The sequence below is a fragment of the Staurois parvus genome, unplaced genomic scaffold, assembly GCF_062004578.1.
Source record: "Staurois parvus isolate SC_StPar_1 unplaced genomic scaffold, SC_StPar_1.0 ptg000589l, whole genome shotgun sequence".
In the NCBI taxonomy this organism is placed as follows: domain Eukaryota; kingdom Metazoa; phylum Chordata; class Amphibia; order Anura; family Ranidae; genus Staurois; species Staurois parvus.
The window spans coordinates 3,608,155-3,752,333 of NW_028318385.1; the positions used below are offsets into that span (position 1 = coordinate 3,608,155).

General features: G+C 39.4%; 1 protein-coding gene across 2 annotated transcripts; it reads right to left on the reverse strand.

Moving 5' to 3' along the window:
• Positions 1-22,588: 22,588 nt before the first annotated feature.
• MN1 (MN1 proto-oncogene, transcriptional regulator) lies at positions 22,589-106,138 on the reverse strand. Of its 2 annotated transcripts, XR_016315330.1 has the most exons (3): positions 102,239-106,138; positions 50,390-50,494; positions 32,226-32,360 (listed from the first exon to the last, which is right to left on the reverse strand). XR_016315330.1 is itself a non-coding variant. In XM_089692513.1 (2 exons), the coding sequence occupies exons 1-2, from the start codon at positions 105,726-105,728 to the stop codon at positions 32,176-32,178; spliced, it is 3,675 nt and encodes a 1,224-aa protein (XP_089548639.1). In that variant the 5' UTR covers positions 105,729-106,134; the 3' UTR covers positions 22,589-32,175. The 2 variants fall into 2 exon arrangements, 1 of the variants encoding a protein (XP_089548639.1); XM_089692513.1 differs by lacking the exon at positions 50,390-50,494 and having other exon boundaries at positions 22,589-32,360; positions 102,239-106,134.
• Between the last annotated feature and the right edge of the window lie 38,041 nt (positions 106,139-144,179).

A 144,179-nucleotide genomic window follows, 5' to 3' on the forward strand; every position in this document is an offset into this window, starting at 1 on the left:
CATTTGGATATCATATTCATCACTCCTTATTGTCTTTCTTTGCTGAAAATCTGTTTGTACTGCACTATTTTTTAGTTTTTAATGTCCCCAGATTACTGTATATTGCAAATATATTTCTGCAAAAGGGGACATTATCTGCTATTACAACATGATCAATACAGATGGGTACAGACTGCTCCAATGTTGCTCTGGTTACAACAAAGCCATATCTAATTTTGTAAAAGAAAATCAGGTGCCTTCAGACTGAGATAGAAAGATAGTTTTTCAATTACATTGAACTATAAAATGGCCCGCATAATAATCATATAGGGTTATTAATTTTCTATAACAGTGGTATTTGTATTTGTTAGAAAATGCTGCGCTATATATAGAGGTATGAAATCAATAAACAAAAATCAACAAGATACACATAGATGAGCGCTGTGTGAAGCGCTAGTATAACAACAAGTGTGAAATGTCTATAGTGGTGACACTAGAAAGAGCAAATAGTGACATATGCCATGTAGGATATCACATCCCGCGATGTGATGATGTACCGTCCAGTCATAAAATCAAGGTAAATCGCAGTGACTCCCGTGATCGTGAATGGATATATAATGCACTAGCGCAAACATCTGCACCTTTGAGTTGTCAGACCACTCCTGGTCATCTGGAACTGGAAGGGCAAGAATCAGGAGATCATCTGGCAAACCAGCAGCACGACAGGTGATCAGCATGTCATCTTTCTCCAAATGGTGTTACTCATCCATCCATCAGGGGGTCATGATCCAGGTGTCATCAATTCTCAGCCATCCAGTATGAAAACCTCACAATGGTAGGTATGGGGCACCAAAACAGGAATCCACCTTGAAAGGGGGGGCTCGTAATGCAGCGAGCCCAAACAAAGACTTTGATTGTGCAGTATTTTTGAATCTTTATTTGGTAACTTAATATGGTAGATAAGAACTCACATTCAATATAGGATACAACAGTAGTAAAGATGGCCGCCAGCCTCCGCGTGGCTCGACGGCGTGACGTCACCGGCTAGGCTCCACTCTGACGCGTTTCGTGCTTACGAGCACGTTATCAAGTGGTATTTGTATACCCCCCCACTGCTCAGGGATATCAGCCTTACACACTAGACATACAAATCAATATCTCCATCCCAAGAGAAATTAACTGCTGTTGAAGTACCCATGCACTCTGCACTAGCCCAGTTCAACTTTCTTGTGTATCCCTGCAGGATCACTTGACTGACCAACTTTGCTTGTGCTCTCAGTGCTAATACTCGGAACAGTAAGCAAAGGGGGGCCACTTCCAAAGTATCCACTGGGGCCCATCTCTCTGTAGTAATGCCAAGTCTTAGCTAAAGGTTTTGGACTAGGGTTTTAGTTACATAGAAGTTATATTAAAAATATTAAAATCAAAATGCCGCATCTGGTCTTTAGGAATTCTCATTTCATTGCTTGGTCATCTATCTTTCCTATGCTGGTAACATGTAATGAGATTGCTGCATACACCGCCAGCAAAGTTTTTTTTAAATAAAAATAGCAGTCAATTGGACAGGTTAGAATACCATTGTTGAGCACTAATTGCTAAGCCAATGGTGGAGATGTCTACAGAACTCTTCCTCTGCCTTGCTCCACAAACCTAAATATGAACAATCCACAGATGTGAATTCCTGTTGAAAGACATTCAAGCCAGCTCAGATGCAAGAGCGGCAGTCATGCCAGCATATCCAATTGTCCTCATATACCTAATGTAGACAGATCATTATGTCTATTGGTAGCCAAAAACACAGAAGCCTAACATAGTAATAGTTATATGACTCTTGCTATCCAGAATCTATTGCTAGGATGAAAAGTGGGGCCTGTTTGTAGTAGAAAATAAACACTAAATCAAATTGCCGCCTCTTGCTGTTTTTGTAAGATGATACATCTGGAAGATGCCTTCTAAACTCTCAGTAACCCCATGTATCATGCCATAAGGAGAGGATAGGGAAAGGTGATATACTGTATAGGGAGAGATTAAGATCAGTTTACTGTGTTTACTTATGATCGCTAGCTGTTTGGATGATCACCATCCTTTGCTATTGTTTTTTTGTCCTAATTATTGCATTTTTTTTGCCTTTAATTTCAGTTTGTAGTTAATTTGCAGGCAGCGATTACTGCTGTTCTCTCCATAGCATTTTTTTTTTATTTGTTTTGCTTCAAGGCTTCCCTCTAAGCCTCAAAATGCAATTTCTCTGTTTCAGAGGGATGGCATTTTGAATGTTTCATTGCTTTTATGTTATATTCTTTTTTGTTTCGCGTTGATAAGGATATTTTTAAAGTGTTATTAAACCCAGGACCCTGTATTCACTATCTCTTGTCTCCCAAAGTACACACAACATGGAAATGCAATTATTTTAGCAAATATAAACTGCTAAATACCTTTTCTCATCAACAGTTAGAGCAGTCTTGTGACTTCTATCAGTCTCCAGCAAAGCACAGGTTACAGCTTGTAGGAGGAGTTTTCATTCTTCTGTAGGAAGATGCAGGACCCTTGACCTCTGTCTGGAGAGTTATGATTGGCTCTGTGCTCTGATCACATGCACTCTCCTAAAAAGAAAAATTCTCTAGCACCGCACACCAAACTGAGCATGTGCAAATTAACCCCGAGCCTCTGTTCTATCAGGAGACACTGGAAGAAAGGGAGGATCAGAGAAGACAGGATCAAACATCCTTTTTACACAAAGTTGAGGATTAACCCCTTAGGTTCTACAGTGAGTATAACAAGCATGTTTTACTTCATATACAGACTGATTTTACTGTTGTTTAGTATCACTTTAAGTTTGTCTTTTGATTTTAACATACCACTTTATTGTTTAAAAAAAATGTTAGGCTTTCACCAGTTAGTCCTATTCTCCATAATTAACCCCCCTGGCGGTATTCCCGAGTGTAACTCGGGGTTAACTTTCAGTACCAAAAGTGCTAACCCCGAGCTACACTCGGGATTACACTGCAGCGTTGCTCAGGGATTCCCTCTTGCACTTACCTTGTCCTGCGCTCCCGCGATGTCCCCCCTGCAAAGTCCCTGGCCATCTCCTCCGGCCGATGCCGGCATCCGTCTTCTGGGTTCCGTTCCCTGCGAGCGTCGAGACGTACGGGACATACGGGGGACACAACTAGCGGGGAATTCAAAACTGTTAAAAAGTGACATTTACTAACTACACTAAAATCACATAGTATAACATTACTGTATCAAAGTATTTCACGTACATTTTGTCCCTAATGCTTTGTCCTGTGCCCTGCCTGAATTTTTACTGTTCTTTCTGCCTTGAAACTGAGAAACGTCCATGGCGTCCAAAAAGTGTCCCTTTAGGTCAAAAGAGGTTTTAGACCAGCTAGAGAACAGTGATAGTAAATTAGAACCAATTGCAGAATTGAGTGATAATGATTCGTGGGGAAATTCGTCATCAGACACTGAAAACAATTTTGTGACTAAGCTCAGTGATGTGTGAACTTGGTGCTCTATTTAAAATTTCAGTGTTTTTGGTTTGATTACATTATTGAATTCAATTTACAGTATTATTATATTATTATTTTTTATGATTATTTATTATATTATAATTTATGATTTCGTGTTTCAAATTTTATCATACCCGGGATGTTTACTAGACTCTTTTTCGGACAGATTTCAGTGAGTTATTCCTAAAAATTACAGGCCTACAATAAAAAACAACATATTTCCATGCAAAAAAATGTACCGCTTTGAGCACAGAAATATTGACATAATCAGACCGCTAGGGAGGTTAACATTGTCCTGTCCTGTTGAGGGCCAGGAGGGGCAAAGTTTAAAGTCAGACACCAATTTATATATATGATCTCCCCCCCCCCACATGCACACACACGTATGTTTTTGTAAAAATCACACTCTACATACCATTTATTCTGATAACATGAATACTTCCTCTTTGAAGGTGTCTGTTGCCATGCTGTTCCAGAGTAGTGTGGCCCCTGATGAAGCCACATTCTCAGGAAGTGGGTTGGATAACGTTTGGGGTCAGAAGAGGAACAGGAGCTGAGACTGGGAATATTGCGTTTGCAGGGAATACATTGCTTTATTCATGTATCTGCAGTCTCTTAATTTTTGCAGCAAATCATCTGCCTGTGCCCTGTGGCTCTAATATATTTTTATCTAATCTTGCTCATTAAATCTGTCTTGCCGCTGGCCACCGCTGTATCATTTTCAGTCTCTCAATTCTTGCAGTACAATCCCTGCTTTGCCTTGCGTCTTTAGTACATTTCAGATTTTTAGGCCTAGGTTTGCTCATTAAAACTATATGGCTAAATGCCACCTTTATGTTTACAGAACCTGGTATTCCCAGGCAGTCTCCCATCCAGGTACTAACATCACCCTGAATGTGCCTGATCTCATCTGATCTTGGAAGCTAAAAACGGTTGGGCCTGGTTAGTACCTGGATGAGAGAATGCTTCGGAATACCGTGTGCTGAAGGCTAAGCCTACGGTTACATCACCATGAATGCACCCAATCTCATCTGATCTAATTGCCACTTTTACACTGCTGTATGTCTGTATCATATGTGGTCTCTTAATTTTTGCAGTAAAATTCTTGCCCTAGTCTCTAGTACATTTTGGCCCAATCTTTCTCATTAAAATACTTCCCTGCAACTGGGAAATTGTACACTGCTGTATCCTATATGGTCTTAAATGGCCAGCAGCAAAACAGTTTGGCACCAGCAAAAAGACAGACAGCCTCAGCTAACCACTAGCCAATTTCTATCAACCAGTCAAACTAGGCCTATTACTGTTTGATGACAAAACGTTACCTGAGGATTTTTAAAAACCTTTTTTTAAAAACATTATGGTGTACTGCTGAGTAATGTAGGCCAAGCCCATTGTAAAAGAAAGCGATACATGCTAGGACTGGATAGGCATAGCACATATCCCCATCACAAGGACACAGTTGACATTGATGTGGGGTCCTGCTGCTGTCCTTCCGCTCTCACCTTCCCCCCAAGTGAGGTGATACCAGGCTATATCCAGTGTTGGGTCTCTCTAACGTACCTTTCTAGACTGTACGTGACAGTTGGGCTACAATACATATAATCAGACCCTCAGATTGTTGGCACTGCTCCAGAGGACTTTCTGTAGGGGGATCTTGTCCACCTTTCTTAGGATAGGGGAACCAGGGGGATTCAGGGAGGTGTGGGTGGCTCTGGCCCCGGGTGCCCCGGGGTGGGGTCTGTCCAGGGGGTCTGTTACTTGGGGTACGTGGGGTTTGGGTGGGAGTGTAGGGGGGACAGATTTGGAGTGGAGGGGAGGATGGGGCTGGGGATATGCATTAATATGTTTTATACTTTTATGTCCATAATAAATATTGCAGTTGTTAGCCTATGATGTGCAATATCCTTTTGGCAGATTTTTTTATGTTGTACATGGTTTTTTGAATGTATCTCCCCTATGTAGGGTAAGCAATGGCAATTATACCATTCGCCGGACACGGCATTTGTTGCGAGCGTTTACATATGATAGGTGTATAAGCCTTACCAACACTATCCAAAAAACTGAAAAAAGTTTGGGCTCTATATATACTTTCAGAGATTCTACTGTACAGTGAAGCTCCGACTTTTGACTGACAGTAAATGACGAATGTCGAGATGAGGGCCAGGAGAGGCAAAGTTTAAAGTCAGACACCAATTTAAATATATCACCTCCCGCCTCCACATGCACACACACATATGTTTTTGTAAAAATCACACTATGCATACCATTTATTCTGATGACATGGATACTTCCTTTTCTAAGGCGGCTGAGGCCATGCTGTCCCAGAGTAGTGTGACCCCTGCTGAAGCCACATTCTCAGGAAGTGGGTTGGATAACGTTTGGGGTCATTTGCCCTAGAAGAGAAGCAGGAGCTGAGACTGGGAATATTGAGTTTGCAGGTAATAGTGCCATAGAGGAAATGAGTATTGTAGTCAAAGCTGCTATTCTATTTTTAAAGGTTCTGGACAATACAATTTTCATTTAATCCAAAAAGGTGGTGATTGGCTTAAATCTTGACCTGGGTGCATGTCAAAGCCAAAGGAATTAATCTAAAGACCTAGTTCAGGTTAACTTTTACTAGGAACTGTGGGTTTTCCACTGCAACCAATCAGACTCTCCATCTCATGCATTTACTAGAAACATAAAAGTGAACATCTTACAGGTTGCCAAAAAGTGAAAACCTGTTAATAAATTCAGAACCTTAGGGCATAAAATGCCATTTGCCTATAGCAGCCAATTGGGTTTTCTGTTTAAAGTTCTCAAATCAGAATGCAAGGGGCAACTGATTGGTTGCTATGTTCAAAAAGAAATGTTCTCAGTCAGACAATTTAATGCAAAAGTTCTATGTTCGTTCAAAAAGCATTATTCCATGCCGGCCTTTTTAAAATCATATCACCAAGGAGACAAGACACAAAGAAACAAATATGAAGAAACACTAGAATACAAACAAAAGGAAAGTGTCTTCAACCAGGAAACTCAAACCATTTCTTGGCAAATGAAGAAAAGTGATTAAACAGACTTCCAGCACGTTTCTTATAACTGTTTGTGTTCACTTTTTTTTTGTAGAATCAAATTGATAACGTGTGCAGTTTTCAACCTCTCCAAATTTCTCTATTTTTCTTAACTTCAGTTTACAGACAAATTCTTTTTGGATTGGGTAAGCATTATTTTGTCTTATTAAAGAAAAAAACACTCTTGGAAAAATAAACCCATGAAGTGTACTGCTTTAACCTTTCCCAGAAAGGCATGTTTTCACTGGCTCAGAATGAAACTTTATATTCTTCAGAGTTTCTATAGACAATTAATTGATCCCAAGTCATTTCAGCTAGCAAATAATTTGCACATTTTACAGACCGAGAAACATTCAAACATCAGTCAAGGAGTTGCTGCATTTCTTACTCTCTTTATGTTCAAGTCACAATAATGTTTTCAAAGTTGTATAAAAGGAGAGAAATAACAGCCTGATAAATACAAGATAAATATAATTGTAGGGTTCTAATTTGGCTGCACGGAAGTTAGATTTTCTTTAGATATTATCTACTAGATCTGCTAGGTAGTACCTGGCCTACTTTAACCTCTTAGTGACTGAAGGTAAAACAAATACCTAACACCTATACATAATTTAACAACTTTGACATGTGTTAGTATAACTGTACATATCATTGCAACTACTTTTTGTATCCAGGTGGATTATACCTTGCTTTTATTCAGGATGAATTAGGCTTTCTTTGGGTGGAAAATGGTCATGGATAGCTCCTGAATTTTTTTTTTTTATCAAAGGAAAACTGTCCCAAAATAATACGAAAAACATTTTTTTAATTTAGTATATTTCTTGCTATTACCATAAACACCAAAGAAGAGCCCAAAATAAATTCTCCTGATCCTGACGATCGCAGCAATACTACATATATGTATGTTATTTGTTGTATGTTCTGCTTTTTTATCCTACCTAAAACATACTGGGTTCCATTCACAAAAGCAGATCGTATGCGGTGTTTAGGTGTTTTCCCAAATACCACATGTGGTCCTAAACATGTCAATTCACTATTGCTTTATGTGGTTTTTACAAGTGCCTTTTCCCTACACCCCTGGCTCAGCGGTTGTGGGGGTCTGCAGGTGGGGGCTTATGGGAATCTGGAAGGAACCTTTACCAATAATACCGCTACCCCATATGAAGGAGTAAGGGGTATGTAGTATCCCTACACATTCACAAAAAATGTTGAATGTAAATAAAAACACAGATATAAGTCCTTTGTTTAAAAAAGGCCCACAAATTAATGTACATCCATGGTGTCTGACGACCCTAACTCCAAGCTGCCACTCACTGAATAACAGCTCCCAGAGCTGTAATCTGCAATAAGGGAAGGGGCAGGGATAGTGGTGACATCCTTGCCAAAATATGGCCTCCGATCATTGTCTATTTGCTTATGTGACTGGGGATTTCCAGCCATGTTAGTGAATGGACTGGGTGACATCTTTGGTTGATAAGGACACAGTGGGTGCAAGAAACCACTGATTCCTTAGCAACCATTGACAGATGGAAGCTGTCCTTTTGGACCAAACACTGAGCTTCTCCCTAATCATAAATATTACCCATTTTTTTAAAAATACAATACAGTTTCCATCTTTTTTTCATCCTTTGCTGCATCTCAGTGGTGATGGGAACAACAGTGGACCATGCACAAGTAACACGTTGGAATGGCCACTTGTATACTTCATCAGAGGTGTGTGTGACAGAATGACCACACAGGAGAGAAATTAGGAGGCAAGGACAGACAGTTGTCATCCTATAAAAAGGGCTTGTGCAAGAAACATCACAGCAGGATCAACGGGTATTGTTTTAATGAGAGCTGCATATTTAAAAATATTGAAAATTACTTAAAAATGATATTAACATATTTAAGTGGTTTGTTTTACATATACTTTAATGGCAATCATTTGTATGGAGTGTAATTTTTCAAAGATCTAACTAATGTTAACAATAATTCTTACACTTCTGGGCAGAAAAAAACACAGATTACTGTTCAATCTGAAAAATCTGTACATCTGAAGAATTCTACCAACAAAAAACAAAGTTTTTTGAAAATCATTTATCATTTTTCTTCCACTTCACAATTATGTGCCACTTTGTGTTGGTCTATCACATAAAATTCCAATAAAATAAATTTACGTTTTTGGCTGTAACATGACAAAATGTGGAAAATTTCATGGGGTATGAATACTTTTTCAAGGCACCGTATTCATGAAAAAAATTTGACCCTTGAAGGTTTCCATTTAAGAGCTAAAATAATGCTTTCTTTGCACAGATGTCACTGTGTCAAATGACATCAGTAACAAGTAATATTATCTACAGAAACAATTATTTGTTTCCTGGTCTCTCTGTGAACTACATAACACATACTCTATGTTACCGAGAAAAGGAGAAAGGGAGGTGTTCATTGGTCCTGTTCCAGGGTGACAGTGTTGATTCTCCATAGATACAGTACAGAGAGTGTGTGTCATCACCCTAGTACTGGCTAGATCTTCAAATTAAAATGAAAAGTAATACAGCAGTCACATCTAAGGAGTAGTAAACTACAGTATAATCAGGGGAATTCAATAACGTGTTAATAACACTTTTATGGCAGTAGGTCCCTCTATAGCTACCTGCACCTAATTTAGGCAAGCATTTATACCAGCCTTAGTAACATTACTGACACAGGTAATACATAAAGTTAGGTCTAACTTCCAACACTTTAAGAACCTGTTGTTATGTAAGTGACAGATTCTTATAGAATTACAACTAGTTCACAGATTTGGAAACGGGTGGCCAGCTCTGAGCACAGAGGTATGCCAGTGCTTAGAGTGGGACATGTCTTGTATGCTACCCATCCTATCTGGTATGTTTTTTTTACAGGGCATAAAGTTCATTTGGCAGGGATATAATAATGAAAGGATGACCTTATTCAGGAGCATGGTCAAAATCTTTGCTTGGATTTTGATATCAACTTTTAGTAAGGAAAAAGAGGCATATCAGTCTAGGGATCAGTGTCCACCATAATGTGTGTAAAATTCCAATGGTAAACCATCAGTACCAGGAGCCCTGGCACAGGCAAATTATGATATGGCAGCAGCAATCTCATTGGTGGAAAGTGGTGCATCAAGGATCTCCACCTGTTCCATGGTCAGAGGGAATTATATACAACTTAAAAATTCAGGTATTTCTAAGTCTGCGTATGTAACAGAAGAATAGTACAAAGTACTAAAATACTCACAGAATTTTGTGATAATCAGCTTGGGATCAGTGATATGGTCTCCTTCTGGACATCTTAAAGTAATAATCAGGGGCGGTCTGGTGTTTTGGTGGGCTAAATAGGCCAGAAGTTTACCAGAGCACTCACCATGTTCAAAAAGAATGTTGTTTGCAAAAGAACAATTTTTGCCTGGCTTTTTCACATTGGAGTTCTTCCACCACCCTAGTTTGCATGTTCAATTAGGTTGCATAGTCCACAGAGGGATCATTGGTGTCAGATGTGTCATGACTTGTTTAAGTAGTTGTTTGGATCGATGTTTAGCGTAGATATGTGAGTGGTAAGGATTAATCAAGTATGCAGTTTAAAGGATTCCTAAACCACACTGCCGTTTGGATACATTAGTATCCAAAAAACTCCCACTCTTTAATAAGCTCATCATTATCATTGCTGGTCATTGCTCATTGCTGGTCAAATCAGTACTCTCCAGTGCCTTGTCTTAAACTATTTCTGAGTGCTTTTTGACGTGTGCTTTGGGTCATTGTCCTGCTGTAAGTCCCATTATTTCTGATGGAGATTCAACTTTCTGACACTAGGCTACATTGCACCCCAGAATTCTTTGATAGTCTTCAGATTTTATATTGCCATGCATACGGTCAAGACATCCAATGCCTGAAGCAGCAAAGCAACCCCAGACACCAGTGAACCTCCACCATGTTTGACTGGAGGGACTGTATTTTTTTCTTTAAAGGCCTCATTGCTTTTTCTGAAAACAGTAGAATGATGGGCTTTACTAAAAAGCTGTAATTTTGTTTTTGTCTGTCCACAGCACATTCTCCCAAAAGGATTTTGGCTTCCTCAGGTAAGTTTTGGCAAACTCCAATCTGGCAGAATTTATCAGCAGTGGGTTCCTCCTGGGTCTCCTACCATAGCATCACTTTTAATTCAGATGGCTGACACAGTTGTACCCTGTGCCTGACAGTCAGCTTGAGTTTGTCTGGAAGTTGATTGAGGTTCTTTAGCCACCATTCTAACAATCTTTTTTGTGTCATATCAATACAAACAAAAGAAATAAACATGAGAATGCCTAAACATTTGTAAATGCAACAATATTCTAGGTGAAGTGGTGCATTATCTAGGGCACATTGTAATTGTCCCACCACATGGGTCTCTACCAATGGAATTATGTCAGCTTGTTGATCCTTAAGAAAGGACAGAACAGCAGATCTCTTCACCTTATCATGGATGCCCCATACATTCCAAGTGAGAAATTTTAAGGGGGGCATATGGTATTAATGCAAATATAATGGATACAGTATAGCTGGGAGCCAAATTGATAAACAAGGCTGCAATGTCATATAACCTGATAAGTAAATTGTATCCATACTGTGAATTCATGTGTAGAGCAGTATCTGATCATAAACCTCTGGTAGATAAGCAACTGATAGTTTACAGAAAATAAGAATAACCCAACTCACTCTGCTCTACACCAACCAAACCTGTGTGCACATATGGTAACAGAAACAATCTTGACATTGCATGTACTGAAAATGTAAATGGATGAAGGGTACAATGAGAGTAGCCAGGAAGCAAACGGTAATATAACATCACTAGAAAAGTGCTAGTGGGCCAATTTTACGCTGTATAGCAGAACATCTGCCAACGCACTTCATGATGCATTGGTAAAATACCATAATATGGTATTACCACATACCACAATAATTATAGTGGATAAAACCACTTGCAAATGAAAGAATGCAATGGTATCTATAGTAGGTAGCTCTCCTGCCTGTGGAGGGACAGGTAAGGAATAAAAAACAAACCATAAGTTCTAAAGGGCCCATGAGGGACAGAGTTCCAGCAGAGAACTGGGATGTTTCAAGATTTCATGGTGACTCATGTGGAGGAGAAGAAACATTTAGTTGAGACCATGGTGCTGGTGTACCAGGCATCCCAAAGAAATTTCAGGGTAGCAAAGAGGAGGGGGAAAGGGGGGAGTTGAGGGAAGAGGGGAGAGAGGGAAAAAAGGAAAGGAAGGGGGCAAGGGACAAATGGGAGGGAATGGGGAGAATAAAGGGATTGGGACTGTCACCACATTTCGCAATGTTCATCAATGCCAGCATCGGGTGGCAATGTGCAGAAGTGACTGGACCAGTTGAGTGTACTCATAGACCAGGTATAGGAAGATGGCATTAGCACAAGCTCTTGAAGGTGTTCCTTGTTCCATCCATGATGACAGCTTCAGGGTCATCGAAAAAACAGACTCTCTTGTCACCCACCGACCATAAATTAGCTGAGTACAGCATAGCATTCTTAATATAATTCACTATTTTGAAATGGCATTTTGCCTTTAGGAATCATGTGCATTGATGCTGCAAAGTCCAGGAAGATTGTACGTTTCACTTTGTGGAAGGGGATGTTGACTGTCTCCATGGTGAGATGAAGGACAGTGTCTTGGTCCTTGTAGTTGAGGAGTTTTACAGTGAAGGTGTGCAGTGGTGCACCTAGAGGTGGTTGTTTTATTACCAACTGGTAGGCACGCCCCACCATAAATGTGGAGGTGTCGGCTTCCTTGCCATAGGTGTTAATCCGATTTTCCAAAAAGGAGGTCAGGTCAGAGCCCTCTGCACCTTCTGGTAGAGACATGAACCAGAGATTACTTCAGCATAGACTGTTCTTCAGGTTGTTTGGTTTCTGTACAAGCTGATGCAAATGGTGTGTGCAGTCTGATGAATCCTGTAGTGTGGAAAGGGCATTCTATATCCAACTTATTTGGGTTTCTGATTCTATAACCTTGTCTCTGAGTTTATGGAAATCTTGTCTGATCTAAGAAATGTCCACCTTTACCTCTTCAATCTTAGAGGTAAGAGTCGCTTGGTGGGATGATATGGCATCTAGCACTTTCTCTGTGTTTGCTGCCGGATGGTCTGAATCAGAGGAAAAAAGTCAGCCATTCTCTCCGAGCTGCTCTCCAACTTGGAGCAGGTCCCTGGTGCCTTACAATCTGTAAGTGGGTGTAAGGGGCCCCCGGGGATAGTAAAGTGGGCAAAGGCAGTAAGTGGAGTTGCAGGATGTAGGAGAAAAGGATGAACTGCCATCCGAGTTCCTCTCATGAGTGTCCTACTCCATGCCGCTCCAGGCCATGCCCTCAATGTGGTATACTTTTATTTGTCACAAAGTGTTGGTGGTGGATAATTACGTATGGAGGGGGTCTCACTTGTTGAGTAGATTTGGCATAAATAAAGAGGATCTTAAGCCTGTTTGAAAAAAAAACAGCCAGCAGTTACAAATACTAGTACTAGAGAGACTAGTCCCTTATCATGTTCATTTTATTTTGACTGGCAGTGCACAGCAGTGGCTGGATTTGAAAGTTGCTATTGGACTAAATATCATCCATGGATCTTCCCATTGCCATGACCTCTCAATCAACAGCAAGGAGGAACTGATGAGAAACTAGTGTCGCAGCTCCCCATCAAATTATGACCACCCCCTACTACAGCCATGTACCTGTAAGTGTGAGTGAGTTTGTGGGAGTGTACTGTAGAAAGAGTGTCCATTATGCCAGACTTCAACAGATTCATTAATATACAGCAAGCTTACAACTCCTTTACTTCTCTGATAATGGGTGCAAGCTTTCAGCAGTCCTTGGCCGCTCTATAAAGTCTACTTCCAAGCACAAAAGAAGGTAAGCTGCTCTTCATTGAAATATTCCATGCGCAAGTAAACCCAACTGTCCCAAAAGCCCTCATACATTTCATTCTATCTGGAGCTTATTCGCAGGCTACAAATAAGCTCCACATGGAATAAAACACATTGGGGTAGATCTACTAACACTGGATCACTCAGAATTTGTTGCAGCTGTGCATGGTTGTCAATCAGTTTTTAACTTCAGCTTGTTCAATTAAGCTTGGACAATAAAACCTGGAAGCTGACTGGATTCTATGCAGAGCTGCACCTGATCTTGCGCTCTTCATTTTAAGTAAATCTTCCTTAGGGTCTTGTGGGACAGGTGAATCAGCTTGTGCATGGAATACTGCAATAAATATACACAAGGTTTTTAATGGAGAGCAGATACCCTTCTTTTGTGCTTGGAAGGGGACTCTCTAACAGTTACAAGAATTGGGTGCAAGTGCTAACAATTCTGGTGCGGCGCCCTGATAGTATTCTAAAGGGTGTCTCCGACACACTTTATGAATTCCCCCAATATGTTTTGTGCTCGGATTTTGGTTTAAACCTAATCATTCTTTTTAAGCCTAAAATTAATTATATGTGCATACAAATATACTACTTTTATCATCGGCCTCCCTTTGACTGTCCAGCATTATGTAAAGCTAATAAAAAATACACATTAGTGAATCTAAATAAACCATTATTGAAACATGAAGTTCAAGTGTTTCAAATTGTATGAAAAACATTTTAAACAATTACTGAAAAAAAAGATTTCTTTTATTAAGACAGTGATTCACCTTGAGGTTTGCCATATGTAAAAGATAAGTAACACAAAATGCGATAGATAACATATTTGAATTTTCCCTTTTTCTTTTAACAAAATTGTGGGGGATCTTCTGATCTTTGCTCCCCAGAAGGTGGGAATTTTTTGCTGCTCTGTAGAAAATACAATCCCCCCTTCTTTTCTCTTTCTTTATAAATCTGGAATCATTCCAGACAGGGCTTTGAGTTGCAGCAAAAAAAAAAAAAACTTTACTGTGTAAATTTGTTCTTTGTGTTGGGAAACCTTTGTTTAAACATCATTGTAAGTTTGCTGTGAAAGGAAAAAGGGGGGAGGGAGGAGACATAGAAGGAATTTGAAAAGCCTTGACCTCGGATGAATAAAATCAACCACATTAACACATTCTTCAATAAATTCATGATTTCAGATAAGGTGGAAGTCCATGGGGCTGGACTTTTCATTAACCCCCTGCGGGCTAACCCAAACATATTGGAGTGTTTAGTTATTTCGTGAGGACAAGCAGAGGCCTCCCCACATGGAAAAAACAGACTTTCACACAGAAAAAAATATCTGCTACAGACTAGTCTGTAGTTCCTCTTTTCTTTAGCTCCCCTTTAGTTAATGTTTTGAATATTTTTTGTAAATGGGATGTACTGCATGAAGGCTTTCATGCCGTTATTGACAATCTAATGCATTTAATTGAAATTCCATGGGAATATTCAATTATTATTAAATCACTGCTTGCATTTTCAGCTACAAATTTTGCTAGGAGGTCTCAAATGTATTAACTAATTTTATTAGTTTACACAACACTGACACATTCCATAATTGAGTGTATATCTTTGTTTCACAGGACATGGAAGCTCACAATGCTGTTGTCATTACAGTGTATAGAAGCTTCCATAGTAGCACACCCTGCATAGGATTTCATCCATTTCAAACCACAGTGGTTGCAACTAATGGAGTCCTTTAGTACAGAAATTATATCTGGAGGTCCCCAAATTTAAGACATAATAGCCACATGGACCTAGGAACTCATGCACCACCATACTCCTACTCTAAAGTGCTTTAATACAATCAGTCATTTATTATTATTTTTATTACAGGTACTTATATAGCACCATCAATTTACGCAGCACTTTACATATATGTTGTACATTCACATCAGTCCCTAGCCCTCAAGTGGTGTAAAATGTACGGTCCCTAGCTTACAATCATACATACACATACTAGGGCCAATTTAGACAGGATCCAATTCACCTAGCAGCATGTCTTTGGAGTGTGGGAGGAAACCGGAGTACCCGGAGGAAACCCATGCAGGCACAGGGAGAACATGCCAACTCAGGCAGGTGGTTTTACATTAGTTGCTCTCCTGATGCACCTAACAGGTTTGCAGTTATACAGGAATTTGTCCAATTCCCAATCCAAACAATGTTGTATTACTAGATGGCAATCAGAAGTCACCACAGTTCAGTCACTAACAGACCATAAGTGACGCCATAATAATTGGTCTGCCTGTTAAAACGTTAGGGAGAATTTCAGTAGCAATTGTACTTTGCTATGCAAATGACCATGTTAGCATGAAACCACAAATCTCCCCCATGATTAATGGTAGGTTTGTAATTATCTGTACCTAATGTGCCACTATGTATGTCAAAGGAACCTGCAATAGCTGCTAATGACTTTGCAAGGTTACAGTTGTTATCAGCCTTTGAGGGTCCATAAAACTAAAATAATGTAACTGCAAGTAGTTCCAATATCTGCAGTCAGTTGATGAAAGGTGGGGAAAATTGTTGCTCTTGCATCTATACATGCAAACACTGCAACCTAGGTCTTGCGGTATTCTACTTTTAATTGTAATTAAACTGCTAGGGCTCAACAAGAGGAGGTATAATGGAGCTAGGGTCAATTTGAGTAATTTCTGCAAAAATCTCCAGAAATGATAAGATGGGCAGATTTTTTTTTTAATTCTGGAAGAAAAATATGCATTTCCCGATGCAGAGCCTTAATGCTTAAGCTAATAGAGAACAAAGTTGAAAAAAGCAGCAGACATCTTCAGCACTGGCTGAATCACAGACAAGCAACAGTAATTGACAGAAAAAAAATTACCATAGCTAGTTACTAAACCAGTGGGGGCTTTCTTCAGCAGTCTGCCAGCACCAATATATGAGGATTGGCACCTGATTGGGTGAAAGTTATATCATGTCTATGGATAACTTTAAGCATGTAAAACCAAAGCAGTCATCGGGAACATAAGCATATACACACCATGTAGATTTTGCTCTTATTATAGCATTTGTTGAATGTACCACATCAGGGAAGCATATTGGCCAACAATCCACAAAGTGTTCTCGCTGTAGAGAAATACATACATTAAGGAGAAATTTTATAAATTGTAAGTAGTGTTATCTTTCTTCATTAGCCATACATTTGGTCTTTATGTTAATGAGTTGTAATGTGGAAGCATCTCTAAACTTTGTGCCAGTAATTAGAGTAATTACTCCATTAAATGTGAGTTTGCAGCTCTTTGTATCCACCATTAGCACATGAATAATACCTTCAGGTGATAGAAATGCAGTTTTGATGGTATTGGGCTATGCTAATTTTAAATACAATTAGCAGCCATTTACTAATGAAACACTAATGTTAGTACATTTCAAGCATTTCGATTGCTAACAGGAAAAAAAAATCCACACAGTTGTATAATACTACTTTACAGGCCAGGTAATTTATTAAATGTAAGTGTTCATGACTCATAATAGGCAAATGCATATGCCAGTTTTTTATAGGCCAACATTATTACACCTATTCTGATATTAATCTCCCTAGCAGTATGATTATGTCAATATTTCTGTGCTCAAAGCGGTACTTTTTTTGCATGGAAATACAGTATGTTTTTTTTTTTATTTTACGCCTTTAATTTTTAGGAATAACTCACTGAAATCTGTCCGAACAAGAGTCTAGTAAACATCCCGTGTATGATAAACTTTGAAACACGAAATCATAAATTATAATATAATAAATAATCCTAAAAAATATAAATATAATAATAATACATTTAATTCAAATAATGTAATCAAATCAAAAACACTGAAATTTGAAATAGAGCGCCAAATTCGCTCATCACTGAGCTCAGTCGCAAAATCGTTTTCAGTGTCTGATGACGAATTTCCCCACGAATCATTATCACTCAATTCTGGAGGTGGTTCTGATTTACTATCGCTGTTCTCTAGCTGATCTAAAACCAATTTTGACATAAAGGGACGCTTTTTGGACGCCATGGACGTTTCTCAGTTTCCAGGCAGAAAGAACAGTAAAAATGCAGGCAGGGCACAGGACAAAGCACTAGGGACAAAATGCATGTGAAATGGTTTGATACAGTAATGTTTTACTATGTGATTTTAGTGTATTGAGTGAATGTCACTTTTAAAATTTTTGAATTTCCCGCCGGTTCCGTCCCCCGTACGTCCCCACGCTCGCAACGAAAGGAACCCAGAAGACAGATGCTGGCATCGGCCGGATGACATTGCCGGGGACACTGCAGGGGGGACATTGCGGGAGTGCAGGACAAGGTAAGTGAAGAAGAGATGCTGGAGCAACGCTGCAGGGTATTCCAGAGTGTAGCTCGGGGTTACCGCTTTTGGTACTGAAAGTTTACCCCGAGCTACACTCGGGAATGCCGTCAGGGAGGTTAAGCACAGCAATTTAGTTAAAAACTTTACGGTTAGATGGGGAAGTGTAAAGGCAAATACAATTTTGACAAAACTAAGGAAATAAGTGCTAAGCCATAAAACTGAGCAATAATACATAAACATTAGTGTCTTCACAATACTTTGGAAGTAAACCCACATCACAAAATGTACACAGGAAAGGGTACATTAGAACTGCAGGTAGATGTCATTGACCTGCTCCAAGATCTTTGATTTCCTGGCTTCAATATTTAACTCTAGCTATTTTTACTTTTACTTTGCATTGCTGTCCTTGTCTCCATTGCGGAAATTCCACTTCACTTCCTGCCCCAGTTAGCACACAGGAAGTGAGGGGAAATTTATGCAATGGGCACACAAATGCAATAAAACTTGCCAGAAGTTCTAAGCCTTCTTTTGTTATTACAGAGCTACATTATTACTAATAAATTATTATCATTTAATTTAATTATAAAGCACTAACCTGAGGCAAAGAGACCTGCTTTTCTGAGAAAAAAAACAAGGGGGACCCACTATTGTATCACATGGATATAATGGGTGAGAGAACTCCCATTTTCTTGCTCTGAGGAAATAAATTATACAGCGTGGAATTAATTTTTGCTTTCTCCACAAAGTCAGGGTTATGGAATTCCAGGGCTGCTCTTTCTGGTCCAGTGTGTGTTGTAGCTTGTCAAGTAAAAGTTCCAGAATGATGAATGCATGTTAGACATTAAGCAAAATACATAGGCAGTTATGGATTGAAAGTTCATTCAACACACTTTTGAAACTGTTGATTTCCTGTATCCCCTGTTGCATTTAGTGGTTCATTCCACTGACACCTATGTTACTACTTTGTCATAGAGCAAAGGATATCGACACTTCTGGAATTAGGACCTTTATGCAGGTTTGTATTTTAGTGATAGAGCCACTTTAAGCAGGCCACACATGGCCACACTTTAGATGTACCAATAGTTGGAGTGTGAAGGCTTGATCGGATCAAATTGTCTTATACTTCACAGTTGTAGGTAAATCTAAAGGAGATGGTGTAGACCAGGAGTGTCAAACTGGCGGCCCTCCAGCTGTTGCAAAACTACAAGTCCCATCATGCCTCTACCTTTGGGAGTCATGCTTGTAACTGTCAATCTTGAAATGCTTCATGGGACTTGTAGTTTGGCAACAGCTGGAGGGCCACCAGTTTGACACTTTGGTGTGAGGTTCTACTTCTACTTCTACTAAAACCATTTTGTAAAAAGTAGAAGGGATAAAACCCATGACGTGTTTTTTTGCTGTCTGTATTCCATTGGGAAAATTTGCCTTCACTTTCTGTCTTAAAATGCTAGAGGAAGCAAGAAGAGATCGCTCCAAAATATAGAAAATCCTTTCTTATAGATAGTTGTCACTAGAACAAGTGTTCTGATTGGAAGATTTCTATTCCTTTTCTGGCGAGAAACAACTGTAATTCCTGGTGGCACTGATTAGTTGGACAAACAGAGATGATGGATCTCCACAGTGGGAGCACAGACAGCAGTAAAAACTTGACAGACGTTCTTCTCATCCTTCCCTACTCTTTGAAAAATGGGAAAATGGTTTTAATTACACTTTAAGACAATTAATAAAAAAAGCTCTTTATGGAACTTTTCAGCCCCTTTCTTTGGACAAACTATACGTTATTAGGTCTACTTTTTCATCCTAAAGACATTCAAATGAATACATACATTGAACATGCACATTTCCACTTTTCTAGAAGAGGAATCAGTCATAACCTTTACTACATTTCAGGGGAATAAAGCTACAGAACTACTTTGACTAGATAGACAATAGCTAGTGGTAATGTTGCCGCCTCTTCCACCCAAGAGAGTAATAGATTGTGGGGTGTAAGTTCCAGCTAATTGTAACCTAAGATGACCATGGAAGTGAGAACCGACCAACATTCTTCTAACTGCTCAGACTATAATGAACTTTAAAATGAAGACAGAAATATTGGAGCTCCCTTGCCTAACTGTTTAGGCCAGGTCCTCCAACATACATTGCTGTAAAGTATTGCTGTGCAGTACAATGCACATTATTGTAATGGAACCCTTACTGTCAAAGAGTTTCACTATCTACAGATCACTGATAACTTGTAAGGTAAAGACATAAGTTTTAGGATGGCAACCCTAAAACTTCACAGCATGGTCTGTCCAAGTTTACCTGAAGTTTAATCTTGAAGTTTGTAGATCCCCACACATTTTTATTTCTTTAAAATACTATACGCTGTGTGTAGGCACTACTGTGTCACACATTCACAGAGCCTGCCTTTTGAACTACAGAGGTGCTGAGAGGAGGAGTTGCAGGAGGCGGAGTCATCACAGGAATCAGCATTTGCAGGCAGCAGGGTACCAAAGCATGAAGGAAATCCAGGAAATTGTGGAAAGAGATGACCAGCAGACAGACAGAACTCATAGCATGAAAGGAGATTTTTCAAGTAAGCTTAGGCTCAGTTCACACTTAGAAATTTGGAATTGCAGGCAAAGTTGACACGATTCTGCCCACCATTCCAAATTGCACTAGAATCACAGAAACAACGTGCCACAGACATTTGTGTGCCATTCATCCTTAATAGCACCACATATACGGTGCGGTTTTGCCACGCAAGAATCACTGCAAAATGTGCATGTAAAAAAACGCCTGGCTCGGGGCCTAAATTTGGTCCCTGAGCTTCTTTTCTGCGACAAACACGCAGAGGGTAGCCCACTCAAGTGAATGAGCTGCCGTGACACACACCATATGCAAAATGTGGACGGATTGGCAAATGAAACTACTGTTTATATTATTTTTACAATGCTGATATTATACAATGAAATACAATGCTGTGACTATATAACTCTTTTCCAAACTAGCTATAGCTCATTGTGTATTAAACGAATGCTGAGCATGCCTGTCAAAGGATTTTTAGGAGGAGGAAAGGATGGTGATTAGCTAACTCCAGTGCTGGCATAATTGTGAAGGAAACATAGCAATTAAAAATCCAACATGGCCAGTAAGTAATTCTCATGTGAATGATCTGTCAGGGGTGACCCGGATACCCAAACGCGTGACATGGTGTCCTGTGTTGCTTTCATGATACCATGCATACCATAGTGTTCAGCTCTGTTTCCATGCCTAAATGTATCTCGCCCTCCAGTGCTCCACTCCACTCTAAATCTGTAAGGTACCCAAGACTATTGGGTGGTCCTACCCTACTCCTACAGAAATCAGCAAGATAAGGTGGTTCTTGGATCTTCGGGCACACAGCTAATTGTACAATTGAAATAATTGCATGTGAACTATTTTACCTGTAAAGATTTGTAATTTTGGTTAGTTTCCCTAGTAATGTATCCATCTCTGTGACATTGAACTGCAAGCTAGCTAGATCACTCTCCTGCTTCCTGTTTCAGTTTTACGGCTTCTTGTATAGCTTCCCTGCTAAAAGGACAGTACTGAGATGCTCATTCATTACCCAGCGGAGGTGGTATGACACAGGAAGCAGCATTGCTAGACCAGAAAACAAGCATGTCGCCGGTCTGGCTGTACAGTGTGGCAATTGTGTATAAATCACAAGTCTGGCTAAACAGGTTAATGTTTGGAGAGTTAAACAGCAAATACTGTATGTAGACACATGAAATGTGTATTTAGCTGTGATAGTTATGCAGTCAATGAAATGCAACGCAGGCATGGAGGGTTGCCTCTAGGAGTCAATTAGGCGTTGCATGTACAAAAAACATCTGACAAGAAGAGAAAGCAGGGTGAGCAGAAGGACGAGTTCTTTGGTCTACTACTTATCCTTCACTGTCCAAACACAGGCTGTCATAAATGCATAGAATGGAATGGATTATGCAAGTGTGCATTTTGAGAACATAATGGTCCTCATTTCGAAAATTCCAAGAAAGGAAAATGTAGGCATTGCCTATAGCAACTAGACTAGATTGTAAGCTCAAAAGAGCAGGGCCCTGGACTCCCTCATGTTTTGTTTTGTTACTGTATTGTCTCATGTTCTGTCCCCCACTATAATATACAGTGCTGAGCAAACCTTTCAGCACTATATAAATACTGTATAATAATAATAATAATAATATAGCAACCAATCAGATTCCAGTTCTCATTTATCTAGATAAAAACTCAGAAACAACATGTGATGTCCAAGAACATACCCACGCTCCTATTCTCCAGTCTTAGTAAATGGGCCCTTTTTAGAGAATATTTGTAAAGGTGTACCAAATAAAATTTGCATTAACTCCATGTGCGCTAAAGACTTTCCATATCGGTCCAAATTATAAGTTTATGCATAGCAAGATAAACAGTAGAAAAATGTATCCATACAAGCATATTTTCATTCCAAATAGGGGTCAATCAAGTCTTGCATGCATATGCAATGGCAAAAAAAAATCTGGCAAAGGAGAGAGCAGGTTGAGTAAAGGGATCAGGTCTTTCGTCTGCTACTTTTCCTTCAGTGTCCAATCACAGGTCCAATAGGTGGCCGGGCTTTATTACCATAAACAAAAGTGAGGTCACCAACTTGGGTATGCTGTGAACCAGCACTACAAAAATCTCAGGACTGGCTGGACAGAATTACAAATCCTGACATGTACAACAGTTCCCATACATGTCGTTTATTTAACTGCTGGTCAAAATTAAATATTAAGTTCCAGCTTTACCAGCAAGACAAAGACACGTGTATCACCATTAACATCATATTTATTGTTATTTAGCCGTTTGGTAAAACATATACAGATATATACAATATGCATGAATACAGAAGACTGCACTTTACATATTTTTGTTAAAAAAAGAAAAATAACACTCGGTTTTATGAGCTATTGTCACAGTCTTCCAAACAAGCATTTAAAAATGAATTTAACAATAGTCAATAAAAGATTACAGATTGCTAAACACACAGCAGAGTTAACATTTCCATATTTTACATGTGCAATAACATTTGAAGAAGAGTTCGCTATGCAGTAATGATTACCAGTGTTTTTCCCCATCCTATTAACCAAATCCTATGGAAGAGAAATTGCTTTCACATATGATTTAAAGCTGTACTATTTGTGAGTCACGGTACATGTAATGACTGCTCATTGACAGTTCAGTCTGACAAAGTGAATATGAAAACAATATATGATATATTCATTTAAAAAAATCCTTTTTTTGGCACCTTAAATTTTGTTTTATGAAAAGATTTGAGCTACGATTTATGTATAAAAAGGGAAAAATACAATTGTAGCTTCTGGAGAAATGTGACAAGCTGTACATTTTATACATTTAAGTCAAATGCAATGGGTACAAAATAAAATATCACCTAGATCTGAAAAACACAGTATTTATTAGTTTAACAAATATCCATAATGTTGTTTCCTCTCTCTAAATGGTGTGCAACATTTCAGGACCATCAAAGGTAACTTTTAAGAAGTTTTTGGGCTGCTGGCTATAAAGATACAGGTTAAGTAAACAGTAGGTAGGTATAAGCATGGCTTTTAGGAGAATTGTCCACTCATAATGGTCTGTCCTATACAAGGTTCAAGGAGTACTGCTGTTACCCTTATCATTTTTAGCCGGTACTATATGTATTTGTTATCCATTTTATTTATGTATGTATGGGCACCCATTCAGCCCTCTTGGAAATGTTCAAATCTTGCGCATTGACATGTGTGATCTATAGATAGAAAATGTGATGTCTGTGACAGCATTCCATAGACAATGGTAGATAGCTGTAGATGTGTCTACGGAATACCCCTTACAATACTTTAAAGATTTCCATATGACATAATTTGACTGCCCTGCCTTAACACATTACATTTGTCCAAAAGTTAACACTTTGAGTTCTTTAATAAATGGCCCCCTTTAAGTTTAACAAACTTCAGAACATGCACTATTAGAAATAATAAGGTGGTTGACAGATAGTGCAATTGGTTTGTATTATGATAGCAACATAAACATGCACAATCATTTCATGATATACAAGATAAAGTTGACAGCCAGAGATTTATGAAATATTCCAGATACAACTTGCAATATTACATGTTTAGGAATCAGATGTGGGTGGTACACCACCCACTTGTTCTCTATATTATACAAAAGTTATCATTACTTATATCCCAAAGGATGGTGCAAGAGGCTTATATATACGTAAATGCATACTATGGAATTGATTATGCAAGTGTGTATTTTGAGAACAAAATGCTCTTTATTTTGAAAATTCAAAGAAGCGGGACGTTTAGGCATTGTCTATAGCAACCAATCAGATTCCAGTTCTCAATTGTCTAGAGGAAACTTAAAAACATGTTATAATTATAAACACACCCACACTCCTTTTCTCCAGTCCTAGTAAATGGGCCCTTTTTAGAGAATATTTTAAAGGCGTACCAAGCAAAATCTGCATTAACTCCATGTGCACAAAATACCTTCTGTATCAGTTCCAAACTAGCAACTTGTGCATGGCAAGATAAACAGTATATAAAGTATACATGAGAGCACATTTTCAACCCGGATAGTATATTACTTTAAAAATTCTAGTTTTGCAAATGTTAATTTTTAAATCTTAGACCAGATAATAGGCAAATATAAGAATCCTACAATTTTTCAAAAAATGACAGGCAATTTTAGGTTAAAGCCAAAAGATTTGACATTTATAATCACATGGCTAAAAATAGGGATTCTTATCATGACGTGAAAGCTTTGTGAATTAAGGCCAGTATTTGGGTATATAGTTAGGACATGCTACTAGTGTATACTTTACTCTTGGAGCACCATGGGGGAGATTTAGAAAAAATGGTGCACTCAGAATCTGGTGCACCTGTGCATGGTAGCCAATCGGCTTCTAACCTCAGCTTGTTCAATTAAGCTTTGGTAATAAAACCTGGAAGCTGATTGGTGTCTATGCAGAAGGGCACCTGATTTTGCACTCTCCAGCTTTAGTAGAAAAAAATCCCCAATGTCTAAGACAACTTGGCACAGCAAAGCTGGTGTATTTCCAGGATAAATAATGCATTGCTGTGTAATGAAGTTCAAGCAGGTGAAATAACGTGATGGGGATGTTGCAGACTAGAGATTGCACTACAAAAACAAGCTATACCGCCATGTACATTGCTTGTATTTAGGAACACTTTCATTTAGTGCACTCAAAGCTCAGCAGAACATTTCATGATATAAACCAAAAGTGCCATAAGAATAAAACAAAATATAATATGTAATTTACAATCTTGTATGGGCCTAATCTAACTGTTGTGTTGTAAGTAAAAGTGATACACTGTTAATTTATATTAACTAAAGATGCCAACACACATAATATGGTGGTTGGAAAGAATAAGTTCTTAGAACAATGGCAGCATAATTGTGTATGCTCATATCAGGCAAGGGTGCATGCTTTGAACTGGTTTATGCAGCCCTGGTGGTGACCACAATCCAAGAGAACAAGAGACCAGCTGGCTAAATTCAACCTCAAGATTGGTCAGGCAGAGGTCATTGAGGGTCTGGCAGAAATACAGTCATTTCCCAGCCTGGTCTTTATTTGATTTTGCAAAGGTCACCTCATGTCCATGGACCCTTTCACATCTTTGCTACAATTACAGCCATGGTTAGCTAAAAATGCGATACTTATCTGGGATGAAGTGCATGGTGAAAGAGATGGGATTTCCAAACAACAAAGTATAAACCATGCAATAATGGAGATTAGATACAAGACAACACAGCTGTGAATCAAATCTGGTCAAAGTTGCTAACTTTGTTGCGTGAATTTTTCATTTAACAATTGTAAGCTATTCTGACATTCAAAAAAAGTAAGACAGCATATGTAACATAAAAAAATGCCTGTTTTCATGCTTATACAGCAAGGTGAATGATATGTTCTCTTTTATTTAAGCATAATTGATCACTTTTTTTTTTTAATAATGAACTTGACTATAGAAATTATTGATATAGTGGACAGTGCAGCCATATCTAGATCAAATAATTTCAGAGTAACTTTGGTGTGCCCCATATATATTTATATATATATATGTATATATTTTCATTTATAAAGGTGCAGTTTAACTTTATATCAATTGTTTTTTGTACTTTCAGAAAATCCAAGCTATATTAGACCCACTCTATTTGGAAGCAACAGCCTTGAAAATAAATATCTGATTTTTTCATATAATTCTTTATTTCGATTCATGCAAGTATAGTCTTGTGCTTATTGCAAAAACAATTGAGTGACCTGTTGAAAATATATAGTAATATAATAATAATCATTTTCCTTTATTTGGCTGAATGAATTGATAAGTGAAAGAGCACCTTGTGTGTAAATAACATGTATTCTGCTAAGGAGGTGAATAGAAAGTAAAATACTTTCAATAAGGAGAATGAGAAACAATCACTTTACTTTAGGTCATCCATACAAAAAAATAATTTTTTTACAGAAATAGAACATGATTTAATGGTTAGCTATTGGTATATTTTTGGTTTTGTTAGCTAATATAGAGTCATTTTACTTGTAAATGGATTCTATCTACCTTTATGTCCAATATGCAATCCATTTTCTGAAAAAAGAAACCAATGCTTACAACCTTGATTAAATGTTTAGGCTTTTCAGGTTCTAGCTCGTGAAACGAATTAATAATTAAACCAGTATTCCCTGTGGTGACATGGAATGGTGTTAAGGGTGATCTTGTATTGCAGTTTGGATGCAGATAAATTAATGATCGGTCATAGACTAATGAGTCCACAGGCAGAACTGTCCTTGTTCACACACAAGATGATTGGTCAGTTTTCTGGTGACAGGCAGTGAACCCGGCTTGATGTTTCATCGACTGGTGAAAATGATTGCAAGTAATGACAATGCATTGACTAAAGGGAACAATGTTCACCATTCTGACATGCAGCACAAGGTGAATTAAGTGCACAGTACTGAGTGCCCTACAGGCATTTCATTATATGCTAGCACATAGAAAAATCTGTACTTTGTTAGCATTTTCAACCTGATTCCTTTACTGTTATATAATGCTAATTATGGACCTGCTGGAAATAATAGCATTGGGTTTATTTTATCATCCAAAATGTGATGTATAAGGTGAAATAACATACAACAGACAAGCACCAGCCATCTTTTACTAAATACACAAAGACAAAGAAAAGTGTGAAGCCAAAGAAAAGTGTGAATTCAAAATCTGAATGGCTGTTCTGTGTTAGTGTAATTTACTCATGACATTATTGCTATTCCTCACAGATTTTCTATAAACTGACAAAGCAATCTGGCACTCGAAGATGGCCATATATGCCTCATAACAATCATTCAACAGATCCAATTAAATCATTCCAATCAAGCATTTACATAGTTACAACTGCAAATCACAGCAGGCAACAAAAGATCTTTGAGTGTACAGCCACCTTAGACATCTCAATAAAAACAAGGAATGATCCTAGCCTGAAGCATCACTTATTATGCCATTTCCTATTGTAACTGCAAAAGGCTAATAATGAGCTTCCTTGAGCGAGGCCAACCCTATACTTTTCTATGTAGAAGATTGAAAAAGATGTAAGGCATGTGTTGTTACTGTTAGATGAGAGTCAGGTCAGATCCTGACACTTGTGAAAGTGTGGGCAGGTATCTCCCAGGCCTTCATTAACAGGAAGATTTCTATCCATTTATGGCATGCCATATGCTGGCCATACACAGGCTAATCCTTTCCCGCTATCATAGAAGATCTAATATTAGACTAAATTGCAAACTTTCACAGAACAGTATGTTGAGGCAGTCTTGCATTCTAATCAGCACACAAATGGCCTGCCTTACAGATGAACCTCATCTCCCCAAGTCCAGGGTTGAGTGCAATGTTCACAGTGAAGCTTCACATGGTCACCTTCACTGCTGCTGAGTACATTTAGGAATAAACAGTGGCAACAAATGTTTAAATCTGCTTGTAACCAAGGTATCAAAACTTGTGATAGTTGCTTCTAGATTTTATGTAACTTCTAAAAGTCACTTTAAAGAAAAGAGAGATGGCAGCAGGTATGACATGTGGGTTCCTAGAGCTTCAGCTCTCATTCTGCCTCTTGGTGTTTGACCGAATGCAGGCCGTTCTGAACAGCAAAGCTCCAGTATTTCTGAAGAATAATGGGCAAATAGAACTATGGAGGGCAAAAGGGAGAGGGCAAGTTCTCACACTACCTGAAAAAATTCAAAATTTACCTAATAAAATTCACCCATAGCAGAGTAAAAGGAGTGCTGCTTCAGGTACGTGCAGGTACCTCTAGGTGCCTCTACTTTATACTTGTTAGCAGGTCTCTTTTTTTTTTTTTTTTAAGTAATAGGGTCAATTAAAAGGCAATCTAAAATTTGCCCAATGGCTAGTGATGCTTTTGGTCAACTGAATGACAAAGGTTTTACAGCTGCTTCCATTTTCAGAATATTTCCTGTACTATATTATTAGTACAAGGCCTTTGCACCTGATATTCAGCATAATAACTGAACATTTTCTACCAAAATGCTATTGAATAGATTAAGCTTTATGTCTATTACCATGTGGAACCCCAGAAGAAAACAAAGGAATTGAACAAGCCTATGTACACCGATTTACCAAGGTATTCAGTGCAAAGGACTTTTAACATTTTATTTAACCTTTGCATACACATATAATAACCCAAATATATAGGAAAAGAGGAAATTTACTTTCCTTTTATTCAAATTTGGGGAGGAATAAGGTAGATTTTATCTTTTTTATACCAATCGGGAGATCAGTCTCACCTCACCTACTATGATACCTGCAGACAGCTGAATGTACTGGTACCTCTTTCTGGAGAGCAACTTCACAGAAATACAAGTAAAATGATCTCACAGAGCAGTTACATGGTGGAGTGAGATCCCTCCACCAACATCAAGAGCTGGAGAAAATGACCGGTGTGGATCCAAACCCAGATTGCTATCACAAGATGAAGGAAAAAAATTATATCTTTACAATAAACTATCACACAATTATTAAATGTGCAGATAGTGCTTAAGTGGTTAGTACTTCTACATGGGAGCACTAGGGTCATCGGTTCGAATCCCAACCACAGCACTGCCTGGCTAGAGTTTGCATGTTCTCCCTATTCCTGTGTGGGGTTTCTCCTAAACTCCAAAGACCTGCTGGTAGGTTAAGTGGCTCCTGCCCAAATTGGCCCTACCAAGTGTAGGTAAGAATGTGAGTTAGGGACCTTAGATTGTAAACTCATTGAGGGTTAGGGACTGATGTGAATGTACAATGTATATGTAAAGCACTGTGTAAATTCATGGTGCTATATAAGCACCTGTAATGAATAATATTCTTCTGACTTACTTGAGCTTCTATCATTTAAAATTAAATTTTCTTACTATCATTTTCTCAGTTTAATCATAATAAAAAATATTTTAGCTTGAAACTGCCACTCACCTTTGCCGATCCTGATATGGATGTGTGCATGTGAAAGCCTCAGTCAATGCTGCTCATTGAGCCATGCCTTCCTGACATGTTTCGCCCCACCCACCAGGACTTAATCATAAGATTGCCTAAGGCGAGCGGCAGTTTCAAGCTAAAATGTTCATTGTTCATTGCTCATTGGATGAGTTTTTCTTACGCTGGCATCCCTACTATCCTGAGTGCCAATGGGGCTCAACACCTGAGCCTGGAGTGGCACCACCAAGTACCTATAGCCACAATAAAATAGAAGCCTACTGATTTATTTCAGAATTTTTTCCTTTACATATTTCACTACTATTACTACATTATTCACGCATGGTAAAATCCTACATTTTATACATTGGAGATGAGATTACAGCAACATTTGTTCCTTTTGTTTTAACTTATTGTTATAATAAAAAACAGGAGATTCAAAAGGTAACTGAATTATTGTACCAATCATTCACAACAGTGTGATCAAATATTTTGTAAATATATTTCTAAATCTTAATAAAGGGTTTCTTTGGTTGAACTCTCTGGATTTAATTCTAAAACATGGTCACACAGGTGCTATTTTTTTCACCATCAAAAGAAATCTTGCAACCAGTTCATTTCAGATTACTTGTATAATTCATAATAATAATTCAATTTATTAAGGCGACAGTTTTGCATGTTTTTCAGTATAACTAAACCACAAGAAAGTGGAACTTTGATCCAAAACCTTCTAAGAAATAACTGAGTTGACAGCAGCAATGCATTGCCATAGGCCACCCACCTTAACAGGTTTTCTATTTACTCTTTTCTCCACCAGTAACTGTTTGTGTTGGGAGTCAAGTGCTTGTGGTGGTTTAGGTTATGCCACATAAGAAAGTCTGAATCAGAATTTCACTTTTGAGCAGTCAAACCTGCAACATAAAATGTCTTTGGAAATGACATATGATGCATGTTGAGGATTACTCTCTATGCCCCAGAAATATATAATTGTGCAGGGCTGAAGATGCGGAGGAAGTGGAGAGGGGAATAGTCTGAAAAGCAGCTCATTCCTTTTGTAGAGTGATCATTTTTTGACAGTCAACAATGTAAACTGAGAAAATGTGAAAGCAACTTGTTAGACAGTTTTGTGTACTGTGATGGCTAATAAAACTAGAACATATGATAGTGATACATGTGGTACATGTTGGATCCAACCATTTCCAGTAATCTTTCACATAAAAAATGTGCATGTTTGTTGTTATGGGAGGAAGAGATATCCCTGAAGCCTGCCCATCTTGGGTTAAAACCATAGCAATTGGCAGGGAAAATCCAAATTGGCAAATCAACTGATATGGTTTTCCAAGGGATGTCTACCACAATCTGGGAAGGTATAGAAGCATAAGATTAGGCTAGTGTTCTTTATATAAGTACTTTTTTTGAGTAGAAGTACAAGGTTTATAAACTAAATTTTTAATAATCAGAACAAAGTATAATTTAAAACTGCTCTTGACATCAGCCTAGTTCATATCTTGCGATATTTAAAGTATTACATTTTTAAAGAACGAAAGCACAATTTTTAATTTACGTAAACCCTGCCAAATCCACACAACCATGGTCATATATATAATTTTAAAGGTTTTTAGCCTTCCTGAACCACAAACTAGGCCTGATCCATTAAAATCAGGGCAAGTAGGAGTGCCCAGATCTATTATGTGTATGCCCACAGCCTCTGGTAATAGACATTTGGTATAAAATCTTCTAGTAGATTGTGAAGTTTGCTAATCAAGTAAAGAAGTAAACTCACCATATTACCAAACAAATAACTGAAACATGTAGCCTCATTTAATTTATGAAATTCCCAAAATAAGAACACTGTACAGATCTGCACAATAAAATCTACAAAAATAAATCAAATTGATTTGAATATTTTAACAGTTACCAAGTAATGTTTCTGCAATAAACCACCCTACAACCTGAATTTAGACCTATATAAGCTCAGCATTAAAGTACCTTCGCATCAGGATTTTTCAATAAAGCAGTATGAAAAACAATGATGATCTCAAAGTGCATTTACTCATAGCATTTAGGTACTGAAGGTGGAAAGATTAAGACTAGATTTTTCATTGGTTGCTATGGGTTATTGCTCTTTGCACACTGCCATTGCCTTATTGAATATGCCTGCACAAATATTCAACCTGTGTTGTCATGGCAACTTGACCAATTAGAAGTCAGAGATCATAGGCCATGATATCCATGGAGACATGCCTTACCTGTCTCGTCATTTATTTTGCAAATGAGTTTCCAACAGTATGATGTATTAAAAAAAAGACATACAATTCTATGTGCAAAATAGCTGTAAATATCCATTTAGGTCATCAAACAAACAAAAAAATAAAATAAATAAAAAATTCATTGATTAAATGTGGATAACAGAAGACATTTCAATATTCAGTTTCCCTTTCTTGTAAAACAGCCATGGTCAAATACAATATGACATTTGAATAGGAAACATCAACCTTCTTTTGCAGAAAAGTTTTTGTTGTTTTTTTTTTTTACTAGAAATAATATCTTTATGTAGCATGAACAAAAGCAGTAAAGAAAATACATATACATGTTTAACATACAAAAGCCCTTCTCTAGCCCAGACAAACCAGAAGTCAACTTTACAGGGAAATGTCTTAAAAAAGAAAGTATAATATGTGCTGGATGATGAAGAATTAACACTGGTATCATACTGTGGCAAAAGTTTCAAAAATATGAGGTTTATTTCAAACTAACCCTTCCGAGTCCAAAAGCCACTAAGCAGGTACCAACCTAAAAAAAAAAAAAAATTAGTCCATCTATTATTAGCGGCCTCTTAGGAAAGTGAACCAAAAAAAAAAGTTTATTCTGTCTCATTTTTCAAGTCAGGGCAGCCACGAAAGTTCCAAATCTATTGGAAATGTCAGAATGAAGTGATCTCCATGTAGGTACAGGAGTCCTACCCTTTGACTCCCCAATGTCATCTGTGCAGTGAACTGATAGGCACTGCAAATGGCTTCCATTCTGTGCCGCTGCTGAGGTCTTGTTCTGGGGAAGATCGTGGGCTGTAGGAAAACAATGAGACAAAAAATTAGCAACTCCTTCAATGCATTGTGATAAATATGTAGCACTTGAGAAACAATTTGCAATATACTGCTTTCACCTCCTTCATATTATGAGTCAGACAATGATCGTCAGCACTCACACAAACAAAATAAATGGATCTGCTGACCTTTGCATTCAGTCATTTTTATAAAGTGATTAGACAAAAGAAAACATGCTTTTTTTTGTTTGGCTTTATTTGATTCTTTTTTTTTTATTTTTAATAAAAATTACATGCTATGTTGTTTTTCATTCCACTGACAACATGTAAATCTATAGCAAAATATACATTAAAACTGATGCTGTAATTTCCAAATTTTCTGTATCTACTGTATATATGTGTAAATGTTCAGGTTGCTACCTTAATTTTAATTAGTGATTTACTGAAGTTGCAGTAGTCAAGCTCAGTACATTTTGTTTTCGGTTTGAAGAGTAAATAAGTGAAAGAGCCCCCCAACAAGGTATACTCATGTATCCATGGCTCCTCCCCAGAGCAAGAATCCACCCCAAGTAAGCTCCGGGGTCAGAGCCTACCTGGGTTGATTACATCATTGCAGCAACCCACATGGTAGCTTTAGGGCCTTACAATTGACCTCTCGGGCCTGAGTGGTGTCAGGTGGGGGAAGGCCACATGTTCAAAGAATTGGGGAGGCAGCGTGAATCAGTGAATATAAATATCAGGATATATATGTTAAATAAATGTTTTATATATATGTTCAAATATACTGTATATAAAAATCTCCACTTAAGGACCAGGCCTATTCTGACACATTTTGTTGACAAGTAAAAATTTTTATTTTTTTGCTAGAAAATTACTCAAAACCCCCAAACATTTTATATATATATATATATATATATATATAATTTTTTTTTTGCCAAGGATCTAAAGAATAAAATGATGGTCATTGCAATTTTGTCACACGGTATTTGCACAGCAGTTTTTCAAATGCAATTGTTCATTTTGGAAAAAATACACTGTAAAGAATTTAAAAAACACACAATATATAACCCAATTTTTTTGTAAAATATGAAAGATGATGTTACGCCGAGTAAATAGATACATAACATGTTATACTTTAAAACTGCGCATGCTTGTGGAATGGTGCCAAACTATAGTACTTTAAAATCTCCATAGGCGAAACTTTAAAAATGTTTACACATTACTATAATGTTCGCAGTGATACCTCACGTTTACAGATGACCTATGTATGTGTTCGCCACTGTGTGCTAGCACGGAGGGATGGGGGCGCTTTGAAAATGTTTATTACTTTTTTTTTTTACACTGTCCCTGTACATTTTTTTTATCATTTTTATTGCGGTCACAAGAAATGTAAACATCTCTTGTGACAACAATATAGCATGATAGGTCCTCTTTATGGAGAGATCTGGGGTCATTAAGATCCCACATCTCTCCTCTAAAATGGAAAGCATCAGATTGAAAAAAAAAAATCTAATGCTTTCCAAAGAAAAAAAAAATGTCCTTGTTTACATCAGCTGTGAACTGGAAGTGACATCATGGCATTGTTTCTGGCCTCCTAGGCCATAGAGATGAATGGAGGCCATCTTTCCTCTGCTCATCTCTATGGCCAGCCACTGCCACCACGGGATTGGTTCCTGGGCTTCCGGATGAGCCAGGTAAGCCCGAGAACCACCCCAAAGCAGCGGGAAGGCGACCCCTCCCGCCACTTCTAAAAGGGATCCAGCAGCTGCAGAAAACTTTAATTATGGGGATATGGCATGTAGCTGCAGCCATAACCCTAGTATTAATATGCAAAGTAATGACGTAATTTCCCAGTTAGGTGGTTGGCAAGTGGAATATGTTATAAATATTATTATCATTTATTTATTACAGGTCCTTATATAGCGCCTTCAATTCTTACACAGAATTTTACATATTTATTAAACATTCACATCAATCCCTGCCCTCAAGGAGCGTACATAAATATGTTTCTGAATATATAAATATATGTTAGGCTGTGTTTACACTAGTGTCAAAAGCAGGTGTTTCATTGGCGTTTTTGAAGCAAAATTATGTTCATTGCAGCAACCAATGTTGTTCACACGGTCATGTTGGGTCGCACCAAAATTGATTTTACATGTCACTTGGCTGACTTTACTACTTCCCAAACGCTTATAGACACCAATGTAAACAAGCTACAAACGCACCAGAAATCCCTCACAAGTGCTCCTATGATGTTTTCAGTGCATTTGATGTATAGTACAAGCCAAGATGATCAAGAACCCATACAACAAAAAATCAACACAGAAGAGGAGTCTGGAAACAGTTATTTAGCACAATGGAAATGCATTAAAAACATGTCAGAAACTCATAAAAAACACATCTTAACACAATAGGTGCATTAGTGGACATTCAAACTTCAAATCATGTCTAAATGAGGTCTTAGCTTTCCCTGAATTGACAACCTGACAACGTCTCTTTGATTTCAATAGAAAATAATTTTTCAGCGATTCACACTAATTCACCAACAAGCAATAAGGTTGCAAAGAAATCATTGCAATCACAATGCTCACTATGTTCACTATTGAACTTCTGAAAAAATGAAGACTCACAATATGGTTATGAAACTGGTGTAATCTACTGGAATCCCATGGCCTAGTTATCGTAATAAATCTGTATTGAGATTTCTTCAATTGCATCTGGGAAGTTATACTGTAAAGTGATGGGGAGGTCTTTTATCCCAAAACTCTAACCATTGCTTTTTAATGAAAAGTAGAATGAGTGCAGAAAAGTGCCCCCCATAGCGGTTCACAAGGGGCAGTGGAAGCAGATATCATCACAGAAGAAGAGCCTGGTGACCATCCTCATCCAGTTGATAGTCATTTACTAATATGGGCAAGATATTAAAGAGGAGCTCCGGTCAGTTATAAAAAAATATTAAAAGTCAGACGCTACAAAACTTTGTGGCTGCTGACTTTTAATATACAGACTCTTACCTGCCTAGGCATCCAGTGCTGTCATCACCCGGACCAGTTTTTCCCTGGTTTTCCCAGGCACCACCATTTTACTTTTGGGAAGCCTGCTGTAACTTTCTGCTGTTTCACAGCCGGCTTGCCACTGCACATGCACAAGACGCACTGCACTTCTTCAATGACCCCGCAGTCTCCTGGGACATGTGACGTGTTCCAAGAGGTAGCAGGCGGAAAGGAGGGTGAACGTCTGCTCTGCTCTCCTAGGTGGAAGTGGGAGCTGGTACTTGTCAGAAATAAGTAGCAACCCCCCTCCCCCCACCCCCCAAAAAAAAGGTAACAAAAATGAGAGAGGAGGGGGAAAGAGGAGGATGAGCAGAACTTCCTTTTTCAGGTGAAGTCCCATTTTAAAGAATATGACTGCTATACTAAGCTGGCACAAGGAATGGGTGTTTTTTGAGTAAAAAAAAACAAAAAAACAAAAAAAAGTTAGGAAAAAGCTACAGGGATGAAGATTTTTTAAAAGCTCTCGCCTCTCTACTAGTTAGATATGCTAACCTATTTCTGTGGAATCCAATGTAACAATTTGCTCTGGGCTCATTTCTAATTAAATAATTATCTGTAGTGGCCAGGTACAATAATGAAAGTTGTGAGTCTATGCTGCTTTTTCCAAAGAGATTTAAATAAAAGGTGACAACACAGCTGGTTTTCCACTGCTGATAACTCAGTAATGGTAGCATACACCTAAAAGCTAAATAAAAAAGTTTCAGTCTAACCTACATTACCGTGATGTTGCTTTTCATAAAGCCAATTTACTTAAGTACATCTCCTAGATCAGGGGTGTCAAAGTGATAGCCCTTCAGTTGTTGCGGAACTACAAGTCCCATCATGTTTCTGCCTCTGGGAGTCATTCTTATAACTGTCAGCCTTGCAATGCGTCATGGGACTTGTAGTTTGGCAACAACTGGAGGGACGCCAGTTTGACACCTGTGTCCTAGATTGTAAGCTCTAACAAGCAGGGCCCTCTGTTTCCTCTTGTACCAAATTGTATTGTAACTGGAATGTCTACCTTCATTTTGTAAAGCACTGCACAAACTGTTGGCGATATATAAATCCTGTATAATAATAATGAGAAAGGGTAAATTGACTCATTTGGACCCAATTTATTGGTCCTTCACTCCACCCCTTTAATTAACACACAGCCTTGATCAAGGTATTCTGGAATTTTGTACTTTACCAGCTAATCTCAATGGCAAAATGTTCCAAACCCTCAGATTACTTACAGTGTGACATCAGTCCACCTAACAATCATAAGCATGGCATACACAAAAAAGCTGTTGTAAAAGTGTTTAACTATCCAAAATTAGAAAAATCCACTAATTACACCCAAATAAAGTGAACACAAATTTACTAGACAGACTGATTCCATTTTATTAATCAATTGCTAAATCTAGATTAAAGTGACTGTAAAGGCTCCAGGTTTTTTACCTTCATGCATTCTATACATGAAGTTAAAAAACCTTCTGTGTGTAGCAGCCCCTCCAGTCCCCCTAAAACTTACCTGAGCCCCATCCCAATCCAGCAAAGTCCATGAGAGCCTCAGTTCTCCGGGGACTATTATTCCTGATTGGCTAAGGCAGCAGCGGGAGAGAGTGTGAATGGTCATGTAGAGCCGTGGCTTGGGACGCGCCTGTTCAGGTGCCCCTTTGGCAAGCTGCTTGCTTTGTGGGCACCCGACAGGAGGGAGGGGCCAGGAGCGCTGGTGGGGGGGGGCGGCGAAAAGAGGAGGATCCAGGCTGTTCTGTGAAAACCTATTTCACAGAACAGGTAAATATGATGTTTTTGTTATTAAATAAAAAAAAGACGTTAGTATCACTTTAAAGCTGAACCCTGGGCTGGAGAAAAGGTGATTCTTGCAGTGGGCCTCCATCTGCACTGTCTGGCTTAACTCCCCTTTGTCTAAGTTATGATGAATAAGGTAAAATACTTACCTTATTTCTCGCACCTTCAGGCTTCCTCCTCCTTGTAAGACTGGTCCCCTAAAGCTGCTTCTCTTTACTGCCCAACCTTAGTACATACAGGATTGCATTGTACATAAGAATGCCGAGGGCCCCTCACATCTTGAAACACCATATTCTGGAGGACAGCACCAGCTTCCAGGTAAACAAGGAGTAAGGTAAGGTAAGTAATTCACCTTATTTAGCATCCAACAAAAGTATAAAATATGTGGTCTGAAGCCCCCTTTATCCCTAATAGACATATCTACAAACACATTAATTTGCCCTGTACTTTAATTAAGGTGCAACACATACAACTAATGGATACATAATATACAAATGTATTCTCATAGGAGAACATAAAAATCAGATACAATACTGTTAAGCTGATTTGTATTAAATCCATAATGCATTTCAGATTTTAATATTCCAAGTATCAATACATAATGAAATAAAAAAATGCATCCTAAAACTTGACGTGCTTCGTGAATCTCTGTTCACTTCCTCAGGAGTAGATGCATATATAAATATCTGTGAGATAGAACATCAATTTTAAAATACATGACCTAATTGGTAATAAATGCTATTATTCAAAATGCAAGGGCCACCATGAAGGACCAAATACTTACAAATCAGCTAAAATTAAAAACACATTTCCAATGGTGACCGTCAGGAATGTCTGCCCCGGGAGCTGTGGAAGTAGGATCCGCGAGGACACAGGAGGATAAACAGAATGTGGGTATAATACACGTATGGTAAAGATACACTATGTTGCCAAAAGTATTGGGACACCCCTCCAAATCATTGGATTCAGGTGTTCCAATCACTTCCATGGCCACTGGTGTATAAAATCAAGCACATAGGCATGCAGACTGCTTCTACAAACATTTGTGAAAGAATGGGTCGCTCTCAGGAGCTCAGTGAATTCAAGCGTGGTACCGTGATAGGTTGCCACCTGTGCAATAAGTCCATCCGTGAAATTTTCTTTGATACTAATCCACGGTCAACTGTTAGTGGTATTATAACAAAGTGGAAGCAACTGAGAACAACAGCAACTCAGGCATGAAGTAATAGGCCATGTAAAATGACAGAGCGGGGTCAGTGCATGCTGAAGTGCACAGTGCGCAGAAGCCAACTGTCTGCAGAGTCAATAGCTAAAAACCTCCAAACTACACGTGGCCTTCAGATTAGCACAACAATGTGTAGAGAACTTCATGGATTTCCATGGCTGAGCAGCTGCATCCAAGCCTTACATCACCAAGTGCAATGCAAAGCGTCGGATGCAGTGGTGTAAAATGCACTGCCACTGGACTCTAGAGCAGTGGAGACGTATTCTCTGGAGTGACGAATCACACTTCTCTGTCTGGCAATCTGATGGACGTATTTGGGGTTGCCAGGAAAACAGTACTTGCCTGACTGCATTGTGGCAAGTTTGGGGTGGAGGAACTTGACTGACCTGCAGAGTCCTGACCTCAACCCGATAGAACACTTTTAAGATGAATTAGAGCATAGACTGCAATCCAGGCCTTCTCGTCTGACATCAATGCCTGACCTCACAAATGCGATTCTGGAAGAATAGTCAAACATTCCCATAGGCACACTCCTAAACCTTGTGGACAGCCTTCCCAGAAGAGCTGAAGATGTTATAGCTGCAAAAGGTGAACCAACTCAATATTGAACCCTATGGACTAAGACTGGAAAGCCATAAAAGTTCATGTGCGTGTAAAGGCAGGCGTCCCAATACTTTTGGCAATATAACGTATATCCGATCCATCATGTCACCCAAAGTAGTAACTATAAGGAAATTATATGCCTAGTTAGGTTTTATACCTGAAGTCAACTATAACATCAGTCAAAATAAAGTGAAATAATATAACAGCGAACAAAAAGGGCCAAATGAGTAGTAACATATTACCGCTAAAGGGTGTACCTAGGTCAAATTTATTTGGTATCCACTAAAAAAAAGGAGTATTTAAAGCAGCAGTATACTTAAAATCCAATTGGTCTCCTCTGCCATAAATGCTTTCCTTGGTCTATCAGTGGTATTATACACTAAACTGTGCAAGAACAGCTCAGAGTACATTGCGGCACCCTCTCCTTGCCATGGCGATGTGACGCTCATGAATATGCATGGAAGTGACAGCATCACAGCCCAGCCCAAACAGAGCAAACCTGGAAGGAAAACTGGCTGAAGATGGACTGACAACGCTGCAACGCTGGAGGGCTTCCTTTGACAGGTGAGCCTGTCATAATGTGCTAGTATGTGGCATATACTAGCACATTGTGGCATAAGTGGCTAAATGGTTAGCACTTCTGCCTAGAAGTACTAGGGTTGTTGGTTCAAATCCCAACCATGTTCTGCCCGTGCTTGCGTGGGTTTCCTCCTGGTACTCCGGTTTCCTCCCACACTCCAAAGACATGCTGGTAGGTTAATTGGATCCTGTCTAAATTGGCCCTAGTATGTGTATGTATGAATGTGAGTTAGGGACCTTAGATTATACACCCCTTGAGGGTTAGGGACTGATGTGAATGTACAATATATCTGTAAAGTGCTGCATAAATACCTGAAATAAATAAAGTTGGGGGGGGGGGGGGCAGGTAAAAACTGCCCCTCCTTAACACTGCTTTTTTAAACTTTGCAGAGGGGGACCCACTGCAAGGGCAATGTGTTCTTCAGACCGGAGTTCAGCTTTATTACAACGCAACAATGTTTTATACCAACAGAGCATTGCTAGGTTATCTTGGCGCTACCATGGGTGCCAACAGCAATAACACGGCACAACAAATTTATGCATTATTCTCATGAACAGAGGAGACATCTACAACTACATCCAACCCTATATTAATTAAAAAAAAAAATCTATAACATACACAGTAAAGCAATTGGGAATTTGTTCTGTTATATTGTGAAATTCTGCCTGGAGGAGAAGAGGTTAATAAAATCAAAGCTTTACTCTAGAAAAAAGGGGTCACTGCTTTGTACCATTAAACAGTTAATGTATATGTAAGGTTAAAGCATTTGTTATCTCTGAGGCAGCAGTGATAAATTCATTTTACCGCATCTTTTAAATATGCATGGCATGTAATGTAGCATGGAACTGCAAAAGGGAAGGGAGGCCCGAGATAACAGGTTTACAGTGAGAGATAGCATAAGTACTTCTGCTTTTCTGCTCCAATGAACTCAGTGAAATAAGGATTCCAGAAAAAGCTTGGAAAGTGTACTTCAGTCATATTTTGCTTAACAAGATGAACTTATGTGATTATACTGCCACATCAAAAAGGGGAAAATATCTTATTTCTTTGGAGAGAAAATACACAGTAAATTTGGAGGAATAGGGTTAACCTATTTTTATTTTGCTTTTTTTTTTCAGAAATAGGAGGCCAAAAACCATGTGTTCTATGAATTATTCTACAAAATCATAATCCTAAATGTTGCATCTACACAGCTATAGAAATAATCCTTCACTGAGAATAGAACCATGTCTACAATTTCCTGGTCTACAGTTACCCCATCATCAATGGAAGTAGAAAATAATTTCAGAGCAAAGTACAGTGAATGTTCATTTGCTAATAAGGTGGAGTGGTGTTCAATCATCTAATCAAGTACAAGTAAAAATCTTTTTTTTTTTTTTCAATTTCTTGCACATGATCAGGTATTATAAGTGATCACTTATAATAACCATAATAACGAAGCTATTCCCCACTGTGCAGAGGAGACTTATCTTCACAATTCACATAGATGGATGACATGGGTAGTGTGTGTGTTTACTTATCTATACCCTTACTTGCTTCGTCTTAATGGTAAGGTGAATACACAGACAAGGATGCAAGTATGGGCCAGTGAAATCCCTGCATTACAAAACGTAATAACAGAATATCAAAACAACAAGCATAGATGAATTTCCAAAAAGAAGTACGATTAAAGCCCAACTCTAAGAATTACCAAAAAGAAAAAAAACCTACTCTTGCAGTGGGTCATCCCCCCATACTGCTAGACTTAAATGCTTGTTATCTCTAGAGGTAGACTTAGAAGGTGTAATACTTACCTTACACCTCATTTTGGTAGACAATCAGTCCCCAAAGCCCCAAAGCCAGTTATTGTAGGTGCTCCGGCCAGCTGTCGAATGATGACATAGCCCTGAACTCCACACGGCGACAGCAGAGGAGACTGCTGGTGCCTTCTGGAGGGAGGAGCAGAGTAAGTATTACATCGTATTCCTCATCCCCTATAGTTAAAGGGTATTTACCCTCAACTGCAAAGGCAGTTTTTTTTTTTTAATTCCTGGAGTTTGTCTTTAGGCAGACTTGGACAAACAAAAGGGCATATTTATAAAGTAGTAAATGTTACTTTCACTGGTGGTGAATCAACCGCTGTCATTTACAACACATGCACCTGGAAGATTCACCTGCAGTGAATGTTTGCTGTCAGATTAACCACTTTGTAAATATACCCCAAAGTGCCACCATTCTGCTCCAGTGATGGTGTTTACCTATGCAGATACCTTCACAAACAACAAGAAATCTGGAAATATTGATTATACAGTACAGTAGTGAAGCAGATTCCTATTGTAGCATTTTTTTGGTTGTGTCTATTAAGAAATATTTGGTGTCAAGGCACTGTGAAAATATTTTTTCGCATAGCATAAAATACATAAAAAAAGTGGAAATTCCACCCAATATAGTCAGCAATGGTTTCTATTGCACAGGTTCCTATCACACAGTTTGCCTAGAAGTATAGTAGTCACAAACAAAATATGGTAGATCCTTCCCATGACAAATATGAATACCACGCTCCCTTCAAACAGCACCTAGCTATAACATACAACTCTCCAAGGTCTAATGTGTAGTATTATTATTTATTTCAGGTACTTATATAGCGCCAGCAATTTACACAGCGCTTTACATATATATTGTACATTCACATCAGTCCCTAACCCTCAAGGAGCGTACAATCTAAGGTCCCTAAGTTACATGCATACATACTAGGGCCAATTTAGACAGGATCCAATTAACCTACCAGCATGTGTTTGGAGTGTAGGAGGAAATCGGAGTACCCGGAGGAAACCCACGCAGGCACAGGTAGAACATGCAAACTCCAGGCAGGTGGTGCCGTGGCTGGGATTTGAACCAACAACCCTAGTACTGCCAGGTGGAAGTGCTAACCATTTAGCCACTGTGCTGCCTATAGTTAATGTTTTTACAAGGAATGGGCTAGGTTGCTTACTGTATGTTCACAAATCAGAGCAGATACCAGAAATCTAAAATTGGAATAGGGTAACACAAGCAAACTGTACATAAAAGGAGTAATGCATGAAGTGCAGAAATTCTCAGACCAGGTAGCAATTCACCATTCACCTGACTTCAAGGAACTGAACTGTATTAGACTGCTAAGAACACTGGCACTATGGCCATCATCATTGCTCTTTGATTGGTCTAAGTAAATAAATCTATAAACCAACATATGATATCAATGAGCAGGTTATGTACAAAGTAGTACATGAGTAATACAACCAATTCTGTAACCCCTATGCAACAGTCTAGCATTGTACTCTGCATTAACAACTTGTTCTGGGAAGAAAATGGAGGTTGCCCATGCTGAAAATACTAAGTCCCTGTTTGCCATGCTAATTTATTGGTTTCAGTTGTTCCTGAGTCACTGTTGTATGCAAGTGAGCAGACCATGAGTTCTCAATTCAATGGTTAAATGCTGAGCATGCGGAGCACCTACCAGAAGAATATCTGGATCTTAGTACAGCTTTACTTAAATGTATATGCAGAGTCAAAACGTTTTTGGATAGAGTAGGGAAGGGTTAAAACATTTTGCTGTTGAGACTTCCTTGCACTTCCCGGATATGCAACAGGAATTGAGAGGAAATTTTTCCAAACTGAGAATTCCTTAAAAAGTTGCCACTGAAACATATCCAGAACCTAAAAAACCCAATGTATGGAGTCAACAAACCTATTGTATTATTACCTACTCAACAAACAAAAAAACTAAAGTTAATTAAATAACACATGCAATGAAGACATATTTAAACCACCATGGTAGAAAGTAAAATATCTCACATCACGGATGTGTTTCACAACACCCCTTTGACGATTTCCCCTCACCTCTAAATCTGGTGACAATTCTAAGGGTTTGTTCACACCAAGTAAGTTGAGCTGCATTTTTTCTGCACACCACTGCACATGCAAGGTGTAAACAGGGCACAGAAAAACAATTGATTTCAATGTATTCTGTTCATACCTTACATGTGCAGTGGTGTGCAAAAATGCAGCTCATCAGGCATGATGTAAACAAGCCAAAAGTGTTTGGATTTCCACTTCGTTTCTTTTCCAGTGACACTGGTCACCAGTTCAAAGATGAGAGATGGTGAATTTACCTAGTGGGGACACAAACCATACAACAAAAACTTGACAAGGGTACTAGGCTTAAAAAAGGTTTGGACTATACATACATATTGAAATAAAGCCTACACAAATGACCTTGGGTAAAGATTGTCAGCCAGTCCCGAAGTTCTCCCTGTATACAGTGCTATGAGAATCTTGTCTGGCTTAGTCTAAAAAGTGGTTGTGCATGTTGGATAAAAGATGGAAAAAAAGACCAGAGCCCGATCACTGAGGTGGTGGTGGCAAGCAAAAGGAATTTCTATTCTGGGAGTTAGGCAGGTTAATATTCTTTATATAATGTAAACAATAAACTTAAACATGACCAAGAAGCATTCTAGTGCTCATGAAGAATAAACAGAAATATTCAAAAAGTAACAAAATGGATTACCTGGGGTAAAAAGTATGGATATGATCAAATACTGACCTCAGTATGTATTTATATAGGATTGCAAATCTTTATCAAATAACTACAGTTTCCATACAATGCATTATAGTAAAGTCTACACATTTTGTTAGGCTTTGTGTGCCGTTTTTGTCACATTTTATCACAATCAAAAGAGTGGACAATGGAAAGAGTGCAGCCTTTTAAAGGTCTGGTGAAGAATCAGCTCCCCTCTTTCAGCTTGCTAGCGAGATTAAAGTGACAAACAGGAGGTGAGGATCCTTAGAAAGGCTACTGGCCTGGAGGCTCGTCCCTTACACTTCTTCAAAGGCTCTGACAAACCGTCAGCTACTGCTCCTTGGCTGCCCATACCCTCACACAGCGTGAGTCCAGTGTGCAACAGCCATCCCCGATAGGCAACCAAGCGTGAATCACTCTGCTAGCGATCTTGTAAAGGCAACATCAGTTTATTTGGATCATATATCCAGGCTGGTTTATTGGGAACCGACCTTGTCTCGTATAACAATTAACAGAGTTAGCCTCCACATCTCAGTTTAGTTTATTTACAAGGCTTACTTACATTACCAAGAATGAATCAAAGGACAGTCGTAACACAATTTCCATTGCCTTAGGACAGGTTACATTTTTTTTCTCTTTGACAAATCTACAACATGACAGCATGACATATTGGTTTCGGCAGATACGTTTCTGTCTACATGTATCAAAAAGCCAGACTTTTTTTTATTCTAGGGAAGGCCTTTGAAAGCTTGCAAAAGATTTGCTAAATTCACATGTATGTGTGATGTTTATATATATATAGTTAATGCCTACTACTCTACTACATATATACTGTAAATATATGTGTAGTATACTACAGGGGTTTTTTTTTTCATAAAATCAGGAAAATCAGAACAAAAACAGGGATCTTGCCAATAGCAATCAATCAAGTTTCATCTTTAATTGTACGCAAAAAGGAAACAGGGCTATTGTGGCTGCTCTGGACAGCTGCTTCACTTTTTAGAAATAAGACCTTGTGGAAGGGGAACAAAGGTGGAACCGTTACTACCAGCAACCAAACAGGCTTCATCCTTCATTGATGGAAAATTGAAGAATATTTTCACTAGCTGTGGTAGAATACTGCTCCCCTAATCTCAGTGCTTTATCGCAGTGCTTTCTTTTTTAAATCAGTGCAAATATGCATATTATATGGTGCATATTTTCTAAGGCAAACAGCAACATGCAAAGTCCTTTTAGATTTTCTGATTTCTCGAAATTGATGAAAGATGATTGGCTTAAAAAGTGCCAAATTATCAACAGAGTTCCAAAATTCTGTCTCATGGCATTTATTTTCCTAAAACATAAATAGTTGGTGTTTTTCTGTAAAGTGTCCTAATTTGCTTAAAATCTCTCTTTGTACGGAGAGGAACACCTGAAAATGGCAATCAGCCCTAGCAATAATATGAACAGTTAGCAAACCCAACTGAATGATGACCGCATCTGAGAGGTTATAAGCTTAGAGACTTCCATGGTTCCTCATACAATTTTTATTTTTTTATTTATTTATTACTGGTTCTTATATAACACCGTCAATTTACGCAGTGCTTTACATACTGTATATATATATATTGTACATTCACATCAGTCCCCAACCCTCAAGGAGCGTACAATCTAAGGTCCCTAAGTTACATGCATACATACTAGGGCCAATTTAGACAGGATCCAATTAACCTACCAGCATGTGTTTGGAGTGTAGGAGGAAATCGGAGTACCCGGAGGAAACCCACGCAGGCACAGGTAGAACATGCAAACTCCAGGCAGGTGGTGCCGTGGCTGGGATTTGAACCAACAACCCTAGTACTGCCAGGTGGAAGTGCTAACCATTTAGCCACTGTGCTGCCTATAGTTAATGTTTTTACAAGGAATGGGCTAGGTTGCTTACTGTATGTTCACAAATCAGAGCAGATACCAGAAATCTAAAATTGGAATAGGGTAACACAAGCAAACTGTACATAAAAGGAGTAATGCATGAAGTGCAGAAATTCTCAGACCAGGTAGCAATTCACCATTCACCTGACTTCAAGGAACTGAACTGTATTAGACTGCTAAGAACACTGGCACTATGGCCATCATCATTGCTCTTTGATTGGTCTAAGTAAATAAATCTATAAACCAACATATGATATCAATGAGCAGGTTATGTACAAAGTAGTACATGAGTAATACAACCAATTCTATATATATTGTACATTCACATCAGTCCCCAACCCTCAAGGAGCGTACAATCTAAGGTTCCTAACTCTCATTCATACATATACATACAGCCAATTAACCTACCAGAAACCAGAGTACCCAGAGGAACCCATGCAGCCACAGGGAGAACATGCAAACTCCAGGCAGGCAGTGCCGTGGTTGGGAACCAACAACCCTAGTGCTGCCAGGCAAAAGTGCTAACCATTTAGCCACTGTGCTGCCCCAATCCACAATAGTGTTCTGCATTCCAAACTTATACATCTTGCTTATTTAGACAATGTGAAGGGGATGCAAAGAGCCTGATTCAGAATACAATCTAATGCCTGATATAATGTCTGGATGATATTCAGTACATTTATGGCAGGAGTGTCCAAACTTTGGCCCTCCAGCTGTTGAAGTACTACAAGTCCAATCATGCCTCTGGCTCTGGGTGTCTTGCCTGTAAATGTCAGAGTCTTGCAAGGCCTCATGGGACTTGCAGTTCCTCAACACCTGGAGGGCCATAGTTTGGACACCCCTGATGTATGGTGACACCCTTTATAGCAGAAAGATATTTTCCAAATTATTGGAAAATCTCTGTAAAACGTGAGGTGTTATTCAAAGGTGCCACCTTCCATCCATTGAATAAGACTCAAAAGAAATACTTGCAGGTCTTGGTGCAACAGAAGACAGGCAGATGTCCCCCTGCCTGTTGTTGATATAGTCAAAACCCATCTATGACTAGATTAAATACAATCATGCTCAATAAAAAAGTTCAAAATATTAACGAAGTTAAAAAACTAATATATTAAATGATCAGCTTGCAAACAACAATGTGGGCATGGCGGGTTTGTAAATGAAAAATAAGTGGTGAAGTAAAATACACATCCAGCCACTTACTGTAGGTGAGCCATACACCTGAAGTTAAAGCACCTTCTTTGTTCAAGCTAAAGGAGAAATAACCTATGTTTTACAGCCAAGGAAGCTGCCATCTTCTCCTTGGTATTGCAGTTGCCATGCTTGGTGCACATTTTATCAGCTATGACTAAAGTTTTTGTATGACTTCACAGTTCGGTTGAGGGCATGGCTTGAATGTAACAATTTTGGCAAACTGCTATATTGGTTGGTTTAGTTCCACTTTAAGTGAGGTATCACCTTCCCACACACAGCCTTCTGACTGGACAATAAAGGAGCACCAACACTGACTAGTCATCAAATCTGCTTAAAGTGTTACTAAACCCAGGACCCTGCATTCACTATATCTGGTCTCCCATAGTACATACAATATTGAAATGCAATTATTTTAGTAAATATAAATTGCTAAATACCTTTTCTCATTAGCAGTATATAGCAGTTTTGTGACGTCTATCAGTGTCCAGCTGAGCACTGGTTAAAGCTTGTAGGAGGAGTTTCATTCTCCCCTGATTGTCCTATGAGCCTGCATTACCCCTGACCCTCTGTCTGGACAGAGCTGATTGGTCCTGTGCTGATCACTCTCCCAAGAAAAAAACCTCTATCAATACACACCAAACTGAGCATGTGCAGCTTGCCTCCAAGGCTCTGTTCTATCAGCAGATGGATTGGGGACTGTGGAAGAAGAGGAGGATCAGAGAAGACAGGAATAAACCCCTTAGGTTCCACAGTGAGTATACCAAGCATGTTTTACTGCATATACAGACTGATTTTACTGTTGTGGGTTTAGTAACACTTTAATTTTATCTCTCTTGCAATCAATTTGAGCACATGTGCATGCAGTGCCTGATTGGCTCCTAGTGCTGCAGGTCTTCTCCCAGACTGAGTGTCACTGTGCAAGAGATGAGATTGATATTGAGAATCAGGAACTGATGCTAGTTGTATGTAAGATTACATTTATTTAATTTCAAAGGAATATACTGTATAACTACAAATTTATCTGCCAGGAGTTCAGCTTCAATATCATTCATTACGATAAAAACAGTCAATTCAGCTGACACTAGGTCCTGCACTTTACAGTATAAGCTACAACTATTTAGAGATGTGATATATGCATTGCTGAAAATGCTACATAAAACAATACAGAACTCGGATTAATTCAATCCAATTCAGCAACATGTGCTTTGATTTCTAAAGGTCTGCTTGAGTTCTAAAAAAAAAAAAAATAGCACAAGTATTTTCATTTTCCATAACATGACAGAAAATCATTGCTGATATGATTTATCGAAGAGTATAGTAACAGGTTTCTAGCAGATGTGGCTATCAAGCAAGCTGGTGATCACAAATAAATCCTGACAGTGTATATGGCCAGGATTCCCTCTGTAAAAGCATTACATAATGAACATTACAGTATAGATTATTGATCGTCATGATGTAGGATGGCTTAACAGGAAAAAAAAAAAAGAGAATACAGCCATTTCCTCAGTTACTAGCGAGACACACTGTTTGCTGATGTACACTGCTTATCAAGGTACTTTCATCAAACCAACAAGCATCAGTGATAGGCCTTGAATCACACAGCCAGCCAAGAGAACAGTTCTATATATGTTACTGTATTGTCTCATGTACTGCCCCCCACTATAATGTACAGCACTGAGCAAACCTTTTGGCACTATATAAATACTGTTTAATAATAATATATATTAACCTCTTGGGTACATCACATTCTTGGCAGGATATTTTTTTTTTTTTTTTTTAAGAGCTGAAAAAATATACCATACATAACCATGGGTACAACTCTATTTTTGTATTTGAGTAGGAGTTGAGCGTGTCTTGCCCTCTTTCTTTAAAACTGGATGCACATTACCAAGAACACAATTAACCATGCACATACTGTACTGGAGGTAAAACGTGAACAAACTGTACTGGAGGCAAAGTCTGAACAAACTGTACTGGAGGTAAAATGTGAACAAACTATACGGGAGGTAAAATGTGAACAAACTCTACTGGAGGCAAAGTCTGAACAAACTGTACTGGAGGCAAAGTCTGAACAAACTGTACTGGAGGTAAAATGTGAACAAACTGTACTGGAGGCAAAGTCTGAACAAACTGTACTGGAGGCAAAGTCTGAACAAACTGTACTGGAGGTAAAATGTGAACAAACTGTACTGGAGGCAAAGTCTGAACAAACTGTACTGGAGGTAAGGTCTGAACAAACTGTACTGAAGGCAAAGTCTGAACAAACTGTACTGGAGGTAAAATGTGAACAAACTGTACTGGAGGTAAAACGTGAACAAACTGTACTGGAGGCAAAGTCTGAACAAACTGTACTGGAGGTAAAGTCTGAAAAAAACTGTACTGGAGGTAAAGTCTGAACAAATGGTGATGGTGAGACTGTATACTGTTCACAGTGGTACACAGTATGCTGCTTTTGTAGCTAGTTGGGGTGGACAAGATCCGCTGAAGCAAGAGAGCCACTTTAGAAGACATTTTGACAAGTGTGCATTCATGTCGATCTATTCATCCCAATAAATTCACAATGGTTTCCTAGGTATAGACAAGATGGAAGTTTATATAAAACAATCAGTTACCACAAAGCATCATTATATAAGCAATGGTATGCCATGAAGGCCCAAGATCCTCGTGTGTGAATGTCCTGGGTCCAGGTAATGAACGTAGGTTAGAAAAGACGGTGTTATCACATTCAGTGTGAGGACACGAATCCCTTTCAAGAATGATATCATTGGGAAACTGGAGGACTCCACATGCACACTGGAAGCTTACAATATCTAGGCAACATCTCAAATGGGTGAAGTGGAATTATAATCAAGAAAAGCCAACAAACCAAAGCAGCAGCATCTAAGTGCAGACACATGGACTGCAAATGGCGCCTTGTTGGCCCAGTGTAGCTTTCTATGCCCTTGGGTTGAATGCACCTTAGGTTTCTGTTAACCTATAGTTCTACTACTGGATAAAACAGCAGCAGAGGTGCTGCAATGTCAAGATTTTGTTTCTGGTTACAAAATCAAAGAAGAGGCACACAAACACGAGCAGAAATGTCTATCATACACAGGGAGCTAGCAGAACAATTAGAGATTCAGATGCTGTAAGCAATATCATCGACATAGTCTCATTCCTGTTTATTTTAGGTTACCTTGAAATATCTCTCAATCCTCTTTAGGGCATCCTTGTAATTTGTATTCCCAGAAGTAGCAAACTCCAGCTAGCAGCTACACAGAAACCTAGCAAATGTTCTTCCCTAAAATTAAAAGGAGTTCAATCAATTTTACCAGTCAGCACAGCAGGATGAAATATATAACTGTACTTCTACTACAAACATAGATTCTTATCACATAGTTATTTTCCTGATGTCAAATCGAGATGCAGATACAGATGTTGTAATATTTTAATCTGTCTGTTCAAGGAAACTCTGTGGGCATTTTGATAAAGGCTTTTTCACTTTAAAGTCATTTCATTTTAGCAAGTACATTTTAGGGGTTATCTCAAGGTGGATGTGTGTAATTGCCAATCACAAAACTCTTTTTCAAAAGATAACTGATATCAATGTGTGATTTCTATATCACAGTTCATTTTCGCATAACAAAAAATAAAAAAGGCAGCCTAACCTCCACATCATGCTCATGTAAACATTTTTATACATACTGCAGATATCTATTCAGCTTTATAAAATTAGAAAATGTGGATTTGTATCATTTACATAGATGGCAGATGTCTACAAAACATGATACAGTGTTTGCAGAGCATATTGGCTGTCTAATATCACAGCACATTGGTAGATTTGCACTTGCTTGATTGCTCCTATAGACTGATGATCTAACTATAGTGTCAAAGGAGAAGGGAGTATTCTGTATACTGTGTATTCTGTCTGTATTCTGATATTCTGGTCTGTACTCTCAGCACAACAACCCTGGAGTGCCAGACCTACACTCTCCAGTAAAAAGACTATATAAACAAATGTTTGAAGGCACCTGACCATCACATATATATAAGCTGGTTGGACATCCCAAAAGAAAACTATGGTTGCTACTATGAAGTTGGCCCCTCTTTTGTGCCTATAAAATCCTCCACTCTTCTGGGACAGGATTTTGAATTGTCTCAGTTGCAATATGTATCATATCAGGTACTGATGTTGGATGAAAAGACCTGGCAACTGGCATTCCAGTTCATCCCAAATGAATTAAATAGGGCTGAGGTCAGAGCTTAGTGCAAGCCACTCAAGTTACTTTACAACAAACTTGTCAAACCATGTCTTTGTGGACCTGGATGTGTGCACGGGGGCACATTCATGCTGGGACAGAGAAGGATCTTCCCAAAACTGTTGCCACAAGGATGGAAGTGCACAATTGTCTAAAATGTCTTGACTCCCCTACCAAGATGGTTGCCTCCATACAAAAACATAGTGCAGAACAAAGCATTGTAAGTCAAGAATTTAGAAAATATCTGCAGCAAGGAAACCACAGGCAATATTGACTAGATTGTTGTCCACTGCTTGCCTTTTGATCTGAAAAAAATTAACATGTTCCCAAATCCACACAAAGGAAGAATCCTCCCTGCTGAGCCATTGTATTCTGAAAGCTGAAGACTCCTCCACTGTCAGAATACACTGATCAACACTACAGCCGATTGGCTGCAGCCCGCTGATCAAGAAAACAATTTGCAAATCCCATTCAACAAAAGCTGTTCTTTAGCTTGAATTCTGTTGAGCGCAAACGATCATAGATGGATCAAAATTTGGCCAGTCCCTGCTGAACCAGATGAATTTCAATCCATCTATGGCCAGCTTAACAGTACCCTTCACTGGAAATACCTGATAATTAAAAGGTCCACACAGTTTTGGTTATATAATGTACATGCAAAAAAATACCCCATTGACTGCCATTGACAACAGGAATGCATACATGGTTGTACTGCAAATGTGATTATAATGTGAAACCTTCACTAAGCGGTAAATATAAAGTGATCACTTTTTCTAATTAACCTTTTCTTCCAATGTAGCTAAGTATCTGAGCACATCTTATAATTATTTTCAATTGGGACCACATGCTTGTTACACCTTAACATGGTCAGAAGTGCAAACAGATTTGCCAGCTCATCCCTTTAATTACTGCCATATCTCTGTTATACTGGTTTAGTCACTGTCCTACCTGCATTTCATCAGCCACATAACCTGTGCAATTCATAGGTGTCAGTAATTAGAGTGATGAGTTGACAAACTCAATCACGCTATGCCAGGAATAGATCTGGATGAGTCTTCGACACTATGTGTGCAAGAATGAGTACTACGAATCTACTGCACCTTAAAACTAGACGTGGTTCTTAATGTAAATCATTACCTCCCTTAACATGAAGCTCATAGTGTTTTTTTCTATTATTATTCACTTACTCTGTTTATTATTATTATTGTTATTATTATTACCAATAATAATTAATTTTATATATATATATATATATATATATATATATGCATATCCACAGGGGGAAGAGAAAAACAGATTTTTGGTGTGTTCTATTGTATTTATTACAGTGTGAGTATTTTGAACAACACACTGAGTGCTGACAATAATAGGCATCATCTACCCGAGACCTTAAGAGGGTTTAGGCTGAAGAGGCAGCTGCCTTAGGCAAAGAGGAGCTTGAATACACAAGGACATTCCCTAGCAGCCATTCTGACAACAGATTCAGTCTGCAAAAGGAGCAGAATAATTTATAGGCAGCTACTGTCTCTTGTCTGTACACTGGGTGTCTACCCATTCCAAATAGGAAGTAGCAAATAACAGTCATGACAGATAGGGCAGCAAGAGGTTCATAGCTGTATATTCTCACTTCATCCATTTACAAGTACTCTGCGCATAATGTGATGACCGAATGTAAACAGGGACTATAGCCTGCCATTGAAGCACAAAGTTTCTATTGTTTCAACAGACATCTCGTTATAATAATTGTCATCATATTGCATAAAATGGAATGTTACAATGTCCTTACAATACAAGTTTCATGTATAAAAGGTCTCAGTAAGAAATGTCCAAGTTATCTTTATACACCATCACTACAAGCATGAAACAGAAAATCTGATTGGTTTTCCCTTTAGTCAATTTCACATATGGGACTGCCATGTGTGATAGAACAGACATATACATTACTTGTAATAATTGATTTGTCTACTGGCTGAGGAGTTAGCTATGCTATGCATCATTTTTTTCCAGAAAAAATATAATATATTGCCAAAAAAGACACTAAAATATTCTATGGCCAAGAGAGGCACTGCCAGTCACTCAACAGCCATTTTGAAAAATGGGCAGTTGTCAAATCTTCCATTGTCACTGCCTATAAACTGTACGTGTGTGTACCCAGATTAAAGCTGTTTTAAAGTTGTTGCTTGGCTGGGGTTTTTTTTATCAGAATAAGAAACATGTTATACTTACCTGCTCAGAGCAGCCCCAAACCTCCTCTTCACCCAACAATTTACTGTGCAGGGAAGGTAACAATTGCTCATTGATTGCACAGACTGTCCAAAATAGCAAAAATCTCTGCGGGCAAGAGCGTGAACTTGCAGCACTGTCAAGGCATCATTATCACTCACAAGGACTTCCTTTTATTACTCATGTATAACTAGAAAAACATAAATCCTTATACAGCTTGCTCATATTAGATATACTATAGACACCCTAGGACTACCCACAGATAAGCAGATCCTCGAGAGATTAGCCTCTTGTAATTGAAATCACTACAGCTCTAGATCAACTGCAACTTTTTATCCAAGCTGGGACAATTTTAAACTGTGGACCACAAGCTTTGAAAAACTGGGGGTACATTCATACCACATGTGCTTTTCCAGTGAAGTCCCACCACATGACAAGGAAAAATGCCTAGTCTCCCTATCTGCCCAGTTATCACCAGTGCGTTGTGGTGTGCTGGTGTGCGGCTGACAACTGAACTTTATGAGATGTCTGTGTGACATTTCATTATGGTTTGTAAAAAAAAAAAGGGGATCAGTGCACTGCACTGATCTGGCCAGGACACACCACATACCAGCGGCTGGTGTGAATGTATCCGGAATCCCTCTTCTATAAACAAAAACTTTCTGAAAGTGATAACAAGGTAATTATCACTCACATGTTAATCTCTTTGTTACAAAATTGTTGTGAAATTCTGCCCAGCATATAATATGAAATAGCAGCCATATTCAACTAGGGTTCCTTCAAAGGTTGCCAGAGGCTCCTTGAGCGGTGGCTGATTGACCTCACACAAGATGCCTGCATAATTCTGGGTCCAATGCTACTTGGCAGAGCCAGCAACATGATACCAATTACCGTTTTAGCTGTCTGTAAGGGTGGCATTCTGATCGCCACTATAAGGGGGAGCATTCTTCTCACTGAGCACCAATGTAATGATCAGTCTTCCAAATGACCGCCAATGTAAGGGACATTCTTCCCCCTGATCACCAAGGTAAACCACATTCTGCTCCCTGATTACCAAGGTAAAACACATTCTTCCCACTGACCACCAATGTAAGGGACATTCTGCCCACACACTGACCACCAATGTAGGGGACATTCTTCCTTAAGACCATCAATGTAGGATACATTCTTCCTAATGGTCATTAATGTAAAAGACATACTTCCCAATGGCCACCAATGTAAGGGACATTTTTCCACTGACCCTGAATAATTTTAGCTGGAGTTCCCCAAGAGCTTTTTTTTTTTTTTTTTTTTAAGCGATCCTCTGGGGTAAAAATGTTGAGAAAGGCTATATTAACAGATGCATCAAAGGATGTTAGCAAAGCACTGGGAAAGACATACATAAATATCTGATAGCAGTAAGACTGAAAACAATGAGGATTGCCATCCAAGGTATTACAGAATTAATCTTTATAGACATTTTACACCAGGTCCACATAGGTGCAAGTGTGTCACCTTGCGTATATTACACTATAATCCAAGCAGTGTCAACAGGAGGCTTTAACACACATGTATTATTGTGCTCATAATGGACCTAAACTCCTTGGTTAATGATCTGTGTCAAATGTAAAAAGAGATTTTCTTCCATCTGAACCAGCTGCAAAAACAGCTTTCTCTGCCTTGATACAAAGACACTATCATCTGATGTCTCATAAAGTAATATATAATGCTCAATGGCTACAAAAACAGTATATGTACTGTAGTGATAACAACAACAGACACAGCATGATCACACAATTAAAATGATGTCTTGTCCCACTACCACGGACTTCTTCCTAGATAAATACCACATATTAGAATTCATTTGCAGAAAGAGTTTGGAAGAATGTATTGTACAATTACGTCGCTGCAGTAAGTTCACATTGCTTTGCTCTTCAAAACATGGGCACATCACCCCGAGGGGATGTGGAAGTTAATATGACATGTAATCTATACAACTTGTTGAGAAAGTTAAGTAAAAAAATAAAAAAAGCCTTTGATGTTTGGCTAACCTAGCCATAGACCCAAATTGTGGTATTTTCATAGACATAGATTATTAAGATTGAATAGTTGGGGGGGGCAGAAGTGGTATTGTGTACATAGATACGTGACTGATCTGATTATTACAGACCTAATCAAGTGACCGTCATTCCATGCATTTCACACAAGTAGTTATAGAGTATCTAAGCCCAAAACAAAAATTTTATTTATTACAGCTTTATTCAGATGTGGTGGCTGCATTGGTTTTATCTTTTAATTTTGCCTGGTAGTTCTAACAAATACACACTTTATGTCCTAAGAAGACACCGTTCATTCACTGTACTGTATTAGGACAACAGACCCCACCCACATTGTCTATAATATACAGGGATGTGGTTCTGTAGTCTTCAAAGCTGTGAAGAGAGCAATTGAAAAATGCCAGCGCAGATATTTTTTGAACTTATCAAACAGATATAACAAAACACTTTCAATGGTATATTTAACAAACCAAAAGGGACCGAACTAGAGATGTTTATTGTTAGAATTTACATGCATTTTAATAGTAAATAGTTTTAAGGTGCCCATAGACTTTAGAGAAAGACTGACCAAACCTAACATTTTAGACACCTTCAATTAAGTATTGAAGAACATTGCTTAGAAGCCAATAGATAATAGCCAAATTGTTTTTTTGTTTTGTTTTTTTGGGATGTTTATTCTTGTTCATATTTTGACCTTTTTACAGAATGTGCACATCCTTGTTTATTTTAGTGAAGCAAAATGTGAACATTTTAGGTCTGATGGGAACTGAATTTAAACTGAACAATGTATACTGGCAAACGTTGAGTTTATTTGTAGACCAGTAGGTCAGCATGATGGTGTTGTGTTGCATGTTTTTGGTAGCATTAGTCACATCATCAACTGTCCAATTAATGGTCAACAAACACGTAAGCCAATCTTCCTCTAATGTCTATGGGCCTAAAAGGTTCACAATAGCTTACCAGCCAACATGCATTTATTTTACACAATCATTTTCGGTAACTGTGAGAGATACTCAGGTACTGGTCTCAGTAACCACAATGCTACTGAGAAGAATCTGAACACTGGGGCACAGACAGTTGGCGTTGGGTTTTATCTTTAAGTACAACCACAGCTGGTTCTGGAAAGCAAAGGCTTGCATCATAGGTTACAAAACAGACCAGACAAAGTTTGTTCAATTGTTTCTTCAGGGAAGCCTATCATGCCTTCAGCTAATAATGGAATCTTCTACTCTTCCTACCAGTCCATCCCCCACAGGTATTATCTTTTGTATCACTAGCCCCTTCCTCCTAGATTGTAAGCTCCAAGGAGCAGGGCCCTCCTTTCCCTCTTGTATTAAACTGTATTGTTGCTGTATTGTCTCCCGTTCTATTGTAAGGCGCTGAGCAAACTGTTGGCGCTATATAAATCCTGTATAATAATAATAATAATAATACTGTCAGGCATTCAAGGTAGAACAGATGGGCTACAGTCATTGCAAGGTACTCAGCAATCCTTGGCTAAAGGGCACATTTTGGATTTTTCACTGTATCATGTATAAAACCTGATAAGAACATATGCCGCCTGAATACCACATGGATCCGTAACTGCTGTCCATCCATAACTGCTGTCCAAATGTTTACTGAAGAGATCACATCACAAAAAATATCAGTGCAATGTTTGGAGGCCACACAGGTCTTCTTCGTCAGGCATGTGATGTATAAAACCTGCACACTTATAACCAACACTAAGGTAATACAAGGTTGTATATCTCCACTGATATGATTGATGTACAATATAATTCTTCTCTAATTACAATCATATTCACTCCACAAGGCACAGCAGTCATGTGCCTGATCCCAGGGAAAAGAAAACAATTACACTTAATAATTAAAATAGAAGCTTGCATACTACAGAAACCACATGCAATGCTATAATAGTAAAATGTTTTAAGTGAGTATGATCATTTTATAGCCATAAGCCAGGACTGTGAAATGTATTGCCTTGAAACATCTAGTCACAAATAATATATCTAGCAGAACTATAGGCAGAAATCCTCTCTTCTGCTCTAATGGTCCAACATATGTGGGGTCCCTCGCCGGCATCTTTTCCTCAGCTTCTCTCAGGTGTCGGTCTTCAACCATCTTGATTGGCTAGTGCAAGATGACGTCATTTGTGCATGCAAAAGAGACATTCATCCCAAGAGAGTGGCACCATGTTGGACATGTAAACTCATTTACATTGCATTGTAAAGAATATTGTGAACAGGCAGGTTAGTTGATTTTATTGCAGAAGAGATATTGCATGCCTATTCTGCAATAAAGTGCCTGCCAGCTGGTAATTTTATTCCTTTAGTACCACTTTAAGGCTGGATGCATACTTACACCAGATGCAAAGAAACATCCAATGCCCTTGTTGTTGGAGCAGCGTCACTTCCATGTTCCAACTGTCAGACTGCCACAACACACCCTGAGAGCCTGGATGTGTACTGAGCCAAACGGGCTAAGCAGTCAGAAGGCACTTACAACTCATTTGAACAGAAATCTAAAGAGTCATTGTCACCTTACCATTCAATGGAAAGGGGTAAAGCCCACCCTCTGCCCACTTTGACTGCTCCATCCTTTGCCGGAGCTGCCAAAAAAATACGCAGTGTCAGAGTTCAGAGGGATCAGGGGCATCAGCCCCTCCATCATGTGACAATGCTTTATATATATATACACACACACACACACGCGCGTTTTCACTTTTTGTTTCTCAGTATATCTCCTCTATTCCATGCAGCAAGAATAAAGGTCTTCATATCTCAAGCTTCAACAAACTATATCAGTAATGCTGGCCAAACAATATGCAAATTTTGTCTGGTTTCTGATGAACTGACCAAAATGTGCTCCTTGGATGGCCCTGTAGCCACCCTACTTAATGGCATCCTTCAATTGTAAAGTAAGTGTTTTTACATTTTTAGGCCAGCAGCAGCAACATCCACTCTGATGCATATTTTTTGAGTGTTCATTTATGTGTTTTGTTTGATAATTTTGTATTCATCTATTTATTTGTGTATTCATTTATTTCTGATCTATTTTTCACGCATTCAGTGCAGTTTTCACTTTCTTCAGATGCATATACTGTTCGGTATTCTGAAAGCCGCTGATAGCAACCGTCAAAATACAACTTGAGCAGTGAGAGATTCCTCCATATATTCTGTATGGCATGGATGGAATAATCTGACAGATCTTTATTGTTCAGACTGTAGGCTTAATGAAAAAAATCTGCGGTAAATCCTAGTACACACGATCAGCAAATCGTACAAAAAAAAATGCTTTCAAAGCGATCGTACAATAATCTGATCATTAGTAATATTATTCTCATATCATAACAGATCGCACTATTTTCGTTTAATCAGTATACTTTTCATCCGAAAATACAATACAAATACATGATATCACTTCCGATTTTTTATTCTGTCAAAAAATGTAACTTTAGAAACCTCTTCACTTGGTCCATTATATGGCCCCCTAAGCATGGAAATAGGTGTGCTATTATTCTCATGAAGTCACAAATGACTACATTTTTTTCATGTATATAGGTATCTATTTAAAGCATTCATGGACCAATTGAATTGTACTTAAGCAAAGAGTTTAGTGGTCCTCACTACAGCGGTCTATGGCAGGAAGCCATACTCACTCACTGATATGATTTGCTAAAGCTTCCCATCCTGGTAGCTATTGATCTACCACATGTATGCTGCCATGTTGGCGTCAGGAAAATGGAAAATTGTATACTGTATTTTCCTTTCCTGGGGCTAATTCACGGCAGCATACTAAACCCACCCAGTTCGTTCCTAGCAATGTACAGGGAATGGGATTTTGTGTATGTGGTTTGCATTGGTCCTGTTGGCAGAATTAGGGCTGCAACCATTTGTATGCTGCAATGGATTGGCGCCAGCAAAGGAAAATTATTAGTATTTAATACAATTTTCCATTTTGCCAGTTGTGCAATGTCCAAGGCATTCACCATGAACAGCGTACTGATATTGTGATTGGTAAGACCACCTTTTGATCCCAAGCAAATCAAATCAACTTACTAGGTACATATGTGTCACCCTCTATGTCCATAGGTTTCCCCTCAATATTCCAATTTACTCCTACAATCCAAAAAAGCTTTGCCTAAGCCCATAACTGTGATGATATGTAAAAACCAAGAAGTGTAGTTGCCATATCATACTAACTATTGCTAACCATACACTAGTCGAAAAAAAAAGTGTGAACTCGTTTTCGAATAACTCATCGTCTGTGAGAACAAACGATATTGCCATCATGTAATGACTAAATTTCGAACAATAAATAGTTCAATAGACATAAATGAATCAGTTTTTCGTCCATTTTGTCATATATGCGCAGTAAAGTTTTATTTTTAACAAGCGCAAACGCATTAACCTTTCAATGCATTGTTTGTTTGGCAGAAGTTTTCCAAACTGCTCTGAAAAGTCAAAAACGACTTTCTATTTGTGCCCATTAACTGGATGAAAAACAACTGAAAAGTCCAAATGACAGATTTTCAAACGATTTTGCGTCTAGCGTATGGGGACCATAAAAGATTCTCTGGAGCCTAGTGTACTCTAAAAAGTGGTGTAAAATATATTAGTACAACAAATAAAGAAATTTGTCAATACCTTGTAAACCATAACTTGTGAATAACAGACAGCAGGTCGAGAAATACTATAGACCATATACATGTCACCACGCTAGTTGGTATTTGTTTGCAGAATGTAACACAGTACAATCCAGCATCTAAAATAATGGCGTGTTCTCAGATTGCCAATACAGCGTAAATATAGACGTGGGGCTGTAGTGTCACATGTCACATAGGAGACAACCAAACAAGTTCAGCCAACTGGAAAGGAAGCTAGGGCTTCTTTAGGGGTTAACTGATTTGGATACTTCCCAAACCAGCTAAAAATAAATGTGTATTTTTTAATTCTGATTAATAAGTAAACAGATCCATATCCCTTACATTGCCACACTCTGAGAAAGCAGAACGCCAAGCAGAAGGTTAAATACACAGTTGAAATATATATGTGTAAACTGCTTTACCTGCCAAAGATTTGTAATGCTGTTCTGCCACATCTGAGATTCCCTCACCCTGCCAGGCATCAGTCATGTTTCTGACCCTAACATTCTCCATCGAGTTTAAAGAAATGTAATAAATTGCAGAATACCAGTCCTTAGATGGGGTGGCTAGATTAGGTTTCTAAACTTTTGGGCTTTTTTCCCCTCTTTATTTTCACCTGGGGATCCAGCAAATAACACTTCCTGTCTTTGAGTTCCAATGCTCACTCTCTTCACTGTATCTATGGAGGGAACCATGGTGGTCACCCAAACTGGACTTGAAATGTCTTCCCCTCTTTATCACCATTAAATGGGAGGTGGGAGATTAGTAGTTTACCAAAGAAAGAATCCATGTTTTTATTATTATTATTATTATATAGGATTTATATAGCACCAGCAGTTTGCTCAGCGCTTTACAATATAAAGGGAGACAATACAGCAACAATACAGTTCAATACAAGAGGGCTAAGCGGGCCCTGCTCCTTGGAGCTTACAATCAAAAAGGGAGGGACTAGTGGTACAAAAGGTAATAACTGTGGGGGATAGACTGGTAGGAAAAATAGAAGATTCCGTTATTAGCTTAGGCTTCTCTGAAGAGATAGGTGTTCAAAGATTGCCTAAAAGTGAGTAGGCGATAGTCTGATAAATTAGGGTAGAGAGTTCCAGAGGCTGGGGGAGGCTCTGGAGAAGTCTTGGAGATGAGCATGGGAGGAGGAGACAAGGGAGCTAGAGAGCATGAAGTCGTGGGAGGATCGGAAAGGATCATTTGGGTAATATTTGGAGAGATTGTTGATGTAATTTGGGGCAGAATTATAATAGGTTTTATATGTTATTGTTAATGTTTTGAATTTTATTAGTTGGGCAATGGGAAGCCAGTGGAGGGATTGGCAGAGAGGGGTAGCAGATATGGAATGGTTAGTAAGGTGGATGAGTCTGGCAGCAGCATTCATGATAGACTGAAGAGGGGTTAGCCTGTGATTAGGTAGGCCAATGAGGAGGGAGTTACAATAGTCAAGGCGAGAGATAACCAGGGAGTGAATAAGTTGCTTAGTAATTTCAGAGGTTAAGAATGTTCTATGCTTTTAGTTCTGCTAACAGGAAGTGATAAAGGCACTACGATTGGACTCCCCTGCAAAAAGCCATCTTTACCCACATAGAAGGCACAGGTGTTCCATGCTGCTGCATGCAATCAGCCTGTTAAAATCAATGACTAGTGGACGGCTGCGCAAATATTCAAGTGCGTCCCCAAGTGTACATCCGCGCAGAGCCAATGCATGTCTCAGAACACAGCCTGTCAATAACAATACACCCATCTGAATGAGGCCTTTTGCAGAAGATTTATTTATCATTTATTTATTTCAGGTACTTATATAGCACTGTCAATTTACGCAGCGCTTTACATATATATTGTACATTCACATCAGTCCCTATCCCTCAAGGGGCATACAATCTAAGGTCCCTAACTCACATTCATACATACACATACTAGGGCCAATTTAGACAGGAGCCAGCATGTTTTTGGAGTGTGGGAGGAAACCGGAGCACCCGGAGGAAACTCACGCAAGCACAGGGAGAACATGCAAACTCCATGCAGGAGGTGCCATGGTCAGGAATCGAATCCATGACCCATTTACTGCAAGGCAGATGTGCTAACCACTAAGCCACTGTGCTATCCTTCAGCACTTTTTGGGGTACTTGCTGAAAAAAAAACTAATGCAGTCATCCATGTGAGAACAGGTTAGCTGAAATACATTACATTTTTGCCCTTGGGTTTGGATATCCTGTAAAGCAATACTACTTGGTCAAAGACCTGGTCCGGTGGTTTATTGGTTGATTGGATAGTGAAGAGGCAGATGCGCAGGAATGAGGTTATTTCTCTGCACTTACAGTGGGGCAAAAAAGTATTTAGTCAGCCACCAATTGTGCAAGTTCTCCCACTTAAAAAGATGAGAGAGGCCTGTAATTGGCATCATAGGTAGACCTCAACTATGAGAGACAAAATGAGAAACAAAATCCAGACAATCATATTGGCTGATTTGGAAAGAATTTATTTGCAAATTATGGTGGAAAATAAGTATTTGGTCACCTACAAACAAGCAAGATTTCTGGCTCTCACAGACCTGTACCTTCTTCTTTAAGAGGCTCCTCTGTCCTGCACTCATTACGTGTATCAATGGCACCTGTTTGAACTTGTTATCAGTATAAAAGACACCTGTCCACAACCTCAAACAGTCACACTCCAAACTCCACTATGGTGAAGACCAAAGAGCTGTCGAAGGACACCAGAAACAAAATTGTAGACCTGCACCAGGCTGGGAAGACTGAATCTGCAATAGGCAAGCAGCTTGGTGTGAACAAATCAACTGTGGGAGCAAGAATTAGAAAATGGAAGACATACAAGACCACTGATAATCTCCCTCAATCTGGGGCTCCACGCAAGATCTCACCCCGTGGGGTCAAAAGATCACAAGAACGGTGAGCAAAAATCCCAGGACCACACGGGGGGACCTAGTGAATGACCTGCAGAGAGCTGGGACCAACGTAACAAAGGCTACCATCAGTAACACACTACGCCGCCAGGGACTCAGATCCTGCAGTGCCAGATGTGTCCCCCTGCTTAAGGCAGTACATGCCCGTGCCCATCTGAAGTTTGCTAGAGAGCATTTGGATGATCCAGAAGAGGATTGGGAGAATGTCATATGGTCAGATGAAACCAAAATAGAACTGTTTGTTAGAAACACAACTCGTCATGTATGGAGGAGAGAGAACACTGAGTTGCATCCAAAGAACACCAAACCTACTGTGAAGCATGGGGGTGGCAACATCATGCTTTGGGGCTGTTTCTCCGCAAAGTGACCAGGACGACTGATCCATGTACAGGACAGAATGAATGGGGCCATGTATCGTGAGATTTTGAGTGCAAACCTCCTTCCATCAGCAAGGGCATTGAAGATGAAACGTGGCTGGGTCTTCCAACATGACAATGATCCCTAACAAACCGCCCGGGCAATGAAGGAGTGGCTTTGTAAGAAGCATTTCAAGGTCCTGGAGTGGCCTAGCCAGTCTCCAGATCTCAACCTCATAGAAAACCTTTGGAGGGAGTTGAAAGACCGTGTTGCCCAGCGACAGCCCCAAAACATCACTGCTCTAGAGGAGATCTGCATGGAGGAATGGGCCAACATACCAGCAACAGTGTGTGCCAACCTTGTGAAGACTTACAGGAAACGTTTGACCTCTGTCATTGCCAACAAAGGATATATAACAAAGTATTGAGATGAACTTTTCATATTGACCAAATACTTATTTTCCACCATAATTTGCAAATAAATTCTTTCCAAATCAGCCAATGTGATTGTCTGGATTTTTTTTCTCATTTTGTCTCTCATAGTTGAGGTCTACCTATGATGCCAATTACAGGCCTCTCTCATCTTTTTAAGTGGGAGAACTTGCACAATTGGTGGCTGACTAAATACTTTTTTGCCCCACTGTATCAGCAGGCTCTCTTTTTACAATGGCAGCACTATGCAAAGCAGAATAGCCTAACTGGCTTACATTGCTCCCCATTCTTTTCATACTGCTGTGCAGGAGATTACGGGAGCTAATATAAACGCAGATTAAGGCAGGCCATACATGGAGCAACTTTCTTTCCTGCAACCACAGAGTGTTGACAGAGGAATCCCTCCCGCTGAGTGATTGTATTCTGCCGGGAGAAGACAGTGATTATTGCTAGCGGATATACTAGCCGCTAGCGATAATCGCATGTAAAATCCAGCAGGCCGGTTGTATCCAAGTTGATCGATCGATCGATCAACTTGGGTACATTCAGCCTGTCTATACAAGGGCAGAATTCGAACTGGCCAAAATTCAAACCACCTATGGCCGGCTTAAGGTAATACAGATCTCTTATATCTAGCAACAATTATGTTTCAGACACCAAAGAGGCAGATCTTATTAACTAGTTGTACTGCTACAGTGCGGCAGAGCTGCACAAACTCACGTATATATACGTGATTTGCATTTCCGGGTAAGGAGCGTGTGCGCACGTACCACCCTACCCGCGCCACCATTGGCGAATATGGATTTCAATCACCAGGTCCCAGCCAGCGATCGCTGAGCAACACTGACAGGGGAGAGACCTGTGTGCAAACAACACAGATCTCTCTCCTGCCAGCAATAACATGCTGCTGTGTATTTCTCTGTCACTAATCGCCGCCATTACTACTATTGAAAAACAAAAACAAATTCCAGTATATATACAGCCATTTGCAAATGCTATAACTTTCACGTAAACCAAATAATTTACATGTATTGGGATTTTTTTTAGCAAAGACATGTAGCAGAATACATTTTGGCCTAAATTTATGACAAAATTTGATTTTTTAAATTTTTATTACTGGATATGTTTTAGAGCAAAAAGTCAAAAATATTGTTTTTTTTTTCAAAATTGTCAGTCTTTTTTTTGTTTATAGCGCAAAAAAAGACAAATTCATCCAATCACTATCTCTTTCCCAAATATAGCTGTGAGCTTCTTGGCATTCACCCGCCAAATACCGACTTTTAGAAAGCCAGCATTTGCATAGGATTTTCAGGGACACTAAAATGCTTTGTGGAACCATGCAGACCTTGTTAGTTAATGTGTGTAAATACAAAACTTTTTTTCTTCTTTTCTTTTTATATAGAATAGGGAAGAGTTGAAACCTCTGTCAAGTTTATTTATTTGTTGAGGGGATATACCTTCACTTCCCAGAAAAGCAACAGGAAATGAGAGGAAATCTACACAAAGTGAAGGAAATTCCTCTCTAAGACAGTTGTCACCAACACACGTGTCCTCAATGGAGGATTTCCCCATACTTTTTGTTCTGGTGACAACTCAAAGTTTCATATATCTTTTCTTTTTCTGTCCCTGGGACAACGGTCACTAGGAACAATTGAGAGAGTGTATCTCCCTAGCAGGGGCATAGACTGCAATAAAAAACTTAACCCAGGGTCTATCCATATTCAAACATAAAAAATGTTTTTAACATAATAAAACACAGCACAAAAAAATCATACAAAATTAGAAAAATATATATATGAAAGTCCAAAAAGGCTTTAATGTCTATTTAAGCTGGTTACAAGTGTACTCAATGTGAGTGTAATGAGGAACATTTGATCTGTGCTTTGAGTTCAATGCAATATCACACTATTGGTATTTTTCTTTTTTTTGCATTTTCATCAATTTCGTGTTGGAGGGTTATTCAAGAATCCTCACAGTGGGACACGTGTGGAGACTACACCCCACCAATAAGCCTGTTTTGATATCAGCTTGGGAATTCACTTTATTTGGTGAGTGCGGGCGAAATCAATTATCACTGATGATGTGAGCACGCTGGAAAATGTATGAACACTCTTTCATCACTGTTTTCTTTCTATATTGGAACACTGGACATTTATTTGGGACTTTTTGGACTTTAATATATATATTTTTCTAATTTTGTATGATTATTTTGCGCTGTGTTTTATTATGTTAATTTTGATGTTTTTTTCTTTGAGCAGCAGCATTTACTGATTGTGTTATTTATTATTTCCTTGGCGCTAATTTTGATCATTATAAAAAAAACGTTGCCCTTACATTCACTTTACAGTGCAAAATGTTTCAAGTATTACATTTCATTACACTGCTTACGGGTTAAAATCTCCATCTATAACTGTGTGCCTGGGCACAATAGACCAAACAACCTGTGGTCTCCAACATTTATTGAGTGAAACTAGGGAACCTTTATTACTAGAATGATTAAATACACCAAAACCTCAGCATGCTTATAAAAGCCAAATTTATTTATTTATTACAGGTGTTTGTATAGTGCCGTCAATTTATGCAGTGCTTTTACATATATATAGTACATTCACATCAGTCCCTAACCCTCAAAGGGTGTAAAATCTAAGGTCCCTAACTCACATTCATACATACATACACATACTTGGGCCAATTTAGACAGGAGCCAATTAACCTACCAGCATGTCTTTGGAGTGTGGAAGGAAACCCACGCAGGCACAGGGAGAACATGCAAACTCCAGGCAGGTGGTGCTGGGGTTGAGATTCAAACCAACGACCCTAGTACTGCCAGGCGGAAGTGCTAACCATTTAGCCACTGTGCTGCCCCTAAATGGACAGCAGTGGCCATAGTGAGTTCTGACCAGAATGTGTATTTTGATTGTGCTTACCCATGCAGGTGGGCAGCACAGTGGCTAAATGGTTAGCACTTCCGCCTGGCAGTACTAGGGTCGTTGGTTTGAATCTCAACCCCAGCACCACCTGCCTGGAGTTTGCATGTTCTCCCTGTGCCTGCATGGATTTCCTCCGGGTACTCCAGTTTCCTCCCACACTCCAAAGACATGCTGGTAGGTGAATTGGATCCTGTCTAAATTGTCCCTAGTATGTATGAATGTAAGCCAGGGACCTTAGATTGTACGCCCCTTGAGGGTTAGGGACTGATGTGAATGTATAATATGTATGTAAAGTGCTGCGTAAATTGACAGCACTATATAAGTACCTGAAATAATAATAAATAAATAATCCAGCCTGTGGCCAGCATTATCAACATAGCAAATCCATGTGTGCAGATGCTTATCATTCCGTATAATTATCTATTAGCATCATAAGCCAACAATCACGTAATGTTTTCTTTTCAGGGATAAGCCTGTAAACAGAGATTACTTCTGAACACTTTCTGGACCATTCAAGCAATTTAGACGGTTCACAAGTGTCCTATCGCGGTAAAGAATGCTCCCAGTATCACTTAGTATCTATTCCTGGAAGATGATCTGTTTAGCTATTCAGATCATCACTGCAAGGAGGTCACAGACATTTGGTTTTATCGCATTCATTTTATTACTTTTGAATATTAATAACAGCTTGAAAGAACCATAATGTGATATTATATTTGTTGTTAAAAGGCAAATGGCTTCTGCTTGTAAAACCAACGGGTAATATTATGCAGAAAGCAAATCCATCAGGACATTTAAGTTTGCATATTATCCAGTGTGCGCAGCTGATGTCTGGCTCGGCCGGGCTTGGGGAAAGCAGCTGGGCTGGAAACAGTTAAGCTGCAGAACACGTTTCAGGTTTCTCACACTGGGGTAGTAGCTGCCTATGACCTGATACTCCGCCTTCTGCGTGACCCTTGACATTTCCACTCTGCTTCTCTCCTGCAGACACATATACACAGAGCTCCCAGACAAGAGAGCCAGGAAGAAAAGCTTGCCTGAACAAAACAATTTCTCTTAGACTAGTTCCAACACATCATCTTAGAAAATGTTGTGGTCAGGACTCCGGGACACCTTTGGGCTTGAGGGAAGGCTGGAGATCAACATGGTTTACTAGAGCTGTGAAAGTGGATACACTTCTTTTGTTGCTTTTGGTGTATTTTCTAAACCGTCTTGTGTTTTGTGGTCCAGGTTTGGTAACCTTGTGGCATTCCAGGAATACCAGATACTGAAAAGTAAAGCCCCACAAAGGAACTGCAATGTTTTTACTCCATACAAAAAGAGGTGTACGTGTACGCACTCTTGATGTAAATACTAAAACACCGAAAACACTGCAGATGTAATCAGAACATCATACTTTTTTAGAATGTATTAAAGATTGAACTTGATGTCTGGGTATAGAACCTGTTCATCATCATGAAAAACAGCCCTAACGCAGCCCACAACCAGTGGGTTAAAAGGAAGAAAATCAGTTGATTCCCCCATCTACACACTGTGGATGGGGGAATCCTTCCTGTTGTACTATTGTATTCTGACAGTCATGATATTTCCCCAGTGTAAGAATACATTCACTTAAACTGAACCTCTCCAAAACCAAGTTTCTTGTCTTCCCCCCAGCCCAGACACCACCCCCCATTGACTTCTCTATCACATCCAACAACGCCACCATCAAACCCGCCCCGCAGGCCAGAGTACTGGGTGTCATTCTGCACTCCAACCTATCCTTCCAGCCCCAAGTCTAATCTTTAACAAACTCATGCAGACTCCACCTCCGCAACATCGCCAAAATCCGCACGTTCCTAACTCCAGAAACCACTAAACAGCTCATCCACTCCCTCATCATATCACAACTCGACTACTGCAACTCCCTCCTCACTGGCCTGCCTCGCCGCTGGCTATCCCCGCTTCAGTCGATCCTGAATATGGCTGCCAGACTCATTCACCTTTCCAACAGCTCTGTTTCCGCCACCCCCTCTGCCAATCCCTCCACTGGCTTCCGATTGCGCAACGGATCAAATTCAAAATCCTAACACTGACGTACAAAGCTGTCCACCATACTGCCCCGAACTACATCACCGACCTAATATCCAAGTACCGCCCAGCACGCACACTCCGCTCCTCACAAGACCTCCTTCTCTCTAGTTCCCTGGTCTCCTCCTCCCGTGCCCGCCTCCAGGACTTCTCCAGGGTGTCACCCATCCTCTGGAACTCCCTGCCCCAACCTATCAGATTATCACCTACTCTCCTCTCCTTTAGGTGCACCCTGAAAACCCATCTCTTCAGGGAAGCCTACCCCACCCCCTGCTAACTTGCTGACCTCCTCCACTCTTCCTACCACTCCATCCCCCACAGCTATCTCCTCCTGTGCCACCATCCCCTCCCTCCTAGATTGTAAGCTCAAAAGAGCAGGGCCCTCGATCCCCTCATGTTTTGCATTGTATTGGTATTGTTCTGTCACATGTTCTGTCCCCCTTTGTAATGTACAGCGCTGAGCGAACTATTGGCGTTTTATAAATACTGTATAATAATAATAATAATAATAATTCACTATAGCAGGCAGCACTGTTCAAGAGAAAACTTTCCAACAGGTTGGTTGTATACAAAATGATCAATAGATTGACTTGTGTACAACCAGCCTGCACATACATGGATTGAAATTCAACAGGTGCCTGCTGAACCAGCCGAATTTTGATCCATGTATGGCCAGCTTTATGCAGGCCATAGACGGGTCGTTTATAGGCTGAATTTTCATCCGCACAAAAAAATCGGCCAATATTCATGCTGTTAGTGGGACCCGCAGTCGGCCGTTTTTCGTGGGTCTTCTCATTTACTTTTATCGGTCATGCTGGAAAATCCTCGAAAATACGGCCGTTTTTCGGGGACGACGTTGGCAGCATCGGCAACGGAGCCGACCGATTTTTCGATTATCGGCCTACAATTCGGCCAATAAACGGCCCGTCTATGGCCATCCCAACTCTTTGTAATACTGGTTATTTACATGGGCAGCACAGTGGCTAAATGGTTAGCACTTCTGCTTGCAAGTACTAGGGTCGTTGGATCAAATCCCAACCACGGCACCACCTGCCTGGAGTTTACATGTTCTCCATGTGTGGGTTTCCTCTCACACCCCAAAGACATGCTGGTAAGTGAATTGTTTCTTGTCTAAATTGGCCCTAGCATGTGTATGTATGAATGTAAGTTAGAAATTTTAGATTGTACGCCCCTTGAGGGTTAGGGACTGATGTGAATGTACAATATATATGTAAAGCGCTGCGTAAATTGACAGCGCTATATAAGTACCTATAATAAATAAATATATTAATTTACATACAGTGTTTGAATAAGGCCTCTTGAACATGATCTTGAGAAATTCCACCACTTCTCCCGACCTAGGCAGCCCATTTGCCATGAACAGCCTCCCATGCACATGATATATGGCAGTTTTATTGTAAACACAACTATAGTATACAGGCATATGAAAAATTTAAAACACTTGCAAGTTTTTACATACACTTGTAAACTATACTCATGATACCACTTGTACCACCGTTTGCTGTGCATGACCATTCATATCTATAGGAGGCTGTAAGCAATACATAGGCTGCCCGGGAGGGAAATAAACCCAGCAGAATTTACATTGAAAAGTCCAATGTGAACTTTTCTTTCTTATACTGAACAATATTTTTCTACTGAAATATCATTGAACTTTCAAATCTACAGTATGATTGGTAATTGTTATGTATAGGGCAATCATTTGCTTGGCTATCAAAGCTGTGATGACCAACAAGATCAAGACAAAACAAGGTATTTTCCAAGATATTTTTGTTCTCTACTCTTCTTACTGAGAAGCTAATTATAGGTGTTCATACAAGAGTAAATACTAATTGGAAAAGACAAATTCAGTCTTATGATACACAACCACCAGCCACTGGACATTAAAACTAGCCAAACTCCAGGTCTTGTCAGCCTGGCAACTAAGTGAAACATTAAATGATAAGAATCAAGCATAATGTGTTTTTGGGCCAGAATATATCTTCTATTTCTTAACAAATTTTTTTTTAAATAAATACGCTTTACCAAATGTCAATGTTGCCATTGCACTTAGATTGCAAGTGTCAGCTGAAGATTAGCTGGTACTTATAGTTCTAAAGCAGCCAAAGGCAATCTACCATCTGTAAACAAATGCAGAGATTACATGTTCATTTAAATGCTATATATAAATACGCCTAGCACATGTCCAAATGTGCAGTCAAAGCAAATGTCTGGCTACCTCTCCATTCCATGTTTACTCCCAGACAAAGACATGTTATACATATGCATAAATGCAAATATACCGCAAAAGCATGATCTCTGCTGCAACAATGTCCATATGTTGCGTTGTCCATTGTGAAGAGAGGTCTGGCAACTGGTGAAGAAATAATAGCAATTACTGCAGTTGCTTTGGAAAAACAAAGCAAAAATTCCCCCTGCTTTCCTATGCTTCTAATTTTTAATAGGATGGGGGGTTAACCTTGGTTTAAAAGCAGGGAACGGCCGAGACGAAAACAAAGAATAGGAGAGAAAGGAAAACGGGAGAGGGAGAGAAAAGGGGTAACGGAGAAAGAAAAGAAAACAAGGAGAGGGAAGGAGGAAAAAAAAAGAGAAACACACAAAGAAAGAAAATTAAAAAATAACACAAAGCTATAGTGTATATGTAGGCCTAGGTGAGTTTTTTCTGTTTTTTTATCATTGCCAGATCGATAGTATGACAACGATTTAACAAAAAAAAAAAATTCCAGCGGATGAATGCGATAACATTTTAATAGTTATAAGTGAGCCCAAGAATTCAGTAGTAAGGGTATCTCCATCAGAGCCCCAAAGAGCTTATGGTTGGTGACTTAACTTGCCTTCAGGTATCTATCTAAAACTCAGAATGCTTTGGTGTGATTAACCCTTTACATGATTGCCAAAAGGCAATTAGAAAAATATATACACCGTGGGGTTGATTTACTATGGCAATACAGAATGTTCAATTTGTAAAGTGAATGTTCTCGTAGCTTGGTAGATGAGCTAAAGCAATGTTCATTTAAATCATTCAATAATGTGCAAGTAACACATTTCGTTATTCAAAGTGAATACAGCTTCATCTTATTTACTAAACTAAGTGAACATTTTGCAAAGTGAATATCCATTTTGCTATACATTAAAGCTGAAAACACAGGATTTAAAAAAAATATTCTAGGGGTAGAGGAATAAACTGTAATACTTACCTCATTCCTTGCTCCAGCAAGCTTCTGGTGTTTGATGATGTCAGTGGTCAACCACGGTTGGAGCACCAAAGAAATGAGGCTTCCAGACACCAGTCGCACAACATGGTGGAAGCCTGCAAAGTTAAGTACTACAGCTTTTTCTTCTGCTACTAGACTTAGCTTTTACCTTTGCAGTGCTGGCGGGGAACTACAAAGGTATTTTTATGTTAAATCTCAGAGATCAGCTTTAGGCACACATAAGCAACTATGTGGGGCAGCACAGTGGCTCAATGGTTAGCACTTCCACCTGGCAGTACTAGGGTCGTTGGTTCAAATCCTGACCGTAGCACCACTTGCCTGGAGTTTGCATGTTCTCCCTGTGCCTGCGTGGGTTTCCTCCGGGTACTCCGGTTTCCTCCCACACTCCAAAGACATGCTGGTAGGTTAACTGGTTCCTGTCTAAATTGTCCCTAGTATGTGTATGTATGAATGTAAGTTAGGGACCTTAGATTGTACACCCCTTGAGGGTTAGGGACTGATGTGAATGTACAATATATATATGTAAAGCGCTGCGTAAATTGATGGCACTATATAAGTACCTGTAATAAATAAATAAATAAATGTAACCTATAACCTGTTAATTCTCCCAGTATGAAAAAATCTTGTAGTGAATGGAAGTCATATCACAACCAAGTAATCAGAGCTAGCACCAGACACGAATCTCAGGGAGGTTTTAGTAATAGGTGAGCATACTACGGAAGAATTAATATGGGACACTATATGCAGGATATGTAAGGGAGGGCACATACCTAATTTGATGCCACCTCTTAGTGGAAGCAACAGTCCCACCATGAAAACAAGCAACTAACACATTAAAAGTTGCTTTGCAGTGTCATAAGTAAGATGTGCAAGAAATGGGAATCTTCTTTCATTCACTATCCAATGTTATCTCAGAAAAGCTACCGTGTTGATGTTATCTACAATGCATAAATCTCTTAAAACTGATAACAGGGCTTCTAATGTGTTTGTATAATAAAGTGGTTCTCTACGCTCCCACTGCTGTCAATCACAGCCAGTGAGCCAATGAGAAGAGAGAGGGGGTGGGGCCGTCCATGGCTCCATGTGTGAATGGACACACGGAGCAACGGGTGCCCCCATAGCAAGCTGCTTGCTGTGGGGACACCTGACAGGAGGGAGGGGCCACAAGTGCTGGCGGGGGACCCTAGAAGAGGAGGTTCCGGGCTGCTCTGTGCAAAACCACTGCACACAGCAGGTAAGTATAGGCATGTTTATTTTTTTTAAATGTAAGCCTTTAGAATCACTTTAATGTAGTCTACACCTTTGCATCTACCATACACCATAGCAAAATCAATTTCATTTGTTGATTTGCAGTATGAATACCATAACATTGGACCAGAAACACTTTTCTTTCTAGTTCATTGTAAATGAATCTTTCTTTTAAAGGGATTTTCCACTATAACCAAAAGCTATGCTTATGAACCCTCTATAATGTAAGCTAGGCATAACCAAGGGGAGATCACCCCAATGCTTTTTCTTGTATTACTCATTTGACAGACAAAGCAACCCACACACGGTTAACACTTTCCTTCCCAATTCATGAGTGAGGAAGATCAAGTAGTTAGTACATAGGATTTACAACAACTGCAATGGTGAATGCTTCTGGCTGAGATCATCACTCCCTAGGATAGCCCAACATGTCCCAATCATTTTCCTACCTACCTAGGGTTCCCCTGTGAACATCTGTCTGTTTTGAGCAGAGACAAACTAAATTTACCAGTTAAATGGACAAAGAGAATACTGATTTCATCACATTAGTCTTTAGAAAAACACTATTTTTGTATTACGTGTTTAACCAGACTCAACTCTTAATACACCAACCGGTCATGTAGACTTTAGTCTAGTCATACAAGTCTTATAAAAGAAATCCTACTAATTCTGAACACAATTACAGTAGGGCTAGTAGTAATTAACCACATTTAACTTGTCCAGTAGTGTTGAAGATATTTTGCTGCTCATTTAAGTAGTTACCTGGGCAAGTCTGGTACAATGTGACTAGTTCCTACTAGTAGGCCCTAGATACATGGGAACCTTCACAAACACAATTACAGTGACTCCTTAACTTTAAAGAGGTTATTCAGGGAAGAGTTTATTTCTTTTCACTAGCTCATGGTGTCTGCTTGGTGAATTGTAGTCTTTATTTCAACAATCTTTGAAGCCCTTTGCAGCAATAAATCCTCGTAAAAATGGACTGATAGCCATGCCAGCAACTTTCCAAATAAGAAGGCAGATTTCAAATGGGAGTTTAGGCTTTACACAGCCCTTAAATGTCCCATGGATGTTTATAACCAATGTGCTAAAAACAAAAGATCAGCCCTACTTTGTTGGCAAATGTAAAAAGTTTAACTCTTTTCTTGAGTGCCTCTTTAATAGTTTTTTTTTTTTTTTTTTGCTTATTATCAACTATTGAAGAAAGCCTCATATTAATTGAATTGAGCTGCCTTGTATAATTAAAATACATAAAATATTCATATCTACAACATCCAGTCCTGCTCCTGTGCTTGTGCCGAATGTGCCTACATGAACATATTTTATTTCTTTTTGCTTGTAATATTTAAAATGCAAATCGTGTGATGAAGCTACTGTCTGTAGCTAAGGAGAAAGAGCAGATGACGCCGTTGGCTGTGTGTGAGAATCACACCTGTAGCTCACTGATTAGCTGCAATTGCCTAGCAGTGGCCCAGTCTCATTAGGTCCTTGGCTAAAATCCATGGGCAAAAAGCTCTGAAAAGGTCACGGATAAAGATTCCTTGGCTATTTTTATAGAATGTGGTCATGGTACTGACTTGATCTCATCTGAAAGATGAATGTTTTCTTGGCTCGGATGTGTGATAGAATATTAAATAAAAATGGAAACATTTAGGTTATCTCACAGAGAAATGTTTAGAATAAAATTTAAAAACTTGGATGCACTTAGTTAGAGAGAAATTTGTTTGATGTAAGATACAAAATAACAAGTACAAAAAACTCAGCTAAGAACTATTTGCAACCAAACTGATCAATGATATGACTATGATACTACTTCAGAAAAACTACCCTTCTTGTGTAAAACAGGGATTGATTCACTAAATATCTCTAAGCCCAGCATCCCATGTAGGAAAAAAATATTTTATAATAACGTATTATTTCCATGCATTCTTTTTTGTGAATACACACAGAGTGAGATATACTGCTGAATAAAGTAGCATTCATTACAAGAAAATAGTAGCATAAAAAGACTATCAGTTTGTCCATTCAAGACAAAGTGACAGGTTTTCTTGAAAGAACAACCCCCCCCCGCTGCAGTGCTGAGCTCTAACCCTTGAATACACTTTAAGGCATGGTGTTGGCACTTACACACAATTCATTTTTTCCCTTCCTCACGTGACAGTTTAAGGGACTAGCAATTGCTCGCTCAGATCCAAACACTACATCCTAGAAGGTCACATGCATCCCCATAAGGGGGTATAAGGGATAAAGGAATAAGGGGTGGGGGTTTCTTATTTCATAGAACCTGTCACTTTGCCCTGAATGGTAAATGTAATATGCGTTGCCCATAGTGATAAGCATCAGGTCGTTTATTGTTTGTCACCCACAAAATAGTAACTTGGCAGCCAAGACAATTGCGCTGATATTCCTATTGTAGGAAAGACAGCAAGCAGTTGGCCTCCTTACTATGCTCATATCAACATGCCTCCTAGGCAGCCCATACATTCATCTTTTTTTTTTTTACACTCATAGACACCAACCTCTTTGGCACTCAGGGGAGCCATAAGAATTTAATGCCCAACAGCATGAGTCAAGAATACCTTTGGAGAGGTACCCCTTTTTTGGGGACCCTTCTACTAGCTTGTTTCACTTCTGATGGATTGGTATAATGAAGGAGGTAGGAGGGAATGCATATTTATCACTTGCTACTCATGGAGAAACAGCTGATTTCTTTACTTTCCCAGTGGGACAGACTGGTATGACTTGTAATAGCAATATCCCGTTTGAATCTTTTCCCTCTTTGATAAATCAAATATTTCTACATTTGATAACACTACTTCATATTCCACCTTTAACATGCAGTATTACATGTCACGACTTGAAAAAAGTCACACCGCTAATTTTTTTAGGACCCTAAGTGGATGAATTAAAATTTTAGAAGCTGGGTTGGACCAATTCATAGATGGCCCAATATCACTACAAAACTAAATATGGGTGTTTAAAGCTGGCCATAGATGGATTGTTATTTTGGTCAGCCAGCAGGCTAATCATAAAAATACAACCTGATTTCCCCATCCATACTTTCAAAGTGGATAAGGGAATCCTCCCCACTGAGCTGTTGTATTCTCACAGCACGGGCTCTCCCACCATCAGAATACACTGATTTGTGCTGTAGTGCTGATCGAGCAAACATTTTCCAACAAGCTCATTCAAGAGCAGTTGGTACGTAGATCAACTGCTCTTGAGCAGAACAGGCATAGATGGATCAAAATTCATCTGGGCCCTGCTGAACCAGCCATTCATGTCCAGTGTAAGTATTGGCATGGCATCTTATGGAAAATAGATAAATAAATATCTATTTTCTAAATAAATGAGAAGGAAGAAGGCAGTCTATTGATCATGGTGGATTGGTGAATTTGATAAAATACTGGTAAATACAGTAATTCAGACTGTAGGAACCTACACAAAACTGCAATATCCATTTTCAGCTGGGCTTAGCCTTTAAAAAGTCCATAAAATATATATAAAAAGGTAAAATAAAATAAATATATTAACTATAGTATGGTTCCACTAGAATTATTATTTCTAAAAAAAAATGCATATTTCAAATGTTTTTCACAACAAAGTATGACATTTGGTTTTCAAAGGGGTGCTAAGTTCACTGTTGCCACTGGGAACATTAACATTAAATGTCACATTCCCAAACAACATCTCACTGTGGCCAATCTAAGCTTTGGGGCCCATTTGCCCAACTAGCAGCCTGCTTCAGAAACCCTAACTGTGCTAACAATGTAACTTATCTAAGATAGAGAAATAAAACTACTATGTAAGAATCAGGACAAGTATATTAACTATGTATCCAAAAGTTCATGTTTGATCTCACTAATCCAAATGAAAAAAAAATAACATTTTAACCTTTAGAATTATAAAAAAAAACCCAAATATTTAAAATGTCCCTTACTTTTTTCAGGTACACAGTATTATCGAAGACAACTTATACAATGCTTTGTATGCCACATTGGTTTTGCACCAACTGGCATCTTTGGACCATGCTCCATTTACTTCTCTAGAAACCAATATGAGATGTCATTGCACTTACGAAAATTAACCCTTGTACCTCAATAAATGAAGGTAATTCACATGAACATTCACCAATAAGGCCTAATTGTACTTATATCAACCTTTCATAAAGGGTAGTACAAAGATCATCCAACAGGTGAATGGTGCTTAAAGTTTTCCCAGCACAGCCAGAAAACTGATCATGCTGGGATGGATATGCTCTTGGGACTAGTGTAGTCAGTTTTAAATAGGAGAGCAGGGGACTGGTAGGTTCACCAGGTATTTCACACAAAGGAAGAATTACAAACAGAACAGATTACTTTTCAACACAAGTACATGATAAAGCAGGTACATATCAGGAATATGAAATGTTGAGGTGTCCTGCTCTTCAAAGTGGTTCTAAGGCCTAAAAATGTTTTAACTGAATGCATTCAGGTTTAGGTATTTGTATCGCCCACTCAACCCCCCCTTATACTTACATGAACCTTCACTCGATCCAGTGCTGTGCCCCTCTGTAGCGGCTCTCCCTACTCTCACAGGCTTTGCTGAAGCAGCAAAAGCCATTGGCTCCCTCTGCTATCAGTCAAATCTTTTGACAAGGGAGCTGGGCTGAGCCATGCTGTCTGTGTCTATGGACGCCGGCAGCATGGCTCAGGATCGAGCTTGCAAGTGTGCCACAATAGGAGCATATTTCTATGTTGGCCCACAGAGAAGAGGAGGAGCCAGGAGTGCCTGTAGGAGACCCCACAACAGAAGGATGCTCTGTGCAATCCTACTGCACAGAACAGGTATGTATAACATTGTTATTTTTAAAAAATGTATACTTTCAACAACTTTACTCCAGCCGCCAACAATGTACTGCGGACGGATGACCACTGTAGGCAAATCGAAGTACGGATACATTGCTGCTTACTTCCAGGTTCCCCCCCCCCACATCACCCCATGGGATTGTACACAGCGGGAGCCTGTCAGCAAGTCCCAGCCAATGATTCACAGCCAGGGCCTGTTGATCAGCTGTGTACAATCACAGCCCAGAGCTCTGTTTTTGTAAACAACACAGAGCTCTGTAAAGAGGGAGAGATCTGTAAGTATCTCATTCCTGCAAAGTGCCACTGGTGATGTCAGTGGCAGTTAGTGTCAGATTGCATGCCTCACTCCTGAAGTCCCATTATAAGTTGCGGATCCCTGCCATTAGAAGAATAAAAATAAAATTCCAGTATATATACCATAGTTTGTAGAAGCTATAACTTTCATGCAAACCAATCAATATACACTTATTGGGATTTTTTTTTACCAAAGACACGTAAGCAGAATACATTTTGGCCAAAACTTATGAAGAAATTGGATTTTTATTTATTTATTGGATATGTTTTATAGCAGAAAGTAAAAAAAATTGGTCTTTTTTCGCAAATATATAAAAAAAACAAGTAGTGATCAAATACCACCAAAAGAAAGCTCTATTTGTGTGAAAAAAATGATATACATTTGGTTTGGGTACAGCGTTGCATGACCGCACAATTACCAGTTAAAATAGCATAGCGCGGTATAGCAAAAAATGGCCTGGTCATGAATGAGGTAAAACCTTCTGAAGCTGAAGTGGTTAAAGCAATTGTACCACAGTTGAAATATAGGCCGTTGCTCAGAGATTGTACAACCAGCACATAAAAAAAAAATTATAAATCGAATAAATACTGCATAATTTACACTTTGGCATAGTTTAACAATTTGTAAGGGAGCTGCTCCCTACGCGACCTATGTCACATCTAAGTTTATAGAAGTCAGCAAGATAACAGGAAGTCTAGCTTATGCTCTTGTATTATATTGCCTGGAGGTCATCTGTGTTTCTTTGACAGAGCAGGTGCTTACCAGAGACAACCATAGAGCTGAAACACGAGATCTGTTTTTACAAGTGAGCCAAAATACAAAAGTTTTACAAGAAATAGTCAACTTACAATCTGTTAAAATAATTGGCAGTATCTGTGCTCCATAAATAAAGTTGCTGATAGTATTCATTATGTATCATTATCAGAAGGAACATCGGATCTACCGTATAATTTTTTCTAGGAAAAGACATTTTTATAGAGCTGTTCAGATTTATACAACCAAAATTCTTGTCCTCAGTTCAGAGTACTCAAAGGACTGGACTTCACTTTGTGGCCAGAAGTCTTGTAAGAAAACTGTCAGGACCTCATCTGCTCTCCCCACTCTGGGAGTAGGACTGGGACTGGATCAGAAACATGAATAAAACTGTCATGAACCCTGAAAAGGAGCACCCAAATGTTTTATACAAACATTATTAAAGGTTCCATCCAACTTTGCAATAAAAAGGAGAACGTTTCTTCCATTTTAAAGATAACTAGAAAGCACATTTAATTAAATGCCACTCATCACTCCTCCTTTCCATTCATATAAAACAACTAGATCAGTAGAGCCTTTGGATCGATCTGTAACACTCTAATGCCTGGTACACACGATGAGAAGAACACATTTGGAGCAATCATCCGATAATTTATTTTTTGGTACACAGCTTTCGAGAGCCAAACTCGAGAAGGGATGGCCAGTTATGCCAGAGTGGGACGGCCCTGTTGCACTTGCATTCCACAGATTTCTGGTAGAGTCGAGCAAATTAATCAGAAATGATAGGGGTGAATTTCATGGGAATGATATTATGTGCAGTAATTTCTATTAATCAATGACAGTTCCCATAGACATTAAAAACCAGTACATAGGCAGCAACAAATTTCATAAGCTAGCATGAACATTTTTTTCAAACCAGTCAAGCTCACCCTAGCCTGATGATCTTGAGCTTATTCTAGTAAAAACATCCTTGCATTGTTACGCTAATCATTTGCAGGTTTATCTCAGTATTTATTGTCCATGTTAAATAAACTCGGAACAGGAAATACCAGTTCTGTCGAGACAGAAAGTAGTATGGATTCCACCAATAATAGTTTCTAATATTCACAAAAAGTTCTGTAAAGTGACACTAAGCTCTGGTTTTAAATGCTATTCAATTACAGTATGTACTCTTATTTCTTCTATAATATAACTACCTTCTTATTTTCTCCAAATCTCAAAATTCTTTTGCTACTGAGATCTGACATCCTGTTAGACAACTATGTTTGTTCTCCATGGTGCCATTGTGCATAGAGACATAGCCACTCTTTCTTGATTACACCCAAAATGGACTATGGGAGTTAAAGTATTCATAGAAATGTGCACATGACCACAATTATTGTGCACTGCTTATATGTTTACCGCTCCTCAAGGTAGAGAGACTCCCAATTTCCAAGCACAACTCCTTCTGCAGGTACTAGCTCCGCTTGTGTGCAGCATAGATAAGGACAAAGGATGTTGGATTGGCTGCACTCCAAACAATCCACTTTATTGAACACAGATAAAACCAATACAGACAGTGGAAGTACAGTGGGGGACTGGCAGGTAAATGTGTTTCACACTTAAGATACAGCTTATTCATTACCCCATGAATAAGCGCTGTCTTTAGCATGAAACGCGTCTACGTGCCAGTCCCCCATTGTATTTCCACTGTCTGTATTGGTTTTATCTTGGTTCAATAAAGTTGATTGTTTGGAGTGCAGCCGATCGGACGTCCTTTTTTCTCATCTATTGTGCACTCCTTGTTACAAGGAAAGGAAGATACTTCTTCTTACCTATACTCAGAGCACCCCAGTCTTGTCATGTGATCTCCTCAGCACCTGGTTTCATGGGAGAGGAGAAAGCGCCAACAATGGATGAAATGCCTGGGCAGTAACGTCACCTATAGGCTTACTACGGGGCATCCATTGTTGGCTATCACTTCTCCCCCCCCTGCAGCTGGCTGCTGGGAGTTGATCAAGTGGCTGGACTGGAGCACCCTGAGAATAGGTAAGTATAAGCATCTTCCTTCCAAAGGGTAGTTAGTATAGGTGTTAGGAAGGGGGTGGGAGCAGTTTTAGGCTTAGTACTAGCCTGGAATTCTACTGTTTTAGTATTGATATATTTCCAATACACCTACTAAATAATTGCTATCTAATGTATAACACCATGGAATGTATGGTAGGAAAAGCAGATCTTAACATAACTTCCTAGTGCAATGTCATACATCTTGACACCTGAACAACCAGATCAGGGTTATTTGGCCATTATAAAGTATGGCTCTTCAGAAAAAAAAAAAAAATCCGTGTTCGCAGTCTTTTACAAATTAGGTTTAGTTCCGCTTTACGTTTGCCAGAGTCAGATGCTTCCTATGGACCTATCGACTTTTCTATCACTATTTGACATGTCATACTGAACAAGTAATATACGGTATTAGCCCTTGGCAGCAGATAACTACAACACTATAACATAGGCCTAAGGCTAGGACTACCCAAGACCTTTTTCCTAATAAGAGATTTAACCACTTGCTGACAATCAGCTCATTAGCAGCACATTGATTTCAGAATAATGCAAACGGCATAAGTGCCAACAAATGGTTAGATCTCCCAGTGGCAAAATATAAGAATTGGCCAAGAATTCCGATTGTCTTGTCTGGCCATTATGCTGATCTACTGGCTTCAGCAATCTGAAACATTGAGTTGAACCAAGTATGCTTATCATGAAAGTAAAAAAATATAAGATGCCCTTTTCTGCATACTTCTATTGGGTTACTGACTCAAAGTACTGAAGCATAAGGATCAGCATGACAACCAGAAAAAATGAGAAATCAGCAATTGTAGTTACTTTTAGAAAAGGCTTCCTTTAAATCAGCTTTGCCTTTACTCAAGAAGAACCTTTAAAATAAATTTCAGGTCTTATGGTCCTGCTAAACTCAATTCTTCAGGGGTCAGTTGTAATAATGCCCCTTAAATTAACAGTCTGTGGGAAGATCAGCCCCACACACACTGATGTTCAGAGCGAAGAATGCCCCTACACTGGTGCTCAGCGGTATGAAATTCCTCCTTACAGTGGTGGTCAGCATACCATAAAGCTAACAGATAATTGTGCAATGCTGCTGGCTCTGCCAAGTGGCACTGGCTGCAGGAATATGCAAGCACCATTAGATGGGCAGTCAAATGGCCACAGCTCAAGGGAATAAAAACAACTTCTGGAAGAACCCTAGGATTACCATAGAACCCTGGTTGAGAATGGTGCGTTAAATATATAATCTCTTTTGGAAGAACCCTAGGATTACCATAGAACCCTGGTTGAGAATGGTGCGTTAAATATATAATCTCTTTTGGAAGAACCCTAGGATTACCATAGAACCCTGGTTGAGAATGGTGCATTAAATATATAATCTCTTTTGGAAGAACCCTAGGATTACCATAGAACCCTGATTGAGAATGGTGCTTTAAATATATAATCTCTTTTGGAAGAACCCTAGGATTACCATAGAACCCTGGTTGAGAATGGTGCATTAAATATATAATCTCTTTTGGAAGAACCCTAGGATTACCATAGAACCCTGGTTGAGAATGGTGCTTTAAATATATAATCTCTTTTGGAAGAACCCTAGGATTACCATAGAATCCTGGTTGAGAATGGTGCTTTAAATATATAATCTCTTTTGGAAGAACCCTAGGATTACCATAGAACCCTGGTTGAGAATGGTGCTTTAAATATATAATCTCTTTTGGAAGAACCCTAGAATTACCATAGAACCCTGGTTGAGAATGGTGCGTTAAATATATAATCTCTTTTGGAAGAACCCTAGGATTACCATAGAACCCTGGTTGAGAATGGTGCGTTAAATATATAATCTCTTTTGGAAGAACCCTAGGATTACCATAGAACCCTGGTTGAGAATGGTCCTTTAAATATATAATCTCTTTTGGAAGAACCCTAGGATTACCATAGAACCCTGGTTGAGAATGGTGCGTTAAATATATAATCTCTTTTGGAAGAACCCTAGGATTACCATAGAACCCTGGTTGAGAATGGTGCGTTAAATATATAATCTCTTTTGGAAGAACCCTAGGATTACCATAGAACCCTGGTTGAGAATGGTCCTTTAAATATATAATCTCTTTTGGAAGAACCCTAGGATTACCATAGAACCCTGGTTGAGAATGGTGCTTTAAATAAATAATCTCTTTTGTCTAGTTGCAAGTGTATGCACCATGGAAAAAAATATAGAATAAGTACTTCCTTCTGAATTGAAGTGTCTCAACTTCAGTTCTTAAGCATCACTAACAGGTCATGTTTTACAGGCTTCTATGTAGCTCAACCTGATATTAACAAGGAAAATTCAATTACATACATCAAGTACAGCGCCTGCGAAGAGATCTGGGAAAACTAGAACTGGATTGCATTGGAAAATATTGCTAAAGATTGTAGACGGTCATGAGCCCTTCTTTGTCCATAGTAAACTATGCTCAACAATTCAAAAGTTTGCTTTTTGCTGATATCAGCTACTGTAGCAAGCCATTAAATTCAGTTGCTTTGAGCATAAAAAAAAGTGTTGGTTACACCTGTCAACACGTTTGTATCCTGATAGATGGCCCTGATTTCCTCACAGTGGTTGCATTACAACTGGCAAAACATGGCACTCATAAATTGCTGCTTAACACTACTCTCGGGGCTTGTCTCAACTATCTGTTGATGTGCGTTGATCTGCATAGATCGATGCAGGCTCTACATAAGGGCATACAGAAAACAATAGTTTATGTACCCTGTTCATACCACAACTTGAGTAAATATGAAATGCTAAATATGAATATTTTGTGTTTGCACATCCAGCCAGCAGGTTAAGGTCCAGTCTTTCACACTGTTGCTCCCTGTTCTGTTCCTACAGAATGTATGGAGATTCAATAAAGGTGAGATAGTCTGAAAGCAACTCTCTTTAGGAAATCCATAATGCTCTGTGAAACTAGTGTCAATAGACTTTAACAAGTGTTATAAAAAATTATAAATCTAAAAGGAAATAATAAAAAAAATCAGTTTAAAAACATAAATGTACAAAAAAAAATAAATACAATTAATTCAAACCTATTATAATTTACTTAAAACTTAGGCTAATTAACCCTGGCCAGGATATAGAAATGTAGAAAACAGTCTTTCACTCCTTACACTCCCCCACAGTGAGGAGACTCTCAGCTAAAGTAAATTAATATTAATAATAGAATATATATATATATATATATATATATATATATATATATACACACATACATGTGCGTGAGAACGATGAATGTAATAATTATGAAGTTATCCGAGGTAAAATGTAATATTGTACAATATGCTTACTTTTTTCAAATTTAATGAATCAAGCCCTTTGTTTTTACAAATGTAAAGTATGCCAGTAACTATGTTTTAGCTACCAAGGGGTGTCAATCAATGGAGGCAATTCATTATATGGCTGCTTGAGCTGTAACTTTCACCTGACAGTAGTGAATAACGCTATCACAAGGTCGCACAAGTATACATCAACACAGCATGCTTTAGGAGCAAGAGACCATCTACACATGATTTTATTTTAACGTGCCCAGGAGTAAAAAAAAAAAGTGTTAAAATAGTACAGAAAATTATATAAAATATCTGCTATATCAAAATTTATTTTCGCTTTACAGAAAATTACAAATATATTCATTATACAGTATTTGTTGGTAACATACAAAAAATCCCTCACTTTTAGATATATACACTAATATGACAAAATGAAAGTCCTAAATATAAAATCAACAGGAATAGCATGTGAAGTAATCTTTTTAAATTATGTACTAACAAAAGCGATACTTTAATCTTCTATAAATCACCAAGGCCTTTTAGCAAAGAATGCAATCATTTCTATTATAATTATATACTTATATATAAAAACTATTTAATATTTAGAATCAGAATGAAAAATGATTTAGTTTGACCAAAATACCAGGCATACATTAACCATATGTGTTAACCTAAAGTCTTTCTGTACCAAACATTTTTACTTGCATGTACCATTGTGTCTTACAACTTTGGAAGAGCAATGGTCTGCAACTGTGCTCATATTGCTACATAACAAACAGACCAACATTATATCAAATAAATACTTTCAAGATGGCCATGGAAAATATTTGTCCAATGGTAGCATGCTGATATTTTCCCTGAGACCTAATCCACACAGGAGTTCAGATCCATATGCCCAGCAAAGGCTGCCCAGGTGTTCCAAGCAGACAGCCTGTTGACAGGCAGTCGGCTACATGGACCTCCATGTGCTTCCTTGAGGGCACATCCATGCAGGTCCAACACACAAATCATGGCGTACACAGATACCGAATTCCAAAAGCTGCCTGTACACCCCTGCACGAACACCTGTGCATCCCGGGCAGCTGAAAACGGCACTTCAGACAGAAGTACAAATCGCTACGTGTGTACCTACCTAAGTGTGTTTTACTTAACTCGAGCTACTGAAATTCCAGGTATTTTAACAGTCGTTTACTTCCCATGTTTGAGTTGAAAGGGAAGTATAGGGTGTTTTCAGTAGGTGCATATTTTGAGTTATTATTGCATTGTGCACTCACTTTATTAGGTACACCTTGCTAGTGCCAAGAAAATATCCCCCACACAATTACATCACCAACAATCAGCCTGAACTGTTGATACAAGGCAGGATGGATCCATGCATTCATGTTGTTTACACCAAATTCTGACCCTACCATCTGAATGTCGCAGCAACCAGTCTGCCCATCCTCCTCTGACCTCTGACATCAACAAGGCATTTTCATCCACACAACTGCCACCTACTGGATATTTTCTTTTTTCGGACCATTCTCTGTAAACCCTAGAGATGGTTGTGCAAGAAAATCCCAGTAGATCAACAGTTTTTGATACTCAGATCAGCCTGTCTGGCACCAACTACTATGCTACATTCAAAGTCACTTAAATCCCTTTCCTTCCCCATTCTGATGCTCATTTTGAACTTCAGCAAGTAGTCTTCACCATGTCCACATGCCTAAGTGCATTGAGTTGCTGCCATGTAATTGGCTGATTAGCAATTTGTGTTACCAAGCAATTAAACGGATGTATCTAATAAAGTTGCTGGTGAGTGTATATTTTAAGGGCCCATTCTCATTATGGAGTTGATTTACTAAAGGAATATAGGCTGTTTACTTTGTAGATTAGAAAATAAAGGTTAAGCTTCATTGTCCAATCATGTGCAAGCAAAAATATTGGTGATTGGCAATTCTTTGTACTGTGAATTTTCAGCACATTCACTAAGCTAAGCAAAAATTCCCTTGCAAAGTGAACAGCCTATTTATCTTTAGTAAATCAACTAAAGCAGGGGTCTCCAAACTGTGGCCTATGGGCCGGATGTGGCACTCTGCTTGCCTTTATCTGGCCCTTGGAGCACTATTCCTTCCAATGATATGAGGCACCATTCCTCCCTCTGGCATCAGTGATGGGGCACTATTCCTTGCACTGACACCAAAGACTGCAAACTAATTCTCTCTATGACTCCAATTATGGGGCACTATTCCTCCCACTGACACCAATAATGTCATTTTTTTTGCTCCCAATAACCACCAACCCTATGGCTTTGCTTAGTCCCACCAATGCCGGGGCATTTTCTATCTCCCCCATCCCAGCTACAGTCTAGCTCCCCTAAAGTTTGAAGGGCAGTAAACTGGCCTGTTGTTTTGAAAGTTTGGAGACCCCTGCTTTGAAGCATGTGTATGTTATTTTGCTTATTTATTTTCCCAGCCTATAAGCACTGCAGATATGGTAAACTGCAATGTGGCTCTGAGATGTGATCATGCCAAAAAAAAAAATTGGTAAACCTGACTGACCAGCAATGTACTAATGCAAGGATTTGTCATCAGTCCAGAACCACCAGATGTAAGTTATCTTATGTATGGATATACCCAATACACGCTGATTATACAATTTTCTTTAGATTTGCCAATAGTTGTGCAGCATTTAGGGCCAAACTAAATATCCTTTTTCTATATGATTACACAGTGATTACAATGAAAAAAAATGTCAGCTAGAAAGGGATTGTATGAATTTGACTGGTTTCTATTGGAACCAAAATGCCACTTTGATGTGCAGCTAGCAGCGAAAAAAGCAAACCAAGTGATATGATTGATGTCTGACTGGCTGAATCGGCAATGTTTGGCATCTGTAAAAATCTACCAGATTATTTGCAGAGCAGATGTAAATACCATCAATATTATAAACACCACAAAACCACAAAAGGTACCTAAAACAATCAGTCAGGCTTCCACAATGATTGTTTTGTAGTGTTCACACTTACACTAACATACTGTGTTTTGTTAGGGTGAAGTATGTGAATAAAGCATGTAGATGCATGGTACATGTATAGAATACAGCTACTTGAGGCCTATCACGTCTGTGAAATACTAGTAACCCCATTCGCACAATCGTGTCACATCACGCAAGGAGTCTGAGACGGAAAACATCTTTTAACTGTTTTCTCAGATGAGCAGAGTACAAGGCATATGTAAAGGTGATGAAATTCCATCATGATATGCATTCACACATGATTCAATAAGGTGTGAGCTGAAAATGTGTCAACAATTTCAACTCTTAGCGAGACATAATTAACTAATAATCCTATATGTTCCGTATATATTCGCAGTGTTTATTTGCATAAATTAGATGCAACATTTTATATTTTTAACTTTGCGTATATTTCTACACAACTTTAGCAAATAATCACTTACAGATGCAAGTGAGTGCACAACTTAACACTGGGAAAATTGTATTTCTCACTTAAAAAAGCTAATATAGTTTAGGTTTTCATATCGGAAAAAAAAAAAACACCTGACGTATAGTTCACTTATTTGTCTATAGAAAACAAAAAGGTACAAAATATACTTCCTTTTTTAACAGCAAATAGTCTTCTAGCCTTAATTATTATTATATCAATTATTTTAGGTTTTCTTGTGGCACATCGATGCACAAAAATATAGCTTCCTGCAGAAAATGCACAGTTCTGCAACCTAGGCCAAATATGCTATATATGAAATCTATACATTGGTTATCCCATTGAAATTAAAAAAAATGGAAAAGAATACTCTGGACACCACACAGAGCCAACTTGAATGTATAAAAAGTATTAATTTTATTTAAACCATATGATGTTCAAAATTCATAGAAAAATAATATACCTGTCCCCAACCCTTAAAAATAGAACACCATTGTTCCCCACCTAAATGCGCCCCCCTAACATGGGTGTGTTACGTTTGAATACATTTTGAATGTTATAAGGTCTAAATAAATGTAGTACCATTTTTTATACATTAGGCTTGGCTTATTGCTCTGCATGGTGTCTGGAGCCACTTTTATCCTTTTTTTTTCTGTGGGGAAACCTGCCCGGCTTGTAGTGAAATAAACACGCCATCCATTGTCACTGGGAGTCCAATGGATTTTTTTGATTTTATGTATTGTTTGCTCCATCACCTTCTAGAGAAGTATAATTCAAAGTGAGCGAATGACTGGTCATCAATTAATATGCATATATACTGTATGTAATATATATATATAATATATATATATATATATATCAGATTGTGAGCACCAAGGAGCAGGGCCCTCCTATCCCTCTTGTATTGAACGGTATTGCTGCTGTATTGTCTCCTGTTATATTGTAAAGAGCTGAGCAAACTGTTGGCGCTATATAAATCCTGTATAATAATATATATATACACACACAGTTTTTTACTACTATGGAGTTGATTTACTAAAACTGGAGAGTGCAAAATCTGGTGCAGCTCTGCAGAGAAACCAATCAGCTTCCAGGATTTATTGTCAAAGCTTAATTAATTGGCCACCATGCACAGCTGCACCAGATTCGGAGTAATCCAATTTTCGTAAATCTTCCCCTTTGTGTGTTGACACAAGTTAACACTTTCTGCTATACTTCTTCATCATCTTCTAGGATTCTGGAGACACAACTGCCTATCATTAAAAATAAACCTAGCTGCATTAATTCACAACTTATTCGAACTGTAACATAAGTAAAAAATAGAAACTTGATACAAGAAAGTGCAATCCTGGCACCTCTATTGCCCCAGGCCCAGACATCTATTGTCTCATAGATCAGACGCCATTAGTGCCTTGTCTATCTCTGTAAAACACACATATAGATGGAACACAAATATGTATTCTGCAGTATTAGCTGGCCATACACTGTGTAATTGACTTCTGTCGAAGGGACAGAAGTCATCGGAAAATTATCAATCATTGTATTCTGATAAATGTTGGGTGCGCTTTCAGGGCTCAGTGTCGTGGCGGGGAAGGGGGGGGTACTCCATTCGCCTCACCAGCTTTAATATGTTTGAACCTTATTACATTTGAGAATTTACCATCTTGACTTGTTTGGCATTAATATCCTTCATTGACAGTGCAGAATACTCGTCTGTTTCCCCATGTTAGTGCAGTGCATTATGTACAATATGTGATGCCTTAGCGTTTGTCACATAAGCGCCAGTGTCACTTTTTATTCCTGACATACTATTTGTTCTGTACGTTTTGATGTGAAGACACCATCTTAATACTGGCACTGAGGCAAATGACACCATTTCATGTAATTTTAATAACGCTTTTGCTGTATTTTGCTTTGCAAAAAGACTGAGATTCACTACATGTTGACATGGCGTGCCATCACCAACGTGTTATCTGTCTATGGTGAGAAAACCTCAAATAGACTGCTAGAGGATTTTGTCATGGTTATGTTCCTGCCCCAACTCACTGTAGGTATACAGTAGATGAAAAATAAAAGCAGCTTGATCTTAATGTTATCAATGTGTTTTGATGTTTAAAAACCTTGTTTCTAAATAAAGTATTTTACTGCTGTAAGTCAATGGGTTTGATGTATTAAAGTGAACCTGAACTCAAAAAATGCTTTGCGATCTATTAGAGGACATCTAAAAATGCTAATTGTGCCAAAGCAGCACCCTAAAATAACTATTTTGCGTAGAATTCCTTCTTGTATCTGCAGCATGAGATCTAAGGCACTGCTGCTTCTGGTTGCTAGTCTCATGAGATTTGGTGATGTCATTACTGTGCTGGAAAGGAATCTGTACCTGAAGACCTGCAGTGCAAGGATCTCCCTGCTTCTCCTTCTTTGGTTCTGGGCTATCTCCATCTCTCCTGCTGCTTCTTGTATATTACCCCACCAGGCATCACTCAAGAGGCAGCTTTGCCAAGAGGAAGCAAAGCCCTGCTCTCCTACCAAGATGGTCACCTCCATACAGGGATACAGTTCAGAACAGGGCACAGTAAGACAGTACCAGGGGAAAGATCGGCTGCAGGGACTCTATAGGCAATAATGTTGACTAGTTTTTTTTACCTTTGCTTTCCTTTTCTGAGCATAGCTTCCACAATTCAAGTAATAAAGAATGTTCACTTAGCAAAACGAATGTTTGCTCTGTGAAAGCTGTATTCACTTTAAATATTCAAGCAATTAAAGTACTTTATCTTTGGAGATGAATGAATGAACACAGCTTCACTTTACTAATAAAACAATTCACTTCCTATGCAACCAATTTCTAACCTCAACAGTTGTTAGTTGAGGGATTCCTGTGAAATACAGAGCTCCCCCTAGCCACTACCCTGCAAATATCTATATTTAATACAGTAACAAAAGTATATGATTAGCAGTACAAACATATAATAGTGTGAAAGTCAATTGAAAATGTACTTTCCAATAAACACTGTAAACATAAGCCATAATATAATATTTTTTTGCTGAAAATATGCTCTAATTTCTCTTTAAGAAAATACAGCAGCACTTCTGTATTAAGACAATGACTATCACAGCTGGCAGTTATATATAGTATGTTTCAGAGTAGTTCTACAGATGTTAAATGGAAGTTATATAGCTTTTTTTTGCTTGCATTTGTTATTGTAGTGTTATTCTGAAAAAAATATTTTAAGTAATATGATTTTTTTATTTTTTTAAGCATTCTAGACTTTTGTTATAATAAATATAGAAATTTTGAAGACTGGCCAGTAGAGGGAGCTCTCAGCTACTCAGCACAGTTACTCTGCACCTAAAGGTGACCTCTGAGATAAGCAAATACTGTCTAAATACAAAAGGGATATACATTCTTAATTGAATTTTGGAGTGCTTTGTATATTTGTTCCAGATCTGCAATCCAGCATGGAACTTTGCCTCTGTACAAAAGCTCCCTGTAATAAAGACCAGTCGCTGCAGCTCCCTCTCTTTTTGCAGGGTGATTGGTCTTGTCTCCGCCTCCTTCTGTAGTTTCCTGCATTCAGCCTGTAGTGGGTGGGGCTGCTCGGTCCCTCCCACCCCTCTGTCCTCTGCACAAACTATGTACAGAACAGTGATATTATAACCACTACTTTTACAGAGCAATATTTTGGATTACAAAGACATTTGGGGGTTTATTTACTAAAGCTGGAGAGTCCAAAATCAGACTCCCTTCTGCATAGAAACCAATCAGCTTCTAACCTCAGCTTGTTCAATGAAGCTTTGGCAATGAAACCTGGAAGCTGATTGGTTTATATGCAGAAGGGAGTCTGATTTTGGACTCTCCAGCTTTAGTAAATAAACCCCTTGGTGTCCACAAAATGGATTAATATTCTTTGTGTCTACTGAGGATAATATCTGGATACAAATTTTTGTGACTGGAGTTCAACTTTAAGAACTATTAAAATAAGATATGAAGAGGGAGTGCATCATTTTCAATGAGTAAGCCAACACATAGATACGCTTTGTGAAAAGGATCAGTACAGCACAGCCACTATAGAGCACCATAAATTAAAAAGCAAGACTTGTGAATGCAAAGGCATTTATTATAAATTATATGTGAATATATATTATATATATATTATATTGTGAATGCAAAGGCATTTATTATAAATTATATATTAAAAAAAAAGCCTTTAACACTTATCCATAAGACTATGTGCATTAAACCGATGTTTTTTATATGCTTATGAAAAAAAAAAAGATATACGTGCGTTTTGAGTATTTAACACATCTGCACGAAATGCAATATTAAACATTCATGCTTGTATAACGCAACAAAAATGTAAAATGCAGTCACCTACAGAACAGAATTGTTCCTCCAATAAATGAAAAGCTGCTTAGCTGCTGTGGGTTAATGCGTGGTGCACTTCATTACTGCTCTCTGCACTGGCTTATTACCCACCCCAGCTGCATTTATACCAGTTGGAAAATCATGGAGCTCTTCACAAAGAAAAAAACCTACGGCAATGTGGCCTTATAAGCAAGGTCGAATTTCAGTCGTACACTCCCCCCCCCTACCCCCACCATTCCACTTTAACAACGTTGTTCCTTATGACCCCAGATCTTTGTGACTGCTCAGTTGCCAACAACCTGCATGAAACAACTAAGAGTCCATTCACACAAGTGCCGTTTCCAGCACTGCAATCCATGCCTGGTTTGCCTGTAAAATGTATAGAATTCCAAAGGGGCAGTTTACACCACTCTACCCCAACTGTTACCATAGTCCGTCAATGCTAACGCACTTTTTTCGCAACGCTATAAAAATGATTGGATCATGTGTTTACTGTGCACTAAGCAAAGACACAAATATCAAGACCTTTTGTATTAATAAAGAAAAACCTAGAAGACACAAAAGTAGCTAAACGTGTATAATGCAGGCTTCAGCTGCTTAACACACTACATGTGCACGCACCTTAGAAAAAAAAAAATTGGTATCAGAATCTTAGTATATAAATACTTGGCAGCCACGAAAATAGTGACACTTGTTAAGATAATGACATAGGAAGCTCTAAAAAGCTAGAACCCCTTTTTTATATATCTGAGCCACCATTAATACTATATTGACCCATTACAGACTGATAAACCAAACCTCACTCAAGATGCAATGACTGCATATGATTTAAAATGGGTGTTTGGGTATCCAGGCATATGTAGCAATAAAAAAGGAAATATCTCAGTATGCTTGAAAAATGCATTTTATGGTAAAAAAAAAAAAAAAGCATACAAGATGGAAGAATTTATTATAGTCTCCCCTTTTTTTTTTTAAAATGAGCAAATTCTGTCTTTCATCATATCAGGCAATAGGTCTGCCTGCATACCAGAGCAGCAAAAACTGCAGGTTTGTCATGCTGGTAACACCCCCCCCTGCAATTTCAAATGCTTAAAGAAGAGAAATATGTGGGTTGCCATTGCTTACTTTGTTGTGAAAATGCTGACTGTCCGGCTCTCAGGTTGATCCAATAGCTGCAAAATGTTTGGAGTCGCTGTGGTTGATTTACTAAAGGCAAACAGGCCATTCTCTTTGCAAGAGAATTTTTACTTTGCAAGGATTTTCCCCCAGACCATAGTGAATCAGGTGAAGTTCTGCTGATTTCCATTATCCAATGGTGTACAAATAATAATAATATTATTGTTTTTTTTCCCATTTTGATAGCACTTGAATGGATATTCTTTGTAAAATGAATTTTCACCATATTTGCAAAGCAAAGGAAAAATCCCCTTTCAAAATGAAAAGTACATTACAAAGTGAACAGACATCTTTGTCTTCTTAAATAATCCCATTGATCTCAGAAACATATGCGCCTTGTATGCACACTTGTACAGCTCAATGACTCTAAATATCGAAGCCACTGGATCACCATGATAGTGGGGCAACAAGCATTGTCCAAAGAAGGGGTCAGCATTGGCAGCCTGTATACTTTCCCCAATACAAGTTTTTTTTAATCACATAGATAATGTTGTAATAGCAGAATTCCTGGGCAGCACAGTGGCTAAATGGTTAGCACTTCCACCTGGCAGTACTAGGGTCGTTGGTTCAAATCCCAGCCACAGCACTACTTGCCTGGAGTTTGCATGTTCTCCCTGTGACCACGTGGGTTTACTCCGGGTACTAAGGGTTCCTCACACACTCCAAAAGACATGCTGGTAGGTTAATTGGCTCCAGTCTAAATTGGCCCTAGTATGTGTATATATGAATGTAAGTTAGGGACCTTAGATTGTACGCCCCTTGAGGGTTAGGAACTGATGTGAATGTACAATATATATGTAAAGTGCTGCGTAAAAATGACAGCGCTATATAAGTACCTGAAATAAATAATTTCCTTAAAAGGGCAGGAACATGCAAAGAAAAGTGCCATAGCAACCAAACACAAGTCATCATTTGCAGATCTGCCAAAATGTATTTTGAATCTGGTATGGGGTTCGATCTCTGTCCACCGTTCTGACACTTTACATTGCTGTACTCAATAAGTCTTTTCCATATGCAAGTGCAGAATCCAAAACAGCAATGCTGTGATCGCTTTCCGAAATCTACTTAAAGGAAAAGTCAAGCTACACCTCAAGACAGCCAATCAGATTCCAACTTCCATTCTATCATGGCAGGTGAAACCTGACCGGTGACTGTGGGCACTGGGCCCACTGTATATCCGCTCCAGCTCCCATAAATCAGGGCCATTGTTATAGAGCCAGTAAAACTGTTTGGAATTATTGCTTCTGCATCACATCGAAAGACTTATGTTTCTATTACCTAAGAGTGAGCTACACAAACCTACATACATTATTTTTAGCACTTCGGCAGAATGGAAATATTTAGCAGCGCTTTAACTTCAGGTCAGAATTTACTTGTGTACACAGTTATTATAATGGCAAATCCGCAGAGTTCATTTGAATAAGGAAATAACACTGACAGGTTATTACTATGAAAAGGTCGGCACTGTAGTAAAAACAATTCTCAGTCAATGTGCTAGCGTTTTATGTGAGTTTTAAAGAGATTAAAACGTCTTCGGAATATATTATGTCAGTATATAAATAAAGGGAATTAAGTCGGCAGGGTAAAAAAATGGGTTAAACATTAACATCAAACTATTGTTCTAAGAAAAGCGGATACATAATAACTAGGAAAAGTAAGCACTCTGCAATTTTACATTTTGTCAAAATGTAGTTCAACATCCCAGACTAATTACCTCTTCATACAAACACTCTCTGAGGCTATTTACACTATTGATTGGAATAGAGTAGATAATGGTTGCCTTACAGTACATTATAGTCATTTCTATACTACAGGAAACCAATATAGGCTATAGGGAAAATGGATGATTCAAAAATAAATGGTACGCACACTTTACGAAGGTCAAATTCTTTCTTGTAATCCCTTTTCTGCCATAACTCTGTTATTTCGAATTTATGGTACGGATATAAAGAACATGACTTGAAACTGAAACGACTAATCAGTGGGGTATATAGGCTTTCTGTGTTGTCACTTTGACTTTTGTGGGGTTTATATATATTATTTGCTGTAATTTGTTTTATATATAATAATTTAAAGGCTTATAAAATTCTTTCACCATAATAAGTTGAAGGTGTGAATTTAAGTCATTATGTACTTAATAAAATGCTGGGCGGGTGCTTTACAGCAGCCTAACACCAAATTGGGTTCACTCCATACAAGGTATGGGTAAATCCGATATAACGTTAGTCATTTGTTCAAAAAGCTGCCGTGTCCAGAGGTTTTATGATTTTCACGCTCAGAAACTCAAGCACATATATGTAAAAAAACATGCATAAACAAATAACACTGCAAGTGAATGTTAGTTCATTAGCTTGATATAAAACTGTTGTTTTTTGCTTTTCCTGTTCTGTGAAAGTTGTATTGTAGGTAGTAAGATCTGCTTTTACTATGTTATCTTAACTGAGTATCTTCTGGATCTGGAATATAGATTTTTACCAAACAAAAAAGTTAAAAAAGATGTTAAAAAAAAAAATGTAGTGCCGCTTTATTTTATTATATATTTACATTATGCCTAAGAGTATGTTTAATTGTCTAAATCCTGCATGAAGACAAATAAGGATAGATAGATAGATAGATAGATAGATAGATAGATAGATAGATAGATAGCTAGGCAAACAGAGAAGAAAGAAAGAAAGAAAGAAAGAAAGAAAGAAAGAAAGAAAGAAAGAAAGAAAGAAAGAAAGAAAGAAAGAAAGAAAAAGAAAGAAAGAAAGAAAGAAGAAAGATAGGCAAGCAGACGAGAGCGAAAAGAAAGAAAGAAAGATAGATAGATAGATAGATAGATAGATAGATAAAGAGAGAGAAAAAATGGATGATAATGTGTAGATAGACAGACAGACAGACAGGTAGGTAGGTAGATAGATAGATAGATAGATAGATAGATAGATAGAGACAGTACGTGTATGTATGTGTAGGTATGTGGGAAGGAGAAATATATAGGAGCAATAGATCGATAGAACATGTGAAAATAAACCTTAATACCAAAACAGACTACATCCATAGTACATCCATAGTAAACAACATGTGCTGTTCCTCGTATAAAATTCTCCATTCACGCGTATTTGATGGTTCTTATATATGCAAGGCCCTTCAGCCTTGTCCATACATTGAACCGAGCAAAATAGTGCAATATTTCTGACATTTGTAAAATACACCTACAAGCTATTTGTAAAAATTTACAAGTATAATTAATGTATAAAAAAAATTACTTATTAAAAAAAAAAATGAAAAGAGTAAGGACACAAAAAATACTAGTAACAGAAAAAATGTCCAGTTTAATTTTCTTCTTAATTCCCATTAGAGGGCTAATTTAGCAGAGGAGTAATTTTCATTCCAGTGCACTCCAAACATGCGACCAAATTGAAGGAAATTTACTCCATTAGCAAATCAGCCTTTGCACATTTAGCTGGTTTATTTCTTTTTAACTATGACATCACGGCTGCATCTTAGGAGGTTAGTGGCTATAAGGAAAAAACCTTCTGTCATTTAACAGGACATTTTTGACTGCTCCCCACCCCTCCTTGACAGCTCATTATACAGCATTATACAGCAAGCATAGGATCAGAATATTGAATTTTGAACCCTGCTTTAAATGACGTATTAGTGGGTGGAGATCTGAAAGAAGGCGAGAACATCAATTCCTATGACTATTAGCTGATCTTCCATCATATAATATGTGCCACGTAGGAACTTTTGACATTTACAAGATCTGTTCTTTGCCAAAATTTTAACATTACTGTTCATATTCAGGTACCAACAAAGATTAGTGATAACGGGCATGTTTTCCATCGATGACAACCAAAATAAAAAAATTACTAAATATACATTCAAAAACTGCAATATAATCATTTAAAACACTGTTTATCATGATTGCGATAACACTGTTTTAGTTGCGAACGTCATAACTTTGCAGCATATTGATACCACCTACAGAAACAATACGCCAAATATTTCAAGTTTTGGCACACTTCACTTAAATCCAATTGTAAGTGCAGCAAAATATCAAGGCAAAACTGTTATTTCTTACTCATGCAGAAAAATAACAGATCAAAAGCCATGTCTAAATGATATAATCAAATATATGACAACTTCCCATCCATCTGGTAGGGACTCTTGAGTCGATGCGTGAAATAATGATTATCGCATAGTCCAGCGGTATTACCAGGCTTAATGTGCAATAACAAATAGTTTAACAAGCTAAACTATAACATTCCATGCTCACATATGTAGAATGTATTTCCATTCATTGGAAATGCAAAGGTGTATAAAAAGCATGTGCCAGAGATAACAAGGGTTGGGCATTTACCGACTCCTCAGCTTTGGCACTTTAAAGTTTTTACAGTATAGCAAGCACACTAAATGACTGTAGGGAGGGGGATCCTACCTATGAATTCACTTTTTAAAGAAATCCCACATATTGGAATTTTGCTACATAAGGCCATACTCTGGCTCAACTGTGTAAACATATAAATAAAAGTCTTTAAAGATTTTTTACTATAAATGTATCATAACTGATGTATAGAATAAATATTTCTATCTCCATGGCATATACATATGTATTTTATTTTTTTTACTGTATCGGAAAAAAAAACATTTTTTCAGTTTTGTATATGTTCTTAACATTGTGCACATCATATATTAAAGAGTTGCGTTAAAAAAAAATCTAACAAAAGGAATTATATACAAGATATGGCAGAAAGACATTTAATAACATTTGTGGGTGATCTTTAAAAGGCACTGGAGTCTTTTTTTCCTCTTTTTTAATCTTTTCAAATGAAACAATATGTAAAAATGTTCAGCTACTCTAGCCTTGAAAGTCAATAAATAAAAAGCAATTTAAATTACATTTAACAGCATTTTGGCTAATGGCTATAATTTGTCACAGAGTATGCCCTGCCACTATTGAAATTTAGACATACTTTAATTGCCCATGGGGTAAGATGGCTAATTACGACAAAAAGTTTAGCCTTCACCATACAGTATGACATAAGGATCAGCGCAAGCTCTTTGAAATGTTCACTGGGAGAATTATCTGTGTCTGCTCTTTATCAGTGCAATCAGCTCATCTAAATCATTTATTAAAAGACATGAAGTCTATTGTATACAAATCCTTCATAGATGACTATTTTACATTTAAAAAGGGCTATAGAACCAGCTATTACCTAGCTGATAAAAAGGACAGTATTCCTTTCTTTTTCGTGCATTTACACAGATTATTTTGCAGACATATAGGACAATTCATTACAACTGTAGTCTCAAAAACAGCACTTTAAACATTTTTGAAGTTTATAATAGGTAAAGCCAGGTAAGCTGGATGGAAATAATCTAAAAAAAAAAAAAAGAAAAATAAGGAGACATACTAAGTGTGCAAAAATGATCATTAATTACATGTATCATAGGTTTTGGCCGAATGAGTAGTCAATCAAGATATTAAAAAAAAAAAAAAAAGATTTAAAAATAAAGAGAAAAAATGTGATAGTACACATTCAGGGCAACTTGTATCCATTTACATCCAGCTCGATTAACACCTGTGTGGTTTTAAGTTACATGTTCCTGCAGAGCAAATGTCAAATGAAGGCATTTGCAGAGACCTTAGGAATTTTAAGGAAAGGAAGGAAAAAAAAAACATAATGGACTTAACCCTTTCATTACTAAAGCTCATCCTTTCCCAAACACATATCACCGTGTTACTCGAAAAATATCGCTATAGTTAAACCGACTTTGACTGTTATTAAAAAAAAAAAAAAGAAAAATTAGAAAAGAACGTACCAGTAGGTTAGATGTTGGCATCACTTGGACACCATTCTAAGCTTTAGTCCACTGGTGACTTAGATTTTATCTAAATGCAATCATGAAATAAAAAAAAAAAAAAAAACTAAAAATACAAAACATATTTTGTATGTTTTTCCATCCTTCTTTTTCCATCTCCTAACTCACTTTTGTTTCAATGGCTAAATTATTTCCCTTAAATTAAAATGTGTCACAGGAGAGCAAAGGTTATGCAGTGAGGTTAAATGCTTGTGGCCACTTATAATAAACAGAAAATGGCTTTGAGAAAGAACAGGGAGCAATTGTTGTATATTGATTCACTTAACACACTGTATAGCCAAAGTAGAAGAAACAGATTGTTAATAAGAAATAAGCTGAAAAAAAAAAAATATCTCTGTTATTAATGATGCCTAAATGTCGCACAAATTAACAAAAATAGGTAATTCCCAGGCTGTGTTTGCCCATGAGGTCAATAGAATATTTATAAACACTGCATTTAGATTTGTGTGATATACACATACAGTTTTAAATGCATTTCATATACATGAATGGGTTACACACAAACACAACATAAAAGATTAAAAAAAAACCATATATATATATATATATATATATATATATATATATATACATACAAACACATATACACACACACATATACTTACATACATACTTACACACATACATACATAAACACACACATGTAGTTATATATAGATCCATTAAATAAATTTATATATATAGTAGGTTAAATAGATAAAAAGAATTCTGATGTATCACATTTCAATAAATAAGAGGCTTTTCCTAAAGATGATTTAATTATTGCCATGGCAATTAATTATAATAAACAAATAAATAAGCTAATAAATTAAAGACATGGCTGAATTCACTGTTCATGTTAACAAGTATAAGATAAGTAATGACATGAAATATATATATATATATATATATACATATATAAAAAATGTTTTTATTTTTTTATGTAGAGAGCACCATAGAACACAAATAATCCCATCTCCAATTCAAGAGGAAGGGCCCCAAACACAGCAATTTCAGCTGTGGCTTGGACATAGCATGGGGAATGCTGATGTGCTCTGGAGTCTGCTGTGCATGCTAAAGATTCATTCCTCAAATAGTGGCCCTCCTGAGCTGAGCATTAAACAGGGACAAAGAGGCAAACAGCGGGGGCTTCTATTCATGCTTCAAAACTCAAAGCTGTAAAGCCAGCCAAAACCATGGCCATTAAATGATGCACGTTTAAACCATCCAAACTCTCTTTTTATTTCTCTTTAACCTATTCCCTAATATCTTAAGTCTTTTGATCCTCCAATGGTCTACTTCAGCAAATGTCAGACTAGAGCACATCAGTATTAAAAAAAAAAACAAAAAAAACAGCTATTTAGAAACCAAACTGTGATTCCCATAGCATTACAATATTGAATGGAGTGCAGCCTATTAAAAATAAGAAAGAGCAAACGATTGGATTAAATGTGATGCTTTTCTTTTCACCTTGCGCTGGTAACAGGGAAATCAATCTAAAATGACCAAGCATCAGTCCACACACAACCCTAACCTGCATCTGAAAATGCGGAGGAATTAAAGAAAAAAATAAAAAATAAAGCAGACAATAAACTTAGGGATTTGTGAAAATAAAGTTATATTAGATTGCATTTCACATTTCAAAAACATACAAAATAGATTCATGCAAGAAATAAATACATTACAGAAAAGTTTTTTTTTTTCTTTGTTGTTGTTTTCAGAAACCTTGAATGATTTTAGAATAACAAAGCTATTCAACATGAATAAAACATTCAATAAAACATCCCACAGAATCCAGATAAGTCTGATTGCACGCGTGTATGTGTACTAATATATATATATACGGTATATATATATATATATATATATACACACACAAACACACACAATAAAGCTGTACAATTTACAATAGATTATTGCAGAATTAACAGAGAAAATAAACCACATGGCATCTCAGGTAATGAACCTAAATCTAAAACTGTGACCCCAAGAACAACCTGAAATATTAACCATTTTTCTGTGTATGGAATTGTGTAAATATACACAGCACAGATGCACAGTATAAGCAGTGTCCTATTACTGTACACTTGTGAGACGTGGTAACCCCTAATGATAATAAGGTAAAGGGTTATATATCTCTTCTAGGGTAAATTGAACAGTAAACATTGATTACCCTCTGTCCTTGCCCTGCAGGCAGCTCCTATTAATTAACTGATAGCATTTTATCAGGGCTATAATGGGAAAGAATACTTCCTCTTTTGTATGGGTAAAAATAGAGGATTGTAAATTTGTATGCACACTTTGCAATTGAAAATCCACAAGAAGTGATATTTGTGAGATAAAAAAAATGTTTCTGGGCTTAAAGATCAATTTAAGTATTGCTTAATCAGGCTGCAAAAAAAGAATGGTTCCAGAAATGCTTCTTTGTACTGGCTAGCCTTAGCAAATACAAAATTGATTAAAATGAGCTTTTAAGAATAATACGTGTCTTGAATTTTATTATATGCTGGACAAGTAGGAATTGTACTGAAGCTTTTTCTTTGATGGGAATATTTTTTTTTTTTTTTTTAACAGGTAACATCCCTAAAGGAGGAAACAGAGTATGCACAAAGTGTATAATTAAATGTATATACCTTCTTTGTTGGTTTGTTGGCTCTTTGATTTTTCCCAAGGTGTGATAGACTTGTCGTCTTCCTCTCCCTCCATCAATGATTTCTCATTAGGCAGGTACCAGGTAGAATTATGCTCTGCCATGAGAGAGTCAAGGTCTATCGTACTCATAGAATTTTTGACATTGTCAGAGCAACAACTGTTCAATTCACTGTCCACATTTTGAGCAGTACAGTCACTTTTTTTATTTTTCATCCCCAAGGGCTGGTCTTCAGAAATGCTGAACTGCTGTCTCTGAAGCTGTATCTGTGCTTGGAGTATCTCTAAAGGGTGAATCTCATCCTGGGTCGATGTGCTAGTAGGAGTGCGGACCTGTTCCATCCCTGGGGTGCCAGGGTGGCCAGCCCCAGTACTGCTCAACCCATAACTGTCCGGGAGAGAGGTAGTGTTATTTAGTAAATTTAGACCCATTGGTTTTTGTCCATTAAGAAGTCCGTGTTCACTCCGCTGAATTTTTGGAGACCCTGTTACCAAAGGACAGTTATTGGGTTTTGATATGTTATTATCTGAACTAGAAGAAACTTCATCTTCATTACCATAAGTGGTGTTGACATCTTCGGAGAAGTCAACATGAGGTGAGCTACTATCTGATTTAGTCACACTTTGAATTCCACTGTCCAAAGATGACATGAGGTCAGGTTGGTCGCTCAGAAGCAGCTCGTTACCTTTCCCCCAAGACGGAGAGGTCAGGGGCTTGTCATGGGGAGTCCCACCAGGTTCTACCGGATTGACAGTTTGGCCCTGCTGCCCTGGGCTTACAACTGCACCCCCACTGTCTGCAGAATACTTATCAAAGTAGTTACCTGGGCTTACATGTCCACTGTCTCTTTTTCTCCGACCCCTCCCTCGTCCACCACCAGTCACTGGTTTGCCATCATTGCCAGGAGTGACTTCAATATTGTAGTTTGGGGAAAGACTAGTTTCTCCCTGTGTGGGTTGCGATGTCCCACTCTGCCCTGTAGATTTACTGTTATTAGTTGTAGCACCAGGACCCTGATTGCCTTGAGAAGAGCCCCCAGAGAAATAATCAGAAGTAGAGCTATTCCCACTGTTGCCATTCAGCTCAGTCTCTGTTTGGCTCAATTTTCTCTTTCCCTCTGCTTGGCTTTTTTTATTAAATGTCACATTGAGGTTTGGTGCACCTAAGCTAGCAATCATATTCTGACAAGCTGTAGAAAGGGCAGCTAAGCAACTTTGTCCAAACATGTTTTCCTTTGCATTAGCCTTACTGAATGAACCAAGGGAAAGTGCCCCCAATTTGCTGGCTGTTGAGCGCTGGCTAGCTTGAAAATCAGATTGTGGTGGGTATGAACTCGGGGATGAATTTACACCAGGTGGGTTATGAGGCGTCGTCTGTCTATTTGATCCAACAAATGGGAATCCTGACTGTTGGCCTATAGCTGGTGCTGCAAAGTCTGGAGCGCCCCTTCTGTCAGCTGGGGTACTGTTCATGCCCACCCCACCGCCTGGTGATTGCATTTGGGAAAGGTTAGCCATGTTGTTTCCATACTGAGAGTGCATACCCGGAGAGTGTAAGGCAGAAACATGTCCTTCTCCTGGTAACCCCAGCGGCTCTTGCATACCCATTCTGTTAACACCCGGCCTAAAAAGCATGTTTGATCCATTTTGTTGTAAATTAATATCATGGGATGTAGGATCTGTAGGGAGATTTGACCCAGCCATCCTCCTTTGCAAAATGTCACCTGGTGGGTGAGGTCCAGGAAACCAAGCATTTTCCTGGCCTACATGTGGATTCTGAGGATCAAAGTTACCAATCCTCCCCCCTTCACGATCAAAGTTAGGCGGTGGAATACTCCCCACTTGACCTCCATGGACAATGCCGCTTTGATTAACATCGCCATGATGGCCCAATTGCTGCAGATTAGCTTGTCTCATTCTTTGCTGTTGGTTTCTGGAAGCCATTTGTTTAATCATCATTGCAGCGTTCTGTCTCTGTTGCATGGACTGGTGATCCGAGCCTGGGTGCTGTAGAGCTGGGCCAGGGGGGAAGCTGTCTGGCACTTGAGGAGGGTATTCCCCTGGGAGGCCAGGGTAGGTGGAGGGAGAAAGATGACTGTCAATGCCGGCATTGTGAATGCTGTTGTTACTCCAGGCAGCACAGTTCTCAACCCCGTGATTATTTGAAAAGTCAAACCTGGGCCTTTTGGTGACATTCATATATGGGGCATCAAAGTGTTGCAATCTTTGATTTGGAGGTTGCTGTGGAGGTCCCTGCTGCATATTGAACATGGACTCAGAATAGGGATGCATATTTCTATTCTCTAGTCTCTGGATGGGGTACTCAAATTGCGAATGCTGGCTCTGCATTACTGGTCCATTGTCCGGCAAGTTTGGGTTAGAGGCATTGCCTTCAGTTTGCTGCTGCCTGGCAATCGCTGGCGGGCATGAGTTTTGTCTGGCAATCAAACCTGTCTGTTGCTGCTGCTGCTGTTGCTGCTGCTGCAGGAGGGGGTGTCTGGCGTTGACTGCAGGCTCCATGCCCACGGGTATCTTACGAGCACCTCCAAACCTCTCAAAGAATACCCCGTGCTGCTGCTGTTGCTGCTGTTGTGGGTGAACTTTGGACATGCCCACCATGCCGGGAGGTCTAGGCAAAACAGAAGCACTGGGGAAGGCGCTGTTGGGGACCTGCCGACCAGCACCGTAATGACCCTCGGACTCAGAAGGAGAAAACACAGGTACCTCAAAGTGTCCGGACGGGCCGTCGCTGGGATAATTGTATTCCAGAGGATCGACGCCTCCTTGGTTGTGGATCCTTCTTTGTTCCAGGTTGTGAGAATCCGAAGAAGTGGACGCAGGAAGCCCATGGAAAGAGGCAGCGCGGTTGGGAGACTGGTCAAGGGGAAGGCAAGGAGCCGGGACGGCGTGGTTGGAGGCGGTGGAGTTGGGGTGCTGGAACTCGGGTAGATTGCCCGATCTTTGCTGTCCAAAGCCCTCTCCGGAAGGTTGGCCCTCGGGCATCTGTTCGTAGCCTTCCCCGAAGCCTTGCTGGTTGCCAAGGTTGTTGTTATAAGCCATGAGCCGGCCACCGTGCAGACAGGAGGCTGTGGCCTCGGGCCCAGCAAAGTTGGCAGGGAAGTGGGGGTGATGCTGGTGAGGGTTGGGGTGGCTGTGATGGTGATGAGGAGGCTGGTTGTTGAAGAAACCATGGACAGGCTGCATGCCACCACCAGGGTGAAGGTCCGAGTGTCCCCTGGCATGGTATCCATAAGGCTCACCATTGAGGTTGAGGTTCATGGCCAGCATGGCAGGCTCTCCCAGGGCACCCATGGCAGGATCCACAGCTCCGGACTGGAAGGCAGCGCTCTTGAAGTGGCCGCTCATGCTGAGCCCGGGCTGAGCGAAGTTCCTTTCTCCTTGGCCGGCGGCGGCGCTGCTGCTGCTGCTTCTGCTATTGATCTGCGGCTCAAACTGCTCCAGCCCGAACATCATTCCCGGCTCATCAATACGGCTGAGCGGGGCGGGGGAGGGGGGGAAGCGGAGCAGCCTTCATGCAGCAGCGGCGGAGGAGCTCACATGGTGCGGCAGGAGCCTGGGGTGGGGGACGGTGACACAGAGCCGGGTCAGGGGATGCTCGGCGGTCCTCAGCGCTCCTCCTGGATGTCCGGAGCGGGCTGGGTGACAAGTCTCATGGTAGAAGGAGAAGGCGGCTGGCTGTGCCGATGTGTGTGTGTGTGAGTGTCTGCTCTCCCCTCCGATCACCAGCCCCACACAGCGAGCAACAAGTTTAGCATTTCAGCAATCCATTCCTCGCACTAGCGGCCAGCCAATGTCAGCGCGGAGGGGGCGCGGCCTGCGCTTAAGGTGGTCCTGCTCCATCCCAGCGCCTCGTCCTCCGCTCTGCCATTCATCGCCATCCTAGCGCAGCCAGCCTCGCCGCCTCGCAGCTCCGGCACCAGAGGCATCCTTTTGTTTGCCAGGAGATCCACCCCGGCCACGGCCACCGAGGGGGAGGGACGGGGGATCTCCGCAGGGTCTCCTTAACGCACTTGCTGGAGTTTGCCTCTCCTCTGGTGTCAGCTGTCACATTGTACACAGCATGGACCAGATCCCTCACCTTCATCATCCCAATCACGTCTTCTCCTCACCCTCTGCTGTGATGTCACATCCCTGGCAATGATGTCATCGCCTTGACACCCCTTGGACGCAACGCCCATTTTCTTCGATATGAATTTCGATCCGTAAATGATCAATCGCGCGATTTTAGAATCTAAAATCATACGCGAACGACGAACGCAATTTAAAAATGGTGCGACTTGGCCCCATCCATCTCTCCCAATAGGAATAATCGATCTATAGTCAGCAACTCATTTGATCGATATGAATTTCGATCAGTAGGTGGATCGTAAATGATCGATCGCATCTATGCGATTTTAGAATCTGATCGATCAAAATACAAATTCATACGCGAACGACGAACTCAATTTCAAAATGGTGCGATTTGGCCCCATCCATCTCTCCCAATAGGAATAATCAATCTATAGTCAGCAACCTGTTTGATTGATATGGATCTAGATCAGTAGGTGGATCACAAATGATTGATCGCATCTATGCTATTTTATAATCTGATCGATCAAAATTCGATCAACTTTATAAGCATAGCATCTCAGTGCTCCCGATCGATGCAGCACAATTGATCATTTGTTACACTGGCTGATCAAATCTGATCTAAGCCCTGATTCACAACGAACGCGATTTCAAAGTGGTGCAATTTGGCACCATCCAATTCTCCCAATAGGAATATTCGGTCTATAGTCTGCAACCCGTTTGATCAATTTGGATCTCAATCAGTAGGAGGATCGCAAATGATCGATCACATCTATGCTATTTTGGAATCTGATTGATCAAAATACAAACAGATTCATAAACGAACGGGTGCAAATTTCAAAGTTCTGCGATTTGGCCCCATCCATCTCCTCCCAATAGGAATAATCAATCTATAGTCAGCAACTCATTTGATCGATATGGACTTCAATCCGTAGAAGGATCGTAAATGATCGATCGCATCTATGCTATTTTAGAATCTGACCGATCAAAATACAAATTCATAAGCGAACGACGGGCGCAATTTCAAAGTTGTGCGATTTGGCCCCATCCATCTCTCCCAGTAGGAATATTCAATCTATAGTCAGCAACCTGTTTGATTGATATGGATTTCAGTCTGTAGGATGATTGTAAATTATCGATCACATCTATGCTATTTTAGAATCTGATCAATCAAAATACAAATTCATAAGCAAACAACGAGCGCAATTTCAAAGTGGTGCGATCTGGCCACATCCATCTCTCCCAATAGAAATATTCGAACTATAGTCAACAACTCATTTGATCGATATGGATCTCCATCAGTGAGATGATCATAAATGATCGCTCACATATGTGGTATTTTAGAATCTGATCAAAATACAAACAAATTCATAAGCAAACGAAGAGCGCAATTTCAAAGTGGTGCAATTTGGCCCCATCCATCTCTCCCAACAGGAATAATCGATCTATAGTCAGCAACCTGTTTGATTGATATGGATCTCAAACTGTAGGATGATCGTAAATGATCGATCGCATCTATGCTATTTTAGAATCTGATCGATCAAAATTTGATCACATTTATAAGTATAGCAGTACTCCCGATCGATGCACCACGATTAATCATTTTCTACCTGGTTGATCAAATCTGATCTAAGCGCTGGTTCACACCAAACATGATTTCAAAGTGGTGCACTTTGGCACCTTCCAATTCTCCCAATAGGAATAATCAATCTATAGTCAGCAACCCATTTGATTGATATGGATTTTGATCAGTAGGAGGATCGTAAACGATCGATCGCATCTATGTTATTTTATAATCTGATCGATCAAAATACAAACAAATTAATAAGCAAACGACGAGCACAATTTCAAAGTGGTGCAATCTGGCCCCATCCATCTCTCCCAATAGAAATATTTGATCTATAGTCAGCGAACAGTTTAATCAATATGGATTTCGATCAGTAGGAGGATCGTAAACGATCGATCGCATCTATGTTATTTTATAATCTGATCGATCAAAATACAAACAAATTAATAAGCAAACGACGAGCACAATTTCAAAGTGGTGCAATCTGGCCCCATCCATCTCTCCCAATAGAAATATTTGATCTATAGTCAGCGAACAGTTTAATCAATATGGATTTCGATCAGTAGGAGGATCGTAAATGATCGATCGCATCTGTGCTATTTTATAATCTGATCGATCAAAATTCAATCAAATTTATAAGCATAGCATCTCAGTGCTCCCGATCGATTGATTATTTGTTAGGATGGCTGATCAAATCTGATCTAAGCCCTGGTTCACACCGAACGCAATTTCAAAGTATTGCAATTTGGCCCCATAGGGTTAGCGACTGATGCAAATGTACAATATATATGTAAAGTGCTGTATAAATTGATGGCGCTATATAAGTACCTGAAATAAATAATCCATCTCTCCCAATAGGATATCGATCAGTAGGATGATCGTAAATGATCAATCACATCTATGCTATTTTATAATCTGATCGATCAAAATTTGATCAAATTCATAAGCATAGCATTTCACTGCTCCCGATCGACACATCAGATTTGATCAGCCAGCGTAGCAAATGATCAATCGTGTTGCATCGATCGGGAGTACTGAGATGCTATGTTTATGAATTTGATTGAATTTTGATTGATCAGATTACAATGTAACATAGAAGTGATCGATCATTTACAATCATCCTACGGATCAAAATCCATATCAATCAAATGGGTTGTTCACTATAGATTGATTATTCCTATTGGGAGAGATGGATGGGGCCAAATCGCATCACTCTGAAATCGTGTTCATTGTGAACCAGGGCTTAGATCAGATTTGATCAGCCAGCGTAGCAAATGATCAACCGTGTTGCATCGATCGACTGCACTGAGATACTATGTTTATGAATTTGATTGAATTTTGATCGATCAGATTATAATATAACATAGAAGTGAACGATCATTTACGATCATCCTACAGATCGAAATCAAATGGGTTGTTGACTATAGATCGATTATTCCTATTGGGAGAGATGGATGGAGCCAAATAGCATCACTCTGAAATCGCTGGCTGATCAAATCTGATCTAAACCCTGGTTGACACCCAACGCAATTTCAAAGTGATGCGACTTGAAAGCAGCTTTCACACAGAGGAGTTTTTTCAAGTGCTTTTGCGCAAAAAAAAAAAGCGCAAGAAAAGCCGAAGAAAAATGTATGTCTTTACTCTGATCCGTTCTCCTTCTATTGCGGTGTAAAAAATCCTGCTTGCTGCATTCTTGGGGCATTTTCGGTCAGTTAAAAAAAAATGCACCACCCCATTGAAATGCATTGAAAACGTGGCAAAACACATCAAAAATACTCCTGTGTTGCATTTTTGATGCCTGTGATCATGGCAAAAACGCATATACATTTTTGCTACGGATCAGTGTGAAAGTGTCCTTAAAGTGGGACTTCAAAGTAGTGCTGATATAGACACAGGTGCACTTTCAGTGCCATTTACCTTATGGTCTATGAGAATGAAATCGCACTGAAGTGGTGAAACGGTCATGCAGGAACTATTTTTCAAATCGCTCTACTTGAAATCGCTTTTATTAAGACAGTGCTGTAGAAGAACATCAGAGGTGACTTCAGGTGTGATTTGTAAATGGTATGTCGCAGCTGAAGTCACAGTGGTATGAACCAGGGCTAAGGCTGGCCATACACTATACAATTTTCTTGAGATTTTTGGTTTAGATTTACCAAAAACTATATAATAGGAGGTCAAACCTGACAACACTTTCAATTGTATCCAATTAGGCAGGCTCTTGCACTACATAGTTGAAGGTAAATCTAAAGGAAATTGGGCAGAGATTGGACAGAAAATTGTATAGTGTATGGCCAGCCTAAGACTTGTCTAAATCGATGAGAAGGGGAGGGTCATTCGATTGTTTGCTGATCATTTTGATCCAATCGCACATGGACTGGATGATAAAATCGAACCATGTATGGCCACCATTACAGACTTTTAATATGCTGGTCTGATGTGGTGTGAGTGGCCTTGTGCTCACCTAGGTACCTAGCTAGCTTGCACCTTCTGCCACTGAATTGTAATGCCTGGTCCACACGGTAAGTTTTTTTTTTTTCGTTCAACTGAAAAAAACAGAGGAGGTCTCTGTACTAACTAGGCAATGTCAGTACATCGATCTCTCCGTTGTGCTATTGTGTTCTGACACACCAGTCAGCACTCGCAGCCATTGGCTGCAAGTGCTGATCCAATGACAATCAGCTGCTGGTTTTCCAGCAAGCTCGTTCAACAGAAGCTGGTCGTGAGATTGTCTTCTGTCAGGCAAGGACCTGTACACACAGACCGAATGTCGTCCAGTTTCTACTATACTGGCTGATATTCAGCCTGTGTGTACAGGGCTTAAGGGTCACCATACTTTTTACAATCTAACCATTCAATCTTTGTACAATCTACTTTAGATCTACCAAAACTTTGTGATATGAGCACCTATCTAATCTACCCAATCTGTATCCAATCAAGCAGGCACTTGCACTAGGTGTCAGTAGATGTAAAGGCGATTGTACAATCAGATTGTAAGGTGTGTGGTGGTCTTTATTCAGTGTACAAGACTCAAACACCCTCTGAAAGCAGGTGATTTTTGGTAGTGAGATTGTGCTATTAATATCACAGTCGCTACGCCTATGGAATGTGTTGTATATAGGTGCAACCAGGGGCGGACTGACCATTTGGGCACTCAGGCACTGCCCAAGGGCCCAGGGTCAGTAGAGGGCCCCATGAGATGCCCCTAGTACCTTTCATAGGCTTTTGTGGGTGTGGTTTGAGTGTGGGTGAGGACATAGGGGCCCCATGATTCCCTATTGCCAGGGGGCCCCATGAGTTGTCAGTCCGCCCCTGGGTGCAACTCATCGCTAACATTCGCACGGTGCTGCAATTGCGATTAATTGCCACAGTGGGGGTTATTTACTAAAACCAGAGAGTGCAGCTCTGTATAGAATCCAATCAGCTTCCATTTTATTGCCAAAACTTTAGAAAAAAGAAATTAGCAGCTGATTGGCTACCATGCACAGCTGCACCACATTCTGAGTGCGCCAGTTTTAGTAAATCAACCCCAACGCATGGTGATCACAGACGATTTTAGTAGCACGGTCGCACTACCAAAAATCGTTTGTAGACAGAAATCGATGGTTGTAATTAATTATCAAGCCCTGTTCTTTATAAAATATTTATCCCAGTAATCTTAGTTAAAGCATCCCTCCCCCGGCATACTGGCAAGTGGCAAGCATCTCATAATGACACAACATCCAATTCAAACAGATTTGATTGAAAAAAAAATCAACCTGATCTTAAACAATAAACTGTACAAAAAGTCTGATTGGCAATTAAAGGTTACCAAGCTGAAAAAAAAAATTTAAATTTGGATCAGTGTTTATTTTTTATTTTGTCACGTTATGAAACGTTAGTAAATATTTGGGGTCCTGCTGGATGTTTTTGTTTTTTGTTGTTTTTTTTTTTGGTCTTATTTTTAGATCCTGCTGCTGTGAAGTGCAGGGATGGCGAGGAGAAGTTGTCAAAGGCTGGAGGGCGCAGTGACGGCTCTGCCATCCACCCACTGCTGCTAGGAAAGAAGAAATAAATAGAAATATTTTCAACCTTGGCATGTGTAAATGAAAGGAGGAGGAAGCCAATTTGTATATTGCAGTAGATTTTAAAAGGATTTTTTTTTCTGCAGGATCTGGATGCTGTGCTGTGATTAAATATTGATTTTGTGTAATTAGTTTTCATGTGAACTATCCTCCTTGCTGATGGCTAAGAGATTTCAGAAGTAGAAAAGAAATGGATTTGGACATGGAAATTATTACTTTGCAAAGTGACGGGGGAATGGGGACCTGCGATGTCTTGCCATGCCATAGTTTATGGGATGGATAAAATGGGAGCATTAAAGTACAATGCAGTGTGATAACTGAAAGGAGCTCATCTGATGGAATAAAAACACGACCGTGCTGCTAATACCATCCCCTGTTGGACCCATCCTGGGGACTGTTGTACTAGGCTGATATGCTTATTGAAAGTTTCTCCCTAAAAGGTACAATGTCTTTTTTTTTTGTCTGTTATACCTGTATCAAACCTTTTCTAATGTTGGTAAATTATATTTTTTATAAACTTGTTTTTCTTCAACATAAAAAGGCAGATCTATGACTAATTAGCAGTAGCCCAAATCCAAAAGGGTTGTATCTCATTATATTAAACAATGATTTTTTTTTTTTTAGTTCAAAGTCAGTTCAAGAGGAGCGATTTTTTTTTCTTTTTTTTTTTAAAAGACTGTATGTATGTGTACCTAAGCTAGTAGTAGTCAGTCTTTCAAACAGCCACACTGCCCCCTACTGCCGGAAAACATCAATGTGACCTGGGAAAAAAAGCTACCAGGCAGCAATTGATTTGTACCGTTCATTTTAAAGTTACTTTTCTTTTAACGCTTAATTTTAATAACATAAAGTCATCTGCATTACCCAACGTGAACAAATTCATTACATGTACAGTTGTTCTGGTTGATGAAGCTTTGAACAGCGTGGCCTTTATATAAAAAAAGAAGGTTTCTTATTCCTCTACGCTGGCAGTGTTCTGGGGGAACACCGTCCTTATGAATATTCCAGCAGTGTTTAGACCTTGTGGCCCTGGTAGCTAGGAATTACCTTCGCTATCACATCTAATAGCATTTCCATAATATTACATCCATTTGCATAGGTATAAAATAACCAGGCAGCATGATATACATCATATAATCCTTCACTAAATCTGAATTTCTACTCACTTTCTATAGCTGTATTGTTCTCTTGTGCTGGATTTATTCCAATATGTAAATTTTATTTTATTGCATGTACACTGAAATCTCACATCAGAAGTTAACATGTAAAATATATGAGAGGCTAAATCAGTAATCAGTCTTGAATTATTCAGCCTAATATTAGATTATTCATATTGCAGGCTATGCACTCAAAAAACAATGTATAATCCATTTCATGTGTATTATTTTTATGGGTTGCACGCTAAGATAACCTCTTGCAAGAAATTATGCATTTATTAATTCAGTACAAGAATATATTTAACTATATTATTCTGTAAAAGGAAAAAAAAACTTGCAGCCTTTTATCACAAGAAATACACACAGAGGTTGATTTACTAAAACTGGAGAGTGCAAAATCTGGTGCAGCTGTGCCTAGAAACCAATCAGCTTCCAGGTTTTATTGTCACAGCTTAAGTGAGCAATCTGAATTTAGAAGCTGTTTGGCTACTATGTACATTTTCACCAGATTTTGCACTCTCCAGTTTTAGTAAATCAACCCCACACTTTCTGCTATGAATTAGTATTTCAGTAGTATGATATGGCTCACTATGCCCCATCTAATGGTAAGAAAATAGAATGTACACATGCAAGCAGTGCTTTTTTTTGGAGGGTGGGTTTAAGTTGCAAAATGCAGTTCCTACCTACCAATCAGAAACACATCTCAACTGTCTTACTAAGACTTCTATTGAAACTAGGAACAGATTAGGCAGGTTCTCTTAGCTGTATGGTAGGGCATGCAGTTGGGGAATACTTCTCCAACTGTGTAATGGTCATGTGAGTTTTAAACTGACTTTGCTATCTTTCTGTTGTTACATTGGCTTGAGCAAACTGTGTCCTCAAACACCCAGCTGATGACAGCTCCCATAGCAGAGCTGTTCCCCTACCTTTGCTGTTGTTTTTTTTTTTGTGGGGGGTAGGGTCTTCTAAACACATGTCTATTATAAACACCCAGTTTTTAGCTATAGAATTTTAGAAAATGTTAGAAAGTATATATCTATCTATTTACAAATATATATATAACATTTTAAATTATTTTTTTAATATATATATATATATAGAGAGACAGGAGACAGGTACTATGTGCTTTTATATATATATATATATAGAGTGAGAGAGAGAGAGAGTGTGAGAGAGGAGACAGGTACTATGTGCTTTTATATATATAGAGAGAGAGAGAGAAACAGGTACTATGTGTTTTTATATCTATATATATATATATATAGAGAGAGAGAGAGGTACTATGTGTTTATATATATATATATATATATATATATATATATATATATATATATATATATATCCTTTATAATATATATAGACAGAAAGAAAAAAGTGAGACAGGAGACAGGTACTATGTGCTTTTATACATATATATAGAGTGAGAGAGAGAGAGAGAGAGAGTGTGAGAGAGGAGTCAGGTACTCTGTGCTTATATATATATATATAGAGAGAGAGACAGGTACTATGTGTTTATATATATATATATATATATATATATATATATTTCCTTTATAATATATATAGACAGAAAGAAAAAAGTGAGACAGGAGACAGGTACTATGTGTTTTTATACATATATATAGAGTGAGAGAGAGAGTGTGAGAGAGGAGACAGGTACTATGTGCTTATTTATATATATATATAGAGAGAGAGAGAGAGAGACAGGTACTATGTGTTTATATATATATATATATATATAGAGAGAGAGAGAGAGAGGTACTATGTGCTTATATATATATATATAGAGAGAGAGAGAGAGAGACAGGTACTATGTGTTTATATATATATATAGATAGAGAGAGAGAGAGGTACTATGTGTTTAGAGAGAGAGAGAGAGAGACAGGTACTATGTGTGTGTGTATATATATATATATAGAGAGAGAGGTACTATGTGTTTATATATATATATATAGAGAGAGAGAGAGAGAGGTACTATGTGCTTATTTATATATATATATATATATATATATATATATATAGAGAGAGAGACAGGTACTATGTGTTTATATATATATATATATATATATATATATATATATATATATAGAGAGAGAGAGAGAGGTACTATGTGCTTATTTTTATATATATATATATATATATATATATATATATATATAGAGAGAGACAGGTACTATGTGTTTATATATATATATATATATATAGAGAGAGAGAGAGAGAGGTACTATGTGCATATATATAGAGAGAGAGGCAGGTACTATGTGTTTATATATATAGAGAGAGAGAGGGGGAGACAGGTACTATGTGTGTGTGTGTGTATATATATATATAGAGAGAGAGAGAGTGAGATTGATTTCTAGCTCAAGGCTTTTTTTATCGGAAAGTATTAGAAATGTTTATCCACCTACCTTTGCTTTGTTGTTGCATTACAAAAAGCAGAATAGCAACATCTGGTATCTGGTAATGGTGTGTTAGATGGACAATGGTCACTATAATAGATGAACAATAGGTATGTGGTTTTATTTAATAGAAACAGTGCCTGGAAAAAGTCTCAAACAGTCTATATTGCACCATAGCAATCAATCAGATTTTTATTTTTATTCCTTGTACTGCAAATATACAAAATGTGGTTCCTATGACAATTCTCCCACCTATGCATTTTGATACATGAAGCTCATGGTATAATGAGCAACAAAGTGCAATATTCTGTTGCAACAAGAAAAAATAGTCGCAGTCAGACTAACAAATGTTAACTTGTGATTGGTTGCTGAATTATTGCAATCCTTATGCTATAAAGTAACAGACATTCTGTATGGCAGAATGCAGTAACCAATACCAACCAATCACAATTCATCTTTGCTCCAAGACCAGATAGACAGGATAAACAGACAAGTTGTATTAAGGGGGTAGAGGGAACCAATGAGCACTTTACCAGTATATTGTGAGATACAGCATTGCATTGATAAATTCAACTTTATTTTTATGATGTGACATCTATCATGATTTTTTTTAAAAATGGCGTTAATTCCACATGTAAGTAAAGTAGTCAGGGCAATACAATTTCATTCTTTAATACAGCACAGTAGCAGCTGCAGTGCATGCAGATTTGCTGGTTTATATTGCCTAAATAATAGAGGATTTTATTAAAGGCACATATAGGGGGTTATCCTTCCGCCTGGGTCCAGTACAGTAAAATATTGCTTTGGGCTGTCTGTAGTTTGTCATTGCGTTTTACTCTGCTTTATGGAATAAGCTTGTGCGTTGTAACATTTTCATGTTTTGGATAGCTTTGCCTTCTTCATTCATGCTGGAGTTGTTGTTATTTTATGGACATTATTTAGTCTGCTATATTATAAGGTTAGATGTCATCTCAGCTACTAACTGTATAGATCTCTGTTCACAGTCCCAGGGCAGTAAACAGGTTAAAAGGCACCCCTGCTAAACACACAGACAGCTACAGCGGGAGTAACAGTCACTACACTGGCAATTTGTTGACTAGTACAAATCCTTAATGAACAGTCGTATTTACTGCAAAGTAAAGAGCTGTATGAAGCTACTCTGCCAAATGACTGTTTGCTTTGCAAGTGTCTGGACGTGATGTAACTTACCGTGGCTTGAAAAGCACTGATGTGTCGTGGTTGAAAGATGGAGATTTTAGAATGCAATATGAAACTTTCATAACACACATCTCACTTTTTCCCCCTAACCGTTGAATTCTAACTCATCTACATTGCATACTTTGCACGGCTATAAGACTATTCAAAAAGAAACAAGCGTTTCAACAGAAATGCAGACACATATTTAGTACAAAAAACCTGTACCTGTGTTACCCATAGTGATCCACTACATTCCAGCTGTCATTTTAGTGTATGCTAGAATCTAAAAGTAGATATATGACTGATTGTTATGGTTAATACACATCATGTTAATTTCTACCAGTTGTTATTATGACTACTATATTTGAAAGCACTTTGACAGTAAAAAAGATCTACTGTGAAGTAAAAGATCTCCGCTATTTAAAAATAATTAAATGTGTTTTTAAATGCAACTAAAATAAATATTTATTCTGTTTTCTGTAGCCTTCCCCCTCCATTCAAAGATCACCTTTTATTTCAAGATCATGCCCATATTTGACCATATATCTCTGGTTCTACTGAATGTGTTTCACTGTAGGTAACCACTTGGCATCTTATAAATATTTAATATATATTTACTTTGAATTGCTGGGGTTTATGACAAGTTTATTTTAAAACAACACTGTCATTTATTATTATTATTATAAAAATGAAGGTAGATATTACAGTTACAATACAGTTTGGTACAAGAGGAAACAGAGGGTCCTGCTCATTAGAGCTTACAATCTAGGAGGAAGGGCTGAGTGATACAAAAGTTAATAGCTGTGGGGGGGATGAGCTGATGGAGGAAATAAATGGCGATTTACTAGGTAGAAGCAGGAGAGGCTTCTTCAAATAGAAAGGTTTTCAGGGATCGTCTAAAGGTGTATAGATTAGGAAACAGCCGGACAGATTGGGGCAGGGAGTTCCATAGCATGGGAGAAGCTCGGGAGAAGTCCTGGAGGCGAGCACGGGAGGAGGTGACACGGGAACTAGAGAGCAGAAGGTATCGGGAGGATTGAAGAGAGCAGTTTGGTTGATTTTTTGAGACCAAGTTTGTGATGTAGCTGGGGGCAGAGTTGTGGATGGCTTTATAATTTGTTGTTAGTATTTTGAATTTTATTTGTTGAGCAAGTGGAAGCCAGTGGACGGATTGGCTGAGAGGGGTAGCAGACAATGAATGGTTGGTAAGGTGGATGATGGACTGGAGGGCTGATAGCCTATGTAAAGGTAAGCCAATGAGGAGGGAGTTGCAGTAGTCGAGGCAAGCGATAACCAGGGAATGAATTAGGAGCTTTGTGGTATCATTGGTTAAAAAGGGGCGTATTCCTGTATTCTCCTGCACAGAAGAACTGGCAGAGGAAAGGTAAACTGTGTTAATGAATTGGGTTCCATTGTACTCCTGGTGTATTGTATAGTTATCTAGTACCAGCTGTCAGAACAGTGCAATCTTCAGCATTGTTTGTCCAGGAGGGCTCCCTGATCTCCTTGTGATAGGACCACTGAGCTTCCATTGCTTGACCTGCAGTGTCATCTGCTTATCCAACATGGTTATCTCATGATGGCAGTTGATTAATTAAAACTGGAGAGTGCAAAATCTGGTGCAGCTGTGCATAGAAATTAATCATCTTCCAGTTTTTATTGTCAAAGCTTAACTGAACAAGCTGAAGTTAGAAGCTGAGCGGCTACCGTGCACAGCTGCACCAGATTCTGAGTGCTACAGTTTTAGCAAATATGTGCTACCAGTGGCACTTGCTGACCACCATCAACAATAAACAGACCCTATACTCCAAACATGTTAAATAATGCATGATAATTTGTGCAAATATCAATAAAAATCCACGTGTATACTGAAATACATAATTACTGGTGCAAATAATTATAAAAAGTCCACGTATTCATCAAACGTGTTCCATAAGCTTCCACTTATTGTAAATAACTGAAAAGTCCATATGAAGTGAAGAAAATGCTTGTATCCACCGTTCCCACCATTTAATGATCCACCACCAATAATTCAGAGACACTCCTCACTCACCAGATGTTATTGACTTCCCTGTTATAAAACAAGAAAAGTCAAATAATGCTTTATGGTCACCTCAGGACCTCCTGGTATAACTCCTCTCTGCATTGTCACCTCCTCCCCAGGCAATCAGATGGTGTTTCAATGGTATTAAAATGGCATATAATCCAAAAAAGAAATAAAAAATAGTGCCCAAAAGTACATATAGTTTAGGCAACCATATAAACAGAATGCTGTTCCGAGCGCAGAAGCCTAAGACCTCTCGGCGTGCGTTCAACACTAAACTGGAAGTGATGCACTGGAAGTTCTGCGGAATATCAGCCATTTTCAACCAAGGTTCCAACCATAGGGTTCCTTCAGAAGTTGCTACAGTTTTCTTCAGCTGTGGCTAAATGACCTCCCATTCTGTGATGCCTAGCCTGCCAGAGCCAGTGAATTACTTGATTTTTTTTAGCAGTCTGTAATGGTGGCTTTCTGACCACCTCTGACCACAAATGTAAGGGACTTTCTTCCATCTAACCCCTGATGAATTAATTTTAATGGGAAGCCTGAGACTTGAAAATGATTTCTAGGGTTCCTCTGGGATAAAAAGGTTAGGAACGGCTGTTCTAGACCAATACATCTATTCAGATATGCAAATCATGGAAAATTATGGTCTAAAAAAAGTTTTCTACAGTATCCCACATCAGAACTAAGTCTAAACTGAACCCATGATCAGGCAATCATAGCGCTGTCCACAAACTAAACTGGCAGATCTTGGACAGAGGACTATACAGATTTGAGAAAGAGTTTTTAATGCTACCATGTGATCTGACCAAGTAATACTAATTATATCTAAAGACAGCCACAGGCAACACAACATTTAACATTGCCATATCTTTATTGGACACATTTTATAAAGAATAAAGAGAATTTATTGAAAAAGTAGTAAATCTTATTAATAATAATAAAAGATGTGAACTAGAGTCAGGTCTTGCTATTATAGAGTCAGGCAGCACCATTGCTACTCTTCCGAGAAATGAACATCTATAAAATCTGCATTAGAGGACACTGTACAATCCTCAGATTGAACACGTTGTTCCACAGGTTGTCCATTTTTAATAACTTACCATGAGAAAATGACTGAGCAAATTACCGGGGCCCAATAACACTAGGTGCAGTGACCTGCATTTTTCAGTATGGACAAATGCAGGTAACTGCAATGACATACAGGAAACAATAGTTTTCTGTGTGCCATGTTCAGACGAGAATGCAGTGTTACAGTTTCCAAAGCGGTGATAATGCAACATGTTTGCATAATATTTCACTGATCTGCATGTCACTGCACAGGCAGCTGTGAGTCATATGAAGGAAGTATCACATTGTACACTTCAAATAAAGTTTGTTTAACCACTTCAATACCGGGCATTTATACCCCCTTCCTGCCCAGGCCAATTTTCAGTTTTCAGCACTGTCGCACTTTGAATGACAATTGCGCAGTCATGCAACATTGTACCCATATGAAATTTTAATCATTTTTTTCACACAAATAGAGCTTTCTTTTTGTGGTATTTAATCACCACTGAGTTTTTTATTTTTTGCTAAATAAAACAAAAAACACTTGAAACTTTTGAAAAAAAAATGCACTTTACTTCGTTCCTGTTATAAAATTTTTCAAATAAATAACATTTCTTCAAAAATTTAGGTCAAAATGTATTCTGCTACATTTCTTTGGTGAAAATAATAATAATAATTGAATTTGTATTTTTTTTTCAAATGTTTCTATTATTAAGTGTTCTTGCATGGCAAGACCACTTCCTGTTATCTCACATATATATTCTTATTATTATAGCCAATATTACCACCCTAACTCCTCCCACAGTTTTTACACTACATAGACAGTAATATACCGAAACGTGCGGATTGTTCCCGATTGGTGTGCTATTACTTTTTGGAACGTTTCGCCAAATGGTTCACAAAATATTGGGGTTTTTGTGGTGAAATTGGTCCCATAGGAATGAATGGCGCAATGTTTAAAAGTAGGGTGGGAGCTGACAAAAGCTAGAGTGTGAGCTGAAAAATCAGGACATGATTTCTAAACTACCATCACTCCCTCATTTTCAAGCCCACCTACACAAATCTTATATCAAAACGTTCAGTTATCCCCGCTGCCACTAAAAATGTCCACGGCTAAGCCATAGTCCTGATAGTTTTCACAATATGACCATTTGTTTGCAACTCACGCCGCCCATTGACATTCATTGAAACTCCACTCTAACCACCTCAAATTTGAAGGGCAATTTCTAAACTGCAACTGTGCCTTCATTTTTAATATTTCAGAGACATACTATGCATCAAAATGTAGGCCTGGGTCTTGTGATTCTCACAATATAAAGCTCTTCAGTGTAGGATTTATCATTTTAAAACTACAAGCGTTTGAAGATGGCAACCGCCAGTGAAGTGAGCAAGTTGGAGCAGTTTGTTTTTAACCGCTCTTCTCTGCCCTTGCTGTAGAGTGAGTTGCCATAGGAACCCAGGTGTGTGATCAGGCAGCAGAGTGACAAGCCACTCCACCCAGTTACTCTGCCCACTCCAGTTGTAGACTACTGGTGGAGGCAAGAACACTTTACACAATTTCCCCAGAAATTGTAGCTTTTCTAGTTTTTTATTAAATTTTGTCCTTTTTTTTCCTATTTTATTTTTGAGCACACTGTGACCAAAGCAATACAATGTTATCATAGTAACATTGAACTACTCTGGGCAAGTGCTCAGGATTTTTTTTTTTTTAACACATTATGATTGCTAATACCAATGTATTTTATTGATATTTGCAATCATTGTTACTGAATGAAACTGATTCATTCAGTCTTTTGTTGTGATTAGCTGTGATTGGGCAAAGCTGATCACATGATACAGATGGGCTGTGATTGGCCCTGTCTGTATCATGTGACTGCCTTGACCAGTCACAGCTAACAACATAATTGAATACAATGGATGGCATGACAGGAAGCCATCCATTGTATACAATTGGATCTGCTGTGATTGGTCACAGCGGTTGCATGACACTGGCAACGGGCCGGCGTAGTGATATGTCCTTGGCTGTGTCCAGTGGACACATCTGGTGACAGATCGTGCCGCTGCATGGCCCCACAGCGGCTTGTTTTGACAGGACGTCATATGACGCCCAGTCACAACGGCGAGTGTCCCGTCGGCTGTCAGTCTGCTATAGGTCGGGGGGGGGAAGGTGTTAAAAATAAAAGGAACTGTGTGATGCGATAAAACGCGAATTACATTGCACTCTGTCGCTGCTCTGCAGTCCAAATCGCTGTGCACACAGCAGCATTTTGGGCTGCAGTTGAGAGGGAACAGGCCTTCATCCTCTCATGGGAAGTTACCAAGAAAGAAACCGCATTACTGAAATAATCATCTGCAGAATACTCAGAAAAAAGATGTACATAAACATAAACAACTGAATGGCTAAGATAGAAAAAAATGGGATTTAGGTATAGGAATATTAAAATACTGACCTAAACCCAAATAAATGATGTGGCCTCATTATGGTAGTTCATTTAGGGCTCATGTACACTGCAGCTACAAAACTGACGTTCAGGAGCAGTTGATTGTTTTTTTTCAGCAACTGCTGAACTCTCCTTTCTGTTTTCCTATGTGTCCATGTACACATAGTCATTTACAGTAGTTTACAGGCATTTGAGGTTACAGGCATTTTTTTGAAAGCACAAAAATCGAGTTCAGGAGTAGAGTTTACCGGCGTTTCTAATGCCAAACGCGTTTATGTGCGTTTGCATTTAGACAGGTTTTTGGGCTGGTCCATATCCAGATGCTGTCCAGAGCCTTTTTCTTCATAAAAAATGCATGCAAAGTGTTTTCCATGTATTCAAATGGACCTAGTACACCAGTGCAGTCAGTTCCAGGTTTCGTGTGCAGAATAAAATGGTAGAACATGCTGCATTATTTCTGCACAGAACTGTACTGGAACACATCAAAGCACAGCAGAAAAGCACAAGGAGTGTTGTGTGCACTTCAGAATGCACCCGGAGGCATTACAGCACTATGTAGCTCCTCCCACAATGCCAAGCATGTTTCACCAGCCACTTTTGCTACAGTTACAACATCCATCAAAAAGTAGTGCTCTCTCTGCTTCTGCTCTCTCTATTTCTCTCAGAATGTCTGAAATAGTTAATTTTTTACTATTTTCAGTGCATTCTGGGCATTTTGGAGGGTCTCCTGAGGTTATCTTTCAAAAATGCTTCTAAACGCAAACGCACATAAACATGGCTAAACTCGCATAAACGCAGTAGGTAAACGCAGCTAAACTGACGTTTTTAACCTACGTTTTCTAGCAGTCAGTTTCCAGCGTGCATAAAAGTTTTTCAAACGCCCTTAAAGTCATTGTAAATGCTGCGATTTTTAAAAATGAAAATAAAAATGTTATACTAACTGCTGTGTGCAGTGGTTTTTCACAGAGGAGCCCTGATCCTCCTATTCTCAGGTCTCCAGCTGGTGCTCCTGGCTCCTCTGCTGAGTGCCCCCATAGCAAGCCACTTGTCAGTGGACACACAGAGCAGAGCTCAGCCTCGCCCCCCCGCGCTCTCTCCTCACTGGCTGTGATTGACAACAGCAGGAGCTAATGGCTCCAGTTGCTATCTCTGAGCCAAAGAGGAGGATGAGAGCTGCTGCTCTCATGCACATCGCTGGATCAAGATCAGGTAAGTATAAGGGGGGCTGGAGGGGTCTGCATGCAGAAAGTTTTTTACCTTAATGCGGAGAACACATTTAACCTCTTGCCGTCCGCCTGCTGTTTATAAACAGCAGGGCGGTGGCAGTCCAGGGTCGGGTTGCCGTTCATAAACGTCTTTTCTAGCTGTGCGTGCTCCCTGGGAGCGCGCACCACCGCGATCCGGTGCCCGCTGTGTCCTCCGGACACAGTGAAACACCGATCGTCGGACGGGACCTCTGTACGAGGTCCCGATCATGTGATCACTGATTGGCGAATCAGTGATCACATGCAAAGTAGTAAGCAAGATGTCACTTGTGACATCATTGCTTACTATGTGTGAAATCTGTGAATGATCACAGAGGTCACATGGTACAAGGCTATTCACAACAGCCTTGTACCATGTGACAAGCTGTGACCACTCACAGCTCACTCAGTAATTCTCAATGACTGCAAGAATGCAAACAGAGAGAAAGAGAAATGATTGCTTTTACATCCTATATGGGTGTAAAAGCAATCAGTGTAAAAAAAAAAAAAAAAATCTTCATCACCCCCCACAAGTAGTACAGTGTCACCATGGTGACACTGTACTGCTAGGGTGACAATATGTAGAAAAAAAAATAAAAATAAAAAATAATAATATAAAAAAAATAAAATAAAATGTAAAAAAAATGTTTAAAAATTATAATTTTTGGTTATAAACTAATTTGGATTTTTTTTTTTTACTAAAAAAATAACGGAATAAATTTTGGCCAAGATTTATGATGAAATATTATTTATTTGCAAAATTTTATTAAAAAAAACACTTTTTTTCAAAATTTTTGGACTTTTTCATTTACATAGTAAAAATAATAAAAATCCCAACGGTGAATAAATACCACCAAAATAAATCTTTATCTGTCTCAAAAAAATGGTAAAAAATTCATATGGGTACAGTATTGCATGACCGCGCAATTGTCATTCAAAGTGTGATAGCGCTGAAAGCTAAAAATTGCCCTGGACAGGAAGGGGTAAAAGTGTCCGGACAGGAAGTGGTTAAGCAGAAAAAAACTTCTGCCTTTAGAACCACTTTAACCGCCCCCCACCTGCCATGTAAGGAAATGACGGGCGGCGGTTCTCTCGTTCTTGTTGGAACACAGCGGATCACCAATCACTGTAAAGAGCCAACGACATCGGTTCTGTCATGTGATCAGCTGTGTCCAATCACAGCTGATTGTATGTAAAGAAGGAAATGCCAGTTATCAGCAGTGCTCTCCTCACGTTGACAGCACGTGAGGAGAGGAAAGCCGGTAATGGCATTCCTCACAGCGGACATCTACACTGATCATCAGGGCACTGGGATTATTATTATATTATTATTATACAGTATTTATATAGTGCCAAAAGGTTTGCTCAGCGCTGAACATTATAGTGGGGGACAGTACATGAGACAATACAGTAACAATACAATACAATACACGAAGGGTTCGAAGGCCCTGCTCCTTGGAGCTTACAATCTAGGGGAGATAAAGGTTTTACATAAATAAATAACAGCTGATCATTGTAATCACCCCTGCCAGTGGTAAATGGATTGTCTCATTCATGAAAGGCCCATTTCACATGAGGTGGACCTATCAGTGCCTTGATGATCAGTGCAGATTTCCTCTGTCACATTTTCTGGTTATCAACAGAACTTTCCTCACGCTATGACAGCGTGCGGAAAGTGCAGCCAATAACCAGCAACTGCATTTACCGGTGATCTGCTGTGTCATTGGGCACAGTAATTACCAACAGCACCGGTTGCACGCCGTTCGGGGCGCATAGGGGGCATGTTCTGCGAAGACATCCATGGACGCCCTCCCAGAACTGGACAATTGCGCTGTGGCTGTCTTTCTGCTATAGCGCGGTTGGGAAGCGGTTAATACTGCTTTAAGGATGACACAATAAAATACGTGAGCCAAAACAGTTTTGTATAAAGAAGCCTCCTGATCCATCTTGTATTGAGTTGTACTGTAACTATACTGTCTCCTTCCACTTTGTAAAGTGCTGTAAAAACAATTGAGTACTGTCTGTGATACTTTTTTATTTGCACTAACATACAATTTTGAGGACAAGCAGTACCTTGAAGAAGGGGACATTCCCTGAAAGCTTGTCCTCAAAATTGTATGTTAGTGCAAATAAAAAAAGTATCACGAACAGCACTCAATTGTTTCTGTCGCAAATGCACTAATACAGCTACAATCAACTGAAATAAAGTGCTGTACAAACTGTTGGCGCTATATAAATCCTGAATAATAATAATAAGGGACCTGCTGGGCAAGTCTTATCAGCTAAATAAAACAATTTCCTGAGGCTAATGGCAGTAAGAAAGGTTGCACTCTTTGTTGCATACAAAGATCAAGAAGGTTTTCCTATCAATGACCTTGCTTTCTTAAACCATTTGTTCAGAGGCGATATTGCAACATTGCATGTCATTTATTATATCAAATCATTTCATTTATTAATATGAACAAAAAGATAATTTTAGGATTCCTGCTTGCCAAAAAAAAAACCTAAAAATACCTAAGGATTTACAAATGTTTTTCTTAGAGCTGCATGGGTTGAGGTTATCTCCTAGCAAGAGAAGAAAAACATAGATAGGGGGAACTGCACAAATTCCTGTGTGTATGTGGTCTGAGTCATTTTTCCTGGTCGAGTAAACATGAGCATACTTCAGCCAATTAAATGATTTATTTAGAATTTGGGGAGAAAAAAAATCTACACTAGATGTGTGAGGAAAGAGGTAAGAATAATCACCTCTGGATTATTTATCCAGATATTATTAATTATAATGATAATATTTTTTGACCTGGTTTTTGAACAGGTAAAATTAACTTTAATAACAATAAATTGATTTTGTGGAATAAATTCCAAAATTTCTAAAAACAATATTTTTAAGATAGTTGTTGGCTGTGGACTGAAGGGACAAAAACACTGTTAAAACAAACAAAAACTACATAAACGGTCCTTTTAAGTCATTCGCACTGTTTTAAAGAAATTACCCAATCATATAAAATCCGTAAGAATTTCTTTCACATGGAAACATTTTAGAAGTGGGTTTTGAGAATGAAAATATCCTGATCCTTAAACTGTAAAACAAGTTTAGTTTTAAAAACCCAGATAGTCTGAAATTCCTGTTCTGCTGGAATTCGTGGTCTCAGATTAGTCATGCTTTGAAAGTTCCAATGAAATAGTGCTTTACAAAAACACAAAAAGGTCACACTATGACCTCTACTCTTAAAGGAGATATTCTTAATTGTTACCAATAGGCTTAGATCTGTAGAACGTAGCTGAATGGGGAGTAATCTGCAGAAGTTAACATCACCCTTGGAGCAAAATTCAAACGAATATTTCGGTCTTGCGTCATTTTGTCAAGAAATTTGATATATTATTTAGAAGTCAGGAGAGCTCTATATGTTGACACAAATGGTACGAAGAAATATATTGGCAGTAATATTTTGCTGGCTTAAACATTTAGGAGTGATGGGCATCAAAGTATATCCAAAACTGATCAGAAACACATATTTCTGCACAAATCTGTTCAGCAGAAAGCTCTTATGTATAAAAAATGGCAACAGAGGTGCATGGTGCTTTTCCCACATGCCCAGGCCAATGTCAACACATAGTCAAGGCATATACACTCATATATTCAGACTTTGGTGTTAAGATGTGGTTAGGAACCCTTGTGCTTAGGCATCTAATATTAATGACCAGTTGAAAGTTTAATTGACAAGATATTTTTTTATTTTAAAAACAATTCTGTACAACTCGTCTTCCTTTAAGTTAACAAACAAAGATTGGTAATTCAAAGCTGTCCTAGCTTGTCCTACCATGCACATAAAACATCTAATAATTATGTATTTAAACATATTCATGTATTTAAATGCAGCCTGTAGGCAACACAACCTGTATGCTCAACTGCAACACTAAGGTTTCAAATATATACAGTCCGGGGAGAGCACCAAGAGTCCCAAGTATTTACTGATAAATTTGGTTCATAGCAGAAAAAATCCAACACATTTCAGAGGCCAAACTGATCCCCCTTCATCAGGGCTCAACAATTTGGATTTTGCCCAAACAGACTCAGATAAGTAGATACCAGATAGATCTATGGATATTTGCTTGAAACCATTTCAAACAGCAAGCTCTGTCAAAGGCTACTTGTGTAGGGAGCCAGAGAGGCAGCTGTTGGGGCCTATCAGGTATTGTACATGTATCGGCAAGGGCATGTTGATAGGAGGAGAGTATCATGTACCTGGTGGAGACTGGTTAGCTGTGGGGGCTTCCTCACTTCTTGTCCAACACTCCTGAAGGTTGGGACAGAGAGTGAAAGGCAAGGAATGGCCCAAGTGCCGAGGATTGCAGGCTGGGCTGGATCAGTGCTGAAGCCAGGTGACTAGAGCTGGAAACCACCAATTACTGGGCAGGGCCTGGACAGAGAAACAACTTAGCAGCAGTAGGGTTGTCGACTTGAATCCCACCACAGCACTAACTGCCTTTAGTTTGAATGTTTTCCCTGTGCCTGCATGGGTTTCCCCAGGGTCCTCCAGCGTCCTTCCACACTCCAAAGACATGCCATGCTTGTAGGTTGATTGGCTCTGGTCTATATTGGCCCTAGTTTGTGAATGTGAGTTAGCCCCTGTTCACATCAAGCCCGACTTTGAAATCGTGTGACTTCATTATAAGTCGCACGATTTCAAAGTCGGGGGACCTGCCGATTTCAGGTGCGATTTGCAAGACACCTAATACAAATGTCTATGCAAATCGCACCAAAAGTAGTGCATGTACTACTTTTGAAATCGGTGCGGCTCTGACCAAGTCGGAACCGCACCAATATGACCGCTCCAATTGCGGACAATAGGGTGTGACTTGGCATGCAATTTGCAAGTCACAGGGCATGCAAATCAAATGCCAAGTCACATCCAGTGTGAACCAGGGCTTCGGGCTCTTAGATTTTAAGCTCCTTGAGGACAGGGACTGATGTGAATGTACGATATATTGTATATATGTAAAGCAGTGCGTAAGTCAATGGTGCTCTATAAGTACCTGGAATAAATAAATAATACAATAAAATATTGGTGGTAGATCAAAAGCAAAGAGAAGTGAGGCCTATGTCCCTTAATGAACTCCAACAAACAGATTTTAGGGTAAGTACAAAAATCTAGTCTTTTTTATTGCTCATTAAGGGGCACAGAATCAGAAGTAAATCAGAGACAACTAAAGCAGTCCAGCTGAGGAGTTGACAACAGTAACTAAACTCTAAACAAACCCATATAACAACAGTATAGAAAGTGGGGGTATTCTACAACTCAAAAAGCTGCCGACAGGTCCTTAAGTCCAAAGCATGCATTAGCTCATGCCTAAACATCACCCTGGTAAAAGACAATGTATAAATGGAAGACCAGGCAGTGGTAAATCTGAGAAACAGATGCATGATGCTGAAGGGCCCAAGAAGGATTTACTGATCTAATAGGGAATAGGTTACAGGTTTTTATGATGATGTGTTGGTGCCACCATGAAATAGTGAAAAGAGAAGTAGGTTGTCCCTTATGGTGATCTTTAGGAATGACAAAAAAGAGCCTTTCTTTCTGAAGAAAGTTGTAGCAAAAGAAATATGAACTGCTCTAATCACATTTAGGCAGTGAAGAGAAATCCCCGTGCACTGGGGTTGGATAGAAAGACTGAAGCACAATATTCTTGTTAAGGTGAAAAGTAAAAAACACCTTAGGGAGAAAAGAGGGTCTGGGCCTCAAGTCAACCTTGTCTTTTTGTAGAATAAGAAAAAGTTTTTTACTAGACAGGACCTCTAACTCAGAAACACACTTTGCAGAGGTTTTAGCAATTAGGACGGCAACTTTAAGAGTTAGAGTTGACAGGTAAATATCAAATATTAAAGTATTGGGAGGCCTTAAATTATGTGTACTTAGCTTTAAGAGCATAGGAACTACTTAATTAGAAAGACCCCTGTTTACTAGGACTTGGGCTTCAACAGCCATGCCTGGCTGGATGTCAAACTGGTTACTGGTACAGAAGACCTAGTTGATCTGGAAGAGCCCACAGGGTGTCTGTCAGGAGTTTGATGAGAGCAGATTACCACATCTTCCTGGGATAGTTTGGTGCAATGAGAATCCCTAGAATGCCCTCCACCTTGATCCTGTAGATCGAGAATAGATGAGGAAGACGTTTTAGAGGAGGAAAGGTGTAAATCAAGTTCTAATGATCTTACAGACCCACCAGAGCTTTCGCTGCCAATGCCAGAGAATCTCCTATTCTGGATACAACCTTTGTTGTTAAATCAGGTGGCCAGAAGGGCCACATTTGGTGTGTCAAACCTGTGACAGAGGTCCTAAAATAGTCCAGGCACTATTGGCTGAGGAATTCTGCCTGCAATAGCCTATTCCTGGAATGTTAACAGCAGACTAGGCTGAAAAGCCCTGACCAAGACAGAATGTTTCCTGCTTCTCTTTCCACAACTACACTCCTGATTCTCCCCTGATGATTGATGTACCTTCTTGTCTCAGGTAGTCATAATATTAAGTTGAAATGGTCTGAAGTGTAATTAGGCAAACAGGACTGCTTCAAATGAGGCTACTATCAAGTTCAGGACTGTCAAGCAAAATTGCAGAGTTGGATGGCTAATGGATTGAAGAGTCCAAATCTGGTAGTGGAGAGTTTGGAGTTTCTCTTGCGAAAGAGAAACATTAGACTGAGCAATATTCCAGATGAGACCCAGACAATCCAAATGATGAGTTGCTTTCAGCACTAACTTCTGAAGGCTTTCAAACAAAACCTTTATAAAGTTTGGATAGTCTACCAGACTTTTGTCTGATTGTGTCTGTGGCAAATGTTCTCTCAAAAGGATATCATCAATGTATCATACTATGGAAATGCCCTGAGCGCATAGGAAGGCTAGCACTGGGGCAAGTACATTGGTGAATACTCAAGGCTTCGAAAACAGAACAAATGAAAGAGCTACAAATTGGTACTGTTGCTTGCTCACAGCAAAATGCAAGTAGAATTTATGTGTTCTGATAAATGGGGACATGCAAGCACGCATCCTTGATACCCACAGGGGCCAGAAAGTTTCCTGATTAAGGGAAGCCTTAAAAAACCTAGTGAATTCCATGCATAGTATTTAAATTCGAATTATGTGATTGAGTACCTTCAGGTCCAAGTTTGGGTAAATGCCCTCTTTGTCTTTAGAAACAGTAAACAGGTTTGAGTAGAAACCTTGAAACCTTGTTGCTTCTGGAGCAATGGTAATGACTCCAAGATAGAAGGTCTGCCAGAGCAGCACAGAGTTTTGTTATTCTTTGTGGAGACAGAGGCAGGTTGGAGGACATGAAGTGGGGTGGAGGCAGAGATTGAAACTCTAGCTTCTAACTCCTAGACACCATGTTTCAAGAGTTCATTAATTGTCAAGAGGACTTGTCTGTAGTAGTAGTAATGAGCCAAACTGCCCTGGATTAAATTCAAGCAGGGTTTAGTTAATTTCAAAGAAATGGAGAAACTGAATCTCATTGAAATTACTGGGAGATAAATTTGGCAAATCAAACATGTCCATTTTCTGGGCTAATATGCAAAGGGGTGTCAAAATATCATTGGGCTATTTGGCACTGCCCTGGGGAACATTTACCAATGCAAAAAAGAACCAAGAATGGTGATTTTGATGCTTAAGAGTGAACATTAAAAATGCCCAGTTCCTTCAACTAACAAGCCAGCAATCATTTGTTTTTTTCATTGTAAATGTCACTTTGCTGTAGTTCACTCTAAAGCAAGAATGAAAAAAAATCCAAAAAAGTCTGGTATGGGTTTTAAGGGGTATCCTATGCAAAATAAAAGCATGATGTTCTCCAAAAAAATCCATACAAGACACTTTTGGTCTGATACAGATTTTATGGGGGACTTTATGAAAAATAAAACCATACTGGGCCACATACGGTCAACATCGGGGGTTCCTTACCATTTGGGACCCCCTGAGAAAGCACCTTGTTCCCAAGTTGATGAAGATAAGGGCCTCTTCCCCACAACCCTGCGAGTGGGGGGCTTATTGGAATATGAAAGCACCCTTTAACAATAAGCGGGCACCCAGATTCTGCTCCTGCAGTGTGAATAACTATGGGGTACATAGTGCTGCTATTCAGTCACGAAAACAGTTGTAACTCAGAAATAAAGACACCCAAACATTTGACCAGTCCTTTATTAAAAAAATAAAAATCTCCCAAAAACATCCCTTGTTATAAATCCATTGTCAATCATGTCATCCAGCAATGTAGATTCACATTTAATATTATTATTATTATACAGTATTTATAAAGCGCCAATAGTTCGCTCAGCGCTGTACATTACAAAGGGGGACAGAACATGTGACAGAACAATACCAATACAATGCAAAACATGAGGGGATTGAGGGCCCTGCTCTTTGGAGCTTACAATCTAGGAGGGAGGGGATAGTGGTACAGGAGAAGATAGCTGTGGGGGATGGAGTGGTAGGAAGAGTGGAGGAGGTCAGTCAAGTTAGCAGGGGGTAGGGTAGGCTTCCCTAAAGAGATGGGTTTTCCGGGTGCGCCTAAAGGAGAGGAGAGTAGGTGATAATCTGATGGGTTGGGGCAGGGAGTTCCAGAGGATGGGTGACACCCTGGAGAAGTCCTGGAGGCGGGCATGGGAGGAGGAGGCCAGGGAACTAGAGAGAAGGAGGTCTTGTGAGGAGCGGAGTGTGCGTGCTGGGCGGTACTTGGATATTAGGTCAGTGATGTAGTTCGGGGCAGTATGGTGGACAGCTTTGTACGTCAATGTTAGGATTTTGAATTTGATCCGTTGCACAATCGGAAGCCAGTGGAGGGATTGGCAGAGGGGGGTGGCGGAAACGGAGCAGTTGGAAAGGTGAATGAGTCTGGCAGCCGTATTCAGGATCAACTGAAGCGGGGATAGCCAGCGGCGAGGCAGGCCAGTGAGGAGGGAGTTGCAGTAGTCGAGTCGTGATACGATGAGGGAGTGGATGAGCTGTTTAGTGCTTTCTGGGGTTAGGAACGTGCGTATTTTGGCGATGTTGCGGAGGTGGAGTCTGCACGAGTTTGTTAAAGATTGGACTTGGGGCTGGAAGGATAGGTTGGAGTCCAGAATGACACCAAGTACTCTGGCCTGCAGGGCGGGTTTGATATTGGCGTTGTTGGATGTGATGGAGAAGTCAGTGGGGGGTGGGGTCCGGGCTGGGGGGAAGACAAGAAACTCGGTTTTGGAGAGGTTCAGTTTAAGGAAGTGGAGCGACATCCAATCTGATATGTCGCTCAGTAGGTGTGTGATTCGGGCAGAGACCGAGGGGGTGAGGTGGGGGGTTGAGAGAGATTTGTGTGTCGTTGGCATAGAGGTGGTAGTTGAAGCCATGAGAGTGTATGAGTTGGCCAAGGGAGGAGGTGTAGATAGAGAAGAGAAGGGGCCCAAGGACAGAGCCTTGAGGGACCTCAACAGAGAGGGGGAGTGAGGGGGAGATGGTAGCATTATAGGAAATGCTGAAAGAGCGTTGTGACAGGTAGGATGAGAGCCAGGAGAGAGCAGAATCTCTGAGGCCAAGGGAGTGTAGTTTTTTGAGGAGGAGGGGGTGGTCGACTGTGTTGAAAGCCACAGAGAGGTCAAGGAGTAGGAGCACTGAATAGTGGCCATTAGCTTTGGCGGTTAGAGTTTGAGTAAGCCGGTTTTGGTGGAGTGTAGGGGACGGAAGCCAGACTGTAGGGGATCGAGGAGGTGGTTGTCATTGAGGTGAGAGCATAGGCGGGTGTAGACGGGGCGCTCGAGGAGTTTAGATGTAAATGGGAGCAGGGAGATGGGTCTGAGGTTGTTCGGGTCATTGGGGTCCAGGGAGGGCTTTTTAAGTATGGGGGTGATGTGTGCATGTTTCAGAGGGGAGGGGAAAGTGCCTGAGGAGAGGGAGAGATTAAAGATGTGGGTGAGGGAGCATAGGATGGAGGGGGAGGGAGGTCGTAGGAGTTGTGAGGGGATAGGGTCGAGGGGGCAGGTGGTAAGGCGGGCATCAGAGAGGATCTTGGAGACTTCCTCGATGGTGGTAAGGTCAAAGGTGTGGAGTGTTGGGGGAGCTTCAGTATGAGGAATGTAGGGTGGGGGGGAAGTGGAGGTCAGAGCAGTGGTGGGGCCGTGGGAGAGGGGTGATGAGGGGGTAGCTGAGTGAGGGGGAACGGGGTTGGAGGGAGTTTAAGCAGCAACGAAGTCCCTGCGGGTTATGTCGAGGGGGAGGAGGGATGAGGGGGTAGCTGTGTGAGAGGGGACGGGTTGAGAGGGCGTGTGAGTTGTGGCAATGTCCTTGCGAATTGTGTCAATCTTGTTTTTGAAGTGATTGGCAATCTCAAGGGCGGTGAGTGAGGTGCTGGGTGGAGGTGGGGGTGGAGAGAGTAGAGAGTTGAAGGTGGAGAAGAGTCGGCGAGGATTGGAGGAGAGGTTCTTGATGAGGGTCATGAAGTAGGCTTGTTTGGCTGCGTGGAGAGAGGAGGTGTAGGTGCGGAAGGCAGATTTGTAGCGGGTGAAGGCTTGTTGGGATTCTGTTTTGCGCCATAGTCGCTCCAGGGCACGACTGTGTCGTTTGAGGGTTTTGGTGTGATCAGTCTGCCGGGGCTGGAGCGGTCGGGGTCTGATGTTGCGTGTGGTTAAAGGCGCTAGTGAGTCAAGGGCTGTTGACAGCGCGTTGTTGTAGGCAGTCATGGCCAAGTCGGGGCAGGACAGGGGGAGGATGTGGTTATGGAGTTGATCAGCTGCAGAGTGGAGGGGGGCAGGGTTAAGGTTGCGGAGGTTACGGCTGATAGTAGTGTGACATTTAGAGGGGTAGGCGTTGGAGGACGAGGAGATAGAGAAGGTAATCAGGTTGTGGTCAGAGAGAGGGAAGGAGGTGTTAGTGAGGTTGTGGGGAGCGCAGCGGTTGGAGAAGACAAGATCAAGAATATTACCGTTGGAGTGGGTGGTGGATTGTATGCACTGTGCAAGTGCAAAGGAGGAGGTTAAGTGGAGGAGATGGGATGTGCCCGGGTTGTCGAGGTTGACAGGGATGTTGAAATCCCCAAGGATGATGGTGGGTAGCTCGGAGGAGAGGAAGAAGGGTAGCCAGGAGGAAAAGTCATCCAGGAAGCGGGGTATGGATCCAGGAGGCCGGTATATCACAGCAATCTTCAGGGGGGTTGGGGAGAATAGTCGGACGCAGTGGGCCTCGAAGGAGGAGAAGGATAGGGGGGGGTTTGGGAGGACTCGGAAGGTGCTCTGCGGTGACAGGAGCAGACCAACCCCACCACCTTTACGACCGTCAGGTCTGGGTGAGTGGGTCCAGGTGAGACCTCCGTAGGAGAGTGCAGCAGGGGAGGTAGAGTCAGTGGGCTGGATCAAGGTTTCCGTGATCGCTAGGAGGTTGAGGGAGCGGGAAACAAAGAGGATGGTGGTAAGCTTGTTGCACACACCGATCGGGCGTTCAGGAGTGCACATGAAAATGGGGGGGAGATTTTAGGGAGCAGGGGGACAGATACTAAGTTACTAAGTTACAGATACTATGATACATGATGACTCGCCGAAAAGAAAAAAAAATCACTGCTGACCTCATTGACGATATGTCTGCATATCATCAGTGATGTCCCCCGGGATACCCTGACCCCTTGTATATAACAACTGTCATTCACCGGACATGTCATTTGGCGGGTGACAAGCGAATGGGTGGGATGTGTCTCAGCGATGATTTTTTTTTTTTTTTCGGTGGGTCATCAGGTATGAAAAAGGAAAGGATGGGGTTGGGGGCTGTGGTTGTTAGGAACTTAGAAGTGCACCTGTCAGCATGCCTAATAAATATTAAGAGCAAGAAGTTGTCATGTGTAATTGCTAAAGTAATACCCTTAATAAACATGACATTCAGCTTCCACTTCGAATGGGTAAATGTTCGGACATTCATCTGAATGCCAGAACAATCAAAGTTCAGTCTGAATTTGTGTTTGGGTCAAACCTGAAGCTAATTCTTAGTCTTTAGGTTTGAAAGATTAGGGTGTCCAGGATCTGCAACTGAATTAGATCCCAGGCTTTTTCTGCTACAGTTATACTTGGTTTTGAACCAAATCATGGCCACGATAGCTGACTCAGAATGCAGGGATGATACTTCTATGCCTTCTCCTCCAGAGTTGGTTTCTGACATTCCTGCACCTGTAGTAGCTTCTGAGCACTCAGCTGTGGATGTCCTCTTTGATGAGGAATCTTACAAATCCAATTTCAATGGGTTTGTACTTGAGAAGCCTCAGAAACCTCCTCCCTGGATAATGCAGAGGAGGGACCAACATCTCAGGTAGCCTAGGGAAGGCTCAAAGCAGTGTGTGGACTCAAGCAGGGGACAATGATCCAGGCTATGAATGTCAGGCCCTTAATAAGGGAATATGTCACCAGCACATCAACAAGCTTGTAAAACTACATAGAAAACCAACATTTTGGAACTAAGCAGCAACCAGTCCACATGCCTGAGGAAAGGTCCTTGGATGGTCCCGAAATGACCATTTGAAACCATGCAGGGTCTCAACATTATGGTAAAAAACCTTTCATGTGCAGTTCCCCCCCTCCCAAGTCCCCTCCTAAATACTTACCTGATCTTGATTCAGCACTGTTCCTAAGAACATCGTTGCCCTTTCTCTCCCCTCATAGGCTCATAAACAGCAGCGGAAGCCATTGGCTCCTACCATTGTCAGACAAAACCAGTGAGCAGTGAGTTGGAGGCAGGGCTGAGCTGCACTGTATGTGTCTATGGACACACAGAGCTGGCTCAGGAGCGAGCACGCTTGACTGCCCCTATAGCAAGCTGTTGCTAAGGGGGCAGACACTAAAGAGGAGGAGTGGAGAGTACCAGCAAGGGACCCCAGAAGAGGAGAATTGAAGCTGCTCTGTCCATAACCATTACACAGAGCAGGTAAGTATAACATGATTGTTATTTTTTTTTTTAAATGGAACCTTTACAATCAATTTAATATGCTTCTGCTGTTAGATCAGATTACGGGGGTCTCTATAAAGTCCAACTCCAACTAAAAGCTCTGTTTATAATTATGGTCAGAGTGAGAAAGGTCTAAATAAATCCATTTTTTGCTTGGATCTATAATGGAGGTGAGACATTCAGCCTGTGAGACTGCTTTATACTGATTTAGCACACATCCTCATAACTTGTCAGGTTATACTTTATTTATTTCAGGTACTTATATAGCGCCATCAATTTATGCAGCACTTTACATATATATTGTACATTCACATCAGTCCCTAACCCTCAAGGAGCTTACAATCTAAGGTCCCTAACTCAAATTAATACATATATTAGGGACAATTGACCTACCAGCATGTCTTTGGAGTGTGGGAGGAAACCAGAGAAAACCCACACAGGCACAGGGAGAGCATGCAAACTTCAGGTGGTGCCATGGTTGAGATTTGAACCAAGGACCCCAGGCCTGCCAGGCAGAAGTGCTAACCATTTAGCCACAATACTTTGAAAACATGTCTAAGTAATCCTGTTCCAAAATGGTGGTGGATGCAAACACATTTAAATCTAAAAATATATCAGTAACCACACGTATAAATGAAATAAGCTATAGATGGTTCACAAAGAAACCATTTTTCTTTTTTTTTAAATTAACTAGAAACCGGATTACGTTTCAGTATTGTAACATTGTTTTCATGTGTTGTACCATGCCCAATTGGATTGTAGTTAGTGTAAGTTTCCATTGTTAGTAAAATCACCCAATTTGTAAAAATGATTGCACTTAATGGGAAGAAGGGTTGCTTTGGGCACTGAATCCAGTATGCTTGAATGAGCTCTACTTTTAGAAGCAAAAATCCCCCATCATTGTAAATGTCTTTATATGAATACAATCACAATTTATCCATTCAGCAATTGCAATAGCCTTACATACTTTTTTCCCATAGCAATTTTATTTAGGCACCTAACTAAAAATTGTTGATTATTAAATACAAATAACCTTGACAATCTCTATTTTAAAGCATGACACCGTTAACAACCATAAGATAATTTCAAGTCTTCCATTGTAATCTTTTTTTTACACCTGCATTGAACATGTTCATTTTAATTTGTGTGACTTTTTTACCTGTCATATACACTCACTGGCCTCTTTATTAGGTGCACCTGTTCAATTGTTTGATGACACAAATTGCTAATCAGCCAATCACATGTCAGCAACTCAATGCATATGGACATCTAGACGTGGTGAAGACAACTTGCTGAAGTTCAAACTGAGCATCTGAATGGGGAAGAAAAGGAATTTAAGTGGCTTTGAACATGGCATTGTTCTTGGTGCCAGACAGGCTATTCTCAGTATTTTAAAAACTGCTGATGTACTTGGATTTTAATGCTCAACCATCTCTAGGGTTTACAGGGAATGGTCCCAAAAAGAGAAAATATCCAGTGAACTGTAGTTATATTGATGAAAATGCTTTGTTGATGTCAGAGGAGAATGGGCAGACTGGTTCAGGATGGTAGAAAGGCAACAGGAACTCAAATAACCACTCCTTACAACCAAGGTATGCAGAATACCATTTCTGAACACACAAAACATCCAACCTTGAAGCAGATGACCACTTCTGTCATCTCAAAAAGCAAATTTGGCAGTGTGCTGGATAAAGCCCTGTCATTATTAAATGCATAAATATGAGAGTATCCCAAGGCTACATCCTATTTAAAGCTCTTGGAACTCTTGGTCAGAGTTGCCAATGGTCTTGAACTGTATGGAAATCTGAAGCAATGCAGGCTGGTTTCATTTTGGATAGACAAGATAAGGGTTAGAACCTCGGTCAGATTTTTATTGCTGTCTGTGTCCCTGCTAGGGAGGTTCACTCTCTCTATTTGCCCTAGTCAAAATTTACAAAATAAAAATTATTATTATTATTATACAGGATTTATAGAACAGTTTGCTCAGCGCTTTACAATATAAAGGGAGACAATACAGCAACAATACAGTTCAATACAAAAGGGTTAGGAGGGCCCTGCACCTTGGAGCTTACAATCTAAGAGTAGAGGAAATAATCATTGGAGGACTACTGTCCTGAAGATTTCCCTCACTTTTGAGAGATTTCCTCTCACTTTCTGCAGTGCCTACAGGACAGAAAATGAAGAGAAAGATCCATTTTTTTTAAAATCAGAAATATTATTTATTAATGTTCAAGGCTTACAAAGAACAGAATATAGTACCATATATAAAATAGTAAGAAAGAACCATCTATTAACAAAAAGAACAAAAGTAAGGAAAGACAATTTCCAGTGTTACCATTTGTCCAAAGAACAAATAAATACAACAAAATTATGGTGCGAAAGATCCTTAAGGGGACACAGATGGCAATAAAGAAAACTGGCAAGGGTTTGTCAGGTTTATCTATCCAAAACTAAAAAAAAAAAAAAGTTTTCACTGGAACTTAGCTAAGCAACTGAAAATTTCTCGGAGATTTGCTGATGTGGATTACTGTACTCCAGGTCTCTCTCTCCAAAAAGTGCATAGCTAAATGAAAATGATTCCTCTTCGTACAGTATGATTTAGGTGGATTCGGGAGCTGAGCTTCATTTTCTGTAAGATTTAAGCCAAAAATCTCTGGCACGAAGACTTGATGTCTATCTGAATTTGTGAATGTCTGTTAGCCAATGTCAATGCGAACTCCAGTGTATTTTAGGTTTCATTTCTACTGCATCATGCCTAATTAAGAGACCTGATCTATCTGGAAAGCTTGCAGTTTTAATTTGCCCAGCCAATAAAAAGTATCACTTAACTCTGCATCAGTGGATTTTCAGGGAAAAAAAAAAATTATCAATTTTCACTAAAAAGGTGATGTCCATCTGCAGCTAATAGGATTTTCGAAAATTACGCGAAAAATAAAAAAAATACCTTTCATGCACACATGTGAACTGGGGGGATTGGGGATTCTGTACAATGTATGGGATTGGGGATTCTGTACAATGTATGGGATTGGGGATTCTGTACAATGTATGCGTACAATATACCTCTGTAAATCTAAGGTTTATTAGACCACACCTAACTTTTCAATCCTATATCAGATTATCCTGAAAAAAGAAATTCGTAATTTAGAGTAAAATTCATGAAAAAAAACTTTATTCAATGTTTAAATGTTCTTATGAGCATCTAAGAAGTGTATTCTGTACAATGTATGGGATTGGGGATTGTGTACAATGTATGCGTACAAAATACCTCTGTAAATCTAAGGTTTATTAGACCACACCAGATGATTTTTCAATCCTATATCAGATTATCTTAAAAAAGAAGTTTGTAATATAGAGTCAAATTCATGAAAAAAAAAACGTTATTAAATGATTAAATGTTCTTAGGAGCATCTAAGAAGTGTATTCTGTACAATATATGGGATTGGGGATTCTATACAATGTATGTGTACAAAATACCTCTGTAAATCTAAAGTTTATTAGACCACATCTAATTTTTCAATCCTATATCAGATTATCTTGAAAAAGAAATTTGTAATATAGAGTCAAATTCATGAAAAAAAACTTTAATGTTTAAATGTTCTTATGGGCATCTAAGAAGTGTATTCTGTACAATGTATGGGATTGGAGATTGTGTACAATGTATGCGTACAAAATACCTCTGTAAATCTAATGTTTATTAGACCACACCTAATGACTTTTCACTCCTATATCAGATTATCTTGAAAAAAGAGATTTGTAATATAGAGTAAAATTCATGAAAAAAAAACTTAATTTAAATGTTCTTATGGGCACCTAAGAAGTGTGTATATATAGCCAAAATATTGAATTTTATAGATCACACAAGTTACTGGATATAATTGCTTTTTGACCAGTAGAGGGCAGACTGTTTGCAGTTCATGTGATGTTAGCAGGCCTGAAGCTGTATGCCCTCCTGCTACAAAGCTAATATTAGCTCTTTTTCCTGTCTAGATAGAAAATGCAATGAAATGAATGAAAGTGTGAAAGCTATATCAGACAACTTACAGGTTCTGTATCCAGTGCTCATTCATTCATTTGATGTATTATAACAGCATTAAAGGAGATCCTTTCATTCATTTTTAGCCTCCCAAAAATTATTATTACTATTACAGGTACTTATATAGTGCCATCAATTTACGCAGTGCCATCACTTTACATATATATTGTACATTCACATCAGTCCCTAATCCTAAAGGGACGTACAATCTAAGGTTCCTAACTCACATTTATACATACACATAAAAGGACCAATTTAGACAGGATCCAATTAACCTACCAGCATGTCTTTGGAGTGTGGGAGGAAACCGGAGTAGCTGGAGGAAACCCATGCAGGCACAGGGAGAACATGCAAACTCCAGGCAGGTGGTGCTGTGGTTGTGATTTGAACTGACGACCTGAGTACTGCCATGCCGAATCACTAACCATTTAGCCACTGTGCAAACATACCTAGCATAATTTAACTACAGCAGTTGCAAGAGTGCATCTGGGAATGCCTATTTATTTATTGTTACAGGTACTTGTATAGTGCCGACAATGTATGCAGCACTTTACATAACTATTGTACATTCACATCAGTACTTGCCCTCAAGGCACTTACAGTCTAAGGTCCCTACCTACTTAGTCCCCTTTCACATGAGTGGACCGATCAGGTCCGCCTGTCCGTTTTTCAAGCGGACCCAATTGGACACTCCATTGCTCTCTATGGAGCGGCGAGTGTAAACGGACATGTGTGTGTTTACACCTGCCTGCATCCGATCTGATCCTCTCCAGGATCCGTTCCCCATCTGTCTGGTGGATTGGATCAAATGACAGTCAGATGGAATCAGACAGGTGGTCCGATTCCATCCAACAGCCCATAGAGGACAGTGGGCTGTGTCCGTGTCCACTCTGCATATGTAGACACAGACCTGTCATTTGCTAGCCAAGCTGAGCAAGCGGATCTACTGACGGGTCCACCCCATGTGAAAGGGGCCATATACTAGGGCCAATTTAGGCAGGAGCCAATTAACCTGCCAGCATGTCTTTGGATTGTGGGAGGAAACTGGAGTACCCAGAGGAAACCCACGCAAAGCTGTGGTTGGTATTCGAACTGATGACCCTGGTGCAAAAAAAAAAAAAAGGTTGGTCAAAGGATTGGCAACCCAAGACTGGCAAGTACAAGGACAGGTCACCTTAATGAAGTAACAAGCATCATTAAAGAGGAGTTCCACCCAAAAGGGGAAGTTCTGCTGTAAAGATTGGTCCCCCACTACCCATTAAGGATTGGCACCTTTGGGGAGCGGGGGGGGGGGGGAATGGATACCCAAACTTGACAAGTACCCGCTCCCACTTCCACTGCAATCACCTAGGCGATCGGAAATGGAAGTTGTCCTCCTCCCCTCCCTCCCCTAAGTCTTGTGGGACCCAGAAGACTACGGGGCCATTCAGGTAACACAGTGCTACTCGCGCATGCGCAGTGGGCACCCGGCTGTGAAGCCACAAGCTGTCACAGCCGGTGCCCACACTGAAGATGCTGGTGCCCGTAATACAGGACGGCCAGTAAAATGGGCTGCGGCAGGGCCATGCAGGATCATGGGACAGGTGAGTGGCTGTTTTTTAAAAGGCAGCAGCTACAGTTTTTGTAGCTGATGACTTTTATTTTTTTACAGAGTGAGTGGAACTCCACTTTAAAGTGTATGTAAACCCAGTCATTAAAATGTAATCTGAGATTCAGCATGTTAATATTTCAAAAGTAAGCTTCAATGCTTTATAGTCTGCAGCTGTTATTAAAATAATATCTGGTGATCCTGCCATGAAATCCTTGTTGTGGGACTTGCTGTAATAAGGGAACAATGCTCTACCTAGGTCTCTGTATCCCAACACATATCAACACATATTACACATACATGGTCCATTGTTGTCACTACTAGTAAGCCCATCCTCAGAAATGCCATGAAAATATCACTGGATTGCATATATTTACAGCTGTAAGAAGGGTTAAAGGATAAGTTCACTATTGGTAACATGCTATTTAGGGTGTAACATGTGACATGTTAACAAAGAGCACCTGCCTGCGCCCCTCCAATCCCCCACTATGACAGTGGATGAGGGATCCTGTCATCCCACACCCTGAATCCCCGTACCTGCTGTCACAATTTAAAAGAGCGTGGCTGTGCAGGGCTCCGCCCACATGGCCACATCATTCATTCACAGTGATCCATGAATGAATGAACTACAACTGCCATCATCCACTGCGGCTGACAGCTTGTAGTTCTCAGTGAACTGTGAGGACACTGGTGAGCACTGTTGTAGTTTATTGATCTTCCTGCTCTCTAGTAACTGTCTTCCATTATGGGAGATACAGGCACACAGCTGTACTGACAGTCTGCAGGAGCCTGACATTGCACCCATGATCTGCTGATCGCGGGTGCAATGCTCTGCAGACTCCAGAAAAAAATATTGTATTTTTAAAGGTGAACTGATCCCTTAACTGGATAGCAGTGTTTTTACGATGGGCGTTCAAGTCAAACTGGGACTTTTGAGTTTATATAATAAAAGAACAAATTTCAACGAGTGGATACTGCATTTATTTTTTCACATACTTCCCTGCTACATTTATACACCGATCCCAGCGTTTAATGTCTGGGAAAGCTTCAGCATAGATAGATTTGTCAGTATACCTGAACCATCCTAGGACAGCCTGCTTCACTTCGTCATCATTGTGTTCACTGTTCCCATAGAAAGATTCATCTGTTGTGCAATTTCACGACAGGTTATGAATCGATTATCCAGGATCAGGAGTTCCATGCGCTGAATGTTCACAGGAATGACTGGTGTGGGCTGTGAACCGCCATGGCTGGGATCATCACTGATGGACGGACAGCCATCTTTGAAAAGTTTACACCATTCAAAAGTCTTACTGCAGCTGAGTGTCTTATCACATTACTGTGTTTGGAGTCTTCTGTAGATATCCAAGGGTTATATGTCTTTATTCACAAGAAACGTCACCACCACACACTGTACCATGCACGCACTAACACTGTTGTCTGCCATCTTGATTATTGGTCTCTGGACTGGCCTGTGACATGTGCGCCCCCTATCAGTAATAGGACACACTTGTCACTTACTACTGCGTGTAGTACTGCCACACTGCCATCCCTTTTTATACCAGTAAAATTAAAAGTCCCAGTTTGACGTGAATGCCCCTCGTATATAACGAGCAATCAGCAATTACAACAATGCGCTATTCTGTCTCCAGAGTTTAACTCTGTACATCAAGGCACCTATACACATCAGTGAAAAGACAGTTCCGGAATGCAAGGCTTACTGCATCAGGTTGCTGAAGGTGTGCCCTTCCATCAGTAGGTACCCATGATGAGCTTTCAGAGGTGACTTCCTTGAAAAGTTATGGTCCTAGCCAGGGGCGGACTGACAACTCATGGGGCCCCCGGGCAACAGGGGATCATGGGGCCCCTGTGTCCTTGCCCAAACTCAAAAAAGCCTATAAAAAAGGTACCAGGGGCATCTCATGAGGCCCCCTACTGACCCCGGGCCCTCAATAGGGGATCATGGGGCCCCTGTGTCCTTGCCCAAACTAAAAAAAGCCTATGAAAAAGGTACCAGGGGCATCTCATGGGGCCCCCTACTGACCCCGGGCCCTCGGGCAGTGCCCGAGTTTCCAAATGGTCAGTACGCCCCTGGTCCTAGCCAATGCA

Coding starts and splice junctions, on each gene's coding strand:
- MN1 (XM_089692513.1), bottom strand. CDS start 105,728: ATGATGTTCGGGCTGGAGCAGTTTGAGCCGCAGATCAATAGCAGAAGC. Junction 32,361..102,238: donor CCAACAAACCAACAAAGAAG/GTATATACATTT, acceptor GTTTTCCTACAG/CCCACGATCTTCCCCAGAAC.